Consider the following 121,896-nt stretch of genomic DNA (forward strand, 5'->3'; position numbering starts at 1 on the left):
CACACGTGTTCCCATTCAATAATATTATTCCTGAACTTATTTGCAAATCTTTTCTCAACTAGTTTTACAAATTCTATATGATCGAATTGTTTTCAAGAAAACGTAGGTAAATCTTTGTCCCTACTGAACAAACCACTCGCTACCACCACTTCTCCCGCCATCTGACCTCTAAATTCTTGCCATTGCACTCTCTGGCAATTCTAAAATTCTTCCTCCGCCACTCTCTCAGCATTCCCTTTCACTATTCTCACTTCTTCCTGTAATTTTTCTTCTTTCTCTGTCGCATCCTGTGATAACGTTTCCTGTTTGTTCTTGTTACGTAGTTCACTGACCCTCCAAAGTTTGCTTTCAATCTGTTCGATACTACTAACCTGTTCCCACGTCTCCTGGCCAACTGCACGGTAAATCTTGTTCAATCTTTTCTCGACCACCTCATGAATTTCTTCCAGATTACTATAAATCGTATTGCCTAATTGTACGATATTGTTACTATTCTCAGTACCGTACATGTTCCCTTGACTTGCTCAATCTGAGTATGAAGATCGCCCCCGAGTCAACTCCATTTCACCTCTAATGTCAATAACTCTTTATTTAACTTATTTTCTAACTTAGATATTTGATTAGTTACCTCTACTATCTTAGTATCTATTTAACTATTTAGACATTCACTTAACCTATCTATTTTATTATTGATCACATTAAAATTTTCGTTACTACTACCAACCATTTCTTCCATTTTATTACTTATGGAGTTAACCTGTTTATTACTATTTTCACTCCTACCTCTAATCATTTGTTCCATTTCGCTACTTAACTGTTTACTTATAGAGTTAATTTGTTTCTTAAAATTATCATTACTGAGCTCGGTCATTCTGGCCATCAGCAAATTAAAAAGATCTCGGTTCATCCCCCCTGTGACCTCCTTTTGAGTTTCAGTGTGCTTCTCAACATCTGCACTTTCCTGACTTACTTCAGAACCTTTCATCGTGTTTGCCTGTTCCCTATTCTGAACCTCACATTAGATGTCCGTAGAATCAATAGCCTCCTCGTACGTGACTTGATATTGTCTTCCTTGTCCATCTTGGTTCACTAGCAACAGTACGCGATCTCAAATTAATTTCCCTCTTCAAATCCCTTGACATGCCACCAAAATACAAATATATATCACAAAATTACACTCCTCATATTTACCGGTTATAATTCCGTTGGTTTAGATGTGCATATTCTTCCCCAAATCAACCTATGGTATGCTGTCATTCAGAATGAAATTCTGAATTTATTCGAGTCCCATGTTGCGGTGACACTCTATAAATTCAAATGAATGTAACGATAATAGAATGAGAGCCTTCAATATCTCTAGCTTACGTTGACAGCATAACATTCACGAACCTAATACGCTGGCGTAGCAGGGGGAGAGGTGATACTCCCACGTGGCGCGTCCCAGGTGGCGGATAGGGGGGGCCATAACCGGCTTGCCGGCGGACTTGAGGGAAATAAAATACCTCTCGTGGACCAAACACACAACCCCTGTGGGTGGGGGACGCAGATGAAGAATTCACCCCCGATATCCCCTGCCTGTCGTAAGAGGCGAATAAAGGGGCGACCAAGGGATGATCAAATTAATACTATGAAGTTACTTGTGATTAGTAGGTACCACCACGCGTGGAACACCGTGGGTCGCTTTTATTTGCGCATAGTATCACTATGTTGGGCACCAAATAAGTTTGTGATTAGTAGCAAACGAGAGCTCGACGGTTTGTACGGTACCTGTGATTAGTAGCACTATATGAGCGACACCGTGGTATGAGGAAACCCATGGTTCTGGATTGCCTATATGAGGAACACCACGGAATAGTACGAGTCCCTGTAGTTAGTACCCTTATGTGATGAACACCATAGGTTTGCGTTGCCTGTAAATGGCTACGCAATGTGCGAAAATGCGTAGGTCTGTAATACATGTGCGAATTTCACTACTGTGAGTAGTACCATAATGTGTGGAACACCTCGAGTCTACGCTGCTCTTGATTAGTACCGCAACATGACAAATACCATGATTCTACTTTCCTAGCGATGAGTACCATTGTGACGGGTCGCTGACTTGGATTTTGGACCACATTCGACTACAAATATCATCGATTCAGTATTGTGCTATAGAAGGAGTCCCTTGGTCCGTCATACTATTGTTCTACACCAGCTTCTGTTCATGTGAGGCACTGTGGGTCAGTTCCACTGATCGTTTTAAATTTATATCCATCCATTCATCCATTCATTCTTCGTCCTCACGTTTTGAATTGTGGTCATTGGATGTTTTGGGCTTTTAATTTGTCATTTCATTTTGTCTCATTCCGTACCATTAGGGGCCGATGACCTACACAAGCATCATCATCACCACAGTATAACATACAGGTTCTAGGAAAAGGAGTATGGCGTTCGGTCTCCCCATTAAAATGTGAGGTTATTTGATCAACTATAGAAAAGAAACCATCATTTTATTTGATACTAAACAAAATATATTCTTTAAATGACTTTAACGAGTGAGATTTACTGCGATAATTCAAAAGACAATATAAAACTCTGACATTATAACTGAAGGAAACTGTGGGCATAAAATTTGAAATCATCTTGAACGGACATTTAAATTTTATACAATAAATTTACCCCTCACTCTTCACTTGACTGTACCTCGAACACTTTGACTGTTATTACGACGTATTCCTTTGGGTTGGTATCAGCTGTAGATATTTCAAACCTAATTTGGTGATGTATCCTTTTAGTTTCACAAACGAGATGTAGCATGGCTTGAAACTGTATTCACACTTCACAATCAAATTTACAAGTAATTCACCGATAACTGTTAGTCTGCATTACGACAACTCAATATTCGGTTGTCACCGAACTGACACAAGAACTCGACAGAACAGATGCACGAAACACACTCCGAACATGTAATCCATTTGGACACTGACGATTATGTATCCATATCACTGTTCCCCATTCGTCTCCCTCCAGTTTACTTCATGGCAAGTCTCTCCATTCATCTCCTTCCAGCCAACTGCTTCTAACCAACTGAACTACCCAACTGACCCCTCACTACCATCTCACTACAGCACTCCATGGCAAGGCTCTCCATCCAAATGACTGCCGCTATAGTATAGAGTCCATATATACTGTATATAGCCATTAGTTGACACACGGTATAACACCCACGTCAGAGCTCAAAATAGATATGATATCACTTCCACCCAGCCACAAATGTTACATACTATGTTGAAATAGCCTAAGGCACATACGGAACTCCCTAAATGTGATCTCATCGCTAAATGCATACAATGACAGAGTGATGACAGTTACAGTAACAGTATTGCACCATGTGTTGCAATACCAAAAGGTTTCACAAAACATATCCATATCTGATATTGGGCAGTTAGTCTCATTTTACATTATTTTGATGCTAATACACACACACACACACACACACATATATATATACAATTTAACTACAATGAAGCAAGCGATAATTAATTAACACATAGCGAAATCAGATTATGGAATTGCAATCAATAATAATAGTTACAATAATAGTAATTGTTACGGGGTTACCCGTGGAAGGCAGAGGTGAAAGAAGGTGCGGGCTGGAATGGGTCTAACTACGAGGCCGCAAGATGAATTAAAATTTCAATAAAGGTTATATTTTCGAACATAGCAAGATTTAACAATTTTTTTACAGAATTAGAGAAAAAGTACAAGACAACAACTATCCAATAATCAGGTACAAGGTATAATTTTACAAACGAAAGCACCAGTTTCGGGGTCTTAACAAGTTCTGGGCTTCGAGCCCCAATTCCACATTCCTTGAGCTACTAGTCCAACTTTACCAAGGAACACACTATATCAAAGGGCAGAAAACCCCTTCATTCAAGGAGCGATAGCTCCAAAAACCATATCGGGCCTTCTAGAGGCACTTTTACCACATCAGAAAGAGCTGACCCGCTCTCAGTTTTTCAAGCCTATTGAAGGCAATACCATACTTTACAATTAATTGCCATCAAGGTACAACTCATGATGAAACAGGGCTATCTTTTACCCAACCTACTGGGCCTTATCAGAGAAGAAAAGATTAAGTAAATGGCCCCAAATGCAAAATGAATGGAGGCGAGAACTTGCACTCCTATATGAAAGCTTGTTAAAACCTAAGAGGCATTAGGCCGAATAAACAGGGGCTATTCCCACACTTGGGAGGTGACTGGTATAAGAAAACTTTTAACACATTAAAGGAAGAGTAGAAAATCGGTTACGAAAACGTAGTCACCTCAAATCAAAATGAAGGGGAGCTTGAGAGGGTAAAGCTCTCTCTATCCCCGAATTACAAGGACAGGAAGAAATTTACACGTTTCAAGAGATAGGTTACATATTAGAGGTTTCGGACCTGCCCCGCGGGTTAAACTGCTGAGCTAGAAAGAAATAAAGATGTTAAACGGCCATTACCTTGTTGAAGAGCTGCCGCCCGAAGGAAGAGGAGCTACCCACTCCCTGCTACACGTCCATACACAAAGCTAGATGTAGAAGAAGTGGCCAATAGCCGTGAAAATCAGCAGTTTTTAAACCCTCGGGGAAGATGCGAGACCTTTCATGAATAAACACGCCACACCCTTTCTTTATTGGTTGATATCAAACGGTACACACAAAATCGAAGAAGAAACACATGATTGGTCAAAAATTAATTACAGAAATTCTTGATTGGTTAAAATCAAAACCGGCGGAAAGAAAAGATTACTACTGCCAACCCACAAATGAAAGAACGAAATTTAGTAAAGAGAAAACTTATGAATACAAAATTTCTTCAAATAAAGTTCCTTCACTTCGCACCAGGGAGCATGATCATAGTTTCTTAGTAGGAACATCTATAAGAGAAAGTTCACACTTCTTGATCAATAGAAAACAAAACACGTTGAAATCCACACAGTATTGACAACTTGGTAATCACAAAATTTTACTGTAGTGACATCATCTGAGAAACTTAAAATTGGTCCAGTTTTTAAGGTTCAGATTTTCTCCAGTAGAGGAGGATTTATTGGTGCAAGATTTAACATTGCGGCGTAGGGGTGTACCACCCGGTACAGTAATAATAATAAATATAATAATAATAATAATAATAATAATAATAATAATAATAATAATAATAATAATAATAATAATAATAATAATAATAATAATAATACAGATATTACGTAGGTGGATCAAAAGGTTAGTTGCACTAACGTGCCGCAGCAGCGCGCTCTGTGTCGCAAACGTGGGCACAGCGGTGAAAGGGACAGACACTGCCCACACATCTGTTAGGCAGGTCGCTGTGGTGTCCCGTCTAGTATTGTGTGAATTGCGGCCAAATGCAATGGCGCGTCAACTGGACCTTCACTCCAAATATGAGTTGCGTGCGACAGTCCGATTCCTATGGGCCAAAAGGAAGAATTGCACGGACATTCATCGTGAAATTAGTGCTGTGTATGGGGAGCGAGCCATTTCCCGGCAAGGTACCGTAAAGTGGTGTCAGCAATTCGAAGCCGGACGCATGGATATCACGGACAACCATCGCGATGGCAGGCCCGCAACGTCCAGGACCCCTTGCAAAGGTCAACAGTGAATGCGATCATTAGACAGAACAGGCGCATTAAACTGAGAGAAATCGCGACGCAGCTGAACTTGTCGTATGGCAGTGTGTTCGCCATTGTTCACGAGGACCTTGGATATCGTAAGCTGTGTCAACGATGGGTCCCACACATCTTCTCACCGATGAGCACAAGGGACAACGTTTCTAATCCTCCCTGGCATTTTTGCAACGCTATGCCGCAGATGGCAACGGGTTTCTGCGGCGAATCGTCACAGGCCACGAAACGTGGATCCACCACTTCACCCCCGAAACGAAGCGAACATCAATGAAATGGGTGCACCCCTCATCACCACAACGAAAGAAGGCCAAGGTTCAACCTTCAGCCGGTAAGGTTATGGCGACAGTGTTCTTTGACATGGAGGGTTTGCTGCACGTGGAATTCATACCGAAAGGAACGACGATCAACGTGGCGTCGTATTGTCAAACGTTGCACCGGTTGCGTAAAGCGATTAACCCTAAAGCGGGCGCGCCTATAAATGTTACATTGCCGGGCGTATGGTGAATTTCGTTCACCATTCATTTTTCCTAGTCTTAGCAGTTGTTAACAAGTACTAACTCTTACACGACTGATATTGTTACTGCGTATGTGCTTTATAATCCTTAGACATAATAATTACAACACAAATCACAAGTGACAGTACATACATATAATAATAAAAGGTAAAAATGTTCATGGGTTGAAGACTGAAAATAAAAGTGAAGCAGATGAATACTTAACTCATGGAACTTAAAATTAAACACTTCTAACAATCTTCATTAATCATTATCATTATTCTCACAGCTTACACATCTAATCTATCTTTTAGAGTGTGTTTTACAAAGTTATGACACTGTGGTGACTTGATTTTTTTTCCACTCACAGTGACAGCATCGTCCTCTCTTAGATGGCACTTTTATTTCTTCTGATGTTTCTTCCTGATGGTATGGGGATAACACTGCTCGCATATCCGGAGGCAGTGCTCCTATCTTAGCTTGTTCAACCAACCACTTATTCATAAGTTGAAACGAAAGATTCTTCAATCCCAGAGGTAACCCTTGAAAAGCTAGTGGTACACCGCATTGTTTCGACTTTGCCAAATAAAAAATTCCTCTCTAATTCGTCGTGTTCATATCTATCAACTACGCCTACATCACCTTCTTGTTCACTCTCACTGTCATGATCAATGTCTGAATAATTTACCACTTCATCTTCATCATCAGAAAAATCACAAACTTCAGCTCCCTCAGATCCTTCCTCCTCATCAGATAATACCTGTAACAGCGTTTGAATGTCTTCATCCTTCACAAACTTCGCCCTACAATAGAAATAGGTAGTTACTTTTGTTTCCTCTATAGTCTACATTTTAAAATACCATGAAACTCCAAGAACCTTTAAGGTACAATTTTACTTACATTTCCGGGCGCGTGGTGAAGAAAGTTCACCAAATGACGGCACGTGCGAGTCAAGATCGAATAGCGTGACACGTACAACTTCCTGAACAAATACTGCTACACGGAGAGCATCGATAAGACGTCGCCGGAAGGTACTAGCAACGCGACGTCTGTAGCTCTTAGGAACTAAAAACTACAAATGAAATACGCAGGTTGGTGAACAAAATTCGCCAACGCGCCCGGTTTAGGGTTAAAGAGAAGCGCCGGGGGGAAATTGAGCGCCGGTGTGATTTTGTTGCACGATAACGCAACACCTCACAAGGCCCGCCAAACGAGAGAACTGCTGCAGCGTTTCAAGTGGGAGGTCTGGTAACATCCACCCTACATTTCCGACCTAGCGCCATGTGACTTTCATCTGTTCGGTAAGCTCAAAACGGAGCTCGGTGGTCGACGTTTCCCGACCGATGAGGAGGTGAAGGCCACTGTCTTCGAGTGGTTGCAGAACGCTGGAGGAAATTTCTATGCATCCGGCATCGACAAGTTGGCTGTGCGTTCGCAGAAATGTTTGGAGTCTCTTGGAAACTATATGGAAAAGTGACGTTACAGTTTATGTCGTTATAGTCGTGTTGCTGTTGTATAGGTGGTGTAATAAATGGCCATAACTGGGAAGTGCAACTTATTTTCTGATCTGCCTTCGCTTATAATCATGAAGGCCTTTTTTTCCTGTGATTGTCCGTCACAACTCTTATCACAGGGTATCCACTATCCTCCACACTGTCGCCATAACCTTACCGGCTGAAGGTTGAACCTTGGCCTTCTTTCGTTGTGGTGATGAGGGGTGCACCCTTTCCATTGATGTTCGCTTCGTTTCGGGGGTGAAGTGGTGGACCCACGTTTCGTCGCCTGTGACTATTCGCCGCAGAAACTCGTTGCCTTGTGCTCATCGGTGAGAAGACGTGGGTCCCATCTTTGACACAGCTTATGATATCCGAGGTCCTCGTGAACAATAGCGAACACACTGCCATACGACATATTCAGCTGCGTCGCGATTTCTCTCAGTTTAATGCTCCGGTTCTGTCTAATGATCGCATTCACACTGTTGACCTTTGCACGGGTTCCTGGACGTTGCGGGCCTGCCTTCGCTATGGTTGTCCGTGATATCCGTGCGTCCGGCTTCGAATTGCTGACACCAATCTACGGTACCTTGCCGGAAAATGGCCCGCTCCCCATACACAGCACTAATTTCACGATGAATGTCCGTGCAATTCTTCCTTTTAGCCCATAGGAATCGGATTGTTGCATGCACCTCATATTTGGAGTGAACGTCCAGTTGACGCGCCATTGCATTTGGCCGCTATTCACACAATACTAGACGAAACACCACAGCGACCTGCCTAACAGACGTGTGGGCAGTGTCTGTCCCTTTCACCGCTGTGCCCACGTTTGCAAAACACAGCGCGCTGCTGCGGCGCGTTAGTGCAACTAACCTTTCGATCCACCTACGTATTTTGGACAACCTCAAATATCCAAATGATAATGGCCCAATCAATCTAGAAACAGAAAATCAAACTCTAATTCGCAAGTACTTGAGTCGTATTGCAGTAGAGAGGATGGAGTGTGGCATTTCCGTCAGCAACATCTCCCTACCAGTAGCTTCGACACCAGTAAATGTAACTGATTATGCATCAGGACAGAGGAGGATTTCGATACAGAAAACCTTGTTTTATTGCTCTAATGAAGCATCTGCAGGAGTTTGTAGTAGCTGCTGTGCCCTACTGTCGTAAGTCCTTCAAACGTACGAGCGCAATACGGGGACTTGCTACTTCTTCCCTTTCAGAATGTGTTCTGCTTACAGTGTGAGGTCAAAGAATATCAGTGATTAGCTGCCATCCCTGGAGGCCCGGTTTCGATTCCCGGCTCTGCATGAAAGTTGAAAACAAGTAGTACGAGGGCTGGAACGGGGTCTACTCAGCCTCGGGAGGTCGACTGAGTAGGAGGGTTTCGATTCCCACCTCAGCCATACTCGAAGTGGTTTTCCGTAGTTTCCTAACATAAGGCCACGGCCGTTTCCTTCCCTCTTCCTTGTCTACCCCTTCCGATCTTCCCATCCTCCCACAAGGCCCCCTTTTGATCATAGCAGGTGAGTCCGCCTGGGCGAGGTACTGGCCCTCCTCACCAGTTGTATCACCATACTCAAAGTCTCACGCCCTAGGACACTGCCCTTGTAGCGGTAGAAGTGGAATCCCTCTCTTGAGTCCGAGGGGAAAAACAACCCTGGAGGGTAAACGGATTAAGAAAGAAAGAAAGAAAAAGGTAAGATCATAGTACTATAGGTCTATAATCTATAATTCCTGAAAAAAATATGAATAATTATTTCGAATTATATATTTAAGAAATTAGTAGGCTTGTAGCTTCCTTTGTGTGGATGCTGGCAGTAGCGTCATATTGCATAACACTTCGCGACATAGAGGCACCAAGAGCTCCCAGTGGGTGGCTCAGAAAAACTCCCGAACTGCGCGCGTATCATGAAAAAAGGGGAAGAAGAATACAATTTTGCTAACTCCATCTTGAAAACAAACGCCAACGCACAGCGATGCCAAAGCGATGGGGCGATTTCAGGGGTATTTTCAGCTCAATAAAGGCTAAACTAACCAGAAAACATACGTCAGAGTAATAAGAGGAATATTGGATGAATGGCAAAATTGAAACTCAAGGTAGAATAAAATCACCTACGAAAATGCACCTTCATAAGATTACGTAACCGACTCGGCGTACCCACGCCTACAGTGTCGCCAAATACTATTAGCGAATACTACCCCCACCCCGATTGTATTGGAATTAATTACTACAAATCCACCGATCATCCTGAGTTCCGCATCACATCTTGTATTTCGGAGTAGTTGGCCACACAATTTGCCGCATCGCTGAGATTCGTAAGCCTTGTGGATCTGGAAAACTGAAATTTGTAGGAGGGAGATGTCTCCCAAGCATCCCCCACCCTAGGGTAGCCCTTATATTTGCCTGCACATATGAGGGTGGACACCAGTCTTCGAGGAGTCTACGAGGTGACCACACGGCCGATTTTTGGTCTGATTTCCCTCTCTTTGTATGGTAAATTTTCTGTTAGCGGGAGTGTGAAAAGTCGGATTTCAGTGCGAAAAAATCTGAACTGTGTAAACATGATGTGCGCATTTATAGTTTGATCGCGGTGCGACACGAAGGAACGTAAGTGACATAATTTCGGACCGAGAACTGTGAAACAATGAATTGCCGTCTATCGGACATGGAACGTCATTTTTCAATCAGTATCCCGTAGTGGAGGCAGAGAGCCTCTTGATTATTGTCTATGTTTGAAACTGTGTAAACGGCAGGCGAGTGAAAAGAGATAGTACGGATAATTAGTGGTTATCACATAAACAAAATTATATCAATATTTATCGTGCTTCAGTACGGCGTAATTTGAGGGGCGCGCTGAACAAAGCATACAAGACAGGGTTGATAATAAATATAAGTAGCCCATCTTAGGGTAATGCGGAATATTAAACTATTCCGGTAATGAAACTGTGAGCTCGGAATTGCATATGTCAGATTAGGATAGGCTAGCTGCGTCCTGTGCCTGGGTATCAAATACATAACTTTCGTTCTGGTGAGAGGAAAGGAAAACTTGCCTGTGAGATGTGCAGTGGATATATTTGTGAAACAGTGTAAACAGTGTCATTTCAGTGTTCAAACGCCACCAACATGGATTATTGCAGAATCATCGCAGTACGGCTTGAACCAGTGTCCTCGAACTTCGCCATGATGGAGTAAGTCCTTCAAGGGAGCCCTTCCATGGGCTCGAACGGCGGACGATGGACAACGGACCAGCACTGTTGAGTACAAAGCTATAATTTTATGATATTAATATTCCCTGTAGATAAATTGTATCAGAATATAGGAATAGCGTAGGATGATTTTATATTGAATAATTAAAGTAGTAAGAATGGAGTGGTCGGTATTTTCCTTTTAATTTTAATCATTTAAAGTTGTTTGGGAAGGAAACAAATTAGAAATAGAGTATGAATTTCCTTCTAGTTGTCTTTATTGCATGAACATGGTTGTAGCCTTGTTTAACGAGTACTGTCAGAAGAGACGGGGGGAAACGGATAATGAATTTCGTTGAGGTAATGGAGGAGCCTTCGTTCTTGGAGAGATATATGAAAGAAGTCAGGTTAAGATGACGCAAAGATCTTTGCCAAATATCCTGTGAACCAAATAAATTTGGATAGATGAAGTACTCGATTTAATGTAATGTAGTTTTACTTGATGCATGATAACTTAAGGCTTTGCTGCATCATACGTGTGTGAAGAGTTCATGGCGCCGAGGTACAAATATCCACCCCCATCAACCCTGGTTAGGAGACTGAAGAAGAATTCTCTGTTTGTTTGTGATTGTTTAAATACCTTTTGTTAGTTCATTTTATTTTATTTTAATTAATTAATTTGGTCGGATAATTTTATGCCGATCTAATGAAGGTAATATAAATTCAGGTCAGGTACACAGTTACTATGATTATTATTATTAATATTATTATTATTACTATTATTATTATTATTATTATTATTATTATTATTATTATTATTATTATTATTATTATTATTATTATTATTAGTGATATCCGTGATATTATTCAACTCTTGTTTGCTAGCCCGTGGAGTGTGGTAATTCTACTATGAGAGGCACGAGGATGGAACACCGAACTCCTATTAAAGCGAGAGAGAGAGAGTAAAATAATGTAACAGCCCAAATGTTGAGAGATTGATCAGATGAAGAATACCTAAGCGGGTTAGAGCATGATTGTATGCACCTGTTTTTATTTGTTAGTTTTGTTCGCGTGAATAAATTGGCCCACTGAATAGGCTTTTGTAAACGCACTAATATTGGGTTTAAAGAGAGTGTGGCCCGTGTGCGGGCAGTTGACAAGGAAATTTATAGCATCCTACCCCGGGAGGGTCGGAGCTCGCTTGTTGTGTCAAATCAGGCCTGCTAAATGGGAAATGTGTGGCCGTCTTTCTCAAGGAAGTGTTGTTACTCGAACCCTCTTTTGCTCTGCTAGTAAAATGTTTTATGTTAATCGATTACCACATTCTAATAAGACTAGTTTGGATGAATGCAGGAACACTTAATTCATACACATGGAGAAGCGATAGATAGGGTCTTGATTTTCCAGGTTCCCCGACTCGAGAGACCTGTTGGTCTCCCATTCGTACCTCGGACATGACAAAAGGGAGTCAGTCACACAAACGACGGCTAATGGTAAGCTAGATACAGCTACAATGTATGGGAAATGTGATAATATGTGTTTTCTCTTCCAGGTGTGATAATAGTGTAAATAGGATGTTGTTTTGATGCTAATTGATTTTGTTTAATTGAGACTTCGTGAAAAATCCTTTGGTAGTTCGTTTGAGTGGAGGGTTCAGGCCCTATGATGTGTATAGTTAGTCCTCAAATGAGGTGATTAGTAGTAACTAGAATTGTGTGCATTTCATGATTTTGCGAGAGGTTGTAACGCCGTGAAGCTGTTTATCATTTTATGATTTTTTTAATTCTTTAAATATTGTATTTCTCGTGTTATGTTCGATGTAGGTGGCCACTCTAATCTTAGGGTAAATTAATGTAACTTGCTGTGTTTTAAATATGTAATTTGGGAATTAATCCCGGGAATATTTATATCCGTAAAGTCATAGTTTTCTTTTTTTCCTGTAAATAAGTTAGGTTCATTATAATACTGTTTACCATATTCAACAGGTAAAATAATCGTGTCCTTAAATTCGAAACTAAGCTTAACAACGAAGATTGTAGGAAATGCAACTCAATTTTCCCCGAGTTGTTTGAAACTATATGTGAACACCCAGGTGCTTGATTTGAATAGGTGATTGTTTTTGTGTTCTAATATTCAACAGCGTAATGTCAAGAGACCACATAAAGACACTCATAATGATGTGGATCTAATTTTCACTTGGGTGATAGCCCGGACATGGTTGTCCGTTGCTGGTATTTAAATTCAATGGATGTAATTTAACTTTGATGTTCAAGGTTGTAGATTGTAAATATGTTCAACGGGAGTGAATTAAATATTCAGAAAATTTTATCTGTGCCTATTTTTGCCGATAAATAGCATCCAGAACCTCTTCCGTTCATTGTAGGCCTTTAAGATAGTTTAAGTTTGATAGCCTCTACATTCCGCGAACGGTCTTCGACCCTGAGGAGTCCGTATTCAGACCTCAGGAACGGGAGAGTAGCTTTGACCTGGCTGTGCTGTATGGCCGATAACTTCTCATGTGAGTGGATTAACGATACAATCCCATTGAGGGGAAATAGGCACAGGCCGAATAGGTCCCTTGACTATCGACTTCTATGGAGCATGGTCCCATGTGTTCGTGACCCGAGGGGGTTACATTTTTGCCGTTCACATGGTCCCATGAGCCATGGGAGGTGATGGGAAAGGTCCCACCACTTCCGAGGCCCATGAAAGAGAAACATTAAATATCATGGTGGAGGAAAAAGTTAAAAATGATAAAGATAAAGATAAATATGACTTCATCTTGTTTTCACAAGTCGGGCTGAGTGGTTCAGATGGTTGAGGGGCTGGCCTTCTGACCCCAACTTGGCAGGTTCTATCCTGGTTCAGTCCGGTGGTAGTTGAAGGTGCTCAAATACGTCAGCCACGTGTCGGCAGATTTACTGGTACGTAAAAGCTCTGCGGGACTAAATTCCTGCACCTCGGCGTCTCCGAAAACCGTAGAAGTAGTTAGTGGGGCGTAATGCCAATAGCATTAATTACATTTAGCTTTTAACAAGCTCACCATATCAAGCAGGAAAAGTGTCTTGGTGACATTTTAGTCGTGCAAAATAGGAATGTCTTTGGGTGTTGTGATTTTTACCTTTCGGTTTATTGACTTGGCTTGTATAACCTAAAACTTAGACTAAGTTTGGATAATATTTTAAACAACAACATCACTGTTATTTTTAGTACCAGTAATGTATTTTCACCAGTGTGCAATTATGTTATGTATTTCATTAATAATATTATAATTATTATAATTGAGCATAGTTAACTTATAAGACTGAGACCACTCCAACCGACAAGCATTGGTTTTGTGTAGAGATATACCTACATATTTTAAATTCACGTTGTTTTCTCTCATGATGTAGGCCTACACGCCTACTTTTTGTTATATTATAGAGTAATTAACTATAGACTAAATTTGTTTACAAATGTAAGCTCTTCAATAAAGACATAAATAACTGTCGCATTCCAAGATAAACTGGTATAATTAGAGCTGTCAATATAGTTCATACGTAACCCCTTTATTACCTCGAAATGGATCACCCAAAACTTAGGTTAAGTTTGGAGAATACTTTAATAATCTGCATTAATGAATGCACTGTTTATTACTTTCATATTCCAAGATGTAATTGAAGCATTTAATTAAAGCATCATACATTAAAATTTACACTTTTACCACTAGAACAGTTGACATGGAAAAGTGATTGAAAATTCAAATAAATTTAACTTAGGTTAAAATGATCTTCAAAGAAATAAACTGTAGACTTTTCCTATATATCACAAACATTTCTCCGGCTCGCCAAAATCCATTTCTCCCCAGTTTTAGCGTTTGTTTGAGGTGATATGTGGTATGCGATGTGCTATTGCACATTTATAGGTTTTCTGCCTCGCTGTCTGCGCAGGATTCATTTGAAGTCCAAAATATACCACTCAGATTATTACCCAATGTATATATATATTTTTTTTGCTAGTTGCTTTACGTCGCACCGACGCAGATAGGTCTTATGGCGACGATGGGATAGGGAAGGGCTAGGAGTAGGAAGGAAGTGGCCGTGGCCTTAATTAAGGTACAGCCCCAGCATTTGCCGGGTGTGAAAATGGGAAACCACGGAAAACCATTTTCAGGGCTGCCGACAGTGGGGTTCGAACCTACTATCTCCCGAATACTGGATACTGGCCACACTTAAGCGACTGCAGCTATCGAGCTCGGTACCCAATGTATAGACCTCGAATTTAACTATACCAGACACTAACATCAAGTAGAAATGCGCGAAGTATATCCTGTTTCTCACAGCACACTACGTGTTATTTCGTCTGCTAATTCAGTCAACCTGTACGATGACGTCAGACCAATGAGATCGCGTACTTGCGTCACGTGACATTTTCGTACTTTAATTTAGATATTTATCATGTTTGGAGTTATTATTTGTACATTCTGATTACATTTTTGAATTCTACACGAAATTTTTAATCAGATTAGCATATTATTAATTAAAACCCCGGATCATGCATGTTTCCTATTGGTCCACAGCTGAGACGTGTAAGAGCAACGTATGCGGAAAAGCATGTGAACGTTACCACATAGAACTGTACAGGAAAAGAACTAAATCAATTAAAGACTATGCAAACCAAAGCGCCAGAACGCAAACTTGAAATTACTTGAATAATTTATATCTGTATGTAATTTACCTCTTTTGCTATTTGCTTTACGTCGCATCGACACACATATAGGTCTTATGGCGACGATGGGATAGGAAAGGCCTAGGAATTGGAAGGAGGCGGCCGTGGCCTTAATTAAGGTACAGCCCCAGCATTTGCCTGGTGTGAAATTGGGAAACCACGGAAAACCATCCTCAGGGCTGCCGACAGTGGGGCTCGAACTTTACCTCTTTTTGTCTGGCCATTTGGCTGTTATAAAAGTATTATTATTATTAATAATTGGCCCAGACGAGTGCGACAGGCTTCGGTACCCGGCACAATTCCTATCCTCGCCGCTAGGGGCTTCAGTCAAACATTTTCCTGACCCGGTCGAATGACTGGAAACAGGCTAAGGATTTTCATTTTTCATACCGTGCTTTCTACCATTTACAACAGGAACACACACACACACACACCCTACCTCACATCATGCCTCATCCCGATATATTCCAAACTCATTTGACATAGATATCGGTATTACCTCATAACTCGAGAACATTTTGACAGATTTTTACGTGGTTTTCGCTGTTGCTTAGAGGATACCCTGAGGTTATGGTGATTTTTGTTTTAAGAGGAAGTACAACTAGGTGAAGGCTTTCGTTTATTAATGACTAGACTGGCGAGATGTAGTGTTTACAGTGCACTATGTCTTCTGGTATGGGCTATATCAAATTTGTTACTTTCATTGACCTGTCTCAGTCTCATCCTTGGCTTTGACAATATGAAAGTGACTGAGGTATGAGTGATGCTAGTAATACCATTGCTTATGCAGCCAGTCCCTGTTATGAATGGTGTGAAAATATCGCTCATAGGGTTGGTTGGTGCATGCATTTCAGTGGGCTTGGCAGACTGATATGTAATAGCAACGGCTGGCTCGGTGAGGAAAGCAACGGGAAACTACCTCACTTCTCATTTCCCTAGTACGCCTCTTCAGTGATGCCTAGGCTATTTATGACAGCTGTTGGCGGAGCTGCAGAGGATCAAACCAGCCTTCGGGCTGAATACCCAACATACAGATTTCCCCCTGGCTCCATCAACGTTGATAGAACATTTTACACTCGATAATTCTTACACACATAGTTCAATGATATTTTTAATGGTTTAAGCAGTGTTAAAGTAAGTCTCAGGAATGTCGTTCCCATACCTAGCACAGGACTTCTATTTTTAATAAATCAAAAACATGTTATTGTGAGCGAAAATTTTAAAGATAGGTATATGGCTCTCGGAAATATTTTGTGCTCTATAATTATGATACTTGTTTATGCAGCCTACGCCGAGAAAACGTTCACGTGGCGTAACTTTCTTGGAGTTGTTTTGCAGAAACTGTCACTGATTGCTTTACTTTCATCACAGTTCAATATGAAATACATGAAAATCTTTCTCTGAAGATCCTGGTGACAACGAAAACCGTACAAAAACCTGTTCCGGGGTTCTCGGGTTATAATAGTTTAGACAGCGTTAAGCCGAGCCTACCGAATGCTCTCCCGTACCTTGCGACGGCTTCAGTTGTTGCCATTCAACAAAAATTGATTTAGTGGATGACATTTTAAAGATAAATACGTGGTCCCTGGAACTTTTTACAGGAATGTTTATGATCAACAATTTCCACGTATGTAATTTGTGGATATATTTAACAGTTCGGGAAGTGTAAATCAAGAAAGTGTTTTCGTGATGGTGTTTATTCTCCTTTTCTATCAGATTTCTCGCAGACACAGTTTCAGCTGCGTTTTCTACCATCGCAGCTAATATTTCTTGTATGTTCAGTCCTCAGCCCTAAGGATGTTTGGAACCTCAAACAGCTCCGCCATCAGCTGTCATAAATGGCTTGGGCATCACTGAAGAGGCGTACTAGGGAAATGAGGAGTGAGGTAGTTTCCCGTTGCTTTCATCACCGAGCCAGGAGTTGCGATTACATATCATTCTGCCAAGCCCACTGAAATGCATGCACCAACTGACCCTATGAGCAACTGTTTCACACCATTCATAGCAGCGACTGGCTGCATAAATAATGACATTACTAGCATCGCTCATACCACAGTCACTTTCATATTGGCAAAGCCAAGGATAAGCCTGAGAGAGATTTGTACCGGGAGGTACACCTCAACGCCGCGCAATCAAAATTAGCACCTAAATGAATTCCTCTATCAATCAAAATTGGAACTAATAACACAACCAATTGGAACTTTAATCAGAAGATGTCACCACCGAAATATTATGTAATTTTGTTATTGTGCAGTTTCCTAAACTGAGTGAATTTCTCCTTGTTTTGTTTGCTATTCATCAAGAAGTTTGGACATTCTTCCATAGATGGCACTACCAAAAAACTATGATCATGCACCCTGGTGCGAGGTGTAACAACTTATAATTTGAAGAAGTTTTGTATTTCTAGGTTTTTTGTAACTAACAGATGTTCATTTATTTTGGATTGGCAACACTTCCTTTTCTTTTCGCCAGTTTTGAATCTAGCCAATCACTAATTTCTGTAATTAATTTTCAACCTAACACAGGCTTCTTGTTCGATTCTGAGTGTAACTTTGAAATTAACCAATTAAATTTTGAGGGCGTGGCTGGTTTAGTCTTGAATGATCTCGAACCTTACCTGAGGGTTTATAAACTGCGCCTTTTCACGTTTCTTGGCCAATTGATCGTCGTCTTTCTGAGTGTGTGTGTTAAGCAGGAGGCGGGAGGCCTCTTTCGTTGGCTGCTAGAACATCTACAAGGTAATGGCCACATAACTTTATTCTTTCTTGCTATCTCCGCAGTTTAACCCGAGGGAAAAGTCCGAATCGTTAACTATGTAACCTACTTTTCTAAAATGTAAATCATCTTTCGGCTAATGTAAAATCTTCGAAAGTCTTTAACTGTAAATCAGGGATAGAGAGTGAATTACCCTCTCGAGCTCCCCTTCATCTTGGTTTCAGGTGACTACGTTTTGTAACCTTTTCTTTCTTCTGTAAAGTCTCAAAGTAATTTCTATACGAGTCACCTCAGTAGTTTGGGAGTAGCCCCTGTTTCATCGGCCTAGAGCCCTTTAGGTTTTTAAGTTTCCATTGTCTTGGAGCGCAGTGTATCCATCCATTCCTTTTGTATTTGGGCCAGTTATTTAACCTGTTCCTTTCATGAAGGCCCCGTAGGTTTTGTATTAAATACTTCTGTATAAAGTTATTTTCAAACTGTAAGTTGTGCCTTGAGAGGCCAGTGATTGTAAATTGATGTTGCCTCGAGTAGGCTGGGAAAACTGAGAGCCTGTTAGCTCTTTTTCAAAGTTTCGTAACTGTAAAGGGTGCCTCTGGAATGCCAGATATTGCATTTAGGGAGCAAGTGCTCTGTGAATTAGGGGATTTCTGCCCTTGAATAAATTTGTGCTCTTTTGTAAATTTGAGCTGGGAGCTCAAGAATTGTAAAGCGAGGAGCTTGAAGCCCAGGACCTGTAGGATTCACTAATTTTGTATTTTCCTTGACTTGTTTCAAGATTGTCATTGTACCTGATATATTATTATGTTAACTCAGTGAAAGATTGTTAAGTTTGAAGTTCTAAAAGAAAAATATAACCTTTTACAATTTTAATTCATTTTTTTATATTTTAGATAGGCCCATTCACCCCGGCACCTTCTTTAACCTATTTCTGTTCCACGGGTAACCCCGTAACAAGATTAATGAAAGTAACAAAATTGCTCTAGCCTATACCAGTAGACATTGTGCACTGTAAATACTAGGTCCTGCCAGCAAAGGCATAGTTAATATTTAGTGCAAGTAAATATTCTCTATCCGCCTCTGTGCTGTAGTGGTTAGTGTGATTAGCTGCCACCCCCGGAGGCCGGGTTCGATTCCAGGAAGGAAGCGGCCGTGGCCATAAGTTAGGTATCATCCCGGCATTTACCCGGAGGGGAAGTGGAAAACCACGGAAAAACACTTCGAGGATAGCTGAGGTGAGAATCGAATCCCTCCCTACTCATTTGACCTCTCGAGTTTGAGTGGACCCCGTTCCAGCCCTCGTACCACTTTCCAAATTTCGTAGCAGAGCCGAGAATCGAACACGGGCCTTCGGGGGTGGCAGCTAATCACACTAACCACTACACCAGAGAGAACCTTACGTCTTTATTTTATTTAATATAGAGAAATGCCTTTCTCTTCACACAGTAGACATTCGAATGGTTATAATATTATTTTCAAAACTAGGACGTTCGTAAATACAGGTACCGGTAGGTCAGTGAACTGTTTAGCGTCTTTTTTTTTTTTTCATTGAACTACCTGCTGCCCTTGTGGGTCACCGTTTGCTTTTGACCGAGGATCCTTCATTACAGCAGGCCTCTTCACCAAGAAACATAGCCAGCGGCATTGTTTGGAGAACTGTACTTTCAACATCTTCTCTGAGGTCACATAGGAGCTGTGACCGTGAGTTGATATAAATATAGGGCCGATGACCTTCGATGTTAGGCCCCTTAAAACAACAAGCATCAAGCAAGCGATATAAATATACGATTTTACGGTCTATCCTGAAGCTAGATTTCACAGTTAAGAAATCAAGTCACCTTCCTTATAACATGAGCTTAAAACCTGTGTCCGGTATGTAATGTATTGAGAAGTAAAAATTAAAGTATTAATGTTTATTGGGAGAGCACGTGACCATGTGACCTTATGGGCTGGCCACCACTGGTATCTATTGCCAAAAAACATAAAGACTGTTACTATGGGCAACCTTTAATGGGTATGTGATCCCTGTACCATTTTTGACGGGCCTTTTATACTTTCAAATTTCTTATGTACATACTTTGTGGACGTCTTTAACGGTTTTGGCAGCGTAAGCCAAGAAATCATATCGTATTGCATTATTTGCTTCCCGTTGTTTCACAGAAACTGTAAAAAAACCATGTGAGTAGGGGTGGTAGTACACACACGGCAACCGCTGCCTGCCGTAAGAGGTGACTAAAAGGGTCCCCAAGGGCTCTTGTGAGCGTGAGTTGGCGTCCCCGGAACAGTTAGCTGAGTCCTTGCATTGCTTCCACTTATTTGTGTCAGGCTTCCCAATTTTATCTATCCTATCAGACCTCCTTTGGTTAACTCTTGTACTTTTCTGACCCCGGCCTAGGGAGTCTTTCATTCCCACGCCGTTCGTGGCCCTTGCCTTTTCTTTGGTCGACACCTTCATTCTAAGTGTTAGACTCCTTCCAAAATTTCCCTCCGATTAGTGTTAATAGAGGGTTGTTGCCATGCTGTACTTCCTTCTAAAACAATAATCTCCACCACTGGCACCACCACCACCACCACCACCAAACCGTTACAGTTTAGTTTTAATTCATCACTGTCCGACTAGGGAGGGCATATTCGCAATACCACGTTCAAAAGAAACGGAATACCTCAGTGTCACTCTATTTGCGATTGCCGTAAACGATACTGTCGCTGATGCGGGTTCAGTAGTTGTACCGTTGCCATAAGCAGACAATTTTGTTATGCATTTCAGCTCAACAAATATGGCAGTGTCAGAGCGACATTTACTATAAACTATAAGGAGAGTGGAACAGTGGACCTTAGAGCCTGGCTTTCGGTTTTCAACAAACAACACCTCTGTGTGTTCCTTGCTGTCGGAAGAGTACCGATTATCTCCATTCTGAGCATAATTTAAGGGTAGTCACTCTTCCTTTGGTAGACAAGTACCGATTTCTTGGGCTCCTTTTGCATGGAAAGTTATGGCGGGGGCTGAACGTTCGTCAAATAAAAGTAAAATGCGCTAAGAAACTCGATATTTCGATGTTTCTTAGCGGCAATCCGTGGGGGATTGCTTGCATTGTGCTCCTATGCCATGCCTCCATCTCTCGACAGATTTGGGTGAAGCCCGAATCTGTTGAGAATTATAGCCCATCAACCCAAATAGGGTTTTGATTGCTAGTACTGAATTGTGGAATATATTACTGCATTGGTGCCTGACGTGATGCCCTGGTTAACGAAAACGCACTGGTCACTACACCCGTTATGGGTGACTTAGTTTAATATGACCTTCGGTGGTGTAATTGCCCAGAGATGAGATACGGTCATTGGGTTTGGAGGTTAATCCAGAACAGAATTTTCGGGTAGTCTTCTTAATAATTACTTACTTTTACTTAGTCGGCCTTCTTCTACCTTGCAGTGTCGAGGTTTTTCAGAGGGTCGTCCAGCACGCTCTGTCTCGGGCCAACTCCTTCACTCTCCTCCACTCTCCACCCCTGCCTTCGACAGCTGTCTTCACATCTCCTTCCCATGTTCTTCTGGGTTTCCCGCGCGGTCTTGCTTCTTGCATTCTGGCATCTAAAGCTTGTTTAGCCATCCTAGTGTCATCCATTCTTTGAATATGCCAAAACCATCGTAACTGGCTCTGTTCAGTTTTCTCGAGCACAGGAAATACGTGAGGACTAGTTCTGATGGTCTGGTTCCTGATTCTATCCCTTCTCATTTTTCTCTCTATTTTGCGGAGAAATCGCATTTCTGATGCCCGGATTCTACTCCCATATTTGCTGGTCACTGTCCAGGTTTCACAGCCATAGAGCAAGGTAGGCAGATATATCACTTTGTATACACGAAGTTTCGTGGATTTATCCACAGGTGGATTGTTAAGGAAATTTCTCTTCAGTACATTGAAGAGTCGCCCTGAGGCTGGGGATCGAGCTGTGATTTCACCATCCATTCTACCATATTGCTGCACGGTGGCTCCAAGATATTAAAAATCTGTGGTCTGCTCCAATACCGTACAGTAATTCAGTGCGATCTGGTGTAGGTTAGGCTGCCGTGACATGGTCATGGTCTGAATCTTTCTAGCATTGATTTTCATGCCCCTCTTTTCCAGCTCTCCTTCCAAGATTAACAATATCTTTTGAAGGTTTCTTTCTGAGTCTCCAGGTAGTAGTATGTCATCAGTGAAGACACAATGGGTGATATACACTGGCTTCAGAAACTTATAGCCAAGTTTGAATTTCTGCGCCTGCCCATTGCATGATTTGATGACGTCATCCATTAGGATAATGAAGAGAAGTGGGCTAAGGGTGCACCCTTATTCAAGTCCCATTGAAGTCTCAAACTCCGAAGACTCTACATTGCAGGTACGAACATAATTCCAACATTTCCTGTACAGGTTTTCAATTGCTGTAATTAATTGTTAATTGACACTTCTGTGCTTCAGTGTCTTCCAAATTTCATATCTCGGAATGGTGTCAAAGGTTTTTTGTAGGTCAATGAAGGCCAGGTGTGTCTCTTTTCCGTACATCATCAGTTTTTCACTGATCTGTCTAATGGTAAATATGAGGTCTTGAGTGTTTCTTCCTGGTCGGAACCCACACTGCGCCTCGTCCAACTGTGGTTCTATAACTTGCCTTAGACTGTCTTCTAAAATCGTTGCATACATTTTCCCCGGCACACTCAGGAGCGATATCCCATGATGCTTTTTGCAATCTCTGTTGTCTCCCAATCGGTTGGTATCTTCTTTTTTTACCAGGCAAGATTGATAATCCGATGGAACAAGTCTTCGTCACTTTCGCCCATAAACTTGAGCATCACAGGTGCTATTTGATCATGACCTGCAGCTTTGCCTAGTTTCATTTTCATCAGTGCACACTTTGGTTCCTCAACGGATAATTCTTCAAAGGTCCAACCTTCCTCTTGGTGCTGCTGTTCTTCTCCAGTCTGATCGTTATCCCTGGTTTCCTTATTCCCTCCTAGCAGTTCTTGAAAGTGTTCTTTCCACCGTTCCATGGTGTCATTTTCACTTCGGAAGAGGTTCTCGCTTTTGTCCTTTATGAACACTGCTTCTCTTTTCGTAAAGATTTCATCACCCTATAAAAATTGTTGGTTGTTTTGGAGGTTTCATTCCATTGTTTCCGAACTTTTCCCACGATTGTTGTTTTGCATCTTTCACTGCGTTCTTCACTGCAAGCCTTTGGTTTTTGTAGGCCTCATAACCACTTGGGTGTTTTGTGACTAATTATTTCTTCCACAGTTCCTTCTTGTTTTTAACCAGCTCCTTTACCCCTTCCTTCCACCATGGTGTCCTCTTCTGCTGTTGCCTGGTATTTGTGATTACAAAATCGTTTCTAACACACACATCCAGGAGTCTTCTCCCATTATCGTTCTGGCGCGTCTCTCCGTATTTCCCCAGCAGGCCCTCCATTCCCTCTGTGTTGTTTCCAACCTTGCCATTGAAGTCACCAAGAACGTAGACAGTTCCAATGGTGTCGTCCACTGTCCGCTGCAATTCTTCGTAGAACCTGTCTTTCTCTTTTGAAATATCATCTTCGTTAGGTGCATATATGGTAATGAAAGTGGTATATTCATTGGTGCTGCTGTTGAAGGTTAAAGTCACCGAGATCATTATTTCATTGATGAATTTCCAGCATTTTACATAATGTCTGTAGCGTTCAGGGATAACTATAGATATTCCTCCTTTTGCTCTCTGTGCCTTGCCCGCGCATGAATGAAATATTAAGAACCATTCACCACTGCTTGGTTCCATTAGCAGTTCACATCAATTGCATCGCTAACCTCACTACCAGCTTCCTCCCACGCCATCTTTCCACTGACAGCTCGGAATATATCTCTTAGTCGAGTAGCTCGTTTCCTTCCTCCCAAATCTTCCCAGCCCAAACTTTGCAACATTTTTGTAACGCTACTCTTTTGTCGGAAATCGCACAGAACAAATCGAGCTGCTTTTCTTTGGATTTCTTCCAGTTCTTGAATCAAGTAATCCTGGTGAGGGTCCCATACACTGGAGCCATACTCTAGTACGGGTCTTACCAGAGACTTATATGCCATCTCCTTTACATCCTTACTACAACCCTTAAATAACCCCATAATCATGTGCAGAGATCTGTACCCTTTATTTACAATCATGTTTATGTGTTTACCCCAATGAAGATCTTTCCTTATGTTATTACCTAGATATTTACAATGATCCCCAAAGGGAACTTTCACCCCATCAACGCAGTAATTAAAACTAAGAAGACTTTTCCTATTTGTGAAACTCACAATCATCATACCATTGCCTACTGTCCATCTCACAACATTATCGAGGTCATTTTGCAGTTGCTCACAATCTTGTTACTTATTTATTACTCTGTATTTATTTATTACTCTGTAAAAAGCCTTATCTATGATTCCACTTCTTTACACATATCATTGATAATAAGAAAACATAAAGGTCCAATAATACTGCCTTGAGGAATTCCTCTCTTAATTGTTACAGGGACGGATAAACCTTCGCCTACTTTAATTCTCTGAGTTCTATTTTCTAGAAACAGAGCCACCCATTCTGTCACTCTTTTGTCAAGTCCAATTGCACTCATTTTTTCCAGTAGTCTCCCATGATCCACCCTACCAAATCCCTTAGACAGGTCAATCGCAATACAATCCAATTGACCTCCTGAATCCAGGATATCTGCTATATCTTGCTGGAATTCTAGGTTTAAGTTCTCAGTCATTCAATCATATATAATCATCGTCCAAGAGATTTAAAATCAGTTTCCAATCTGTCATCTCTCAAACTTAAAGAAAGTACTATGGAATCTGTACCTAAGTAAGTAGACGACTTTTTTATAAGACGTTGTGTAATGGTAACGTGTGTGTTTGAGTCATCAGTCCATAGAGTGGTTTGATGCAGCCCTCCATGCCAACCTATCCTGTGCTAACCTTTTCATTTCTGCGTAACTATTGCATCCTACATCTGCTCTAATCTGCTTGTCATATTCATACCTTGGTCTACCCCTACAGTTCTTACCACCTACACTTCCTTCAAAAACCAACTGAACAAGTCGTCTCACCAATTCGATTCAGTATCTCTTCATTCGTGATTCGATCTATCCATCTCACCTTCAGCATTCTTCTGTAACACTACATTTCAAAAACTTCTATTCTCTTTGTTTCTGAGCTAGTTATCGTCCATGTTTCACTTCCATACAATGCCACGCTCCACACGAAAGTATTCAGAAACATCTTTTTAATTCGTATATCAATGTTTGAAGTGAGCAAATTTCTTATGTTAAGAAAGCTCTTCCTTGCTTGTGCTAGTCTGCATTTTATGTCATCCTTACTTCTGTCATCGTTATTTTACTACCCAAGTGACAATATTCGTCTATTTCCTTTAAGACTTCATTTCCTAATCTAATATTTCCTGAATCACCTGCCTTCGTTCGACTGAACTCCATTACTTTTGTTTTGGACTTATTTATTTTCATCTTGTACTCCTTACACAAGACTTCGTCCATACCATCAGCTTCTCGAGATCTTCTGCAGTCTAACGTAAAGGAAATATTTAGAGTAACGTTCATTATTACAAATTTATGTATTAATTTTCAGCCAATGTATATGTATTATATTAATTTTAAACGCTAAAGAAATTGTATTGTACAATTCCTGTATATGAGCCTTTGCCTCGTAGGAATTAATTAATAAATTAAAATATCCTTCTCTTATGCAGTATAGGCAGTGACACTCCTTGACTGGATATTTTCCACTAGGACTCATTTTCACTCAGTTTGGAAACATACAGTTGTGAATGGGACAATGTTCAGTGGTCTATCAATGTATTAATTAATTTATATCGTGTTCAATTTGTTCAAAACGTCTTAATTTTCATCTCCGATTAGGACAATTTTATAAGTGTAATAATTCTGTAAGCTCGTGGTTTTTTTCCAGAAGTGACATATGCAGTGTCTTACATACGAGTTAACTGGCAAGATGGCTCCCTTAGAGAAAACAGGAACGAACACAGACAACATGGCTGTCAACAGTAATTCGACATCACCAAATAACCCTTCATCAGGGAAAGAAGAATTGTGCGGAACATGCAAAAATGCCTTTGATAAGGATTGTGTCACAATTGAATGCGAGGGACCATGTAGTTCATGGTACCACAAAACCTGCTCGAAACTTACAAACGAAGAATTCGACATAATGAAGAGATCCAAATGTAAACTCACTTGGCTCTGCGACCCATACAAACAAAACATTTTAAAGCCTAAAGAAATAAATGACCTGAAGGAACTAAACGAGAAAGTGGAAAATATCAGCTTTCTGGCAAACGACATGACTATCATGATCACGAAAACAGTCCAATAAGAGGCAGGCTCACCCAGTGCCCCAATAGACGCAATCCTATGAAACATCACAACAGGAAGAATCACAAGAAATAGGTGACAACGAAATACCAGCATCTCGCCCAGAGCAAGAACCCGAACCGGAAAGCGGAAATGGGACATGAGCAGGTGCAGCCAAAAGCCCACAAAAACCAAGAGAATCCCAGAAAACAGTAGGAATACAGGAACCAATCAAGCAGGGCCTCGATATGCATGGCTGTACATTGGGAAACTACACCGTGAAGCCACAAAAGAAAAAAATGAAAGGCATTAACAACAACAAGGCGTTACCGAAATGAAAGAGTGCGTGGAGCTGTCAACAGTTGGACATCTAAAGGCCTTTCGCGTAGGAATACCAATAGAAGATCTAGAAAAAGCGACCGACGCAAACTTTTGGCCACGAGGAGTTACGGTCAGACGTTTTCGTTTTCGTCGGTCCACAGGAACGAGACATGACTAGAAAGACCCCAATCCAAACGAACCAACAAGACATAAACACACTAAAACTATTCCTATTGGACGCAGAAGGCCTAAAGAATCTAAAAGCAGCAATCCCTACCCAGTGGCGGCTGGTGCAGAAAAGCAGTTGTGTGTTGTAACCCATCTCCACTCCAAAAAATAAAAATATTTAGAAACATACCGGTATGTGGTTTTCAAGAGGCTCTCCACTTAGTTTTCCACACTGAACAAACACGCAAACAATCCCAACATATATACACATTCTTCATAAAAGAAACTATAAAAATATATAATTAAACACACAATAACACCTGCAATGGCAAAATATTCACGAACTCAAACACTTGGTGTGAGCGCACGAAATCAGAACTTCCCAATGTTACCAACATCATTGAAATAAACCAGCAACGGCGTAATGCAAAAATGCATGTTATGTTTTTATAGTGACATTTATAAACTAGACATTTTTAATTAAAGAAAATCACAATATCATGTCCATATTTTCACAACATAAAAAGTACAATTTTTATAGTTCATCGATTTACAAATGTGGCTATGGAATAGGCAAGTTGGTAATATTCTATCCTCTTTGGTATTAAAAAACTTGGCGGGAACAGCTCTACAGTATTTTGTTTTCCCGTTTGCTTTGAGTGATCCCCTCTTAAATACTACCGCTGAGTCAAGAGGGTACCAGCCGCCACGTTCTCATATCGGTCGTAATGCAAGTGTGACTAGTGCTAGTGCTGCCTCTCTGTGGTCGAACGAAGAATCGCTGTGAAGTGATGTCTTGGCTGTTGTTTCTACAGCCTATCGGAACACATTATCTTTGTATCGGAAACGTTGGGCACGCATGCGCAAAAGGCAGAGTTCCTGGTTTCCGGCTAAAAGCTTAGAAATTCTCGCTGAGCTGTGGTCGCACAGCACCCGGCATGGAGCGCACCAGTAGTTAACTGGTTGTGAGGAGACTTGAATAATTTCCTATTCTTTGGCTGACGTCTTTTTCAATGCACCGTATTTGATTGTAGATCATATTTTTAAACTAATTTATTTTTCCAACAAGCAGTGTGCTGCAGCAATTCAGCACATAAGGTACAGCCGCCCCTACCCCTACGTACTTTTAGAACAACTTCGTTGCAGTAATAGCCACTGAAACTTTCCTCTCAGAGCCCATCGACGAACCCCTCTTCTACAGTACGCATGTACTGGCAAAAACAAAAGAACGCGGTAGACCAGAATTAGGCGTAGCCGACATGTATAACAACACCATAGGAAAACTCAAAGCAAAACACACAGAAGAAAACACAGTCATCATAAAAGCTGACAGACTAACTATCATAGCACTCTACACAAGTCCAGCTCAAACAGTCGACGATACAGTAGAACAGATAATTAATGCAGTCTCAATGACAAGGGAAGAAGAAAATGTGATTCTGGGAGAAGACCTAAGCTGAAGACTGGACAAACCTGACCAAAAAACAGCTCTGGTATTGGAAATACTACAGTTAGAAGGATTCACACTGGTCAATAAAAAGAAAGAAGAGACATATCTTGCGCCTAATGGATCCAGTACAATAGACCTGGTCTTCTGAAGAGGAAAACACATTAAAACAAAATCACAAGAAGTGCTGGAACGATCAACAGTAGCCCTACTGAAAAAACACCTACAAGTCTGTACCATATTTGCCATATAAGGAGCGTCCGCATTGTCGAAAACCTCCCATACACAAAACATCTCAAGGAAACTGAACAATGATGCATTAGAAAAGAGAAATGAACTCCTAGGAAATGTTCCAAGCCTAATAGAAGATTTTTTTTTGCTATTTGTTTTACGTCGCGCCGACAGAGATACCTCTTGTGGCGACGATGGGATAGGAAAGGCCTAGGAAGTGGAAGGAAGCGGCCGTGGCCTTATTAAGGTACAGCCTCGGCATTTGCCTGGTGTGAAAATGGGAAACCACGGAAAACCATCTTCAGGGCTGCCGACAGTGGGGCTCGAACCCACGATCTCCCGATTACTGGATACTGGCCGCACTTAAGCGACTGCAGCTATCGAGCTCGGTGCTAATAGAAGAAGGACTGCTCCAATCTGCACTGGACTCCATTCTGTTGTATATACAGTACATAGTGCGATATTGCTGAAGAAAACAAGAATAGCACAGCCCTGGTTTGACGCAGAATGCTACCGCACCAGAAAAGAAGCCCTACACCTCCTCCACAGAGCGAAATACACCAGACAACTTGAAAGTATATGCACAAAAGAGAAAAGAATACAAGAAGCTAAACCTGCTCAAAATAGCAAGTTACACGGAAGCAGATGCACAAAGACAAGCAGCAGAAGCCCTAAAGGACCCCTTTATAGCGATCAAGAAAAGCAGAGCAGGAGTGTCAGGAATCCCGATGAATATTTGGGAACAGCACTTCATTCAGCTTTACAACAAGAACAACTTAGAACAAGCATACGAAACCGAAGAGACATACACCATAGAATCTGAACCAATAACCGAGGTCGAAGTAAGACAAGCCATCCTAGAATCTAAAAAAGGAAAAGCAGCAGGACCAGACGAGGTGTTCAACGAAAACCTCATAGAAACTCTTGAACAACTCGCCCAGCTGTGGACGATGTTGTTTAACAAATGCCTCACATCAGGAAAAATATCAGAGGATTGGAGAAAGTCGAACATCATCTTGTTATACAAGGGCAAAGGCGACATAGAGGACCTCAACGCATGGAGAGGAATTGCACTTGAGAACAACATCTTCAAGATATTCTCCAGACGAACAGACTCTACTCACTAACAGACGCCTTAATGCCGGAGACACAGTTCGGATTCAGGAAGGGAAGAGGAATCCTTCACGCATTTGCTAACCTCCTAGAAGACACCCGTCGAGGAAATTCTACACAGTCTTCGTAGATTTCACAAAAGCCTTTGACCTGCTGAACAGACAAATACTCATGAAGAAACTTGAAAGTATGACAGGAAAGGATAACTCAACAACAGCTGCTATCAAAACGCTGCTCACCTACAACAAAATCATAATCAAAGATGCCGTGACGACCTCAGAAAATATAGTACAGACCAACTGCGTTTTACAAGGAGACCCGATTAGCTCAACCCTATTCAACATCGTCATGTCAGACGTCACAGACATCCTACAAAAGGACTCAGTGAAAATTTACCTCTACACAGATGACATCGTATAAGGCTCGAACGACAGGGAGGCCGTGCAAGACACTGTAGACCGGTTCCAAGAATGGGTCGAAAACAACCAACTCCAGCTGAATACCAACAAGAGAGTGCAAATGATCTTCAGGAGGGGAGGTAGAACCTCTGCCAAGGGAAAATATACTACGGAGCGGAAGAATTAAAGATCGTAAACTCCTTCAAGTATCTAGGCATCACCCTACAAACATCGGGATCATCCTACAAAATTCACATGCGGGAGAGGGCAACCGCCGCCATAAAAGCCATTTATGACATTAAAAATCTGACAAGACTAGCACTATACACTGCATTAACACTTTTCTATGCAAATTCTGACCTACAGCATTGAGCTCATATGGAACAACCTGACAACTAGAGACCTCTCGACCCTTGAGTGTGTGAATGCAAGATACCTAAAGAGAACTTTGGGAATTCAAAATACGCCCCTTCGAGACTAGCCTTCGAACTTGCAAAAACGTCCTTCCTCATAGAAGACTTGAGGTTCAGACAACAGCTGCCAGGGACGAAACAAGAGTCGGACCTACTTCGGGACAGACAAAACAAGAGAGCGGACATCTGGCCCGAATTCTACGCGACAGATGCGATGCTAGATCGGAACTGGACGGGACGAAACAAGAATTTACAAAGCGCCATACCTAGGCTCGCGGTGCGCGGTTTCCACCACAAGCTATGCACAAGAAACAATTTCCACGAACCCTCACCAGAGTGTGTATGCAGCCTCTGCGAGAAGGCCTGTAAGCGCTACCACTTCAGCGAATGCCACAAGCGCACTAAATCACTAATAGAATACAGCAAAGAATAATGAACCTTAACTCTCTGCACGTTTGTGCACTTTCCTTATTAACAATAATAATTTTTGGGAGGAAACCTTTCCCCAGTGGTGTTTGCCCTAATTAATTCATCTTAATAAAGTTATTCGGGAAACGATTTTTTATCACGCAAAGTAATTTCTTACTACTTTACCTCTATGAGGAGACATTTTTTATTGAGCAAGACGTAATCTTTACTCCGTGCAACAAGCAGATTATTCTGTACGCTAGAGCGTTGCCTACGAGATATACAAGGCCGGGACATATCTATTAATTTGCCGCTGTAAAAGCGGCCCGACCGTGTTCACGGTTTGGCCGCTAGATGTCAGGTTTCCGCTCTGTTCTTGGCGGCGTTTAACATTGTGATATGCGGAGTAGCCTAATTGTGATGCTGTGTTGACTTTGTGCAATTTATTGTGAATATTGTTTCTGTCAGTGAATGTCTGTGAGGTTGAGAAGAAGGTGCACTGTTGTGTACCTCTCTATTTCGTATGATACTAAAAAGCATGAAAATTGACGTTCCATAGTTTCCTTCTGAGTGCGGTTTAAGGAAGAAATGGAAGCAAACTATTTCTAGGCAAAGTGATATAGTAGGATCTCTTTAGGTACCTAGCAATTCTTCTTATAAAATAGATTTCAGTGTAAGCACATCAATCAAATTTCCTTCTGTTTTCATTGTGTATCCTGTTCACAAACAGGAAAATGTCAAACGCAGGAAGCGTCCAAAAATGATGTATTGTCATCAAAATTTAGTAAAAGTTCCGATTCAGATAACGATGAATATACCATATCTTCATACGTCAGCCACAAACGAAAAAGGAGTACAAGTCTCGTTTCTGTATCAAGGAAAGTCTACGCGTATCTCTGTTAAATCTAAAAAATATACGGATGAGAAAATTGAATACCAGATTACAGAAAATAATCTGTAAATTGAGAAGTAGAATACGGGTAATGAAATCAGAAAAGAAGTTTTACGGTATCTGAACTTGACCAAAAAGCAAACTAAATTGAAAAGCATGCTAAAATTGGTCATTTAGGAGCTTTATTCCTGTTAAAACGAACGTAATTTTCTTCTTCTTTCTTCATCCGTTTATCCTCCAGGGTCGGTTTTTCCCTCGGACTCAACGAGGGATCCCACCTCTACCGCTCAAGGGTAGTGTCCTGGAGCACCAGACTTTGGGTCAGGGGATACAGCTATGGAGGATGACCAGTACCTCGCCCAGGCAGCCTCACCTGCTATGCTGAACAGGAGCCTTGTGGAGGGATGGGAAGATTGGAAAGGACAGGCAGGAAAGAGGGAAGGAAGCGGCCGTGGCCTTAAGTTAGGTACTATCCTGGCATTTGCCTGGAGAAGAAGTGGGAAATCACGGAAAACCACTTCGAGGATGGCTGAGGTGGGAATCGAACCCACCTCTACTCAGTTGACCTCCCGAGGCTGAGTGAACCCCGTTCCAGCCCTCGTACCACTTTTCAAATTTCGTGGCAGGGCCGGGAATCGAACCCGGACCTCCGGAACTAACCACTACACCACAGAGGCGAACACAAATTTAATTTTACGGGCATAACATCGCTCACCAAACAGCGGCTTCAATACGAATGTCAAAATATCAGAAGTGCGGAGGAAAAGATTGGATCGCTGATAATTGGATAAAGGGCGATTAAACCCAATTAAACCCGCAATCTCGATCCGCTTATCGGATACTCTGAGGCACAATTAAAGGAATCGGCAAGAAGTGACAAACTCGCCATCAGATTTCTCTGCTTCTTTCGTGAATTACTTATTTCGTTTAAGCATATTGTAAGAAATACGTTGTAGAAAATAAGTCAAACAAATGCTCTTGGTCTATCTTTGATCTCATATCTGTTTGCTGCCTTCTGAAATTACTAGTTTTAATGAATTTTTATAGTTTTTCATATTCGAACGTGTTGTAATGAACGGGCGAGACAGAACAGTAAAGAGAACTCTAGCGGCACTTGCCGGGAGTATCTCGAGGACGAGTCTAGTGTGCTGTATTTCCCGGCCTTGTGTATCTCGTAGGCAACGGCTAGAGCTGGTATTACTGCCTGCTCGATCTGCATCCGATGCTGGTATCAAAGAGTATAGAGGGTATCGAGAAGGCCGAGGCGTGACTTCGTTGTTTCTGCGGTTCCCGGTGCTGTTTGGATTGTGTGATAACTGGTCCTTTGTTGATAAAAGTTTAAGGTAAATATTACTGGAATAAATGTAACAGTTTTCATCTTTAGGGGGCTATTTAAAAAAAGTTGGAAGCATTTCGTGACTAAGTTGGGATTATTTTAGTTATTTCTAAAATATTTAGTGGTGATTTCTTAGGTTATGTTGACGAAGAATCACGTTGCTGATGTGCCTTTAAATATTAAAAACGATGAATACGTCTTGTGAGTTCTGTAGTAACACAAACTGTTGTACTCTGCTTTGGTATTGTTTGAGTATTCCACGTAATTTCTTTATTTTAAGATGAGTGTACATTTTTAGTGATGTGTCATTCTTACATGAATCTTATGTTATTAATATCCATTTAATTTCCCATTCTCGTGTCGCTGCAGATAATTATAATGTCTGTTATATTTCTCTTTCTAGATGTTTTTAACCCGCTCTGAATATGACAGAGGAGTGAACACCTTCTCCCCTGAGGGGAGATTATTTCAGGTAAATCTGTACACTTGTTACCTACTATTGTAAGCATTACTTTTGCCGTGATACTGTACTGATAATTTTTATAATAATTAACTTGGTCATTACTACAAGATTGAAATTATTGTGTTATAAACTTGGGACTGTTACAGGTCATTGTTGATGAAAAACCTTTCCTACAATACAGTTCTTGATGAGACACAATATAACTTCACTTCGATAGCTATTGTTGGATATATAGTTGAACTAGTTGATGTACCTGTGCTTCGTTACGGAATTCTACATTGTATACAGTATACAGAATTGTAGGTTAGATAGGGGCAAGACTGTATCAAATTGCATAGCTCTTAACGTTGCCCTGGAAACGCGACGGAGAAATCACCGAACGTCTTTTCTCATATGAAGACTGCGTTAGAGAATTTTCATTGTAATGGTAGGCCCGCTTGCGTACCATCAGTCACAATCAGGTTGGGGAATTGCATTATAGTAGCAGACACTCACTTTCCACCTGCCATTTTACATCCTCAGAAAGACTGTCATAGTGGTTTTCCCAACTGAAATAAACATAGGTCATTACAATGACGTCAGTACGAATGGCGCAAGTAAAAGCAATGATTTCACATGAAATACTGGATCAAATGAAAAACCACACATATTCTCACTTTTAACAAACAGTACTACGCTGCAGATCTGACAATCCAAAGTTCCAGAGCTGGAATAACCAGGCCGCAGAGAGCCGTGATCCGTGAACACAGTCTTTTTTCGGTGGGGGGGGGTCGAATAGTGGAGAGTCCCAAGACAAAAACTGTGCCCTTTTACTAATCTGTTTCCTAGGAGTACCCGATGGTAGAAATATAGAAAGGGACACGCAGGAATTATAACATAAAATGTTACTTTAAATGCGGCTATTCTCACCTGAAAATGATTGTGGAAGAGGGATGTGTTCAATACGCTAGCCAGGAACCAACCCACCCACCCCTAGAAGTATATTTGTTTTTATAACCAAAAATACTGTTTTAGATGCCATACTCCATTGCTTATAATGGTGATTGGTTCACATATGGAAGAGGATGACGTCATTGACACCTAGGATGAGGCCGCGATTGTGTCACCAACCATTGCAGAAGAAAAAAATGATGAAGCGGCCAGGGAAGTTTGAAATGGCCTTGGTGCGAGATATAAAGATTATTTATTACCTTTAAGGTATTTTTGCACATTAGGCCAATCTCTGTCATGAGCTCCCGCGGGAGCCACACTCCCTTCGAGAGGCTCTTAACTATGGCCGCGGCTCATACTATCCGTACGGCAATAAAAATGTCATATAGGGGTTTCTAAAATGCAAGAAATACAGTTGGCAGCATTGTCGTTCCTCTCGGCGCTCCCTCTAAGCGCTTCTAGTGCGACAGTAAACTCGCATGCGCCACCTGGTGGTGGCTCGTGTTACTAATCCTTGCGTGTCCCTTTCTATAGTTGTGCCATACCTGATAAGTCGGAAAATCTCAATTCACTACACTGGCAGCAGAAAAATCTATCTGACTTGGAGGCAATTTTTTCCTCCAAGCCAGGGGAGAAACCCCCTCTTCACTGCTAAATTTGAATAAAATGAATGTAGAATTTAATAAAAGTGAAGAGGAAGAAGCTCGTTTTAAGAAACCGCTCTCTTCAAGGCTGAATTTTGAGTTATATAGTGAGGTGTGGTGCTATAACTTGGAGTAGGCCTAAATTGTAATTCTAGACCAGGTCATACCACTACTACTAACAGTACTACTAAGTGAGCCTCTGCCTTAAGAGTGCACACTGCTCATTCAAAACAGCACATCAGAGTAGGGATCGAATAGCTGGAATACTATGATGAACCAGTGAGTAACATACCAGCAGTACGGTATCAGAAAATGTGTGAACCAGAGGAATGGCATGCTAAAGAAAGTTTTCTAACTCCTCAGCTATTTCCCGCCAATATTCAGTCAGGCTGTTATACTTGGTATGCAGCAGTAATCCCATCTATCGGAGTTAAGCGGCAGCATAAGAGACAAAGAACATCACCACAAACAATGGTCAATGTAATATTGTTGATCAATGTTATGCACTTTCAATATTGTAGGTACTGAGCTCGATAGCTGCAGTCACTTAAGTGCGGCCAGTATTCAGGAAATAGTGGGTTCGAACCCCACTGTTGGCAGCCCTGAAGATGGTTTTCCGTGGCTTCCCATTTTCACACCAGGCAAATGCTGGGGCTGTACCTTGCACGGCCGCTTCCTTCCCACTCCAAGCTCGTTCCTGTTCCGTCATCGCCATTAGACCTATCTGTGTCGGTGCGACGTGAAACAACATGTAAAAATAAAAAAAATTTGTAGGCCTTCACATTTAGTTTTCTTCCGACTCTGAAACACCATTCTTATCATAGTCGGTATGGTAAAATTGAATAAAACATAAGTGGTTGGAAATTGTATTCTCTATAAATTTTGTTATGTAGTACTTTTCGATGAACCAATAACAGGTATTTAAAAATTAAATTTTAGGCACCTCCTGCTAAACTACAAATGTTTACCACCATACAAGTCTTAAAATTGCCTAGGCCTTCATCAGTTAATGAAGAGAATACGGTACCATGCCTTCAGCAAAAGTAGGTACAAGCATCAATAAAATACACATATACTGGGCGAGTTGGCCGTGCGTGAAGAGGCGCGCGGCTGTGAGCTTGCATCCGGGAGATAGTAGGTTCGAATCCCACTATCGGCAGCCCTGAAAATGGTTTTCCGTGGTTTCCCATTTTTTCACACCAGGCAAATGCTGGGGCTGTACTTTAATTAAGGCCACGGCCGCTTCCTTCCAACTCCTAGGCCTTTCCTATCCCATCGTCGCCATAAGACCTATCTGTGTCGGTGCGACGTAAAGCCCCTAGCAAAAAAAAAAAATAATAAATACACATAAAAATCATTATACAGTAGACGGTTATGCCCTCCACCATATAGTCTACAATCCTCTGTGAGTTAACTACTGTGTGTCTCTTCACAGCCCTCGTATATCAATAAGTTCTGTGGTTTTCATTTAGTTCTACACCTCCGACCTTTGAGTGGTGGTGGTGGTGGGGGGGTTATTGTTTTAAGAGGGAGTGCAACTAGGCAACCATCCTCTATATAACACTAATCACAGAGAACAAATGGAAGGGATCTGACACTTTGAAAAATCAAGATATCGGCCAAAGGAAGACAAGGGCCGTGAAGGGCATGAAAATGAAAGACTCCTTAGGATTCGCAACCTAATACCATCGGGGTCGAAAAGAACAAGAGTTGACCAAGGGAGGTCGGAGAGAATAGATGAAAGTGAGGAGCCTTGCACAAGTAATTGGAAGCAATGCCAGACTCAGCTTAAGGACCCTGTGGTTGCCAACCCACGCTCCCAAGTTTGGAGTCCCTGGGATCCCTTTCAGTCTCCTTTTACGACAGGCAGGGGATACCATGGGTGTTATTCTACCACCCCACCTGCAGGGGGAGCTGACCTTTAAATCGCTTAGAACTCTGTCTAACCATCATTGTCTTGGTGTCACCCTACCTCTCCTACTACTCTCCATGACTAAGTCCATCATTCTCCTAGGAATCATCCTCATCCATTGGTTCTTCCTATGGTTGGGGACGATGGAACAACACCACGATATCTCTTGTCTGTCGTTAGAGACGATTAAGAGGGGCTGTGAAATTGGGAGCATGGGTTGGGGACCACAGGACCCTTAGCGGAGTCCTAGCATTGCTTCCACTTACTTGTGCCCGGCTCCTTACTGTCTATGCTATCTGACCTCCCTTTATCAACTCTTGTTCTTTTCCGGCTGACAGTATTACATATGAAGGTTTAGGGAGTTTCTCATTTTCCCACCCTTTGCGGCCCTTTTCCTTCAACATGTACCTTTATTTTTCAAGTGTCAGATCCTTCCATTTCTTCCCTCTGATTAGTGTGGATAGAGGATGGTTGCCTACTCCCTCTTGAAACAATAACACCTACCATCACCACTCATCCATTAGTCTTACATGACCCCACAACGAAAAGCTGATCGTACATCAAGTTCAGTCCTAACTTAGTCTTCTCTCCTTGTTCTGAATAAAGTCCTGCATTGGATCCATCTGATTTTCATATAGTTGTTCCTATACATTCCCTTGCTGCTTCTACCATTACGTACCTGGTATACCACCCACCCATCCTCTTTCTTTATCCCGAACCTGCTGGCTGTCTAATCCCTGGAAATTTTCACAAATCTTATCCATATACTCCGGTCTAATTTGTTTGTTGTAGTTTTTGTACCCTTAATCATCTGCGAAGAAGGGTGCTAATCTAACCTTACTAACACAGTCCCAGTGAGTGAAAATGCTTCCCTCTAACAGGTTATGGGACCACCGGTGGATTTTATAGTCCTAGCCGCCTGAGCACAAGGAGGGCCACTACTTAGAATATGTCCGAGATGCCCACTTCTCTTCCATAGCAACTGGTATCCCAACTTTCAGGACCACTTGCTAGGCCACTCAACCGTTGCCCATGGTTCATGAACTAGGACGTGACTACAGGAACCCACACCATGAACCATAAATATATATATATACAGATAATATAAACAACCACACAAGTCTTAAAATATCTGAGCCTACATATGACAATATGTAACCTAATCAACGAAGGGCAAGCAGTATACAATAGGCTATACACCTATAATACTGTACTTACAACCACACAACTCTTAAAAGTAAATTACCCAGGGCAACATATAGCAAAGCAAACCCAATCGACCAATGAAGAAAATATCTTGGTGCCAGCAAAAAGGACAAGCACTCATACAGTCTATACAAAAAACACTTACAACTATACAAGTCTAAAAACTAAATTAACTAGGCCAACATATGGCAAAGCAAACCCAACTGACCAATGAAAAAAATAACTTGGTGGCAGCAAAAATGACAAGCAATCCAGTCTGTACAAAAAAAAAAAAAAAAAAACCACTTACAACCACAAGTCTTAAAACTAAATGACCTAGGCCAATATATGGTAACGCAAACCCCAACGACCAATGAAGAAAATATATTGGTGCCAACAAAAAAGGACAAGTAATCCAGTATGTACACAAAAAAAAAAAAAACTTACAACCACAAGCCTTAAAACTAAATTACGTAGGCCACCAACATCTGGCAAAGCAAACCCCAACGACCAATGAAGAAAATATCTTGGTGCCAGCAAAAAAGGACTAGCAATCCAGTCTATACAAAAAATACTTACAACCACACAAGTCTTAAAACTAAATTACCTAGGCCAACATATGGCAAAGCAAACCCAATTGGCCAATGAAGAAGATATCACTGTATGATCACTTGGATGAAATACAATACAATACAATCTTCGTGCCAGCAAAAAGGACAAGCACTCATACAGTCTATACAAAAAACACTTACAACTATACAAGTCTAAAAACTAAATTACCTAGGCCAACATATGGCAAAGCAAACCCAATCGACCAATGAAGAAAATATCACTGTACAGGTGGATGAAATACAATACAATACAGTACAATCTTTATGCCAACAAAAAAGGCAAGCACTCACACAGTCTATACAAAAAAACACTTACAACCACACAAGTCTTAAAACTAAATTACCTGGGCCAACATATGGCAAAGCAAACCCAATCGACCAATGAAGAAAATATCTTGGCGGCAGCAAAAAGGACAAGCAGTCATACAGCCTATAAAACTACACAAGTCTCAAAACTACCTAGGCCTATATACAGCTAACTTGATAATAAATTATAGCAAAAAGAACATGGTTTACTGGGATTTGAATTTTTTAACTTTTTTGTCATGTTCAACTGAGTACTTCCTCTTGACCAAATGTTTACAATCCTTTACATACTTGTAAATGAGAAATGTTATAGCTGCCTGCAAAATTACATTTTCGAGACAATGTTTTCTACAAAAGGAGTAGTCTGGCCTAGAGAATACACCTTTAAAACCATCTTCTAATGCTCCTGTATGACCATATTTGTCCAAAAATATATACAGTTGGTCATGAATTTGAAGCAGAAAATCTTGTTCACTGGCATACTGCAAGTTAGTTGATGAACTGTTTTCTTTGAAAGATGTAAATAAATGGCTTTCAGTCAAGTTAGGTGAATACAGATTTCTCTTACAAACATCACACTCATTATTTACATTTAAAATTTTCAAAATATATCCTGCTACATATGTCACAGCTTGATTGTCTTCCAACAGTTCGGAGTGGGATTCACCGGTCTGACTTACACTGTAATTTATGCCTTCAGGATCAACATAGCCAGTGCCACTTACTCCTGGATTGTCATCATCAGCACTCTTCAAAAACTGGCATAAATTGCTAAGGGGAAAACAATCATCACTCTCGCAGTTACTCATAGTCTTGAAGAGCAAAGCCATATTATTTATGATACAGGTTTTTAGAGCTGCTATAAACTGAAAACGTGTAGGATTTGTGTTGGAAATGCCCTGCTGTCGAATGCAACAAAATGCATTCTCCAAGGGGTCCTGATTGAGAGCTTTCAAATTAAGATATTTGAATCCTATTTTCTTCAACCTATTCCACAAAAATATAACAGATCTTATAGTGATCTGCCACCTATCAATAAAGCTAAACATGCATGTCTTGTCTCTACCAGTTTTAAGGTCTATTATCTTCCAGGTACCTATCTCTTTCAGAAAGTTGTTCCAAAACTCAATGTGTGGAGAATTTCCTGAAAGGGCACATCTATACAGCTTACTTTCATGAGTATTCTGATTACCACTGTTCAAGGAATCCAGAAAGTTGTCAATTGTTTCCACAAATTCTGCTGTGTATATAGCTTCTGCCACAGTATGGCTTAACTGTGCAGCAGCAACTTTAACTTTCATTTTTACATAACTATCCTGGAAGTTGAAATGTTTTCTCAGTTTGGGCAAAGTTTTAAATCTTTTCTCTTGGTCTATATTGAATACCCTCTCAATGTATTCAAATTTTACCTCCTTATGATCATTAACCTGAATCTTATTTTCTATTAAAACATTTCTGGTATTTTTTAGAAGATGGGGAACATCATATATTACAACAACTGGTTCACTATTCACAAGAAAATGGAATGGGCTGGGCCTATCTAAATTAGCTTGACAAAGATTTCTTAATGCTCTCTGATTTGTCGAGCCTTGGTCACAAACTGTGCAAACAACTTTCAACCCAAGTTCCTGTAATTTACTTATAATAAACACAATCAGCTGCTGTAAGGCTACACTACTTATTGAATTTGTGGTGAAATAATAGGCAGTAATTTGTTTCCAAGTTCTGTGAATACCTCTTAACATGAAAACTAATGCATGATTTGCTAGAGCAGGTGACCTTCCTAAATGACCAAGATCTTCATACCCACATATGCGTTGTTTATTAGCCTCATAATATAACCCCTTTTCTAGTGACATTTCATCAAATAGGAGGGCACAGTATTTGTCATTGTCAGACATTTTAGAAACCTCTACTTTTAGCACTTCAACTATGGATGGATTAAGACCAGTGTCGAAAGGTATTCGAGATAGTAAGGACTTCAAAAGCCTGACAGAGGGAAGATAAAAATGAGTAGCCAAATATCTATATAAGCGAGGCCCACGTTTATAAATTGAAAGTGGCATAACTTTATCCTCAATATTCCACCGCATAGCAGATGGAGCTTTGTTAGCGTTCCGTAACTGAGCATTGATAAATGATTTGCTGACCTCATTTAGATTTTCCTCAATATATTGGAATTTCTTGGCATCATAACACTACACTTTTGTTTTGTCTCTGTTATGGGTGAAGACAAAAAAATGATACCTCCATCCATATCAGATTGTGTTTTTTCTCCACTTTCAGTCCCTTCAACATCACTTAGCACTGAAAGATCTGGATTACAAATTACAAATCCTGCTTGTGAAATTACTGAAATTTCATTTCTATTTCGTGAAATACTATTACCGGTACTTGACATGGGAATCTCTAAATTACATGGATTATAGGGGATAAGTTCCAGGTGTTTGGGAACAACATTCATAATTTAATCGGAGCCTAGTGTGGTTAACAAAGTCCTTCTCAAGGAAATGGTCTTCACAAACAAAAAACTGGAACATTTTACACTATCACTCACACGGCACACATGCTTCCACTGCTTCAGAACATCCTTCTTTGTTTTCTTAGGAAATTTATAAAAATGCTTGTTCTTGATTTTGAGGTTGCCAGTAATATCAGCATAATAGCCACTTGTACATACTGGAAACTTGCAGGAGTACTTTAACCTCACGGTGTTACCGGTACCTCTCTGAAATAAAGAACATGACGTATAATAAACAAAGTTTCAATGCCGAAAACAAAGAAATGGAAGGAATGAAAAAGTATAATTTAATACACTATTTACAATTATATTTCCATAACTTACCTTCGCTGTACTTAGCATCTTCGGGCAGAAAATAACAATGTTTATATTCTGATTACATGTAGTTTACAATGAAATTGCAAACTTCAGAACTCAAACATACAACACTTGGATATTAAGCGTACCGTATCTAAAAACTTTAACTGTTTCCTTCTTCGTCGCAACTTCTTCTCATAACCATACAGAATTAAACAGTATTAAAGAGTACATAACTGAATCACCATTTTCCATTTTACGAGCATAGGCCACGAGGCAAGTCAGCCAATCAAGACGCGACTCTACGCCTTGCAGCGCTTCCAAGTGGTCTGGACCTGAAATACAGCCTGTTGTACTTTTGTTGTATCTCACCTTCACCCCCATGGCGTCAACTAATGATGAAATTATATCTATTCAATAAGACTAGGCGAGTTGGTCATGCAGTTAGGGGCGCGCGGCTGTAAGTTTGCAACAATACCAATATAAATGGTCCGTTATTGGACATTATAAATTTTCCAGCTAACTCATTCCTGGTTGCCAGCGTTTCACCCTCGTGTGCTAGGTTGGGCTCATCAGTTGGTACCTACCAAGACGCTGGCTAGTGCATACCGTGGAAGCCACTGCGTAGGCTACTTGGAGCCACCGGCAGTGCCAATGCACTATGAGAGACTTTGTCTCTTTACCAAAAATTGATGCCTGCTTGACTATCAGATGATATAGATATTGATTCCCATAGGGAACCTGAAATATTTGTCCCGAATGAGTAAGTTTGCATCCGGGTGATAGTGGATTCGAACCCCACTGTCGGCAGCCCTGAAGATGGTTTTCCATGGTTTCCCATTTTCACACCAGGCAAATGCTGGGGCTGTACCTTAATTAAGGCCACAGCCACTTCCTTCCCACTCCTAGACTTTCCTGCAACTTGATATGGATGTTGATTCCCATAGGGAACCTGAAATATTTGTCCCTAATGAGTAAATTTATAATACCAATATAAATGGTCCGTTATTGGACATTGTAAGCTGCCTCTGTGGATCAGTGGTAGAGTGTCCAGATCCCAAGATAGCGGGTTCAAACCCGGCAGAGGTAGTCGGATTTTTGAAGGGCGGAGAAAAGTCCATTCGACACTCCATGTCATACGATGTCGGCATGTAAAAGATCTCAGGTGACACATTTGGTGTTTACCCGACAAAATTCATTAAATCTCAGCCATAGACGCCCAAGAGAGTTTCGGTTTACTCGGTCTGCCATCTTGCGGGCCGAGAGTAAAACGGAACATCGAAATCGACGAGCAGACAGCCAGATGACGTCAACTTGAAATGTCTGCACACAGTAGCTGAAGCCATACGATTATTATTTATTATTATTGGACATTGTAAATTTTCCAGCTAACTCATTCCTGATTGCCAGCGTTTCGCCCCAGTGTGCTAAGTTTTGCACATCACTTGTTTAGCATAACATCATGTTACTAGCCTAATCTAAGTTCGTCACTAGCCTGACCTAAGTTCATAAATTGGCAGCCATGGGTAGTGGGCTATGACATTGTATTAACTGCACTATGTTGCATTCTTAACCTCTCCTCTGTGATTGAGTTATATAGATTTACTGAATGCTGTACCGAATCTGAATGTTTGTGTAATGATCTTGTTATATTCAACAAAGCTCCAAATTCTTCTCTATTCCACATATTGAGCAATCATGTCCAACAAAACAATTTCTGCAGAGTTGGGGAGGAGCACAACCGTGGAAATTTCTTAAATCATGACTGTTTGAAGCTAAGATTGTAGTATTTACCTGAATGTTCACTTCACTTCGTATCACATATTTGTAGAGATTCAGTACGTTGTCCACAAGTTGAAACTTCCTTCTTATCTTTCCCTTATGACATATATGTTTCTAATATAACACATGCTATATCATAAACAGGATTCATATTTAAAACAGTAACAGCACTAAAGAAGACAACATAGTCTACACTGGAACAGGAAATGTGTATCTCTCTCATTACTTCACCACATGGTGCATACAAACTGTAGCAGGTGACATCACGGTTGTCACAACAACCATTGAGCTAAACACCGTCCTGGGAGGTTGAAGGGAAGTCTTCTTCACATCTCTGGACATCGTGGTCAGAATCACACTGGCTCTCACTGCCAGAACAGTAAGAGTCCCATGCCATACAAACATACAGAAATAGGTTTCTATTAAAACCAACATAAGTGATAAGGAAAATACATTTTAAAAATAATTCTGGTATAGAAACTGCATCTACTATTCGTCAGTAGCCACCCCCTGATGACCACTTCATTCATAGTTTGCTAGTGAATGTACAATCTGATTGTATTGAATAGGTGGAACAATAAATGTACTTCTTTTGTAAACTGAGTGAGATATTTTGATGTAAGCGCGCTGCTTAACACGGGTTACTTCCATCTCGCACGACACTCGCCAACCAACTGATTTCACAGCCCTCGCTGCGCTACTACCAGCTATCACAGAGCCGTCTGTTGTTCTGCATACACACTATGCCTGTAGAACTTCCACACGACGCATATACGTTTGTGATCCGTTCAGATATCTACAAGAAAAAAAATAGTTGCCATGACTTTTGCCCCAATCCTCGTATTTTGTATTTGTTTACTACAGTGTACACCAAGCTCGATAGCTGCAGTCGCTTAAGTGTGGCCAGTATCCAGTATTCGGGAGATCGTGGGTTCGAGCCCCACTGTCGGCAGCCCTGAAGATGGTTTTCCGTGGTTTCCCTTTTTCACACCAGGCAAATGCTGGGGCTGTACCTTAATTAAGGCCACGGCTGCTTCCTTCCCACTCCTAGCCCCTTCCTGCCTCATCGTCGCCATAAGACCTATCTGTGTCAGCGCGACGTAAAGCAAATAAAACAAAAAAAAACTACAGTGTACGGTCTACTTATAAAATGAAAGCTGGCAATTATCTAATTAAAGTACAATTTTTACTTGCAGGTACCGGTACCGGCATATTATTTACACGGTGTTTGGTTGCTGTGTGCTGTATTGCAAAAGACAGAGCGAGAAAAGTAAAGGCATTTCATTTCACGAATTCCCGTGTGATGCAGATCTAAGACAGAAATCGCATGTCTGATATCGCCCGTAACTCGCAGTAATGCTGTCGTGGTACTGTGTCCTTTTTTAAAGCCGGTTTGAAAAGGGTCAAGGAGGGAATTTTGGGTCAGGTATACAGTAATTTGTGCATGAATCAGACGTTTGAGTGTTTTTGCGAGGGGTGGTGGGATGGACACAGTTCCGTAATCTGATGGAGAATCCAAGGTAGTGTGTTTCGGGATAGGCCTTATTAGTGCGTCTTTCCAAACGTTAGGGAATACTCCATTGGTCAGGCAGTAGTTTAATATCTGAGTCAGTATTGGCAATACAGCCCTGATGATGTTATTAATTAATTTTATCGAGATACCGTCATTACCTGTTGAATCAGAAGTGATAGAGTACAGCACACGTTTAACATTATTTGCGCTAACGGTGTGGAAGGAGAACTCGTCACACTCGGAACAGCATACTAAGTTTGTGGGATTAGCCGGTAATGGAACTGGTCCTACTTTAGGCTGAGAAAAGTAATCATTTAAGGTTTCTAGAGATATGGTGGGAAAATGCTGTTCTACTGCTTTGCCTATGCCCAAAGATCGCAACTTCTTCCAGGTTTGGCTTAAATTATTACAGTATTTCCCGCTAACTGTTGAAAATAGTGGCATTTACTGTTTCCAGTTAGCTGTTTAACTTTGTTTCTCAGTTTCCTGTATTGCTCAAACGTCATCTTTGTCACGTGTTCATCTGAATTGTCTGTACCAACGGTCACGGCTGGCCATAGCAGATCTTATCTCAGTCGTCAGCCAGAGGGAAGGTGGGCGGGTAAATCTTACCTGCCTCTCCGGAGCATGTTTGTCATACAAGTTCAGCACTAATGAGTTGAATATGTTATCCTTTGAGTCAATGTCATGAAGATCACGTATGTGTTCCCACGGTAAGTTATATGCTTCATTGTGTAGGTCATTTAATTCAATATGTTTTATGTATCTTAAAATAACGTATCATGCTTTATACTTCGGTACTCGGATAGAGTAACATAAGTACAATAAGTCGTGAGTTGAAATCTCAGGAGCTGGGATCTGTCCGTGCTTAATGACTTTCTGGGGTTAATTTGCAATTATAAGGTCAATTAAAGTGCGAGTCGAGTGGTCAGGTTAGTAGACGTGGTTCAGAGCATGGAATATGTGACACAACTTATCCGATTCACTGGTTTGTTTTAACAAGTCGGTATTAAAATTACCCATGACTATGACATCTTCGTAAACCGAGATAAGATCCGTTAAAGCTGCTTCGAAGTCCTTCATTTGTCTAATACTAGGTGGCTTATATACAATTCCTATTAATATTTTCTTATTACAGTCGAGTTCAACGAACATATACTCAGGTTGCAGGGGAAGGCTTGGGTCTGAGGTGCAGATAATCTTGCATTTTAAATCGTTCCTGTAGTAAAAGGCTATCCACCACCTCGTCTGTCAGTGTGGTCCTGTCGTAAGAGCGCGTAGCCGTCGAGATTTACAGCACAAGACGGCAAATCTCCACGTTTTATTAATTTGACTCTATTTTAGTTTGTGTTTGTATATTTTAATGTGTTTTTTAAAAATAGTAATATGCATGATATATTGTTGCATTTTAAGTCATTGTCTTGTTCTAACATAATCTATCATTTTAATGAAAATAAGGCATTGCAGATTAGATCCACTGATTATTTTAGTCACAATCATTTTTCATTTTCATTTGTTTTAAATTCTAGTCAGTGGATACATTTTAAAATTTTAATTATAATATCATATTGTCCATCTTGTACCATTAGAGGTCGATGACCTTAGATGTTAGGCCCCTTTAAACAACAAGCATCATTATCATCATCTTTGTTTAATAGTACAGTACGTATTTTTAATTCTTGTTTAATAGTGTGTTTTTGTTAGAGGTGTGTTATAGTGTAATATTTATATTGAACTTGCTTGTTCAACAGACTGAAGAGCTTTTCATTTCCTATTGGTAGAAATATTGTTGCAATAAAAATGTAAAGAGCAAATTTACACATTGAATTGTCCTTAAAACTAGTTTCTTACGCAACTTATTTTTCTTCAGTATTGTAGTTGAGGGTGAGTTGGCAGGTATCAACAGTGGTGATGGCAAATCAAAGGTGGTAGAACAACAATGAGTATTATCTGCGCACCTTTTTTGGATAGATTTACACCCTAGTGCTGAATTGGTCGACCTCGGCAATCTTCGAGATTCGTACTGGCAACCTTTGAAACACAAAATATGAATCGCTTATGCATCGCTGTGCGACATCTGGCGTACCCTTTACGTACTAGTACTGTTGTTATTTACGCAGCAAAGCCAAACTATAGAATTCACTCTAGGAATAAGATTTGTATCGATAAATGTTATATAATGTTATATAATGTGTGTGTGACACAGTTGTTGGCTTAAGATAACAGAGGTTTAGCAAAATTCATATCAATCGATCATATTATTGATTCAATTCTGATTTCATTTCCATTCAGTTGGCAGTACTACTGGAACCAGAATTGCTCCCTCCTTACTCCTCAAACCCGTACACAAATCTATCGATAAAAAGTGCGCAGATAATAGTGCAAGACCCATTTGCTTAATGGTCCTTTAAAACTTCATTGCATCAGACATGCATCTGTTTTGCTTATACAATGGCTCACATAAATCTGATGATGAGCTTGAAACATCACGTGCGCAACAGTCACCAAGAATACAGAATTATCTGACCAATGAGAAATTGACTCTGTAGCTGCCAATTTCTAATAATGAAATAAAATCTACAAAAATGTTAAAATCAGTAACAGACTTTTTATTCACATTTACATTAACATCCTCATCCTAGTCAGTCAGTAAGTTTTAATTCTCCTTCATTTGACTAATTGTCATCAGGGGCCAATGACCTAGTTTTTAGACCCCTTTAAACAAAATCAGCATCATCTCAAATAGGCTAAAGGGGGAAAAATCCAAACTTTTATTAATCACACTTGATTTGTTTATAGTGCGGTATGTATACTGAGCAAAGTGAGGCATAAAGGGTTAGACTTAACATGCAGGTATGGGTGTGTGCTTTTCAATCACTACTGATCTTCATTTAGGGCAGTCGCCCAGGTGGCAGTTTTCCTAGCCTTTTCTTAAATGATTGCAAAGAAATCGGAAATTTGTTGAACATCTCCCTTGGTAAGTTATTCCAATCCCTTACTTCCCTTTCTATAAACAAATATTTGCCCCAATTTGTCCTCTTGAATTCAAGCTTTGTCTTCATGTTGTGGTCCTTCCTACATTTAAAGGCACCACTCAAACTTATTCGTCTACTAATGTCATTCTATGGCATCTTTCCACTGACAGCTCGGAAAATACCACTTATTGCAAGAAATCAGCTTCATTTCCTGTATCAAATCTTATTTACATTAAATCTTTAAAAGTATATACTGTATCCACCTTTTTGATACTTGTATTCACTTTAAGCAAATTAATTATTTATAGTACATGTTTCATTCCTTGGGAATCTCTTCAGCTTTGTTACAATGCATAGGTGAAATTCCAAAGAATTTTTCGTCTTCTCATAAAACATCATAAAAAGTACCTTGTTATGCTTAAAAACTATTTGAATTTAAAAGATAAAAATAATTACAATTTGTGAGGAGAGTTGAGTGGGACAGTGAAATAGGAAGAGAAATGGATCTACTTTGTTCTGACCTATTTTAAAACAATTTCTATTCACTTGAACAGATGTTAAAATTATTTTTGGCTTCCAACACGTTTCTTCACTGTGATGTGTATGTTTCCTAGTTGTTTATTATTTTAAAAGTTTTTGAAAAATCATTTTTTCCTGTCGATGTTCTGTTTTATCAAAAAAACTTTTCTCTTCAGCTGCACTTTTCCAAGGCAAATGTTGTCTTTTATTTTAGTTTTATAAAAGTAAGTCTCTTGAATTCTGTTTATTGCGGAATCTCTGAAGCTGATTCCTGTCTTATTGTTGTTATAATGAAAAGAGTTTCTTCAAAATAGTAATAATTTTATTAGCATGCTCTGAAATACATGCTAACATAATTATTACGTTAACATATGCCTTGAAAAAGTGCAGCTGAAGACAACAGTTTTGTGATAAAAACGGAACATCGACAAGAAAAAATTATTTTTCAAAAACTTTTAAATAATGAACAACTAGGAAACATACACATCACAGTGAACAAAAGTGCTGGAAACCAACATTTTTTTAACATCTGTTCAAGTGAATATAAATTGTTTTAAAATATGCGGGGCGTACTATATTGTTTTACAATATTTTTTGTGCATCCAGGTATGCTTTACATTTTACTTTTGAAAGTGGTGACATGTAACTAGTGTCTTGTTCCAATGTTTGGTAGCAGCGCACGCACAGGAGCCAACAAATGCACTAGTCATAGCCATTTCATAACAACACTGTCAGTGTAGGAGAGACAACATGGAAAGCAACTGTCAGGGACAGCGCTATATGACTTGGTTCCTATTTAAAGAAGGCATGACCACTGCAGAAATTAATCAGCGTTTGGTGCCAGTTTGTAAAGATCCTGCGCCATCACAGAAAACAGTTTACAACTTGTGGAAGGTTGTAAAACAGGGCGCACATCGGTGGACAACGGAACCAGTTCTGGAAGGAATGTGACAGTGTCAACACCAGCCAACGGGTCAAACAGGAGGAAACAAATGCATCACATTTACGGAAATGGAGGCAGCCACGGGAAATAGCCGAAACACCCTGCAGCTGATCGTGCACAGACGCTTACAGCTGGGGAAGGTGTCATCCACCTCGGTGCCTAGACTCTTGTCTGCAGATGAAAAGCAGAGGCGTGTGGACATGTGCAGAGAACTTTTGCAACGCCATGATCAAGATCCAGCCGACTTCATGGCTAGGCTTGTGGCTGGTGATGAGACCAACACTAGCCGAGAGACTACCACTGCCATTGATCAAATGGGATTCACGGTGCTCCCACACCCACCATACTCTCCCAACTTGGTACCAAGTGATTACCACCTGTTCAGGAACATGAAAAAACCTCTGCGTGAACGCCGTTCTGTCAAGGCATGGGTACGCAGCACTCCGAAAGATAGGTTTCAGAAAGGTTTGGAGAGACTGACACATTGATGGCAAAAGGGCATACAGTTACAAGGAAATTGTGTTGAGAAGGTGGACGTAACAACTGATGTGTAATGTACCTCATTAGGTAGAAAAAAATAAAGTGTAAAACAATATAGTATGTCCTTGTAGGTTAGAACAAAGTAGATCTATTTCACTGCCCCACTCAACCCTCCTCACAAATTTTAATTATTTTTATCTTTTAAATTCAAATAGTTTTTAAGCATAACAAGGTACTTTTTATGATGTTTTATGAGAAGACGAAAAATTCTTTGGAATTTCACCTATGCATTGTAACATAGTTGAAGATATTCCCAAGGAACGAAACATGTACTATAAATAATTAATTTGCTTAAAGCAATAATATAAGTAGGTCTATCAAAAGGTGGATATTTACTTTTATTGATTTAATGTACATATCACTTAGTCGAGCAGCTCGTCTCCTTTCTCCCAAGTCTTCCCAGCCCAAACTTTGCAACATTTTTGTAGCGCTACTCTTAAAAAAAAAAAATAGAAAAAGATCTTTCCTATTTGTGAAACTCACAACCTGACTTTTAACACTATTTATCATCACACCATTGCCTACTGTCCATCTCACATCATTATCGAGGACATTTTGCAGTTGCCCACAATCTTGTAACTTATAATCTATACAGAAGAACATCATCTGCAAAAAGTCTTATCTCTGATTACACTTCTTTACTCATCTATTTCATATACAGTATATAAGAAAACCTAAAGATCCAATAATACTGCCTTGAGGAATTCCCCTCTTAATTATTGCAGGGTCAGATAAAGCTTTGCCTTCTCTAATTCTCTGAGTTGTATTTTCTAGAAATATATCCACCCATTCGGTCATTCTTTTGTCTAGCAGCCCAGTTGCGCTCATTTTAGCCAGTAGTCTCCCATGATCCACCCTATCAAGTGCCTTAGACAGGTTAATCGCAATACAGTCCACTTGACTTTTTTTAAATTTATCAGCATTGGTTTCTTTACAGCTGAGCAAGGATATTGGTTTCTTTTGCCACAGTAGATAATGACATCAGTCTGTGTTGAGTTCTAAAAGTGATGCCATATTGTATATATCCAATCCAATGGTGATGGCTGTTCATGTGAGCTGTATGGAAAATGTTGCATAATTTGCTAATAAAAGTACAATGAAGAGGTTTTACTCACTCTTCTAATCCTCAGAGAGCAACACAACGTGACAGGAGAAAAGACATGAAATATGTACAACTATGAGCTTGCTCGGTATCTGTTTTACGACCAACATAGGAAAACCGTTCTGATGGTGCTTGATAAGAATGAAGTAAATTGCAAGATAGCAACAAAAGATGTATTTTCATTCTTTTCTAATATCCATTCCATTCCAAATGACAACACGCACAAAGAACATGTCAACTGCTTAGATCTAGTGCAAAGAATAGTATGATCTGATCGTCATGAAAGATGAAGTAGACGCAGCTGCTAGAAGTATCCACGGCATGGTCACTGCATCAAGCCGTAAACATATTTTGATGCGTGCTGGTAAAGGCTGTCTGGTCTATAATGTTATTGCCCTCATTTCTTCAAGGATGTTGCAGACGGGCTAAATACCTCCCTGCTTTCTTCAAGCCAGGGCCATTCTTGCGCCAAAATCAGGCAGCACTGATGTTGTTTCCAGTTAGAGGCCAATTATGATCTGTTCAGTTCTTCGGAGAATAATCAAGCGTGGTTTTGACAAACATCTGCGGGGATTCCTCTCTTTCATCTAGTACCAAGCAGATTTTACTTATTCCCGGGGAACTTTAGTTGACAACCTCTATACTTCAATCAGTTCTGAACATGGCAAAGAGGGGGAGGAGACCAATGAAATCCTAGTCTTCTTGGATGTACAGAAGCTTTTCGATAATGTTGGGCACATTCATTTGAGAAAAGCTCTGGAACACTCCGCTACTCCAACACCGCTCATTAACCCATTGACATACTAATTTTAATGTTCTGTGCATGCGCATGTATACCATTTTTTCATGCATAAGATACATTTTTACGTTACTAAGATTTATACATGTAATCCGCGAAATACTGAATTTTAATCATACCCTTGTTTGGTGTGATGAAGTGCAGCACCCAGAAGAACAATTTGTGTAAGTTTTAATGGCTTGAAATGCCCTAAAACACTCTGGGAAATGCAAAACCACCAAATATTTTCACAGTCGTATCTCATTACACTTTTCTTCCTTGTCTTGCTTTCAACACAGTCACGACATGGTTTAGGGTTATAAACCTAGTGAAATGTTCCCAGTGATCTCATACCAGGGTGAGTTGAGATTTTTTTCTGTGAATTAGTGATTGGCACTGACACTGACCCCAAGAAAATCTGTCTCAATAAATGTTGCTAAAGGACACTTTGTTCCAAGGTATTCAATATCTGTTCGGATTTTATCACCACCATCTCGCCAACAGAAACAATAAAGTATCTTGGCGTCAATTTTACCAACACTGTCATTTTCAGTCCCCAGTCAATCCTTTGTGATATTCAAAATATACTACTTCCCTGCTGCTCCATCCAGATCTGAAATTATCAATATTAACTGTTTCTTTCCTATAAAGAGAATCACATGTTGAGAAATGTGTAGAGGAGAGGGATCTGGAGGGAGGGTCCTGTTTATGATGGATTTTATTCAAGAATGTCATATAAAATCATATTTGGATGGTTTATCACCTGTTTTACTCCATTCCCAGCCATCTATCTTTGTCTTTTTGTGGGCAGGATGGACTTCATTATCATCATCACTTTCAAACACTTTGTTATCCTGGTATAATTTTCACTGCTAGTAAATATAATTGATTAATTTTTTTAAAACTACATCACTGCCTAATTCACTCTGACAATCCCATTATATACGTTCGATTTTATTCTTTGTAATACAGTGTTTACTAGGATCGGCCATTTCTGCCGATTATCAGGCGGGTAATCACCCTATTTGGAGAGCGATTGCCTGCTGCGTAATGCAATTTGTAATGTTCATTTCAACTTCAAGAGAGAGAGAGCAGATTCTCAGCTTTCAGACGGTACATTGTATATCATGCCATCTATGGACAGAAGGCTTGAACTAGTTGCAGAAAGCGTACCTCTCAGTATACTGCCTGGCGGGCGTCTGTATGAATGGTCACTGCACGCGCGGCCGCCTGGCAGGCAGTTAAGTATACCAATGAGTTAATGTAATTGCATCTTTACAGGAAAATAATTCAACCAAGATTGAAATTAATTACAACAGAGAGGAGTCATGCAAGGATTGCTCCATTAGCAATGCTGTACAACATTTCCACCGACCATATCTTAAATGAAATATGCAAAGATGCTGTTGCTTCACAGTTTAGGTTTAATCTGCTACCCGATTGAAACCCTTGACAGTCAACAGTTTTGTCAATCAGTTATCATTGACAAAGGCAAAGCATCAGCAATTGTGTTGATGCGATTGGTAATTCAGAATTTTGAGAAAATTTGCCTGACACTGCCCCGAAGAAAATCTGTCTCAATAAATGTTGCTAAAGGACACTTTGTTCCAAGGTATTCAATATCTGTTCGGATTTTATCACCACCATCTCGCCAACAGAAACAATAAAGTATCTTGGCGTCAATTTTACCAACACTGTCATTTTCAGTCCCCAGTCAATCCTTTGTGATATTCAAAATAGACTACTTCCATGCTGCTTCATCCAGATCTGAAATTATCAATATTAAATGGGTCTATTTGTCCATCCTTTATATTTCCATTCCAAAAACACCAGCGAAACTTGCTCCACGTAATTCTCAAAGATGAAGATATGATGGTTTGAAGCTCTCTCAAATAAATTCCTTTGTTTACCTGATGCGATGGTTTATAATCCTACAAAATTCAAAGTTCTCTGTGTTCTGAGCAATGTGAGAAGCTTTAGCTCAGCAGATCAATGGACTTAAATGTTTACACAAACTAGGGACTCCATATATCCTAAACACTCATGAACTCCACAATGGGAGCACCCATTGTCTCAGAGAACTCAATCTGACCTTGGACTGTAGTCTTTTGCATTCAGAAGATAATTTCTCAGTCAGTAGAAAGATTCGAGGTGTACTGAGGAAAATAATTTGACAAGTGGTGCAACCTTCCTCAAAAAGATAAATGAGTTGCCCCATTCAAGGAGAATGCTCCCACTAATGGACATCACCTCTCCTGTACTGAATGACATGAAGGACTGAAAATAGTATCCAGTGTAGCGGCAGTAAGAGTTATACCGGGTAGACCCAAAGCACTAACTATTGTAGGCAATGCTACAAGATTAAAACCCATATGTCTTGTGTTCCTATCCATTCAATGATATTCTGAGGGAATGTTAGACATCACAACATTCACAGTATTATAGCTACCTTAAGATCTTGGTTTGACCGTGTATGAAGAAGTTCATGGAGTGACAGACATGGGCTTCGATATAATATTTGATCCCAATAGGAGATCTGGATACATCATTGACCCAACCATCAGATTTGCGCCCCACGTCAGCCAATCCATTGAAGTGGATTTGCTATTTGCAAATTACAATCCTGTACTCTATTGAAAAGTATAACCTTACTGATTGTGAAGTTGTTGGATGAATGGTTGGGGCAAGAGGAACCATAACATCATTTCTTGCCAAAATTTTTCAAGAAATTGAACATCCCTGGAACAGTGCTTAATTGTATTGCCATCTCTGCTCTCAGAGGTTCTTTAAGTGTGGGTTTCCATTTGAGATTAACTGGGAGAGTAACTTTCGATATTCGCTCTCAGGTTGTTGTCCATTTGAGAGTTACGGTAATTTCGGCCCGAATAACTATCGAGAGTACCCGGCGAGTCCCTCACGAAGAGAGCTTTCACGAGCTCTCATCACACTCTGTCCACTTGTGCACCTCTAGAGAGTGGAGAGTAGTCGAAATGTCATCACTCTACCACTGACAATTCGCAGCAGCTGTGATTTTTCTCTGTGAAAAAAAGAAAAAAATCTACTTTGGTAATTGTCATCTGTCCCTCTACCGCTTTTTCTGTTTTTCATTTTTTTTATTCTTGAGATACCTTAAACAATAAAGAGCATCACATTATTAACTTAAATATTCTATATATGTATTATATTATATACTTATTATAATACTAACCAGGCTGCATTCATTATAATATATTTATTTGCATGCATGTGATTGTAATAAAATGTAAACTAACAATTTACTCTTAATTCAGTTTTATTAATCAGTCTTACCTGGTTTCTTAAGTTGTGAAGTTTCGTTTGAAATTCAGCTCCGGAACACAAAAACTTCACTCCTATCTCCTGTAAAGTTGTAATATTCTTCACATAGTCATGATAATCGGTACATTTCATATTCCACAAAATTTCTGGACTTTCATACATTTCAATTACCATAACAGTTTTGTTTCCTCCTGTGGCCAATTTTTAGTCATCTTGAAATTGAAAATAGAACCAAGCTCTGGATAGCTTTGCCACAATTCGAACACAGTTTGTATCTGGAGAGCTAATCTCCGAGAGGGCCGGGGAACATGTGTCGACTAGCGAGCAAGTTGAGGCAAGTTAGCTCTCAGAGAGTTGCTCTCGGCACTGTGTCCATTGGTGAGTAACTGCTATCGAGAGGTTCTCGCCAGTATTTACTCTCAAGTGTACGGGCACCTTAAGAATACAGAGACATAATTCCTATTCTCCTTGATACAAGGTATTGCCCACTGGACACACATGGGTGATCTTGTTGTTGTTGTTGTTGTTGTTGTTGTTGTTGTTGTTGTTGACTCCTTACAAATGTATATTATTTTTTCATCATCATATATTTGCTGTTGTCTGGTAGACTTCAACTGAGGAAGTCTTTTCAGATGTACCATTAATTTATACTGTAGTTGAATGTTCAAATTGTTAAGATGTATGCTATGCCTTGTCCATGGTGGCAACTCATATTTTTGAGAAGCTTGAAATAAATATTACTGCGAAACAAGTTGGTCTCTCCAGTTATGACCTAGCATTTGCACTCTCTACCTACACTGACTTGTCATTATTCATAATGAAAAGGAACAAATAAGTTACATATACATGACTATACACTCTGTGCAATACCACACAACCTTTAGATGATATGTTCCTCTTCTCCTTCCTGGCATCCTGTCTTTGATATAGTCTTTGTATATTTTATCTTTTTCTGTTCAGATTATGCTTATTTGAGAATATAGTTTTATACCTATTTTTCAGGTGGAGTATGCCATAGAAGCTATCAAACTGGGTTCAACGGCAATTGGGATTTGTACGTCCGAGGGGGTCGTTCTGGCAGTTGAGAAACGTATAACATCATCTCTTATGGAACCGACTACCATTGAAAAAATAGTTGAAGTTGATAAGCACATTGGTAAGTGCACTATTGTAACTTTAAAGCTCTTTAATCTGTCAAACACTAATTATAGCATAGCTACCTGTAAAAAATATTCCACGCTGTTAAACAGAGAGTATGGTTAACAAAGGTACTTTTGTCAATTATGCCCCTGTAAAGGAGCTATTTATAGTGAAAGTTGCTCATCCTTTAAGATTTGCTGCACATTTTATTGAAAATGTATAATATTTATATTTAGACTGATGTTTTCATGGGCCGTGTTAAATAGACATATTCTTTTGTATGTTTACTTTGTCAAATATCCAAAAGATAATCATATCTGATATTTATTTCTCTTGCTTTTACCTGATGTTGTATACTTGGAGGTAATTACATATTAACAATTGGGGCAGTTTGAAACCAAATTTGTCCCCGTGCAAAACATACTTTTGGCGCCATGCCCCCGTTTATCTCCAACCCCCAAGCCATCTGTACACTGGCGCAATCAAGTTACCCGTTGAAATATGCATTTCATATTCTGATACCAACAATGTTAATTTATCTGTGCCAATAACTTACAACTTACGGTACTACAGTTCATAAATAATTTCACTCACATTGTTATTAGTGGATTCAGTTTTAAGGTACTTTTTAAATATTAGAACTACTGTTCTATGTTCAGATTTTTAAAATTGAATTGAAACATGTTAATACAAGTGAAGGGATCATGGCATACAGAAGACTTAAAAATGAAATAGATCGAGAATATAGAAATGCCCCCAAAAAAATGCCTCCAACAAAAATGTGAAGAAAGAGCAGTTTGGCAGGGAAAGAAGGAAAATAGCCACTTGAAAATAACTCTAACCACAGCACTGCATGACAACTGAGGCTCGGTCATCACTGATGAAAAACTTATAAAGAACCAATAGGAAACGCACCTAGTCTTGTCATAAATACTGTTAAAAACTTTTGAGCTGTACTGTACAACCAGTTCTTATTGCGATTGTTTCATTTCCCTGTCATGAGTCACCCTTGGCATTGAAACTCCAGGCATAAAAGAAAAAGGTTATTTTTCTAAAGTTTTTCTTATGGAGTGGGAGAGTATGAGAACTGTGTGGCTGTAATAGCCCTTTATAAGGTAGGGAAATTTGCATCTAATATTTTCAAGACATTAAAAACATTGAAAATTAGTAGAATGTTCATGTACCTCACCATAAAGTGATCCTTCGAGACCAGGCCAGACAGGAAGACCACGTTCCGTCAAGACTCCAGCACTAGTGAAATCTGTGGCAGCTCATATTTGCAGAAATGCAGTGCAGAGACAATCAATCATCGCAAGCCAAACGTAAAAAAAAAAGTCCTGTGAGTTATGTAGTGACCTTGTGTTGAAGCCTTACCAGCGAAGCACAGGACACTTTCTCATAGTCCAGCTGAAGATGCAGTGGAAGCTACAATCAAAATACCTCCTGCAGAGGTACACTCGATGTAGGCATGGGGCAATTCTTTTTACAGATGAGAAAAATTTCTCTATTGAAGAATCTTTTAATATCCAAAGCGACAAGGGGTGTGTGTCATCTCGCGAAGCCCTTGCTAGAGCGTCAAGGATCCAGCAAGGCCAAAATCCTGTTTCAGTAATGGTTTGGTGGGGTGTGAGCCATTCTGGCACCACTAGGCTCCATTTCTGTGAGAAACGGGTGAAAACTTCAGCGATGGTCTACAAGGAAACTGTTAGAGCCAGTAGTAAAACCATTAAGCAACACACTCTTCAAAAATCAAGAATGGAGTTTTCAGCATGATCGGCACCAACACACAAAGCCAAGACCACCCAGGACTGACGTCAACGACTTCATATCTCCAGCTGATTGACTTTCCTCCAGTCCCAACCTCATTCCCGTGGATTACAGACTGTGGTCTCTGTACTTGAGGAGATGGTCTGCAAGAAGAGACACTCTATACTGACAGCCTGAAGCGCTTCCTGGTGAAAACAGTGGCGGATTTTCATTTGGAGACCGTGCGTGCTGCCATAGATGACTGCTTAAGAGACTTGGCTGCCTGTGAGACCATTTTGAGAAATATTTGGTGCTGTGAGTTCACAATAGGTGTACTATAAATATATTACAAGCAGAATAAAATTATATTTATTTTTCTTTAAAAACCTTTTAACATTATTTATGACAAGACTAGGTACATTAAAACTCTGCACAATAAAGAATTTTGAGTACTTGCACAATTGAGTCACATAAAAGTTTAGTCACGCCTTTACCTATGACTAAAAGTGAATTTGAAATGGCAATGATTTCACTACATGATGAGTAGGTTCCAGGCATCGATAAACTTACTATTGAACTATTTATGTCAGCTGGTGATATAATCATCAAAAACCTGTATGACCTAACTCGAAAAATCTTTGAAAATGGTATTTGGCCATCTAAATTTTGGAACTCCATCATAGTCCCTTTAACAAAGAAAGCAAATGCAACCAACAGTAGTATGTACAGAACAATTAGTTTGGTTCTTCATGCATCCAAAATCTGCTCCAAATCATAAAGAAAAGACTAGAAGGGGCCCATCTGTGACTACGTCCAAGAAATACAGTTTGGTTTCCGTCAAAGAATTGGTGAGTAAAATTCTTTCAAGAATAAAAGAATTTTACTTATTGTATCTTCAATACGGAACAAAATGAAATTAGTTACTTGTTACTTGTAAAGAATCGGTGTTCGAGATTCCATTTGCGCCCTTTCGTGGAGAAAGTATGGAAGAAAGACTTCGAATTATCGAAAAAGTTGGCAAAAATCCTTGTGAAAAAAGATGATCGACATTGCTACACGACTAGGTTTAGCTCCATCAACGTTGAATTCCATTATGAGTAAGAAACGCAAAATACGTGACCAAATTGAAAAACATCTAGAAGAAAAGAATTTACTTACGAGTTGGAGGTGTACTCTTTGCCTGGTATCAACACGCCTGAGCAACGGGCATTCCTGTGGATGACAGCATCTTACGAGTGAAGAAAGAATGAAAGCACTAGCACAACTCCACAGTTTTCATTCATATTCCACAATACTTCCACTGTCCCTCCTTTCGACAACACATAGTACGCTGTTGTGTTAACTTGTACAGTAATATAGTAGTAGTGGTACAATATCCAAGTTCAGTAAATGGAAGTTTTGTTGTTTTATTGAATATATTTATAGCCTGAGGTGCAAGCAGATATTTCTCCATTTTTCCGATCTTAGTTTCAGCACCACAATAATTTTGTACATTCGACCCGCAAATCTTCGACTTGTTGAGAAAGGAAGGATAAACCTTGTATCTTTATATACATATATATATATATATATTCATTTTAAGTGTAATATTATAAGATTTCAACTTGTGAAAATGTTAATATTTATAATCTTGATATGATTGCCAGTTCTCCAACGCCTTTGTTCAGCTGATGATGACCCGGTATAGCGTTGAAACTAGTCCTGAATAAACATAATATGTTGTAATTACATCTAGACAACAAATTGTACAGTATTGAATAAGGTGGACCCTAAAACTTTTTAAAGCTTTGTAATCTCAGTTCAGTACGTATAAAAAATGAAGTTTATTGCGTTAAAAGACGAAGCCCACTGGGCAAAGTCGATAGCCCACCAGTATATGGGCTTAAGAATCAAGGTAGGGAAACTAAGCAAAGGTATAAAGTTTATTAAACATTGTATTGTACAGAATTTGAACCCTAATTCTTTATAAAGTGTCTTTCAAAATAATCCTTTTTTCCCTCATCAGTTTAGGGTTCAACAAAAATAAAAAAAACTTTGGTTAAAAAATGAATTAAAATTTCTTTATAAGAAAAAAGCTTTTTTGAATCAGCAGTTGTATGAGACTCACACCTCAAGGCCGCTGCTTTGCTTACGAAAGCCCAATGGAACCTTTTTCAGGACTTCAAAATCAAAATCTCTTTATTTGCAAATGAGGTGTCTACCTCGGTGGCAAATGGTACACTAAAATACATTATTGTCAAGCACTAAATTTTAAATTAATAAGAGACGAAGACAATTTTCGTAGAATATAATATTATACAATTTACGCTAATATTTTTTTTCTATTAAACACACACATCATCCTTAATAAATTTATATTGTTTACAAAATTCTACTTATAATATCTCCTGTACTTACAAACATAGTCAACTCATATACAGTATGTGAAATTACTTCTAATAATACTATACAACTGGTATAAGATTAAAATTAACATTGTATTTATTTACATACTTTACCCATTTTGGAACCTAAGTAGCATAACGACCTGCTGCGTCTTAACCAGAGCCCCTTTTGCCACCACTTTTCAGAGTTCCTTCACAGCTACCGTAGCGGTCCCAGGGCCCTCGAAGAAGTCCCCACTGTACTTCACCCCTACAGGCAGTCCCCTACTTGGGCTGTCCATACTCCATAGACCAGGGGATGGAATTAATTTAATCACACACGTTTTTTATTTACAATATCCTGCACTGGTCGAATGCCCTCTAACATTTCACTTATTTTCTCTGTTGCTGTTTATTCTCTTCTTGAATATCTGTACAGATTTTGGAAAAGAATCAAACACTACCCCTGGTAAACTGTTCCACTCCTTCACACCCTTCCCAATGAATGAAAATTTACCCAATCGCTTCTGCTAAAATCCCTTCTAATTTTATACTTGTGGTCAGTTCTGCCGATATAATTATTGTCCAACTGAAGCCTCTCACGGATTTCTCCCCATGCTTCTTCTCCTGTATAGGCTCTATATAATCCTATAAGTCTAGTTTTCTCCCTTCTCTTACTTAAAGTTTCCCACCCAAGTTCCTTTAACATTTCTGATACACTACTCTTTCTCCTGAAATCCCCTGTTACAAATCTTGCTGCTTTCCTCTGCACACCATCTACTTCTTTTATTAGGTATTCTTGGTGAGGATCCCAAACACTGTTTGCATATTCCAATAATGGACGAACCATACTCAAGTAACTTTTTTCTTTTAATTCTTTGTTGCATCCTTTAAGTAGCCTCATTATGACATGTAATGATCTGTATGCTTTCCCAACAATGTCATCAACATGACCCTTCCAGTGCAAATTATTTTCAAATCTCACACCTAAGTATTTGCACTTGCCATCTTTTGGGATAACTACCTCATCCAAACTATATTCAAATTCAGTTTTAAAGCTCCTGTTTGTAAATGTTGTAACAGTTGATTTGCCTCCATTAACCTTCATATTATTTTCTTCAACCCATTCTTGGATAATACTCTCAAGGTCCCTTTGTAATTCTGAACAATCCTCAATTTATTTCCCTATAAACAATTAAGTCATCTGCATACAATCTTATTTTCGATGTTATATTGTTCCCTAAATCATTTGCGTATATTAAGAAAAGTAACGGACTGATTATACTACCCTGTGCAATTCCTTCCAAACTTTCTCTTCCTGTGATATATTATTTCCTACTTTGACTTTCTGAACCCTTGAATTTAGAAATGTTCTTATCCAACGCATAACCCTTATGTCCAATCCTATTCCCTCCAATTTCTTTAATAATATTCCATGTTCCACTCTATCAAAGGCTTTGGAAAGATCTATGGCTATGCAATCTAACTGGCCTCTTGAATCCAACTGATCTGAAATGTCCTGTTGAAATCCCACCAGTTGTGCCTCACAAGAAAATTTATTTCTAAATCCATACTGGCTCCTCATGAACCAATTTTTATCATCACATATCCCTCTGATGTACTTTGCTATTAAACTCTCCAGTATTTTACAAACTATACTGGTCAGGCTGATTGGTCTGTAGTTCTCTGGTTTCCTTTTATCACCCTTTCCTTTATAAATTGGTACTACACCTGTTAAAGCATTGCTCCGGCCACGAAATTCACGACATAGGGGCAAGAATCATACCTCTACTCCGAACTATATCATTCATGGATGATTTACATGAAAACGGGGGTGTCATGCATGAACAAGTGCAATAATAAAAGGTGTATACTCGTTTCTCAGGGTAAATTACTTCAAATATGTCCTCAAATACTCCAAATAAGTCGTAGGCTCCGTTGAAGTAAGGCTATCCATTCAATCAATCACTCAGTTCCTTAATATTCTGGTAATCAACTGTAAAATCCTTTCTTTATGGCATAAAGAAATTCAATTAACTCCCATATAATCTTACTACTATGTACTATCGGCTACTTAAATAACAGAAATGCAATAATAACCCTATATCTAGTTTATTAGCATGCTAATATATATAATAAAAATATCAATTCAGTTATCGGCAATGGAGAAAAGGAATCGTGTGAAAATACAAAAAAACATTCTTGGATTCTTAATTTTTTTTGTGATAAACATAATTGTAAATATTTAAATTATAATCGTTAAATTGAGTACATTTACATTATTCTCCAATAATATACCATTTTTCAATATTTTAAATTAATTTATGGGAAAAGGTAGGGACCATAACTTTATTCATCAAGAGGGAGTGGAATATCTTCCTGTTACTACCATTTGGGAATGTCTTTGGGGCATCACTTGGATTCTCATCTTTACTTTTGGTTTGTTTGTTTGGATTCTCGCTACTGACTCTTTATGTCACGAGATAAGTATTATGTTGTTTAATTATGGTTTCAGAAACACCATTGCAGCTATAAACATTCCTATCATTGCTAAAATTTAGTAAATTAAAACTGTACACCATTATATGTACACGATAAACCAAATATCCTTACTACAGAGTGCCATAGATGTAATAATAAATCAGTCTAACCTGCGAAAATCGTGCCACGTGAATTCCTGATCATATGCCAATTTGTTTACTTACATTCTCAAATATCTCATCGCTGTGCCAAGTTTTTGTCAAAGGAAAAACCGTTCTACCATTCAGCATTGACACGCTGAACTTCTCGTATATTTATGCGAGATTCCATTTTACTCTAGTATATTTACACTACATGACGTATAATAAACAAGTAACCTAGCAATATCTTTAGTTTGAAAGTCTCAACGAAACATCTAATGTTTGGATCAAATCATACATTCAACTGAACATGGCCTGAATCCTTCGCTTGCAGTGCTAACTTCAATGTAAATACTATATGTAACACAGGAACTCGCAATTCTCTCAACTATCCATTACTCACGCGACGAACCAAATCATATTTCCTCATAATAACAACTTTCTGCCATACTAATATTTCATTTCCTTCATATACCTCCATACTTAAAAAAAAACAAAAAACATATTCATTTAACTTCATTTAAATACTCTCTGTGTTACGGTAGAAATGATCCATAACCTGAATATTCTTTCACAAACTGCAACTCCGTAATATTTCAACATTCCCATACAATGCAATTATCGTACTGGCCATGTCTGCTGCTCACATTGACCACAATTACTAGGTTACGTTTCATATCTCGCATGCATTTCCTTTAACCACAACTGATCTGACGTTACACGGTCTGTTCATATAGATTGGCATTAAACATGTACTTATGCTCATTCTGATCTTGTTTCCATCAACCTAAAATCATCTCGCAAGCACTACAGTTATACTACAGAAAATGGCACATATCATCGGTTAATAATTGAAATTCACACTCTAGTATCCGTTCATTGGCACTAAATCTCTTACTGTTAGCACTCCTGCACTCAAACGAAATATTTTCCACCAATTGATTTCAAATTCAATACGATGCAAACCATAATACTTATCTCGTAACGGGATTCTGCTGCTGAATTCCTCCTGGCCTAGGGCATCTTGGAACAGGCAGCCATCGCAGTCCAAAGGTTACGTCATCTCCGGCTTCGGCTGGAAATCTTGTCTTGAGCTAATTTTCATCTTGAGCGATCTCTCCATCTGTTTAGGCTGATTCCATCTTGTCACCAGTTCTCATGAAATGATGAAACAACAAATACATGGTAGAATGCATATTTCACTGGTGAACAGTAGGTTATTCAATGCGTATAATTTGCTATGTGATTCTCGTATCGGTCATGAATATCTCTCTTAACTTTGTTGATATCTTTAACTCAGCCTATTTCTCGTTAATTCTTTTGCTTAAAGAGATATTGTTTCCAACTTGAAAACAACAAATTATGCTTTTCTTAGCATAAACTGGCCGCTATGATATTGATTTCGGCCACTTTCATTTCAATGTTCGACCCGGCTGTAGTCTCTTTCTGCTTCAGTATTTGACCGACACAATAATAAATGTTCTTCTTTAAATTCTATGTTTATCCTGCAGATATTAGCAGTTAAACTCTTCAACGAAGTATCTATAATATTACTTTAATATTTAATATCACGTCAATCCCTTTCTTCTCTGCCAGTAGGTCGTGCTGATCTTCTTCAAATTGTAATTTTTTTTCAAGGTAGTCAAGAATCAGTTCAATTCAAATTTTTTTTACGGTCCATAATTATTTAATCTAGAAGCTCTTTTCTTTGCGACCGATCGATATCGATTTACTCTATCTCTATTCTGTACATTTGTACATTGCCTGAAGCTGTTCTACGCCATATTTGTCCACTGTTTCCATGACAGTTATCGCCGCAAATGTAACGTAATGGTACATTTCACCTCCCAGTTAATTTTAAATATGTTGGATACAATATATTTAAACTGTACTTCCATACATTTGTATAATGAACCTTTACATTACATTGTCTCCATTCTCCCTATCTCATTTCTTGTTTGATTATTTCTTAAATGCTTTGATGTAATTTAGATTCCTTTCTTACAACTATTCTTGCGCGTTCTCACTCCCATTATCTGTTTGATATTCCATATTGGGATCATCATCCTTCTCACTGATTTCTAACGTATTACTTGGGATTAATTTAACTTAAAATTTTGTCATCCAATTTCTTTTCTCTCTCGCGCTTTTAATTTATATCTAATTCATAATCGACTTTTTTTTTTCTCTCGGAAACGTCTATCCCTGCACTAAAATTTTGTGCATTCGGATTCAACCTTCGTTTCCCTGCCTCCATCTTCTTGTACTCCTTGAGTTCCAAATTCTCCGCACCTTCTATATCACCAACCACTTCTTTGTCCTTTATCGCCTGTTTCCATTTATCCTTATTGTTTGTATTTTCCCTCAATTCTTGAACATACTTTCTATTGGCATATTCTCTATCCTTGTAGCTCTGTCCTCTCCTTCCTTCATAAAGACGCCTCCTCCGAAAATTATTCCGACTTCCGTTTCCTGAGTATCTATTATTTGTCCTATAATATGGTACATATCTATCGTTCATCTGATATGTTTGCCGATTTACGTAACCCTTTTGGCATTGGCATTCTTTTAATTCTTTCTTTTCATCTACCTCTCGATTCCTAGCATTATTCTTGGGTTCTCTCTATCTGCCATTTTCCAAATTCTCCGGCGTTATCACATTTACTGATGCCTCATTTTCTGTATTCCGCATTAATCTGGCCGTAGGATGTACAGTTGCCATGTCAAGTTGCCTCAACCGATCTTCCATTTCTATTGCTGTCTGAACGTTTGCAACTCCCGAGTGTCTTTGCACGTCGGATGTAAATTGCCTTTGTATTGTTTTTATTGCTTCCAACTCGCTTGGTGCAGCGTCCAGATCTTGAAATCGTTGAAATTGAAATGCGAAATAATCGCTGTATCTTGTCTGCCCATTAAATGCGTATTTCCAGGAGTATAGCTCCATCCTCAGCTGTAATTGTACTTCTGTGAACTCCAATACCTTCTCAGGAATGCTGTTTTAAATTCTTCATAATCATGAAAGCTGTATTTGAACGCTTGGTACCATATACCAGGATTGGAGTCTAAGTGTTTTCCAACTATTTTGAGCTTCCTTTCATTTGGAATCTGGTTCTCCCTAAAATGATCCTCCATCTCCATAAGAAATTGCTTAGGTGATAGACTTGCGGTGTTATTGAAGTGTTTTGGTCTATCATCAACTGTCTTAATAATTATTACCGCTGGACCTCCATCGTTACAATTCCCATTTCCAATTACACCGCCGTTGATGATTTGGCTGGAATCCGTTGTCATCGTTGGTGTTGTTTCTCTTTCATTTACCCGAATATCCATATTCCCTAACAATCTGGTTCCTGTGTTTTGGTTATGTACCCTTAATTCCTGTATTTCTCTTCGGATATTCTGAATGCGCAGCTCGTCGATATCTGTTTTAATTTGCGTGACTTCGCTTCCAAATTTCTCAATTTCCGTTCTTATGACCTCTTTCATTTCTTCCCTCATTTCTTGCTGCCTCTCATTTTGCCTGTTAATCTCTTCTTGCTGCTTTTCATCCTGCCTGATAATCATTTCTTGAAATCTCTCATTAATCATCTCGTGGAATTTCTCATTTTGCTTTCTTGCTTTTTCGTTGTTTTCGTTAATCATTTCTTGGAATTTTTCATTTTGTTTCCTTGCTTCTTCTTGCCTTTCTCTTCTTTCTTCCTCATTTCGCTTTCTTGTTTCTTCATTGTGCCCATTAATCATCTCTTGAAATTTCTCATTCTGCTTTCTTGCTTCCTCTTCTCTTCCTTCCAGTTTGTTAATCATTTCTTGGATTTTCTCCAGGATCCCCTTTTGACTGTCCCTGACTTCCTGTATCGCTTCATCTCTCTTCCTGATTTCCTCCTCAGTTACCTTCTGGTGATTTTCCAATTGGGATTTTAACTGAGCTAAATTCGACATTTTAATATTGCTCAAAATGTTTTATTCGGCCTGCTAAATTCTCTATAAGCCTAACTTTCTCTATATCTCTCCAAACTTAGTCAATTCAACCTCAAAATCTCACTCCAAAACAGTCTGTCAGGCTTAACTATATACTTATTCAAAAATCTCTCTTGCTTCAACAAATTGTTTCTTAATTGGGAAAGATCACCCAAGACTACTTTAACTCAACCAAGCCAGCCTGTCCAAGTCACATGAGAATCCAAGCATAAAAAAATATACTCAATTTCAATTATGTTTATCCCTTATTCACTTAATCTACATATACAATAAATAAAATTAACATTCTATTGTTCTATTTCCACTATCCTGGGTACCTAAAAAAAAAAATTCTCTGGAACAATCTAAATAAATGCATAGTAAATCCTTTCCTACTTCAGTCCTAGTGTACAAGAAATCATCCTTCATCGCATGCCATATTTGTATTCACAATCCACCAAGCTTCATCTCATTCTTCCATGTAATCTCATAGTTACATTTTAACTCATTGTGCAGCTATCTTCCTAATTAGGGTATTCTATATCACGTTTGCCATCCTCTTTTCCTATCGTCTCTCTTCACCGCTGAAATCTAAGTTCATATACCTTCATGTCATCCATAATCTGTCTTCTCAATATTCATTTACCGTGATATATTCTCCTTGACCTCTGCCTCATGTTGTATCATTCACCTATATTCATCCACGTCCAACGTCTATCTTCAGTTCCCATAGTATCATTTCCTTCAATCATGCCTCTTTTTTCAACAACTCGCTTTACGAATAAGAGCCCAAAATATTACATAACAGCCATGGTACTCTCTTCACTTCATCTTCCTCTTCAGCTAGCTTTACCGCTCAACTCATCTTTCTCTTGAGCTCGTCTCACATGAAAGCCAATCATAGTATACGCACGCCAACCAAAGTGCCTTCCTCTACACCACGCTTCATGTCTGGGCATAATTAAAGATATGCGCGATATTTATCCACGAAAAAAAAAATCCCCCGGTGCCATTCTTTTCAAACTTGCCCTTACTTTGGGACGCCAAATAAATAATACGTGGCAACCACGATGCCTTTCTCTTCAACTTGCCACACGTATGGGAGCCAATTTAATAATACACCTGTTAAAGCATTGCTCCGGCCACGAAATTCACGACATAGGGGCAAGAATCATACCTCTACTCCGAACTATATCATTCATGGATGATTTACATGAAAAGGGGGTGTCATGCATGAACAAGTGCAATAATAAAAGGTGTATACTCGTTTCTCAGGGTAAATTACTTCAAATATGTCCTCAAATACTCCAAATAAGTCGTAGGCTCCGTTGAAGTAAGGCTATCCATTCAATCAATCACTCAGTTCCCTAATATTCTGGTAATCAACTGTAAAATCCTTTCTTTATGGCATAAAGAAATTCAATTAACTCCCATATAATCTTACTACTATGTACTATCGGCTACTTAAATAACAGAAATGCAATAATAACCCTATATCTAGTTTATTAGCATGCTAATATATTGTACCAGTAAAAGTTCGGGGCGTAAGGCATGAGAAGGATCTCAGGTAGTGGAAGTTGGTTTTTTTTGGAGCCGGTACAGAGCAGCATAGACTCTCAGGGCGAATAATAGATGGTTATACCTTTTTCAAACAATTTATTAATAATGTTAATTAATTCACCACCCTGCAATGTTGATATAGAATTCAAATAATATGTCAAAATCAAAAGGGTTAACGTAAATCTTCTTGAGTGCAATTTGTGAAAATAAATAAATCTCACAGATCCTATAGTCTTTTGCGAAAACACAAAGTGTCAGTTTTTCACCTAAAGTCTTTCTAAGTATTATGACATGACATGAACACACTTATAATTGAAAATAAGAATTTGAACTTCTGTTGAGAGTTTCTCAGTTTGTTAGCCTTGAAACATAGAACACTTGAAACTCCTAAAGTCTTTCTTATGTGAAATAGATTTTGAAAATAGATTTATCATTAAAAGATGAATTTTGAGTAATGATGGAGAACTACGAAGTATCGTCACACGCAGCACTGGGTAAACCACTGTTCAAGATTGGTAAGAAAAAAAAAGTCAGTCAGTTTGTGACTACTCACTTATTAAAGAAAATTTGGCTTACAAATACTGATGAGAATCTGGAACATTCCGCGGGTGCGGATGATGACTCGAACTTGAAGTTCCACGAAGAAACTACGTTGACGTCATAGATGAAATGATGTTGAAGGTAGCTGGATCTTGTAGAATTTTCTCAAGATTTCTGCTGCTCGTGGACATGATTTTAACACACGGAACATGCAAGTAGTATTGACAGATGCTATCGTTCACTGTTAAACACAGTCCAATTCGTATGTTAATTTTAGGACGTCAATTGAATGATCACAGTCCTTGTTGCAAAAAAAACCACTATTTTAAATTGTCACTGAGAAAGTCCAACACAGTGCAAACACGTAATATTTCTCATTACCGTCTCTGACCACAGTCTTTGAATCGTTATCCTGACAGATGACACTGATTCTCTAATGTTGATAGAACTATATTATTTTAGAAAAAGTTCTTAACTTTTACTAAGTTTATCACTGTAACACGTCATGTCCTAATGTTGTTTGAGTCATCAGTCCATAGACTGGTTTGATGCAGCTCTCCATGCCACCGTATCCTGTGCTAACCTTTTCATTTCTACGTAACTATTGCATCCTACATCTGCTCTAATCTGTTTGTCATATTCATACCTTGGTCTACCCCTACCGTTCTTGCCACCTACACTTCCTTCAAAAACCAACTGAACAAGTCCTGGGTGTTTTAAGATGTGTCCTATCATTCTATCTCTTCTTCTCGTCAAATTTAGCCAAATCGATCTCCTCTCACCAATTCGATTCAGTATCTCTTCATTCGTGATTCGATCGATCCATCTCACCTTCAGCATTCTTCTGTAACACCACATTTCAAAAGCTTCTATTCTCTTTCTTTCTGAGCTAGTTATTGTCCATGTTTCACTTCCATACAATGCCACACTCCACACAAAAGTCTTCAAAAACATCTTTCTAATTCCGATATCAATGTTTGAAGTGAGCAAATTTCTTTTCTTAAGAAAGCTCTTCCTTGCTTGTGCTAGTCTGCATTTTATGTCCTCCTTACTTCTGCCATCGTTGGTTATTTTACTACCCAAGTAACAATATTCATCTACTTCCTTTAAGACTTCATTTCCTAATCTAATATTTCCTGCATCACCTGCCTTCATTCGACTGCACTCCATTACTTTTGTTTTGGACTTATTTATTTTCATCTTGTACTCCTTACCTAAGACTTCATCCATACCATTCAGCAACTTCTCGAGATCTTCTGCAGTCTCAGATAAAATAACAATATCATCGGCAAATCTCAAGGTTTTGATTTCCTCTCCTTGGACTGTGATTCCCTTTCCAAATTTCTCTTTGATTTCCTTTACCGCCTGTTCTATGTAAACATTGAAAAGGAAAGGGGACAAAGTGCAGCCTTGCCTCACTCCTTTCTGGATTGCTGCTTCTTTTTCAAAGCCCTCGATTCTTATCACTGCAGACTGATTTTTATACAGGTTGTAGATAATTCTTCGTTCTCGATATCTGATCCCTATCATCTTCAGAATCATAAATAGCCTGGTCCAGTCAACATTATCGAATGCCTTTTCTAGATCTACGAATGCCATGTACGTGGGCTTGTCCTTCTTGATTCGATCCTCTAAGATCAGACGTAAAGTCAGGATTGCTTCACGTGTTCCTACATTTCTTCTGAAGCCAAACTGATCTTCCCCCAACTCAGCTTCAACTTGTTTTACCATTCTTCTGTAAATAATACGTGTTAAAATTTTGCAGGCATGAGATACTAAACTAATAGTGCGGTAGTTTTCACACCTGTCAGCACCGGCTTTCTTGGGAATAGGTATAACAACATTCTGCCGAAAATCGGATGGGACTTCTCCTGTCTCATACATCTTGCACACTAAATGAAATAACCTTACCATGCTGGTTTCTCCTAAGGCAGTCGGTAATTCAGAGGGAATATCATCAATTCCAGGTGCCTTGTTCCTATTTAGGTCACTCACAGCTCTGTCAAACTCTGACCTCAAAATTGGGTCTCCCATTTCATCAGCATCAACAGCCTCTTCATGTTCCAGAACGAAATTATCTACATCGTTACCTTGATACAACTGTTGGATATGCTCCTACCATCTTTCTGCTTTGTCTTCTTTCCCTAGAAGTGGCTTTCCATCTGAGCTCTTAATATTCATGCACCTAGATTTCCTTTCTCCAAAGGTTTCCTTGATTTTCCTGTATGCAGCATCTACCTTTCCCAGGACCATACAGCCTTCGACATCCTTGCACTTCTCCTTCAGCCATTCTTCCTTAGCTACCTTGCACTTTCTATCCCCTTCATTCTTTAATCGCCTGTATTTTTTTCTGCCCTCTTCATTTCTAGCATTCTTGTATTTTCGTCGTTCATCAATCAGGTCTATACTGATAGTCAACTTAAGACCTTAGCGGTCCCTTTGATGTTAGTCAGACTTCTGGTCGGTGAAAAGGCTTCCGCAGCGCCAAATAGTTCCCTAGGTTTGTTACTTGTTCCTGAAGTCAGGAGCTTCCTTCAGTTTGGTTAGATATTCTGGTGAACTGACTTGATGAATTAAAATTTTTGCCCTGTATAAATATGGAAAATATATCACAGGTTGTATGTTATTCGGGTTCGTTACCAACTCTTATATTTCATACGTAGATGGCTGTGAATAGTTATTGTTCTCAGTGGTGTATGTAGCAAAATAATAATAATTTAATATGATATTGATATCTTATTGCACTGTGTACTTTGTAAGTTTGTTCGAGTTCATTCCACTGTTGATAAGTTCGCATAATAGGTGGGACGTTGAAGATGGATCCAAGAAAACTGTTGGCAATACTGGCTGCAACAGCATGTTCACTGTTCAGTATTCATAATGGCTGCCAGCTGTGAGCAAGACGTGTGTGATGCTGTGACGCTTGAGTTCCCTGTGAAATACTTTAAAGCTAACAAAAGTAGAGGAAAATAAAGTAGAAAATCTAAACCAAATTGTTTTAAACGTTTACAGTAGCCTACGAGATTAGAATCCACTGTGGACTGTGGAAGACGTGAAAAAGTCCGCGCAGCTGATCGGCATTTCTGTGTACAGTGTTTACGCCGCTCGCTTGGAATGGAAAATCCAAGTCTCCAGGGAAAGAAAGATGCGTCAGCTCAGCACTCGCCGTAAATAAAACAGGAAGGGCCTTAACACGCTATGGGAATAGGATCTTTGGCGTATTTGATGATGATGATAATAATAATAATAATAATAATAATAATGTGTACTTTACTTTATATTCGCAACCGCACTCTACCTACAGAAATGTCGTCATGAGAGGATCATGAGTTCGTTTTTACCTTCCGAATGACGAGACTACAATATTTACAACATTCCTGGAAGCATTGTATTTTGCAATCCCACTCACCGGTGGGTTTTTCAGCTTTTTTAACTATGAGAAACTGCCACTGACAGTCGTTGCAAGAGAGCAGAATCGTATACTTATGTTGTAAGTCTTCATGTGCCTCACACAAATCGCATTATGAAACAAAAATAATTCTTGCTTCTCTTGCCTCGGAATTCGTCAGTAATCTGTAGGTTTTATATGGTCAATGAAGGAATAAATAGGTATGGTACGTAATCAAAGTACAGCTATGTGAAAGGCAGTGATTTCGTTTGATGCTTCACTATTTCAGAATGAAGTACTGTACTTGTCAGATGGACGCACGGCGTTAATGATGAGCTGGTTGTGGCGGAGATGGAGAACCATGACGAGACGGGAAGGGGGAACAGGGGACGTGCTCACATGCGGAAGGATACTTTTCCTAAGCTCTTAACTTGAATTTCAGTATAGTGTCTCCTGAGTTATCCACTGATTCTTAGTTGATCTTTTCTTCCTTCCTAACATTTCTTCAGCAGCCCTACTGACTTCATTTTTCATGACTCTCCACTCTTCCTCTACTGTGGTTCCTTCGGCCTTTTCATTTAGTCCTTGTGCAACATGTTCCTTGAAACAATCCCTCACACTCTTTTCTTTCAACTTGTCTAGATCCCATCTTTTTGCATTCCTTCCTTTCTTCAATTTCTTCAATTTCAGATGGCATTTCATGACCAACAAGTTGTGGTCAGAGTCCACGTCTGCTCCTGGGAAAGTTTTGCAATCCAACACCTGGTTTCTGAATCTCTGCCTAATCATAATGAAGTCTATTTGATACCTTCCAGTGTCTCCAGGTCTCGTCCACGTATACAGCCGTCGTTTGTGGTGTTTGAACCAAGTATTGGCGAGGACTAAATTATGGTCAGTGCAGAATTCAACCAGCCGACTTCCTCTTTCGTTCCTTTGTCCCAATCCAAATTCTCCTACTGTGCTACCTTCTCTTCCTTGGCCTACCACTGCGTTCCAGTCTCCCATCACAATTAGATTTTCATCACCTTTGACATATTGTATTAAATCTTCTATCTCCTCATATATTCTTTCAATTTCTTCATCATCCGCTGAACTAGTAGGCATATAGACCTGCACTATTGTGGTGGGCATTGGTTTGGTGTCTATCTTGGCGACAATAATTCTTTCATTATGCTGGTCGTAGTAGCTTATCCGCTGTCCTATTTTCTTATTCATTATTAAACCAACTCCTGCATTACCCCTGTTTGATTTCGTGTTGATAATTCGGTAGTCGCCTGACCAAAAATCCTGTTCTTCCTGCCAACGTACTTCACTTATACCAACTACATCTAACTTTAGCCTATCCATCTCCCTTTTCAGATTCTCTAACCTAGCACAACGATTCAAACTTCTAACATTCCACGCTCCGACTCGCAGAATGTCAGTATCCATCTTCCTGATGATCGGCCCGTCTCGTGTAGTCCCCACCCGGAGATCCGAATGGGGGACTAGTTTACCTCCGGAATATTTTACCCGGGAGGAAGCCATCATCAGTACATCATTCATACAGAGAGAGCTGCATGTCCTCGGGAGGTGGTTACGGCTGTAGTTTCCCGTTGCTTTCAGCCATGTAGCAGTATCAACACAGCTAAGCCATATTGAGTATTATTACAAGGCCGTATCAGTCAATCATCTAGACTGCCGCCCTTGCAACTACCGCAAGGCTGCTACCCCCCTTTCAATGAACCATTCGTTAGTCTGGTCTCTCAACAGATACCCATCCGATATGGTTGCACCTGCGGCTCGGCTATCTGCATCATTTTGACACGCAAGCCTCCCCACTGCGGCAAGGTCATATGGTTCACAGAGGAGGCATGTCCTAATATGGCACATAAATAAAGAGACACAGTCCAAGGATGTGCTATGTTAGAAAATAAGTTCTAGAGTAGTTAGAGTTACTGTACACGACAGTTTCTGTTGGTAATGTAATATTGTGTGAAATTAATTAAGTCCACACGTCATGTTCTAGTTTGTGAATGTCCAATATATAACTTCGAACTTCACTGATTTCGTACGTGTTATACTTCGAAATGTCTGTAAATTATATCGTAGTCGCGGCACAATAGACTACTTACGGTGCGACGTCCTTTTTCAAGTACGATGGCGATTTACTATCCCGTAATTTCGTCTCCGCGAAACACGACAGAAAGTACTGTCTTCGAGACTGCACGAACATACTATGCGAGGGCCAGTCTCCCCTCTCTCTTACTCATACACATACTACACTGCTAGACTGGACTGCTTGCAATGAACTGAACTCAACTCAACACAACCACCTGTTAGCCTTGACCCAGTGGCATATATAGCTGGCGCTGGGAGGGGTAGTTTCTCTTGGCCATGTGACCGTGAGTGTGTAATTTCTGTTAGATTTTAAATCATTATAACTCAGCAATCATGGGATGGATTAATTTGAAATTCACAGAGATTAATTTTTAGGACGTCTGCTACAATTTAGCGTTTGTTCCATTAAAATTGGTACAGGCGTTGAAAACTTACGAAAAGAAAGATATTTTCGAGAAATATATCTAGGGGAGGTGAGCTTTGAACGATAGGTGACGTCACTTGACTCCGCCTAGCGCACTCGTGGAGTCTGGTACATACTGGAACATTCTTTTACTTAGATGTTCATACGTCGGACGGATCTTATATGCTGGAACAACATTTCTTTTGATAACTATGGACCAGGACCTAGGCTTTCCTGGTACAATATATATAATAAATATATAATAAAAACATCAATTCAGTTATCGGCAATGGAGAAAAGGAATCGTGTGAAAAAACATTCTTCAATTCTTAATTTTTTTTGTGATAAACATAATTGTAAATCTTTAAATTATCATCGTTAAATTGAGTACATTTACATTATTCTCCAATAATATACCATTTTTCAATATTTTAAATTAATTTATGGGAAAAGTAGGGACCATAACTTTATTCATCAAGAGGGAGTGGAATATCTTCCTGTTACTACTGTTTGGGAATGTCTTTGGGGCATTAGTTGAGAACTTCCCCTGGAACCCAGATCCTTGTACATAGATCTTGATTTAAGGATCTGGGTTTTCTGGCAAGTTTCCCTGTATGTGCCAGTTTAGTGGTATGGGTTTTCTTAAGTATAGATTAGTTTGCAAATCTCTGTTGATAATTGTAGTAATTTGTCTACAGAGAGGTGCTTTTCCATTACCATTCAGATGTAACCCATGCCTAGTGAACATTTGCCTGCCAAGACCTAAAGTATCTACTACATACACATAATCTCTTGATTTTTATATTTACATCATGTACAGCTTTGTTCAGACATGAGTCCTCTAAAAGGTCATACCTGGGTGGCACATTAACTACAATTACTTTTGAGTCAGGTAGTTTGGAAATCTTACCTCTGAGGGTCGTAATTAGTTCCTTACCTTCATTTGCAGCAATGCCATGGTTTAAAATAAACTAAATAGCTTGCTTTCTATCAAACAGATAACATTGGAGAAAAAGCTTGGAGTGCTGAAGAAGGAATTAACATCAAGCAAACCCTTTCTAAAAACCAATCAGATTCGTAATAATAATAAGAAGAAGAAGAAAAAAGTCCATTCTTCAGCAATCAATCTTTCCAAGTCTAATTTCAACGAGGAAGAAAAACTAATTCTCACAAAAGGCCCAATACACAATTGGCCAAATTTCAACCTAGCCAAAGTAATGTCTAAACTTGTTATAGATTCGGAAGTTGCAATCAGTAAACTGCCACAGGAGGTGCAAGATGAAGTTAGATTAGATCTAAAAAGACAGTTAAACAAAACTTATTATAAATAACAGCACTATGCCTGCCAGTATTTCTAAAGACTTCCTTACAGAAAGAAAGCTTAATCTAGGACTCAAAAAAGAAGGCTAAAGATGAAGAACTCGTTATTACAAAGGTTGATAAGGGCAACACGGCAGTCATTTTGCATAGGGCCGATTACATCCAGAAGACAAAAAGCTTTTTTAACAATGACACCTTTTTGGTAACGAAGAAAGACCTGACATACGTACTTCAAAGTCAGTTAAAACAAACATTAAAGGATGCATCTTTTCTCTTCACCAAACAGGAGAAGCATAAATTAATAAATATGATCCCAGGCCTACCAACAGCAAAAGCACTTCCGAAAAGCCACAAGGCCGGAGTCCCTATTCGACCCATAATAAATTACAGACCCAGCCCCCTATACAAATTGGCTCAGTTTATCTAGAAATTTCTTAGACAACACTATAGATTTGCTGCAAACAAGTCTATAAAGAATTCCATAGAATTGGTAAATAAATTACACAACTTCAAACTACTGGGGCCCATCATACCATACATTCATTTGACATTGTTAATATGTTTCCAAGTATTAAAACTAGTAAACTGCTTCCCATTATTAATAAGAATTTAAAGACTTACAGTCACCCGAGTGAACTTGAAATACAAGATTTCATGAGCATACTAAAGTTACTAATAAATCGATGGTGTTCGGGTAAAGGGGGTTAAGTCATTTTTTGTGAAAATGGAGTTAATTTGCTCAGAATAAACTAGAAGATATATTCTACACTGGGTAAAAGGAGCTAAGTCATACCTTCATTTTTAGGACCACTACGTAAATGTGTAATAGGAGTTGAAACCAAAAAGATCAATACATGTTTGGGTAAAAGGGGCTATGTCAACTTATCCCCTTTTGCACGCTACGCTCTCGGTGAGTAGAAGGGATTAAGTCACTTGTCTCCTTTTACGCACCACATATAACTTGACTTAAACCTTTTTGCCCAGTGTACTGTCCAAACAAGGGGACCATTAAGTTATTATTATTATTAACTTTTTGTAACAATAGTGAACCAGCCAGGAGTTTTGAACTGAAAACCCTGCACCAGATATTGATCCTCAGCTGGTTGACCTGCTAGACTCTGATGATGACCCTCTTTATTCGCCAGATGGAGAAGACAGCTGTTCACCTGTTTCATCAGACATTCATTCATTCACCAAAGAAAATAAGGATAAATGAGAAAGGAAACTAACAACATTACAGCCATTGTGATTTTACGAAGAAAATCCAGTGTTCAAAACTAGGGAGGGTGATTTAGACCAGGTGCATGAACTTGGAAATCAAACGGAGGTAGGGAATAATAATAATAATAATAATAATAATGACTTCGTTTCTGAAAATGTGGGAAAGGCTGGGAAAGTCAAGATAAGGAAACAAATTAAACGGCGTACCCAAAAAATTCGTAGAGATCGTAAGGAGAAAAGAAACAGAGGTCTAGAATATACGACTGAAACAGGGAAAGTTGTTTTGGGAAGGAAAGATAAATTTTTGCCAGACTGTAGGTTGAAGTGTAAACATAGATTTCTGGAAGAAGATAGAAGAGTAATTTTTAAAGAATACTGGGGTATTGGAGACTACTCTAAAAGAGTTATATATATTTCCGGCTTAATAACAACCAATGAAAAACAAAGTGAGAGAATAAGAAAAGTACCATGTCCTGATGAGAAAGTAAAAAGCAGATCTGTAACGCACACATACCATCTGAGAATTAATGGAGAACTACAAGTAATATTCAAAAAATGCTTCCTTTACACATTTGATGAAACAAATATGTTTATAGCAAATGTCATTAAGAAGTCCCAGAAATCACTCACTGGAATAACACCTGTTGACTGTAGGGGACGCCACATTTCTGCAAACAAATTAAATGAAGTGATTGAGAAAGCTAAGAATCACATACTTTCTATATCTGCTTGTGAGAGCCGCTATTCAAGCTGACCGACTTCAAAAAAGTATCTTCCAGCTCATTATACTTTAAGTAAAATGTATGATGAAAATAAGAGCTTGCGATGGCAATAGGTTTGTTAGTTGAACTGTTTATGAGCGATTGTTTCATGAACAGAATCTGTCCATAAAATCACCGAAGAAGGATACCTGTCACACCTGTGACAAGTACACATTGAAAATAAGTTTGGCAGAAGAAGATCAGAAATTAACTTTGCGGAAATGTCTTGCTATTCAGCATAGGTTAGCTGATGAGGCATATTTAGCAAAATCCAATGATAAGAAACTATCCCATTCAGATAGCACTATTGTTGTCTTGGCATTTGATATGCAGCAGTGCATTCCGACCCCAACATCGAGAGTTCTGTTGCATTTCTTAAGAGATTGCTGTGGATTTGCAACCTCACTGTACATGACTGCACAACTAATCAGGCACACTGTTACATGTGTGTTGAAGCAGATGGTGGAAGAGGCTTCAATCAGATTGCATCTTGTGTGGCCAGACATCTCACAAGTGTCCCTTCTCATGTCAAAAGAGTAATAAGGTATGTACTCAGATACATGTGGAGGACAAAATAAAAATATGGTGGCAATGTGCATGTCTGCATTAAGAAATGATTCCACTATAGACATAATAGACCACAAGGTCTTGATCCCTGGCCACACACACTTAGAATGTGACACTGTCCATGCCTTTATTGAGAGGAAGAAGAAGAAGAAAGCTTCAATTCTAGTTTATCATCCACATGATTGGCTGCAGCTTGTTTGCTCCTGTAGGAAGACTCATCCTTTCAAAGTACACCCTATGAGTATGGAACACTTCTTAGAGTACTCTGATTTGTACAAAAATGTGTTACCAGTGAAGAAAAACAATGATGACGGGGAAAAGTTTTATTGGAAGCATGTAAAGTGGCTTAGATGTGAGAAAAAGTCAACGGTACTTCTCTACAAAGACACGTTGGATGAGTCTGCAAACTTCAAGAAAGTTTCTCTACCTATACGAGGTCAAGGTATTAATCGACTGTTACCTCAGCAGTCTTACAAAGGACCAATTCCGACTTCAGTGCTGAAGAAACTAGATCTTCTTTCTCTGCTCCCTTTAATACCTGAAGTATTTCACAACTTCTATCAGGGACTTCCAAAAAACGTAACTACCGATATTCTTCCTGATACTGTTGCCGACAGTGATGAGGAAGGTGATGATGAGCTTTACTAATAGATAGACAAAATAGACAAAACTTGTGGTTATGAGGATACTAAAATGTAACAAAGGCATTGTTTGTGATAGTTTCATTACTACATTTATTAAAAAAATATTGTTTATATCTCTAGCATTCAGTATTCTTGTGAAATGAGAAAAAGTTTATTTCCTTTGATGATTTAGAAATTCATTTCCTGGCACCAGTGAAATGTTTTCTTTCAACTTTTTTGCTTTTATACACTGTACTTGTTAGTGTATTGCAGTATTTAAATAAAATGTTGAAGGTGCGAAAGGGTATATGTCTTTACTGCTACTCGGGTAAAAGGGGTTAAGTCAGTACCTTCTGTTTATTTTAAGTTTAATATCGTCCAAACTCAACTACTTCGTCGTATAAACATCCAGTATGTGAAAAACATTAACATTGTTAGCATTTAATATGTGTTATACGTTTGCAAAAGCATTCTCTGATTTACAGTAAGTGGGTGAAGTTTGATTTTCATTTTTCTCAAAACTCATTTTTATGACTTAACTCCCTTTACCCGAACACCATCGAAATAATAACTACTTTGTCTTTATTACATAAAATCAGCTTCATGGTCCGTATCGCACTTCAATAGATTCACAATTAAGTATTTATTTTCCATCTAGTCGATACAATGATTGCTTAAGGCAATTTTTAATGGTCAAAAGTGGTACATGTTTCGTATATTATCAACATCTTCAGCCACATAACACTGTTTAGATGAAAAATAAATAAATTGACAAAGTAATACTTTAGAGGAAGTGTCCTTAAAATTAACATAAGATTGACAACATTAAAACAAACATATAACTCAAGAGAAAATATATTATATATTATACTTTTGTCAATTTATATATTTTTCATCTAAACAGTGTTATGTGGCTGAAGATGTTGATAATATACGAAACATGTACCATTTTTGACCATTAAAAATTGCCTTAAGCAATCATTGTATCGACTAGGTGGAAAATAAATAAATACTTAATTGTGAATCTACTTTGTCTTTGACAAGCTCATTAATAAACAGGATGGGTTAGCAATGGGTCTCTGGCCTCGGGGATTTTGGCCAAAATTTATATGGATTTTTTTGATGACACCGGAATAGTGAACGGCAACAAATTTGATAACGTACGGTTTTGGTCTAGGTATGTGGACGATACATTCGTAATTCTGGACAAACGTGTCACAAACGCGACTGCTACATTCAATAGTCTCAGTAATGTACGAAGGTGGTTTGAAAAGTCCGTGCAAAGTCCCAGAGATGGCACCACCGGCGTGTATCGAGGTCATGTTTAGTTAGTAGCATCTCTTGGATGAACGCATACCAAGTTTCAGCCATATTGGTCTATTTCTTTGTGTTTGGCATTCATGTGAATCAAGGAAGTAGAGTGATTTTCAAGAAATGGACAAAAAAGAATTTTGTGTGGTGATTAAACATTACTTTATGAAAGGCAAAACGCCTCAGGAGACTAAAGAGAAGCTTGATAAACATTATGGTGACTCTGCACCTTCGATTAGAAAAGTTTATAAGTGGTTTCAAAATTTTCGGACTGGCCATATGGGCACAAGTGACGCTGAACGTTTTGGACGGCCAGAAATCATTGATCAAATCCATGATGTGGTGATGGATGACAGAAGAGTTAAGGTGTGTGAGATTGCTAGTGCTGTGGGCATCTCTACTGAACGGACACATAATATTTTGCATAAACATTTGGACATGAGAAAGCTATCCGCAAGATGGGTGCCGCTATTGTTCACGCTTGACCAAAAACGGAATCGTGTGAAGTGTTGCAAGGATGGTTTGCAACTGTTCCAGAAGAATCCGGAGGACTTTAAGCGTCGTTTCGTCACTGTGGGTGAAACCTGGATACATTACTATACTCCTGAGACCAAACAACAATCTAAACAATGGGTTACCAAGGGAGAATCTGCACCAAAACAGGCGAAGACCGTTCCTTCGGCCGGAAAGGTTATGGCGACTGTCTTTTGGGATTCGCAAGGGACAATCCTCATTGACTATCTGGAAAAGGGTAAAACTATTACAGGTGCATATTATTCATCGTTATTGGACCATTTGAAAACCGAGCTGCAAGAAAAACGCCCGCGAATGGCCCACAAGAAAGTCCTTTTCTATCACGACAACGCACCAGCACACGCCTCAGCAGTTGTGGTCGCAAAATTAATGGAAATAGGATTCCAACTCGTTTCACATCCCCCCCTATTCCCCAGACTTGGCTCCCTCAGACTACTATTTGTTCCCCAATGTGAAGAAAGGGCTGGCGGGAAAAAGATTTTATTCAAATGAGGAGGTGATTGCAAACACTAATGGATATTTTGCAGACTTGGACAAATCCTATTATTCGGAAGGGATCAACAAACTAGAACATCGTTGGGTGAAGTGTATAAGCCTAAAAGGAGACTATGTCGAAAAATAAAAAAAGGTTTACCCCAGACACGTAAGTAGTTTTTATTTTTGCACTGACTTTTCAAACGCCCCTCATTGCACTTTTTAAAAACGTACAAGGTCCAGGCAATAATTCAGATTTTCGTGCTGTGCGTAATAGTTTTTCTCGTTGCTCTTTTCTTCCACAACAACCCCCGGATCCTCCTCACACTACCGCTCATACACCCACATATAAAGTTACTTTGTAATCAGAAAAGAATAAGTCAGTTACTTTTTTGGACTTAACAATTAATAGACTTAATTCCTCTTTCACCTACAGTATTTTTAGAAAGCCTACGACCGAGCTCGATAGCTGCAGTCGCTTAAGTGCGGCCAGTATCCAGTATTCGGGAGATAGTAGGTTCGAACCCCACTGTCGGCAGCCCTGAAAATAGTTTTTCGTGGTTTCCCATTTTCACACCAGGCAAATGCTGGGGCTGTACCTTAATTAAGGCCACGGCCTCTTCCTTCCCACTCCTAGCCCTTCCCTGTCCCATCGTCGCCATAAGACCTATCTGAGTCGGTGCGACGTAAAGCAACTAGCAAAAAAAAAAAAAAAAAAAGAAAGCCTACGCAAACGGTTGTCGCTATAAGACAGGATTCGATGCACCCATAGAACCCAAAAAGCTCCACGTACAACAGCCTGGTAGAACGAGCCTTTAGGATCCCCATGACAAAGGCTATTTGAACAAGGAGTTGAACATCTTCTGCTCATTATCCAAGGCTAATGGCTTTAACGAAGACTTTATCGATCGTATAATCAACAACTTTAGGCATCGCTCACGTACCACATTACTTGAAGATAAACCTAGTCAAAAGGCTTCTGCAACATTTACTTTTAATAAGGATATATATAGGCTATTCCATTTAGTGTGTAAGATGTATGCAACAGGAGAAGTCTCATCCGATTTTCGGCAGAATGTTATACCTATTCCCAAGAAAGCCGGTACTGACAGGTGTGAAAACTATTGCACCATTAGTTTAGTATCTCATGCCTTCAAAATTTTAACACTTATTGTTTACAAAAGAATGGAAAAACAAGTTGAAGCTGAGTTGGGAGAAGATAAGTTTGGCTTCAGAAGAAATGTAGGAACACGTGAAGCAATCTTGACTTTATGTCTGATCTTAGAGGATCGAATCAAGAAGGACAAGCCCACGTACATGACATTCGTAGATCTAGAAAAGACATTCGATAATGGTGATTAGACCAAGCTATTTAAGATTCTGAAGGTGATTGGGATCAGATACCAAGAACGAAGATTTATCTACAATCTTTATCCTGTGAGGATGTCATTTTAGACTAAAAAGTTGTTCTGGCTATTAAATAAATAATCATAATAAATATGGAATGCTGTAATTCATTGATTTGGTAAGAGCGTTTCTTACACAGTACTGTCCTATTAAACCTACAGTTACTTGGGCACTTTTACACTGTCACATGGAAGAACTTTGCAACTTGTAGAATATTTGTGTGATTAATATATGAATTGTTTGATCAACTGATTATTTCCACGAAGGGCATTTCTGAGCTACTATATATTCTTTTCAAGATCTCTGTTAGCTAATGCATTTTTGATTGTAAGTCCTTGCTTTCTGTTTGGAGCTCATTTGAATACACTTCTTGCATTTTCCTATAAAACCATGTCTTATCAGCTTTTGTTGTGATATTTGCAGTGCTTGGTTTAGTCTTCATTCATTGTAAATTCAGTCTTACAGTGTATCTTTTGTCACCAGTGATCTCTATCAGTCTGTGAAGCTTTGTATGAAACTCCATCAAAAAAGAAATTATTTGTTTATTATGGTTTCATACTTGTACATGCTCAATATCATCTAAATTTTTAGGAATGCCATAGTTAAAAATTAGATACTACCACATGTATATTCTTTCAGGTTGTGCTGTGAGTGGATTAATGGCAGACTCGAGAACGATGTTAGAAAGGGCGAGAATTGAATGTCAAAACCATTGGTTTGTGTACAACGAGAGAATGAGTGTGGAGTCTGTTGCTCAGGCTGTATCTAATCTGGCGATACAATTTGGAGATTCTGACGATGATGGTGGAGCAATGGTATGTAGAGACAGTGCTTTCTTCTGTATAAGGCATGACTTCACCAGCCTGACATCATCAGTTGGTGATCTCCCTCAGATTATTATAAAATTGAGTACTATCTACCGTATTTACTCACCTATTAGACCCCCTTTTCCCCCACATTTGCAGCCAAAAAGAAAGTAAATGTGGGGGGTGTCCAATATGCGATAACCTTAATTTTGTGCAGTGAACACATGACTTCTTGGCTATAAAGAGCTTTAAATTGTACATATAAACATTCTACACTATTCTTTTGAAAAAACTTACGAATGTATTTGAGGTATACTGACTATTTCCATTGGAAGGCAGTATTTCTAAATGTAAAAAGACAATAAATGGTGAACACGACTTTTAGGCCTACGTATAAAGTAAATATAGTCAGTTTTAGTTATTTGATGTCATTCGTTTCATTTCATTAATTCCCCTGATGAGGTTGACGTCAGGAAGGGCATACGGTCATAAAAACTCGTTATGAAGATTTGTCTCGCTTCATACTCAACCCCGTAGAGAAAAGTAATAAGGGTATCATATTATGTAATATTGATGCAAAATAACTTTAAGATCAGTCATTTGTCTGTCAGTTGAGCAGTAGGCCTACCACACAGTAAACCTCATCATGGCTTTCATTTTAATTATCGTCTTGCACTGTCAACTTCCCTGCTACCAGCATGTCATCATTACAAGTGACTTCATCTTCACTGCCATCTCGTCAGCCGTGCACTGCTTTCGAGGTCCCGTCTTTTAAAACCTTTTAAAAATAGTTTTGTTCTCGACTTTAGAGCCCAAACAGTGTAAATTGGTTCCCAAATGGTTTTTGGATATGGTCTCTGATATTCCCAGTTGGTGTATCTGTAGTAGAAGCCACTCCTTCCGAATAAAGCTGTGCTGTAGAAAAACGTGCCAAACCACCAGCTGATAACTAGTGTATGTTACAAGTTGTACTTCCGAATGTAATACATAGTGACTGGAAGCATTCTTTTGATGACTGCGGCCGTTGAAAGCCAGACACTTATTTTTAAGTTTATTCATGCTTGTTCTCTTTTTTTAACACATCACTCTCCTGATTTAAGCGAGAGACTCCCGATTTTTCGTCGGTCTTCCCGATCTCACAATCGCCGGGACTGATCCGCCGATTTTCAGAGCAGTTTCAGTAATTTTCTTATTATTTTAAACTCCTGCGTGTTTCCTCGTTCTATCGATATATGGCAGAGTATGGCTGCTCGATAGTAGTTCTAATAATTACAATCATATGGCAGTATGTGGCACGGTGGCCAGCTATGTGCTCCTCTTTCATCTATAATATAGTCAAATGTTCAAATAGCTTAATCATAGGAAATATTAGTCGCAAGCGAGTAACCTAGCCTCAGAAGTAGCACGCCATAGACATCTACCCGGGGCAGGACCTGCATAAGTGCTCGTGTTATGTCACGTAGTAGTGCTTCTTCGTTGTATGTCTTAATATTTGTTTTGGCCAAAATGTTAAAAAAGAAATATGATGCAGCAGAGGTGCCAACTATTACGGATTGTCCATAATTATTACGGAAAAGCTTACATTATCACGAAAAAATAATTTTCGACGGAAACAAAAGAAAAGGAAAAATGTTGAGTCCTTTCGAGCCTTTCTCCCAAATCGTCTTTATTTCAATGCTTGTGAGTTGGCAACGATACTTATTCGATCGTGACTTCCTTTTGCTACCCATAAGCGTTGTAAAATTCATTGTGAATGAAGGAGCTTAGGCGCTGCTCTACTCCACTACAAATCCTTCAGTAATGTTGTATTTGCTGTGTTAAGTGTACCTGACAGCTGACAGAAAGATTGAGAAAGAAGTGAAGCCTACATTAAGCACATCTGCACTGGTATCGCTTATGGTTCAGAAAACGAAAATGTCATCACACTCGGAAGGATGCTTCAAGAAAAACTACACTGAAAAGCAGCTGCTGCGTGAGAAACAAGCTACAAGGAATGTTTTATCACAGAACCAACAGGTTGCATGCAAATGTTATTGTGTAATATGATACACTTTTGGATAGATTGCTAGAGGGAAGGACAAAAGGGATGTCATTATCAAGAAGGAAGGAGTGTGCTTTGGACTTGACTCGAAATTTTTCTCGGGGGAGGGGGGTTAGAGGGCGATTACTGATAATCCACTTCAAAGTTGGCACCTCTGGATGCAGTGTTTAAAAGCCCTTGTAGGGAAGGGATTTTGTGTTTCAGTGAATCCAGGAAGGGACCAATGTTCACATTCTGTACTGTATGTAGTTGTGATTTTTCAGTTGCACATGGTGGGAAGTGCAATATACTCAAACACGTGTAAACGAAAAAAGCGTAAGGAGAGTGTCCAGTGTGTAGATGTGTAGAAAGATACCAGAAAGTGAACTTTTCATGTGAAAACCAAGATTTAAATCCTGTGGTGAATGCCGAGGCTTTGTTATGTCATTTATCGTAGAACATAACCTGCCTGTAAATTGTGCCGACCTCGCAGGGCCTTTGTTTCCCAAATGTTTCCTGATTCAGAAATTGCTAAACGATATGGGTGCACTATACCGAAAACAGTGGCTATCATTACAGAAATATGCATGGAAGAAAGGGCGAAAATTGTATCACATTTGCAGGTGAATACATTTTCTGTTGCTACTGATGGTAACAATAAAAGCGACTTGAAAATATATTCTAATGTTGTAACATTATTTAGGCCTGAACTCAATGAAATTTAGAGTTGTCTACTCTCTGTGCCTAATTTAGGAGGGGATGCTATTGGAGCTAACATTGCCAATCTTTTGCTCTCAACTTTTCAGGAATTCCGCATTCCATTAAAAAATTGCCTAGCTCTTGGTGCTGATAATGCTCCAGTAATGGTAAGATTAAAAAATAGTGTGGCAGGATGTTTGAAGCGGGAAAATAGTAACATAATCGTCGTAGGCTGCTCTTGTCACCTAATTAATCGTGTGCAGAGAAGGGTGCGGCGTGCTTGCTTGTAAATGTAGATGAAAGTATAATTGATATATTTTATTTTCTGGAAAGGAGTGCAAAGAGGAAAGAAAAGTTCAGAGAATTTCAGACTTTACACAACACAGAGATCAGGAAAATTCTGAAGCATGTGCCTACTCAATGGTTGTCACTAAGAAGGTGCTAAGATAGGATTTAGCTGCAGTGGGACCCTTTGGTTACTTTATTCAGGAGCAAAATTGTGAGTAAGACTTCTCATGTGGGAACTTTGAAGACTTACAAAATTCATAACCACAGTCTAAATGCAGATCTGTCTTGTTCTGAAGCATTGTCATAACATTTCACCACACTCCTCAGTTGAAAGGAAAACCCAGTCATCAGTTTCACCCAGAAAAGAAAGAAACTACTGATGACACTAAGAGCCATGCTTTGTCACGTGAACGACTGTTCATGTTCCTTTCATCAAATTTACATAAATCTTTTTACCTGTTTCTCAAGTTTTATGGATATATTTGTGAATCTAAATGTAGCTCTTCAATCAAGTATGCCGCACATCCACTTATTGAAGTCAATTTTGGAGGAACTATGAAAAAATATGATGGCAAGGTTTGTGAAACCACACGTTATTAAAAGCTCCTCCTCTCTCCTTGACGTCGATTATCATACTCCAGCAAATCAAAAGGACGATTGTGATCTGATGATAGGGAACTCTACGTTTGTTTTGGTATGAAATGTCGTATGGCTTTTAGTGCCGGGATATCCCAGGAAGGGTTCGGCTCGCCAGGTGCAGGTCTTTCTATTTGACCCCCGTAGGCGACCTGCGTGTCGTGATGAGGATGAAATGATGATGAAGACAACACATACACCCAGCCCCGGTGCCATTGGAATTAACCAATTAAGGTTAAAATCCCCGACCAGGCTGGGAGTCGAACCCGGGACCCTCTGAACCGAAGGCCAGTACGCTGGCCGTTCAGCCAGCGAGTCGGACTTTGTTTTGGTGAACACTTTGAAGTCTGAGGAAAAGTGCATATTCTTTAAGTCTGTTAGAAAGTGTATCTCTTCATCATGTGACTACATGGTACACAAATTTCAGTTCAAAGATGAAGTTATAATTAATGCAGAAGTTGCAAATATTTCTGCTATAAGTAAGGCATCATTTTCTAGCCTTAGATTTTTTGTTAACAAGTTTCCAGACATTCTGACTAGTGAAACAGTTACTCAGAAATTTTCCTCATTACTTCTATCGTTTTATAATCTCTATATTCCTTCTGTGGACAGAGATATCCGTCAAGTTTTGTTTCCCTCCAGCCTGACTTCTCCCGCTATTTCTTGCAGAGATGCTGGCATCAGTTTAGGGGAAGGCCTAGAATTTAATTCTCAAATATTTGTGTTATTAACAGTCCTATGGACAAATACTACATAACTAAAGTTGTATAGTATTGCATTTCCGATCATTTATGTCTTATACATTTTTACCGTACCGACTATGATAACGAGATATTCATGAATTTCTGTTGCTAAGTCTATATCAGCGCCAAGTTACGAGAAAATGGGGAAACAGAATTTAATAAAAGTCGCTATGTAGAGTGGGGGAATAAGGAACTACAGTCTACGCTATAATTAATTTAGTAAGACGCCCTAATATTACAGAGTCGAAAGAAAAGTAAATGTGAAGGCCTACAATACGGAAAGCTCATAACATTGATCAACAATAACATTACATTGACCATTGTTGTGATGGGCTTTGTGTTTCTGTTGCCACTCATCTCCGATAGGTCAGATTACGGCTATATAGCGATTTTTTTTAAATTTGCTTTACATCGCACCGACTCACATGGGGCTCGCGGCGATGATGGGATAGGGAAGGGCTAGGAGTGTGAAGGAAGCAGCCCTGGCCTAAATTACAGCACAGCTCCAGCATTTGCCTGGTGTGGAAATGAGAGAACACGCAAAATCATCTTCAGGGCTACTAACAGTGGGGTTCAAAGTGTAACGGTTCAAATCTTGTTACAAGATATCTGTATTTTATTTTTATTATTATTTCATCTGTGATATTTTTATTGTTATTATTATGTCCGTATTATTATTATTTTATCTGTGAGATTACTATTATTGTATTATTATTGTTGTTCAATTCAGCTCTGCATTGATTCGCTTGCGTGATTGTAGTTAAATTGTGTATATATGTGTGTGAATATTAACATTTAATCATGTAAAGTAAGACTTGCTACATAATATCATATATGGATATGCATTGTAATAAGTTTTGACATTGCAACGCACATGTTGCAATACTGCTCGCGTAACTGCCGAGTCATTGCTACGTCATTGTATGCATTTAGCGGTGAGCTCACTTTCTTGGAGTTACCTAGGCTGCCCCGGGCAATTTCACTATTGTATGTAACATTTGTAGCCAGGTGGAAGTAGATCATAGTTATTTCTGGAGATTGCGTAGGTGTGTCAACTAATGTCTGTATAAGCTGGTCCAGTGTCTTATAGCATCAGTCACAAGGATGGAGAGGCCTCAGTGAGTCATTGGTCATTGAGAGAGTGAGGCCACAGTTGCTCGGTGAGTGCAGTTGGAAGGAAAGGCTTGACATGAAGTCATAGAAGGATAGACTTGCCCTGAAGTCATATAGGACAGACTTACGAAGAAGTTATCTGGATGGAGAAGCAGCAGTCACATGGATACTTAGTTGTCAGTGAAACAAAAAGGATACATCACCAAATTAAGCTTGATACATCTACGGCAAACACCAACTCAAAGGAATACGTCGTAATTACACTCAAAGTGTTGAAGGTACAGTCAAGTGAACCAGTGAGGGATAAATTTCGTGTATAATTGTTAAATGTCCGGTCAAGAATAATTCAGATTTAATGCAGAGTTTCTTTCAGTTGCAATGTCATAATTTTATATTCTCATGTTTGATCGCAGCTAGTCTTACTATTTTTATCGAAGTAATTTCAAGAATATATTTTGTTCTATCAAATTAATTTATTGTTTTATTTCAAGAGTAGAATTATATAACCTCAAATTTAAAGGAGAAACAGAGCAGCAATCTCCTTTTCCCGGAACCTATATGGTATGTTGTCAAGAGTAAGCTTATTACCCCACACCCTAGAGATATTCAAGATTCTCATTCTATTATTGCTGCACTGAGTTGTTGCTGGCACCCATCAAATAACGTATGTGTAAGTAATCAGGTAAGAACTAAGTGTTAATACAATGTACAACAATTGTGTATTTTATTTAAAAATATTAATTTTCATATTTTTCATTTTAATTCAGATTAGTATGTTTGTAAATTTAGTAAAGGAGTTAGAGGAACATTCTCAGAACCCACTATCTCCCGGATGCAAGCTCACAGCCGCGCGCCCGTAACTGCACCTAGTATAACAGCCTGCCTGAATATTGGTGACAAGTAGCTGGGGAGTCAGATAGCTTGATTCTTTAGCATGGTGTTCCTGTGGTTCATAAATTTTCTGATACTACTGGTACGTAACAAACTGGTTTATCATAGCATTCAAGCTATTCAATCCCTACTTTGAGGCACTGATTGGAATGAACAGTGTGCATATTTAACGGAATAATGGCAGAGGAGTGTTCATGGCTGTCTGTGGCCTGGTCATTCCAGCTCTGAAACTTTGGACTCTTAGATCGGCTCTGTAGTATTGTTCATTAAAAGTGAGAAAATGTGCGGTTTTTCATTTGATCGAGTATTTTGTATGATAACATTGCTTTTAATCACTACTTTCCTACTGACGTTTTTGCAATGGCCTAAATTGATTTCAGTTAGGAAAACCACAAAGTTAGTCTTTCTGAGAATCTCATAGCGAAGCACGGGTACATCAGCTAGTCTCTCAATAAAATTCCATTTACAGGTGTGAATTTATGTTTTTCAGAAATGTAGTACTCAGTTCATAATACTCTGTGCTGTTTCATTTCAGAGTCGGCCGTTTGGGGTTGCTATTTTATTTGCTGGCTGTGATGAAAAAGGGCCTCAGCTTTTCCATATGGATCCTTCTGGAACATTTGTCCAGTTTGAGGCCAAAGCCATTGGATCTGGTAGTGAAGGTGCTCAACAGAGTTTGCAGGAAGTTTACCATAAGGTAAATTTTAATTTTCCTCAAATGTATTTTATGTTGATGATTGAATGTACAAGTAATGCAGAGTGGTATATCTTTTGCTTGCAGAGTATGACACTAAAGGAAGCTCTGAATACTGCATTAACCATCCTGAAACAAGTCATGGAGGAGAAGCTTAGCTCAACCAATGTGGAAGTTATGACCATGACCCCAGGCAATCTTTTTCATATGTTTAGCAAGGAGGAGGTCGAAGAGGTGATCAAAGATATTGCTTAATCTTTGTAGTATTTTTGATATATCCACTTGGTATTTTCTGTACATTATGAACATTACAGAGTTCAGGTGACACTTAACTTGGGAACAGTGTGCTTGGCAAATTTTTTTTTTTTTCAAGGGCACATTTGTAAATTAGATATTTGGAAAAATAGCTAATTGAGTCGAACAAGTTTGTAGGAGAAAAATGCTTTGGATTACTTTTAAAGTAATTATTGCAGTGAACACTTGGTGACCTGTGATGGTTCGAATCATTCATTTGCGAAATTGACTTGTCGTAAGATCATTTCTCCTCATGATGAATATCTGTTTGATGTTTCACACTTTTTTGAGAATTGCGGTCAATTTTTCATAGCTATTATCTGTCAAATGCAGGCTGAAAGCAGAGAGATCATCTTTCTTCCTGAATACTGTTAATAACAATTGCAAGCTCATTGCTTTAGCTCTGCTGCATCTTGATTTGATTTTCTTTACTGTACATGTCTTAAGTACTTGAAATGATCCACTTGTTCCAGTTTCATATTCTCTGCCCGATAATCATTCCTTGTAGGTTTCTTCCCAACTGATATCACTGTACTCTTAGGAATGGAAATGTTCATATCATTCTCACTACATTTCTTTACACGAGCTCAAAGTCGTTGCATTGCAAACTCTCAACACAGTCTGCCATGATCTGCTATCTGGAAACAGAGTAGTTTCATTTCTGTGCCACAAGTAGACTGTTAAGAGTATTTTTCCTTATCTTTCAGTGACCATTCTTTCTTTTATATAGATAAAAATCTTCTGATTTTTAAGTCAGTGATATACCATTGGCTTCCTAAGAAAGCAGAATTCTAAAATGTTCATGCCATTTCTCATTACGGACAACATTACACAAGCAAGTTACTATTTTATTTCGTGCTGTTGGTTGAGCTTCTACACAAAGCTCACATGCATTTGTTCTTTTGATCATATCCATTCTCTTACAAGCACTGGCCTTTTTAGATCAAGTTGGCAGGTTCGTTTCTTGCTCAGGTCCGGTGGTATTTGAAGGTGCTCAAATACATCAGCCTTCTGCATGTAGATTTACCAGCATGTAAAAGAACTCATGTTGGACAAAATTCTGGCACCTTAACATCTCCAAAACTGTAAAAATAGTTTGTGGGATGTCAAGCCAGTAACATCATTATTACATTCTCTTACAAGCCAGGGCTGATGACCTAGATGTTAGGCCCCTTTAAACAACAATCTTCTTCTTCTTCTTTGCCACTGTAAAAGTTTGTACTGTTTTCCTTCATAGTTTTATTTTAGGTAAAACATAATGATTGTACAATTTATAATACATTAGTCAAAAACCCATAGAGCACTGCTCCCATGTGGGCATTTAAAAATAACCTAGCCTTTCTTAGGTAACTCTTTTTAGTTATATTGAAATGTATTTATCTGGGAATATTCTCAATTGTTTGTGTAGGTAAAATTATGACTTGGATTTTTTCTATATACTTGTCTTTTCAGATGTTCCTTTTACTGTTACAGTATTTTACATTCTTTTGTATTTCACTTTTGCTTGTATTTTTATGAACTTGTTAAAATATCTTACATTACTATTCAAGTACTGTAAGTAAGACTTCTTACAAAGTTTTTACCAAGATAATTTATTATTTTTCTGTTGTTTTAATGGAAATTCTAACTTGTTATGAGGAAGATTTCATGAAAATATTGTATGTGATGTATTGCAAGACCATAATTAATGCTTGATTTTCATTGAGAAGTACAGATTTAGTAACCTAATCTATACTACTTGAGGTCAAGGTTTTTTTTTTCTAAGATGGAATTCACCTTATGTTGGTTGCTCTTTACTCTAAAAACTTTTATATTAAGAAGTTGCGTGCATACATTAGGAACAGTTTATAAACTTCTTTGTTGCAGATCCGTATTGACGCTATATTCTGTTAAATTGAGAGTAAGCCCACCTTTCAGTACGTGGTCTTTCTCTCAGTATAATTGTGTGTGTTTACATTAGGAATATGGGCTCAACATTTGTTTTGAAAAATCATTTTTATTCCATGCTTTAAAGCATGAATATCATTTTGAATTAATTGTTCATTAATTTGATTCAAGGTTAGAATTGAGTTGACTCGGACTCTGGAACCTTGGTTGAATCCATAATACCGGTAAAACAATTTGCTAACACCATTAAATATGTAATAAAGTCTCAGGGGAAGTTTAACAAGCTCCAGTATTTGCATCAAACTATGCACACATTAATTTTCTTACTGTGTATATTGATTGTATATGTACATATCGGTTATGGTTCTATAGAATCTGGACAGTGTTATGAAGATCTCGGTTTGTGATCGATCAGTAATGACAATTTAAAAACCTAATTACAGTCATTAGGTGTGATTGATGAAATTATGGTTTTGATGGAATACGCAGCTCCTTTTACTATTCTTGTCCACACTGTTTTATATTTTTTCTAAAGGAATAGAAAGTGAAAATTATGTTGTTGCTCTTTCATGGCATATCACCAACTAATGGAGATCTGAAAAGGAATGTAATAAGCATTGTATTAAAGAAAATGATGGGAACTGTAGATTGTACTGGGGTGTATAATGCATTTGATATACCATCTCTGGGCTGAGTGGCTCAGACTGTTGAAGATTTTGAGCCCAGCTAGGTGGGTTCAGTCCTGACCTAGTCTGGTGATATTTGGAGGGGCTCGAATATGCTACCTTTGTGTTCGTAAATGTACCAGTCCATTAAAGAACTCCTACAAGATGATGATGATGATGATGGTTATTATTATTGATACACAGTGCTGTAATTCATTGCCTATAGACATGAGCATTGAGGCAGTAGGAAACATGTTTGTAGGGTTTCCACACGTCCTAGAAAACCAGGATGGTCCCGGATTCAAGGGCGTAAAAATTGTCCCAGCCGGTTCAGGAAATTTTTTGTGTATGTCCCGGATTTTTTTACATTAACCCATTACATGTGTATTGCAGTATGATACAATATTAAAATTAATTTAAAACTCTCACCATCAAGAAGTTGCTTTCGTGATGGAGTAATAACTCTCAAACAGCTAGCAACAATACCATTGCTGAATCCATTTAGAATACTACTTCGATTCTGTTTCCTCTTTGCTTGATGCATGCAATGATGTTTGTGAATTCCATTTTGTGCAGTTCAGGATATTGTATTTCTATATTATAGATTAACTCTTATCATACATAAGGACCATTCTTGATATTCAGTAAAAAGTGTCATGTATCTTGCACTGAATTTTACAAACTTAATTGCAGTGAAAAAGAAAATTGAAGGTACTTTGACAAAGCTCAGTCTTCTGAAAAGTGTAACTGGTATAATAAATAACCTTAAGTGTTGTAAATACAAGTACCGCAAAGTGTTTTTAGTGTAAAAGATTAGTTTGTTTTTTAATCGTTATACAGTATTGTGCTTGCTTTAAGTAGAGTACCTTTCTCGATCATCCGCCAATTTTTGTTACGTACGCTTCTGTCCTGGATTTGCGCAAGTGAATTATGGCAAGCTTAAATGTTTGTTTTCTTATTTCGGGTGTGAGAGTTTGGCTTACTGAGAAACAGTATGTCATTTTGAACCATAAAATCTTATGTACAGTCCAAAGGAAAGAAAAAAGGGGTTAAACTTTAATTTTGTTGCTTATTGATGCACGTCTGATTATTTTATAGAAATAAATATTCTTACTAATTTTGTCAAATTGTACTGAGCATATTTTAGTGTATTTTGATGAAAGAGTTCCTCACTTGTGTTCTTGTTGTGTTTATCATTTATATGAAGAAAGCTTACCTATGTATGTCAGTTAAGTTCAATAATCTCCAAGTCTGTCTGGAAGAAGTGCTTCTGTGAAAAGGATTTTCATTCCTATAAACTTGATATGGACGTCTCTACGATCAAGACAAGCTGTAACAATTTAGGTTATGTTAAAATTATTTTGACAAGCTTTCCCATAACTTGTAACCAATTTGTAATGAAAATAAAATCATAGTGAATGATGTTTCACTCATAAGAGAAGCATTGTGATTGTATAATGTTATATTAATAATATGATGTAGACAGTCAATATGCATGTCAAGCATTACAATCACATAAACCTGTTCCCAGTTTTAATAAAGACGAGTTGATTATCTTAACTTATATTCCAGTAAAGTACTTGTTTCTAACCTTATCAGTCCAATCCTTCCTATAATAGTTCTTTTTTTTTTTTTTTCCTTCGTATTTTTAAATTCCTTTCTAACTGAACAGGATTTCTTTTTGTCGGGGTATAACAACTTGACTGATATCTTCCTGATTTTCTTGTGAAGTGTTGCGTCTGTTTGCTTAAGCATTAGGCCTACTGAAAAGTAAATAGGGTTACAGTATAAAAATAAAATAATATTTTTGTAAAACTAGGATGGTTGCAGTTTGCATTAATAGTGGCTTATAGTGAAAATGATTGTGTACAAGGTATGTATTTTAAGTAAGGCCATCTTTTTTAATAATTCCGTAGTTAGCGTGCGCGCTTGTTGTGGCGTGCACGCTACCTCCCGGCATCCTTAGCGAATAAGCAGGCGTCAGTTGCTAATCTGTATGCTGAACTGTGCATCTTTAAAATGTTCAAGGTTATTGAATCACCCGCCGCATGTGAAATACGGCCTGTAATGTTTTTTGAGAGCAAAAAACATGTTGGCTACAGACATACATCGTCAGCTTTGTGAGGTATATAGTGATAATGCAATGAGCCAAGGTAAAGTACAAAAATGGATAAGAGAGTTCAAAACTGACTGAAAATATTCATGACGAACATTCAGGTCGACCATCTGTGATCACAGAAGATTTGGTGACTGCAGTTGACACGAAAATTCATGAGGACAGAAGATTCAAAATAACTACTCTCGTAATGGATTTTCCTCAAGTGTCTAGGTTTCCGACATGTGGTTCAGAACAAAAGACTCGGCATGCTGACAAAGGGAATTTTACTCCTTCACGATAACGCAAGGCCTTGCACTGCTGTCCAGACTCGGGAACTGATTGACTCTTTCAGATGGGAAGTTTTGGATCACCCACTATATTCCCTGACCTTGCTCCGAGTGATTTCCGCTTTTTTCGACAGCTGAAATGTCATCTTAGCAGGAAGCGCTTCAGTGACGACGAGGAAGTGAAAAAGGCCATAAACTCTTGGCTGTCAGAGCGGGCAGCAGACTTCTTTGAAGAGGGATTTTAAAACATAGTTTTAAGGTTTGACAAATGTCTAAATATGTATAAAAATAGAAATGTATGTAAAGCTTAATAATAAATATGGTTTGAAAATTAAATGTTTGGTTATTTTTATTTAAAAAAACAACCTTCGTATGTGAATAATCCCCACTTACTGGAAAAAAAGTACTGTATGTTAAGCAGATGTCCAGAAATTTTTAAATCTCAGCTCCTTTATTTAATGCAATTCATTTAAAGTTGGATTTGAACATACTTCAGCACTTCTTTTATTCTCTGTTTGTGGCTAAATTCTGGGCCAAAAATGGCAAAACCTCATGAATAATATGTAGGGACCTTATTTTGTTTATTAAATAAAATGGTTGATTTCAGTGTTAAAACTGGCATTATTTCAGTGGGTAATGTGTGGTGAAATAAATAATCATACTGATAGATCTGATCAATGTTTCTTGTGAAATTTCTTAATAGTATGGGGTAAATCTGCCTAATTTTATGTAGAAGTTTCAAAGAGAACGCATAGACTCTATCCTAGTTATTAAATTTAAAACGTAAACTACAAGAGCAATAGTACATACATATCCCACGTCGTTCCATCTTAAGCGATGGGTCAGCAAACGAGGCTTCTCCACCAGTTGCGGTCCCTGAACTTCTCTCCTTCTTCAGTGCTTTCCAAAGTATGTCCTCTCTGTTGAATGTCAGTCTTCACCATGTCCTTGTACCTGAGTCTTGGTCGCCCTCTTGGTCTTTTGTTTTCAAGTTTTAAATCGTACATTTTTTTTTGGTAAACTGTTATCACCCATGCGTCCCATATGTCCATACCATCTCAGTCGCTGCACTGTTATTTTGTCCTGCAGTCTTACAACTTGAGCCTGCTTACAGATTTCCTCATTACGGACTCTGTCCCTCCGTGTTTTGCCGATCATGCTACGGACAAATTTCATTTCTGCTGCCTGGATTCTACTAACATCTTTGTTTCTCATGGTCCATGTTTCGCAACCATAGGTCAGGATTGGTACATAATAGGTTTCATATATGACTCTCTTACATTTTGTTGGTATTTTCTTGTTCCATATTATGTCTTTAACTATTTTGTAAAAGTTGCTACCTGCCTGAATTCTGTGGGAAATTTCCTTGTCTATAGAACCAGTATCAGAGATAACACTTCCAAGATATTTGAATTGATGGTTCATCTGTAGCTGTTTCCCCTCCATTTCAATGTGTCCCATTGGTTGTCCGTATCTCTTCATGACCATAACCTCACTTTTCTCTTGGCTGAAGATGAGCCCATATTCTTTAGCAGATTCTGCCCAGGAGTTTATTTGTCCTTGAAGATCTTCTTTAGAGTCTCCCCACAAGCATATATCATCCGCTAACAATATAACTTTCATTTTCTTACCTCCAATGGTTTGGTGAACTTTTCTCTGAATCTCGTTCATAACAGAAGAGGAGACAGAACACCACCCTGTCTTAACCCAGATTTTATATCAAAGGTTTCAGTCATTCCTACAGGTGTTTTGACTTTACTTTGGGTATCTTCATACAAATTCTTGATCCGGTGTATCATGTCATCCTGTATTCCAATTTTCTTCAGTGCTTCCCACACCTTCTCTCTATTCACTGCATCAAATGCTTTCTTAAAGGCTAACCACAAATCTCGGCTGTGTTCATAGTATTTTTCTATTAACTGACGGACTGTAAAGATTAAATCAGTTGTTGATCTCCCCTTCCTGAATCCATACTGTTCTTCGAAAAGGTTTTCTTCAATAAGGGGTCTGATTTTACGCTCTATAATTCTTTCATAAAGTTTACCAACTTGAGATGTTAAAGTGATGCCTCTATAGTTGGAACATTTCTTTCTATCTCCTTTCTTGAAGACTGGAATTATGATGCCTGTTTTCCAATCGACTGGTATGTCCCCTTCTTTCCAGATCTTACGAAAGTCTGTAGATCCAATGTTTTCCAGAAATACCCATTGCCTTGATCATTTCTCCATTAATTTCATCAGCCCCTGCTGATTTTCCAGTTTTGATGTATTTCCAGGCATATTCTACATCACTCCATGTTAATTGTAACCTGTTGTCAGAGGCAGACTTGCAGGAGGTAGTACCGTTACTGTCTTTTTGTGTGGGCTGCATGCAATTCACATTTAACAATTCATCAAAGTGAGTCCTCCAAGTATCTTTGATCTTCTCATCTTCAGTGATCAGATTTTCATTATCATCTCTTAGGTATTTGGAATGTTCTTTATCTCTTCTTCTATTTTTCGTCATCCCATATAACATTACCATTAACATCCTCTTTCAATTCATCACTCCACTTGTTCAACCACTTCTCTCGTTCTTCTGTAACAACTTTGTTTGCTTGTTTTTTAGCAACCCTGTATAGTTCCTTATTATGATCAGTCCAGTTCTTGAAATATTTTCTGAACATGTTGTTCTTGTTCAGGACAGCAGTTCTTGTTCTGTCATTCCATCATGGAGTTTCCTTCCATCTTCTTGTGCCACTGGTTCGTCCACAAACCTTCTCAGTTATCATTACTAGATTTTCTTTCAGATCCTTCCATTCCTCCACAACTATTCTTTCATCTGTCTTTGGTATCACTGTTTTGATGTTTTCTTGGAACTCTATTATTCTATCATTGTCCTTCAGCTTCCAGGTCTTGAGTTTCTTTACCTGTGTGGTTCTTACTTCTTTTAACTTGTTAAATTTTAAGTATCCAATGAGGAGTCTATGATCACTTTCCAGGGAGACACTAGGAATCACTTTTACGTCTAACAGTCTATTTTGTAGTTGTTTCTCGATCAAAAAGTAATCTATTAGAGATTCACTTTTTCCATCCCATCCATATCTTGTGACCTTATGGCTTTTTTGTTTTTGATACCATGAATTCCCTATTATAAGGTTGTTCGTCAGGCAGAGATTAAGTAGTCTAGTTCCTTCTGGGTTTCGTGGACCCCATCCATGTGCTCCTAGAATACTTTCATATCCATCTCTCACAGTTCCTACTTGAGCATTTATATCCCCTATGATAATTGTTCTGTCTCCTCTTATTCTTTCCTCTATGTCTTCTTCAAAATGTTCTTTTTCTTCATCTTCACAACCAGTCTGTGGTGCATAGCACTGAATGATGTTGATGTTTGGGAAGAATCCAATTTCAGCATTATGTGAAGAATCCGATCAGAAACATATTTTACTTCTACTACATGATCTTTCATTTGATGATCCATAACACCACCAACTCCATTTTTTGCTTGATCTCCACCTGACCAAAATAAATGGTATCCCTCTCTGAGTTCCTTTGATCCTTTCCCCTTCCACTTGGTTTCACTGAGACCCAGTATGTTAATGTTCCTTGTTTTCATTAAGTCTACACATTCCTCTATTTTTGCCAGTTAGTGTCAGAATGTTTATCATGGCAATTTTGATTTCAGTCTCATATCGAGTTTTGTGTGTTCTCCTCTTTGGTTGTGATGGAGCTTCGGGTATTGAACCGCCATTAATATCATTACCAATGAGGGAACTAGAGTCATTATTCTGGTGATTACAATATTTCCATCTGAGGCCTCGTTTAGTTTTTAAAGCAATTCCAAATTATTCAGAAGCTGACTTGCTGAGCCTATCACTTCCGAAGATTTTTCTGTCGGGGTTATCTCCCTTAGTCTTTAATAGTCCCCTATCAACCTGCAAGGCAGAAGGCCCTGAGTCAGATCTAAGGGATCAGATATTGCCTCTTCCGCCAGATCCGCCGTACCAGTGATTTTCACTTCCGCCTTCACTGCCGTTGAGGTCTTCACCCGTATCCCTGGGCATGGGTTCTGTGTTATACCCCACAGGACTGGGTCCCCGACTGAACTCAGCCATCCTATCACTCCGGCCTACTGAAGTGTAGGGTGCCCACCCCCGCGACATGGACGCGCCAGACAGGAATTACTCAAGTGGAGGAATAGGGAAGGTGACCCTATCTCCCTTGAGCCAAGTTAATGGTTGTGTATGGTGCTACAACCAAAGGCACAAAAGCAATAGTAGCTACTCATACCTTGAAATGAATTTAGGTGAGTATACCCTATAATTTGAATTGATACATACTACTTTATATTTCAAATTACTTGTCTCCAAAGTATAAACCAAGCATGGTCTTGTCGACCATGGAGAAAGTGCGTCGGCCTATGTAGAGGCTAATAATACAGATGTTGATTCCATTTATATTGGTACTATGTAGAGGCTCCCAACATATTATCTTATACATAAAAATGAAATGACATCACATCTAAACCGTTGGATAGGGGCCGATGACCTGCTATGTTAGGCCCCTTAAAACACCGAGCATCATCGCATCAAACCGCTGGATGGAATTTTATGAAATTTTGCACTAACATGCTCAGAGGGATCTGTCACATTCGGGAGAGAAAGATTAGTCTGACGGCCTCCTGTAGTTCATCTGTGAGATTTCAGCAATTCATTTTAATTGTATGGTGCGGTACAACTTAAAATGTTATTTTGCTATTAAAGAGATAGCCTATAAGACAATTGAAGGGCTGCCCGCAAAAAGCTGTACAATCCATTTTTACGGAAATTGAGTTACGAGTGAAAGAACGTTGTTTATCTGAAGCTGCACACGTCACAGAATGTAAGGATCGATATCGGCAGTGTAGTCACTGTACTCGAAGCTTGAAAATTGAGTTCCAGAATCATTTAAATAGACATAGGAGGTCTATTATTGTTACCTCTTGGAAGGGAATGTGCAAAAAGCACTGCGGAACAGTGGAAAAGCCTACGCAACCACAAAAGGTGTGCTCAAACCTGGGAAATGTCCTTCCATTCAGGTGAGTACAAGAACGTTGTATACCCAAACGAGGTGTTTTTGAATGCTGTAAACCGGGCGAGTTGGCCATGAGGTTAGGGACGCGCAGCTGTGAGCTTGCAGTCGGGAGATAGAGGGTTCGAACCCCACTGTTGGCAGCTCTGAAGATGGTTTTCTGTGGTTTCCCATTTTCACACCAGACAAATGCTGGGGCTGTATCTTAATTAAGGCTACGGCCGTTTCCTTCCCACTCCCAGCCCTTTCCTATCCCATCGTCGCCATAAGACCTATCGGTGTCGGTGCGACGTAAAACAAATTGTAAAAAAGGATGAATACTGTAACATGTCTCCTTTGCATGTGTCTATGCACTGATAATAGCAAATAGTTTTGAGAAGAAGAACAAGGTGATATTTGCAGGCATTTTTAGGTTAGTATGTGAGAGTGGCAGGTCTCTTTTTGTCCTCTTAGAGCCATGATTGCAAACACCTCACTCTTGAAATGAAGGAGGAAAGTTTCCATAACTTCTACCGCAAGAATTATCATGGATAGTCAAAGTTCCTAGCAGAAAATATGGAAATAATCGAACCTCAGCAATGGAGAATCGAAGCTATCTCACATAAGTCGTGTACTTTCAAGTATTATATTGTAGTTAAAGGAAAATGTTTTCATGCCTGCCAGAAAATATTTTGCAATGTATTACAGATAACACACGGGAGAGTTCAGATGATACAAGAGAATATAAAAAAGATCGTTGTGGCACCCACAAAAACAGAAGGAACCATATCCCAGAGGAAGACAAGTAGTAAGTGACCATATAAAAAGCTTTGCATTCCTAAAGCAGAATGATGTGCTTCGCTGATCGCCCCGCTAAATGGCGACAGCAGACTACTTGTTCTGACAGGGAGGCAGTCTGTAACTTGTCACCCAGGACCTTTTGTTTTGTTTCCATTCAGTCAGCTTGGCGACTGGTGCGGGGTGGTGGAGGAAAGATCGGTTTACCACCCGCACTCCTCTCTCCGCAAGGTCTAGACCCCAGGGAGGCGTAGTAATTCCCAGCGCGAAGGTGACAGTGAAGTACTGGTACCCTATTGTTAAGTGTCTCTGTTTCTTTTGAATTAGTAGGCAATTTGTGCGTTATTGGCTTTATTTTTGACAATTTAGACATGGACTGTTAGTTGTGTAAAACGAGACTGACACCAACCGGTTGCAAAATCGCATTGAAATAATATGTGAAGTTGGCCCCTTTGGGAACTTAACGAGTCTTTTGAACTGTTTAAAACGTAAGCCATTCTCATCTTGGACTTACGAAGAGAAGTGTGAATCCAAAACCAAAAGATGAATGCATAATATGGATATTAAGTATTCTGACGGTAAAGTAGTGAGAAAAATTTTCTTGGTATACACGATATTCGTGGTTAACAGCCTGTTCCGAAAGCAAGAAGCTTTTTTGTTATACATGCGGTTTGTTTGGTGGTGAAAAGGAATGGACTTTAAAATTGGGTAATTGTTACAAAAAACTTTCTTAGCAAAGCAGAGAAGCATCAAAATTCAAATAAACATATTCAGAATGAAGAGAGATTCCATTTACTGGGGCACTGGAGGATAGAACATTCTTTATCTGAAGGTGCAAAATGTCAAGCCGTTAAACATAACGATGCCTTGTCTTGTCTTGTTGAGAGACTTGTTGACATTTTGTGTTCTTTTGGGATTGGATTTCAAGGTCATTTTGAAGGGGAAGACTCGACCAACAGGGGTAATTACCTAGAGTTGTTGGATCTTCTTTCAAAACAGGAACAGTACATTTGAGATCATGTCCGAATCGGGCTTTAAGGGCACATCAAATGAAATACAGAATGAATTAATCGAGTCTGTAACTGCCATAATTCAGGAGACAACCAAAGCAGAGTTAAATTCTTGTGATTTCATTGGTATTCTGGCAGATGAGACCTTACATGTATTAAACAGATCTCAAGTTAGTGTAATATTCAGGTTCTGCTCAAAACAGGGTCCCACAGAAAGATTCATAGGCTTTTATGATGTTTCAATTGATAAGACTGCATCAGGCTTATCAGAATTAATTGTTGATATTCTGCGAAAGTGGGAAGTGATTTATAAAGTCTTACATTAAACATATGACGGGGGCACCACAATGGCAGGAACACATGGGGGTGTTGAGCATTACGTTAAGCAAGTTTGCCCAAGGGCAATATTTCTACACTGTTATGCCCACAAGTTAAACCTCATTCTTCTCCATTGCTCCAAAACAATAAAATCAGTCAGGCTTTTCATTCATAATCTGACAGCGTTTTATTCATTTTTTATTAGATCCTCAAAAGCAGCTCATCTTCTGGAATCCAAAGGATTTAGATTTCCACAAGCATGTGCTACCCGTTGGAGCTTTCATTCGAGAACAGTCCACACAATATTTTCACACTATGATGATCTAAGACAGGCTTTTGAAGACAGCAGAGAATTATGAGGGTTGGGACAGTGAGTTGTACAATTCAGCTGTTGGGTTGCTTGCCATACTCAAGAAGGCCCAATTAATTTATTTGCTCTGTCTCTATAGAGAAATTTTTATTTATACAGACCATCTCTTTGCTCTACTGCAACATAAAAGCACTTCTGATGTAATTCTGTGCAATACTGAAATTAGAAAAACCACTGGTATCCTCAAGGACATGCGATCAGAAAATACAATATCCTCCTGCGTTGTAAAATGTCGCAAAATAAATAACGAGATAAATTTAGATGACCGGACACTCCAAACGCTCAAAATGTTAACATATGAAGTTCTTGACACCTTAATTATGCAAATGGAAATATGGTTTGGCGATTTTGAAAGCATCCAGCTTGTTGAGTTGTTGGATGCAACTCTGTTCGTAGTTTACAAAGAGAGCTTCCCTTCTATTAAACTGAACAGTCTTATGAATATTTTCCTTTTTTTAATAGGGAAAGATTGGAAAATGAATTGATTAACATTTATTCCGATATAGAAAAAAATTTGTCCCCTCAAAAACTTATACATTATATTGTCCTCAATGATCTTGAATAAGTAGGTATGTGGAAGTGTCAAAATTGATTTGTTTAATATTAACATTTCCTGTGACCATGGCTTCCTCTGAAAGGAATATGAGCTCTCTGAAGAGGATAAAAACATACTTGCGTAATTCAATGAACAATGAAAGACTCGGCATTCTTAGTACCATTTCTATCGAGAAAATGCTTCTGAAGGAATTGACGAGTGATCATGTACAGAAGGACCGTGTGAACGACCTTTTTGCAACCAAAAAAACTCTACGTTTAGAACTAGTCTACAGAAATTTCTAAGGTAAGATTTCCTACCTACCCATTAATTAACTAATAGCTTCACCACTGGTCACTACAGCAGAAAAGAAAACAGTAAGAAATGTCTAAATGCAGATTTAAATGTTGCTGCTATGTTCGGATTGTGCCAGAAAGAAAACCCAACCTCAGTATCTTCAGTAAAGAATGTAATATAAGATTTGGACTTCCAAGTTCTGATAGTTGTGCCACATGTGATAAACTGCACATTATGTTAATTGCGGCACAGTCAGAGGAGGAAGAAAAGATATGACGTGAGAGTGAATTACACCATTGTAAAACCAAAAAGGCTTACACAGCAATGAATGAGGACATTGCCTTAGCTAGAGAAAATTACAGCTTTGTTGTGTTGTTTGTTGATCTCCAACAGCTATTGTTCTGCCCTACTTTTACACATTCATATATATTCTACCAAAGGCAATATGCATCATATAACTTCACTATTTGAAATCCAGTGCAAACAACAACTATACATGTGTGGCATGAATCTGTGGCTAAAAGAGGGTCCACGGAGATAGTATCATATATCCTGAACTATATTCACATGCACTATGTACCCCTTATGCTAGATCAAGAACGCAGACTCACTATATGGTCTGATCGCTGTGTGGCTCAAAACAATAACTGGAAAATGGTTGTTATGTTACAGTGGTTTGTGGCATCAGGCTATTTTACTGACACAAATCAGACGTTCCTTTGCAGCGGGCACAGCTTTTTGCCAAGCGACAGAGCATTCGCTCAAATTGAAAGGAAGGAAAAAGAGTCTTCTGTTTACGTTCCACAACAATGGGAATGCTTGTCCTAATAATCCAATTCAAGTGACAATGATTATCTGGGAAAACTTTCTTGATGTAACGTAATTGGAGTCGAACCTAAAGAAAGACCAAATTTTAAAAATAACAAATGCTACGTGGCTTCGTTTATTGGCTGACCGTCCTACTGTAGTTCAAGTTTGACCTGGTCACAATGTCTTACACCCATGGAGTACTTACAATATCACAACGTGGCAGTGCGGGAAGGCAAAGACGAATGAACAGTATATTGTTAACTCCATTTACAAGTCTCAAGCCAATGTACACAGGACCCATTCCTAAAGGGGAAAAAAAAGGACCTAATCAGCATGTGTGAATTTTTAGAACCACAGTAACTTCTACAAAAGCTTGCTTTCTGATTGATACTGTGCTTCCCTTAGTGTTCATTGACCCTTTCCTAAGTGAAAAGTAAGCAGACATGGACTTTAATTCCTTCATCTTCTTTTACTAGGCATTGTGCTTTGGATTATTTGGGAAAATGTGAAGGAACTGACATGTTATCTCTGATACAATGTGTGTATTTCAGGATATCCAACGTTTTTGTGACTTTAGTGAAGGACTAAAGACAGGATATAACCAATATGAGCATGTTATCAATCTATTTTATGTAACTCTTTAGTACTATTAAAACTATTTCATCCTTTTTTCAAATTTGTAAATATAGTCGATACCTCCTATAAAATTAGCAAAATGGATTATGCAACATTTTTGATGGGACCCCTTCAATTGTTTCTTGAATATGACAATACCTGGTCCAATACCTGACATTTCTTGGCAACAGGTACATTTTACTTTTCTTGGAATAATTTCTCTGGAATAATAGGTCCTATTGGCTACATCCATTTCAAAATAACTTATCCCATTTTACAGAGGACAGTTACATACATCAACAAGAAGGGATTCTTTTACTGTATATCCCATGTACTGCCAAGTAAGTACACAATAATAGTGACAATACAAAGTATGAGGGCTGGGTTTTTTTCATCCTCCAATGGGCTATAAAAAAAGGATGCACTAACATAACAAAATGATTTTATTGCTAAAAGTTTAGTAAAGTATGAAGGCTTTCACAGCCAGAGTCAATAAAATCAAAATCATCTGGGATATTCTTCCGTGGTCTCCTCTTCATTCCTGCCAGACTTTTCGACTACTGCTGCAGCATTCATATTCTGTGGTGTCGCCTGAGTACTCTCTCCTGTGTCCCGCTGGTGACTGCGATGGTTGCTGGGGAAGCAGCTGTATTCATGTCTGAGTGTACGACCTCCGATTGGGTCACGCTGGGCAGACTGTCGTTTAATTGGATCTCTGAGCACATGACCTCCGATTGGTTCATGCCATGCAGCCTGTCGTCTAATTTAATATCTGAGCATACGACCTCCAATTGGGTCGCGGCGAGCATTTTGTCGTTTGATTGTATCTCGAAGCGCACGACCTCCGGTTGGGATGCACCGAGCAGTCGGTCCTCTTGTTGGTTGACTGTGATGTCCCTGATCTTAGTTGGCTTCGGCTGTAAGTTATATAACGGGGTGTGTATCAGGCCTTGCTGAGCTTTAGTCTTTCCTCCTTTCTATTAAAGTTATCTGTATGTTTGTGTATTTCAATTGCTTCTCTCTAGAGGTGGGCATGGAAGTGGGATGTTGTGGCCAGTATATCAGGTGTATGCAGAAGTTGGGTTGGTTTTTTTTTTTTTTTTTTTTTTTTTTTTTTTTTTTTTTTTTTTTGTAAAGAAAACATGTAATTTTCAAGGGAAATTCATTTTTTGTTTATTCAAAATATTGGCCTTCGGCTTCTACACACTTCATCCATCTTTCACGAAGTTATAAATACCATGCCAGAAAAACTGCTTGTCTTTTGCGGCAAACCATCCAACATAAGATTGATACTGAAGCTTCCACATGTATGTAAATAAATGTATTGATAAGGTGGAAGCTTCAGTATCAATCCTATGTTGTAGCTACAATCAATACGGAAATGAAACTTATAGATTATGAGGCAAACCATCCGTCGAGCCATTTTCCAGCTTCTTCAAAATTGCTGAAGTGATGCTCTGTGATGCGAAGAGGTGATAGATGGCGCCAGGTCGGGGTAGTACGGGGGTGCAGAAGGATGTCCCATCCAAGCGAGTTCAAGGTGTCTTTCACTGGTTTTGCTGTGTGAGATGGTACATTGTCGTGTAACAAAATCACTTTGACATGTCTTTGGCTCATTCCGGCCATCTTTTCATCAATGCATGATTTAAATGAATCATTTGTTGGCGATAGCGTTGAGCATTAACGCCGGCTTGATGAGCAATGTGTTTGTGGTCTACCAGAGAGCACTGTCTTTCACATTGAAATCACCACGTTTAAATTGTCAAAACCATGTCTCACACGTTCTAATCGATGGAGTGTCTTCACCATATCGTCCATGAAACGGCAATATGTCGTATCCCTCAATTTAAGCGAAATTGACATTTTGCCATTTTCAGGCTTGTGAGTTATGTTTTCACCTTCGTTAAAAATGTCATATCCCTCCAATAAATCTTTCTATTTTATTTTCGTGGAAAACAAAATGTTGTATCCCCGGTGATGTTTTCAGTGAGTGACAAAATGTCGTATCCCACGCTGTTAGGGTTACGACATTTTGCTCACAGCATAATCCTATACGTAGCCGCAACGGCATAATGTTGTATCCCACAGATGTGAGGGTTACGACAAATTACAGGCAGCCATTTTGTTTGTTTACGTAGATATTTTGTAGTAAGCTGCTCATTGTGATCACGTGTGAAACTACTTAGATCGTAATCATAAGACTGATTGAGCACCTATATCAGTTCCTCAAAACTTTAGGCCTGAGAATCAAGCACAGTGTAATATGCTTGAAGACCCTGAGAAAGTACCGGTTCGTTCGTCTATTACAATTGATGGTTTGGCTAGTAGCAGTAATACAGTATCATATCCAGAAGATCATGTTTATGTTCTGAAAGCAGATGTTAGGGAGCTGCTTGATTTAATTCCGATGAGTGATATTCCAGTACTTGAATTCTCTAACGAAATGAATGAAGTGATTGTTACTGTTCCAGAACAAACTGTCACCAATTGCAATAGTTCTATCATTAATACACATTCCGCTTTAGCTGCTGATATTGCAGGGGCACTCGTGGAATTGGAAGAACCTAGGGAAAAACAAAATTCTGCTACAGACACCAGAAATTTCTTTCATAGCAGTTAAACCAGATGCTTTAGATATGCCTTTGATACAGAATTTTATCCTTCCCCACATGATACTTCTTTAAAGCAAAAGAGGGGTAATAGTAAGTGCTGGAGTAGAAATTTAAATAAAAGGCTACGTATGGAAGCGAAGAGGTACATAGGTTATAGGATTAAAGAAAATAATATTGTACAGGACCAATTCAGTAATGAAAGATATATGCAACTCTGAATCATGTAGGAAATGTGCAGAACGGAAGTGTGATGACATTTCTGAGGAGGAACGAAATTATATATTTCAATAATTTCGGTCAATAGTCATGGGAGCAGCGAAAGTTATTTGTTGCAAACAATGTTAAGACATTAATGCCAAAGCGGTGATACACATCTGAAGAGGAATCTCGGAGGGAGAAGTGTTACCTTCCTTTGAAAATATTTTGTATGTTATGTCTAGGAGCGAGATTCCCCTGTAGTTAGTAGGGTTGGTTTCGTCTCCTTTTTTGTGCAGTGGGTGAATGAGAGCTGTTGTCCAGTGTTCTGGTAGTTCTTTAATCCAGATAGAGACAAGTTGTTGATGGAGGGCAACTTTTACTGATATTCCTGCATATTTTCAGATTTCCACAAAGGTCTGATCTCCTGGTGCTTTGTAGCTTTTTAATTTATTCAGAGCTTGGTAGACTTCCTTTATTGTGGGGGGATTGATGTTCTCTGGTGGTGTTTTTATCGGGGTGTTGGTGTCCAAATGAAGGAGTTCTGTAGGTTCCTCACAATTTAAAAGCTTGTTGAAATATTTAGCCAGAATTTCTGCATTGTCTTTATTGTTACGAGCCAGCTTACCACTTTCATCCTTCATCAGTAGGGTCGGGGGTTCATATTTTTGGAGCTGCTTTCTGAAGGTTTTATAGTAGTCCCTTGATTGAGTTTTATTGAATTGTTCTTCAATTAACTGCAGTGTGTCCTTATGATGTTGTCTTTTTATTATTCTTAAGACTTGGGTAGTTTCTTTTCTCTGTTTTACTAGATTTTGATAGGATATTTCTGTTTTTTGGGACTGATGTAATAGCCATGCCTGATGTCTTTTCTCCACTGTTTCATCACATTCACTGTTCCACCATTGATGTTTTTTACGTGGTTTAATTAGAGCCAGGTCTTCTGCAATTTGTTTAAGGTTTTGTACTAAGTCTTCAAGTTTATCTGTGATTTTTATTTTTTCAGTTGCTTTATGGTAATTGTTGTTGTTGATTAGCTGGGTAGGATCTATTTTTCTTTTAGTTTTAAGGGCTTGCTTTTGTTGTCTCCTCTGGGGAGTGAGTTTAATTTTAACTATGTAGTGATCTGAACCTGTGTCTATTCCTCAGAGGACTTTGACATTATAGATCTCTTTGTGGTGGTATTTTTCCATGCAGATGTGATCCAGTTGCCATTCTCCTTAAATGTAGTCAGGGTGTTTCCATGTTTTGAGTTTTTGAGGTTTCCTCTTAAAACATGTAGATTTTGAGATTAAATTATGGTTTCTACACAGGTCAACTAATCTCTCTCCATTTTTATTTGTTTTCTTGTGTGCTGGCCATTTTCCGATAATGTCACGGTTTTTTTCTCTGCGCAGTTGAGCGTTGAAGTCAACTATTAATAATTTTACATAGTGTTTGGGGATGTTATCTATGGTCTGGTCCAATAGGTCCCAAAATTATTCTGTTTCCTCATGGTCTTTTGAGGAGTTGTTTTTATCATTAGTGGGAGCATGGGCATGTATTATAGTATAGATTTTATTAGATGCCTTTAAGGTGAGCGTTGAGAGTCGTGGAGACTGTGATTTGAATTCTTGAACTGAGTTTATTATTTTAAGGCTGACCAAAAATCCTGTTCCAAATTGTGGGACATTCTTCATCACTCTCTTCTCGGGTATACCTTTATAATGTCTGTACCCAAGGCATCCTGGTCAGTGTTTCTAATTTCCTGTAATCCCATGATAAGAATTTATGTCGGTGATCACTTTTAGTTTACCGGTTTGCATAAATGAGTTTATATTGTGTGTAGAGAGGTATGTTATCTGCTTTGGTTTGATTCTTTTGTCTCGTTCGTGTATGTGGTACTGGGGTATTTCCGTGCCTCCGACTTCATGGTATCTTTCAGGTGGCAGCCCACCGTATCCGAATGCTGCCTTCTCTGAACTGTTGGTTCAGCCAGTGGAGTATTCCTTAAAAGACCTTCCATGGTTGACTGTCAAGGTGTCACCTGTGTGGGACTAGGTCCCGAATTACAACTCTGGATGTCATCCAGTGAGGTGATAATGAGGCCGCTCCTCTGGAGTACAGGCGCCTTGTGTAGCCGCCCCTAACCTGGAGAACAGACGCTGCATAATGGATTCCAGTGGCATTTCGTCCACTGTGGGGACCATCACCCCACCCAAAGGGGCTCATTCGCCCGAAGCCGTTGGCCCCCTCGTGACGAACTCTCCACCAAACCGTCAGTGATAATGGATGATGAGTTATCTGGATTTTTGCAGCCACCTTACAAGCTGTGACTGCATCTAAGGCATGCACATGATGATTTTTCTCTTCAGTTGGGAAAATTTTCTCATCAGTGAAGGGAATTTCCCAACTACCATTTTCCACTTACTGCTTAAGTAGGGCTTCGGATTTCACTAGCCTGTGCTTCTTCAGTTGTGTTATGTTGTTAGGAAGTATCAAGTGCTGTGACAAAGTGCTTTCATGGTTGACTGTCTTTGAAATATTCTTCTACAAGCTGTGGTGTCCTAGCAGAACTTGGATGGTCTGAGCGAGGGTGATCAGACATATTCCTGGTCTCACTGAAACATTTAACCCCCTGTGGGTGTTGGTCGCCGATGAACAATACTTCCACGTATCCCTTTCCTGTCGTAAGACACAACTAAAAGGGGTGATCTAGGCGCAAACATGGATGGTGGAATTGGAATAATTAATTTGACCTCCTATGGATGGGAGGGTTTGCATATACCCACAGGTAATCCCAGCCTGTCATAGAAGGTGATTAAAAAGGTCATGTGGCCATTGGTTCCCTCTCGAGGGTCAGTTGTAGACGCATCAAAATTTATATGCATGCTGCTTGAGGAGAGCCTCATACAAGTGCAATTACACTAAGAATCCCAGACGATATCCACAACCCATCAGGGTGGGAGCACCATATACCCTGAAGTAGTATCTGCCTGATGACGTAAGTCCCCACACAGCTCAATGCCAGAGCAAATATTATTATTTATTATTATATTTTTATTATTGTTACTAAGCTCTCTGTATGTGCTATAGGGTACATGCCTATATTGAACAAAAGGTGGGGAAGAAAGGAGCCCTTTGTAGATACTCCTCTACTCCTCCTATGAAAGAGAAAATGCCCTCCAACTGGAAGATATGTGTCAGTGCCAGCAGGGGGCACCTGTTCTAGAACCTGCATGCTTCCCTCGTAGAAGGAACCCCGCCAGTAGAAAGAATGTAAGAAACATTCCAGGATCTTCTACCCCTCCAAAGCCTTGTCCAGTGATGAGTTGATAGATGTTGAGTATTTATCTCTATCCTCAGTTGGAGACATTAGTGTTAGGTTAAAAAGTGTCTCGCCACTTTTAACCTAAAAAGGAAAGTCCACACTATGGTACTGTTACAGTGGAATTGTAACAGTTATGACAGGCATCTTACTGTGCTGTGTCAGTTAATCAATCAATTTGCAGCGAGTATAGTATGTATTCAAGAAACTAATCTGAAACCAGATCATCATACAGTCTTCAGAAATTTTATATTATACTCACATTGATATCTTCACTCATTCTGATACCTATAGTGAACTGGTACCACTAAGCACCTAGCTTGAGGCAGTAGCAGTATGTGTTTCGTTGCCTGTCATGATGACAGCTTGTAAAGCTCATTTTCCACCAAGCTAGCCTCGGAATATCAATGATGTGATTGGGATTATTGATCAGCTCCCACCTCCTTTCCTCTTGTTAAGTGATTTTAATGCCCATCACCCGTTAGGGGGCTCTGAAATACCTTACCCCAGAGAAAAAGATTTGGAGAAGTTGTTAGAAGATCTCTGCATTTTGAATACAGGAACCAACACACTTCAGCGTAGTACATGGAACCTTCTCCCGAGTTGCAATTGAAGAATTGACGTTAGTCTTTGTAGCCATGCAGGGATTTCCCTGCTTCGGAGGGATGTACACAACAACCTTTGTGACAGCGATCATTCCCCATTGTTCTTATAGTGGCCTCAACATAGGAAGGTGACCGCTGAAGGGAAGCGTTACAGCTAAGAGGGGTTCCCCACTGCCTTAAGTAGAGTTGGATACTGTCATCTATATGTATAAAATAAGAGTTTAGTCCATACATTGCTGAGAATTTTTTTTAAAATGGTATTTCTGAATTTGTCGTGTCCACAGTAACAAGGAAATGCAATTAAATTTTCCATCATGTCTGTCTGTATATACGCTGAAGAAGATTTTATGAAAATCAGTATCTAAAGCCATACTACAATCTAGGCTATAAATAATTTTATTCACACTGAGTTAAATAGTAGCTTAGGGGAAGGCCTAAAATTTAATTCTCAAATATGTATGTGTCCTACTATGTAGCTTAAGTTATACTTAATTAAATTTCCAATAATTTATGTCTCATACATTTTTACTGTACTGGCTATGATAATGGAGATATTCATGAATTTCGATTTTCGTTTCTAATTCAATATCAGTGCTGAACTACAAGAAAATGGCTGAACAGAATTTAATGAAATTTGGTGTGTAAAGTCAAGGAATAAGGCATTACAGTTTAGGCTATAAATAATTTTATTCACGCTGGATGGAATAGTAGTTTAGGGGAAGGGGCCTAAAATTTAATTTTTAAATACTTATGTTATTGGTCTTATCAAAAAGTGCTACATAACAAAAGTTATAGAGAATACAATAATTTCTGATCATTTATGTCTTAATAAAATTTTACCATACTGCCTGTGATAATAGAATTCATGAATTTAGACTTTTGTTGCTTAGTTTGTATCAACGCCGAGCATTGCTAACATGGAAATAGTGCTCGGTCGTGTTATCTAGCAATAGTTTTTGTCACGATTGTCTTAAGGTGTAAAATCTCATGGTCATCAACAAGCAAAATTGGGAGATGATTCAAACTGTACAACTTTGTTTTTACAAGGTTTAACATTATTCTAATTACAGGTCAATTTCCATTTAATGATCTGGTTATAATGTTTATAAAGAATGAGAAAGACATTGTAAAGGAATGATCGCTTGAAGAATAAGGCAAGAGGGAGTCATGAAAGAAGGAAGGACTCCCTTTACATTAGATGCCCTAACATCAGAGTCGGGAAGAAAACTAAATATGAAAGCCTACAATATCGAAAGCTCATAAAACTGATCAACAATAACACTACATTAACCATTGTTGTGATGTGATTTGTCTCTTCTGTTGCTACTCATCTCCGATAGATGAGATTACTGCTGCATCCTGAGTAAAACAGTCTGCCTGAATATTAGCAAAAAGTAGCTGGGGTTTTAGATAACTTTGCACATGCTATAAGATTGTCCCATCAACAATAGGTACTACAGCTAGTTTAGAAATAAAGTAGGTCTCTGGATGTCAAGCAACTCTTGAATTCCAATGGAATAAATAAAAATAAATGAATACAGCATTAAATATGTTTTAAAAAATCATAATACATGGAATTCACCAGGAGTTTCTTGTTAAAAGTGGTAAATGACCTGTTCTAATTTTCCGCCATTAACCAACCTGTAACTTGACCTACTTTTTTCTTTTTTCTAATTGCTTTACGTCGCACTGACACAGATAGGTCTTATGGCGACGATGACCTACTTTTTAATCCGTCAAGACACACACTCAGCATTATAATATATGAGCTGATCACAGCATACCAGCATGGCATACAAGTTCAAACAAAGCTTTAATTTCCTGTTTACTGGTTTCTGAGGCATCTCTTTCTCTCTCTATCACAACTGAACTACACTATACTACCAAGCTAACTTCTAAACTGCATTTTTTTTTTTTTTCACTGCTCCACCATGTGATACACTGAGCGTAACGACTCTTAAGGCTGGTGTTATTCTCTCCTTTTAATAATAACATACCTTAACTCATAATCAGAGATATTCACAGTTAAGCAACATAGGTCTAAAATCCACATGGATGGGTGACCACTACATTTCACGGGAGCTGGCTTTCACAAACATCGATCTAACAACACTACACCATAGCTTTGCGACAATGTCAATCTACAGGTAAGCTATTCTGACCGCTGCAAATGTAAATCAATAAGAAAATTGAAACTCACTCTAATTAATTTACGTTATCACATACACTGGGTAACAATTATCCAAGACTGGCATTAACACACAAACACCAGCTCAAATAATACAGATGTTAGTAAAATATCAAACAATAACGACTGTTTGGAAGAGTCCATTAAGAAAGTGGCAAGGGGAAGAAGACAAAATACCCCTTTGACCAAGAATTATATTAATAATTCATTTTGTCATGGGTAAAATGTACCCGTGCACCTTCTAACAGAGTTCTTGGGCTTCTTTGCAATAGTACATTATCATGGGAGCTCACAGTCATCAGTTAAAATAAGGAGCTCAATATTTTGAGGTTTCTTAGTAGCACTACATGGGGTGGGGGGCTGATTGCACTGTGCTCCTATACTTTTAAAGGGCACATATTTTGTCAAGATTAGATTACTGCAGTGCATCATATGGATCAGCAAGTTTGAATGTTCTTGGTAAACTGAATAGTGCTCACCACAATGGAGTTGGGTGGCAACAGGGTGCTTTTCATACGAGTTCCGTATCAGCCTGCTTGCTGAGTCTGGTGTATCTCCTTTACACCTGAGACACAAGTAAGTGCTGCTATCATATGATGCAAATCTACAGCAGATACCACATCACTTATCCTTGCATATTCTATAACCAGAATCGCCGACTGTATGCCGCTTATCCACAGGTAATGCAGCAGGTTGGAATATGCGTGGATGGTATTTACACAATATTTGAAATACCTTCAGTTCCTTGTCTTGTCAGTGAGGTGCCTCCATGGACAGTACACCTACCTGACATTTGCCTGGAATTGCATACCGGCCCAATATACAACATGGACACTTCCACACTCGGCCGCTTTTCAGGTCCGTTGTGGGGCGATATCCAGGATCGAGTGTGTTATATACGGATGGCTCAAGGGTAGCAGGAAGAGTGGACTGTTCATTCATTGTTAGCGATAATTGGTTTCTCTTTTCTCTACCCAAAGCCTGCTGTGTGTATACAGCAGAGCTTTTTGCCATCTTGGAAACTTTGTGGTACAGACTGTTCAATAGACATCAGCATTAAATTGTATGCACTGACTCCTTGAGCTCATAGCAGTCTATCAATACGTGCGTCCCGGAATACCTCCTGGTGTAACATATCGATGATCTGCTGATTGGATTGTGGGATTACATATGTATGGCTTTCAAACCACACGGGTGTAGTGGGAAATGAGTTAGCTGACCAGGTTGTCAAGGAGGCAGTAAAATTGCCCTTATTGCCTTACAATGTTCCTGCCAGAGATATATGTTCTCAGCTGAGACATCTGTTAAAATCCTACCGGGACAAAGAGTGGCAGGCCACCCCTCTTTCCAATAAGCTGAGAACAATATTAAAGGAACAACAAATATAGGGAAGACTTCCCTTTGGATCTCCCAGAGAGAAGCAGTGGTATTGTGTTGTCTTAGGATTGGCTGTGGTACAACAACACGCTCCTACTTACTGAAGGGAGAAGACTGCCCAGTGTGTTCTTATGGCGGCCCTCTGACCGTAGTACATATTCTTACGGAGTGCGAAGACCTGACCAAGAGTAAAATTTCCAAGTACCATTTCACTCATTGTATTAGACAGTGAGCAATTAGTAGAGTTCTCCATCTGTTTAATAAGGGATAATGTCCTGTTTTATCATTTTTAGAAGTGAAGTTATTTTATTTTAGTTATTTGTTTTTAATTTTACTTTTATAATGAACTACGCTTTAATCTTTTGACTGTGTTCGTTCTAATGGTTTTTTTTAGCTTTTAACTTGAATAAATAATATGTTCTTACTTTAAATCAGTGCCTTGTTTAATTACATTTTAATTTATGTTTTGGGCAGGCCGCTTTAAACAACAAGCATAATTTGTTTTAAACATTTTATTTTAACAAATAAGGCATTGTAATACCTTTGCTGGCAGGACCTAGTGTTTACAGTGCACTATGTCTTCTGGTATGGGTTAGAGCAATTTTGTTACTTTCATTGACCTGTCTCTGTCTTATCCTTGGCTTTGACAATATGAAAGTGACTGAGGTATGAGCGATGCTAGTAATATCCTTATGCAGCCAGTCCCTGCTATGAATGGTGTGAAAATTTTGCTCACAAGGTTGGTTGGTGCATGCATTTTAGTGGGCTTGGCAGACGGATATGTAATAGCAACTTCTGGCTCGGTGAGGAAAGCAACAGGAAACTACCTCACTCCTCATTTCCGTAGTATGTCTCTTTAGTGATGCCTAGGCCATCTGTGACAGCTGATGGCATAGCTGCTGAGGATCCAACCAGCCTTAGGGCTGAAGACTGAACATACATACAAGGCATTGTAAATTAGATCCACTGACTATTTTTAAATTCATTATCATTCTTGTCATCATTACTTTTTTTTTAAATTCCTAGTCAGTGTGTGAATTTTAAATTTTTGCCTATCATTTCAATCTGTCACATCTTTTACCATTAGTGGCCGGTGACCTAGATGTTGGGCATCTTTAAACAACAATCATCATCAGAACAAAACCCAGTTGAAGATTCTTAAAAATTTGAAGAAATTTTTTTGCAAATAAATAAAAATTAAGTGTTGTTATTCCTGTGAATTGTGCTTTCTTTTTTCTTTTTAAACTTTGTATTTGACTGAAAATGTATAACTACTTACTCAGTAAAAATGAATGAAGTTTATGTTCCAAATGCACCCTGCAAAGTAGAACAGCTACTAGCCGATGCTTGACTGCCTTGCAATGTATCATGACTTATCAAATGGCAAATCAAGCCTGATGTATTTTTGCTTTTGAAACTAATGCATTAGAAACAAATATTACAGTGACTTTATATTCTGGGACTTCTGTGGAATTCTCCCTGGCTTATAATTTTCTTTTGTAACCATCAATGTGTGCTAAATATATGACATTTACTAAATTATGAACAGAAGGGAATTTTCCCATCCACCATGAATCAAAGGCTCAGGCTCATATGGAAAGACAGATTATGTTATCCACCTTATGAGTTAAGAATTCAACACATATGTTCAAAAGGTAGAGTTTTCAGATATGGGAGAAGGGAGGATGCAGGTTTGAACAAGGTGATATCATTACAGGAGGAGTCCATCTCCATAGCTGGGTGGCCAGCATCTTGGGTTTCAGCCCCTGGGGACTTAGCTTCAGTTCCTGACTGGGTCAAGTGATTTTAATCATATATGGTTAATTCTCATGGCTCGAGGACTGAGTATTTGTGTTGCCTCCAACATTCCTGTAACTCAGATACCACACAATACCATTCTCCACTGCACCAACATGCAGTTTCCTACACACAGCAGGTGTGGCTTACTCTTGCCAGAGGGTCTGCCTTAGAAGGGCTGCACCAGATGCAATCATCAGTCACTAAATCAGTCATCAATGATGTGCATTTAGGGCTGTTGCCCAGGTGGCAGGCGTTTCTTAAATTATTTCAAAGAACTTGGCAATTTGTCAAACACCCCCCCCCCCCCCTTGATACATTATTCCAATCCCTAATTCCTCTTCCTATGAATATCTGCCACAGTTTTTTCTTTTGAATTCCAACTTAATCTTCAGAATATGATCTTTCCTACATAAACACGCTCCACTTACACTGACAGCTTGGAACATACTGCTTAGTCAAGCGGCTTGTCTCTTTATTCCCAAGTCTTCCTAGCCCAAAGTTTGCAACAACCTTTTCATAACACTACTCCTTTGTTGAAAATCACCCATAACAAATCGTACTGCTTTTTTGGATTTTTCCAGTTCTTGTATGTGTATTCCAACACTGGAACCAAACTAATTGGGGTCTTACCAGAGACTTATACACTCTCTCTCCTTTGCATCCGTACTACAACCTCTAAGAGCCACACAAAATTAGTAATAGGAGTAGTAGTATTTTTTAAGCTGTGTGATAACATAGATTGGACAACTGGAGCAGGATATCATAAGACAAAATGGAGACCACTGTAGAAAGAAAAAGATTCCATGGCAAGAAGGTTGGAAGCAGAAGAGGCAGCCATGCTATTGTGAAGAGATTAAGACTCCCACTATGCTTACAGACTCTTGCAAACTGAACAATGAAAGGCATAAAATTCTTGATGATATTGTGATATTTAATTAGTGCACTACCTACAGTACTTTGTAGTGAATCAGTTCAATCTGTTATGCTAAATATGATAACACGTAATATGTTTTATTTTTACAGTTTGTGAGTCAAATATTACTGCAGTCGAAGGAAGATTCATTTGTGCACACTCCTCGGGAAGTCCCAACGTCTATGTAGTGCAAATGATTGAAGTTTCTTATAGGCTGTGTATAATAGTTTTTGATCTCATTCTGGTGCTATATTTTATGTGAAAACAACTTTGTATTTATAAACTGAAAAATAAATCCACCTGATTTTAAATGAATAAGTGATTATTATCAGCAGTCTCTTGATATTAAAGTTACTGTACTTGTAAAAATAAATTATCCTTTTAGTTCTCAATTGAGAGATTGGCTTATAAAGCACATCCATATGTGATGGTAGTTGTAAGGGACTAAACAATTACATTATCAGCCTCATTCCTTGTATGGATGTGCTACTGTAATACATCTATGCATTACTTATATTCATACCTACATAGGAAGAATACAGGCTTATTGAGAATTGAAGAATAGTGATAAAGACACGATGCAGTAGATTATACATCACAAATTACATTTTCATTTCTCCGTTCTCCTAAGAGACTCTTGCCATAGAATTTGTCAGCTTACCTCAACCAAATTACCCATACCATCCACACTGTACCCGCCCCATTCCTGTATAGAATGTCTTGTACGAGGGATAATAAAAAACTAAGGTTACAAGGCCGATATTCCTGGAGTTTCGTCTGATATAGAGAAATTAGTAGTGTGCAGTAAATCTAATATATGCAGTTGGCAACTGTGCAGAGTTTCAGCCACCTGCATCTACAGTGCTAGTTGTTGGTAAACACAAAAGGTGATGCATTTGAAAAGCTGGTCTCGCGAAGAAATCCGCTCAGTTAATTTCTGCGGGCTGAAAATGTAACCGTGCCTCAAATTCACTAAAAGCTGGTAAAGATTTATGGAGAGACTGTAATGTCTTGTCAGCATTTTGCAGAATGGTGTCTAAAGTTTGCGACCAGTAAAGAAAAGGTCACCGACGAGGATCACAGTGGCTGACCCAGCAAGGCATCAACAGATTTGAACACAGCTCTCATGGAGGAACTGATTCAGGATAACAGTAGGATCAAGTTACAGCATATGATGATAGAATTGGGAATGCTATTTGGAAGCGCTCGTCACATTGTTTGCGATATTCTGCAGTACCGGAAAGTTTGTTCAAGATGGGTTCCATAAAATCTGTCCAACCAACACAAGGAGATGATATAGATGTTGATTCCCATAGGGAACCTGAAATAATTGTCCCGAATGAGTAAATTTATAATACCAATATAAATGGTCCATTATTAGACATTATAAATTTTCCAGCTAACTCATTCCTGGTTGCCAGCGTTTTGCCCCCGTGTGCTAAGTTGGGCTCATCAGTTGGTACTTAGCACACCTACCAAGACACATGGTTAGTGCATACCGTGGAGGCCACTGCGTAGGCTATTTGGATCCATCGGCAGTGCCAATGCACTATGAGAGACTTTGTCATTACCAAAAATTGATGCCTGCTTGGCCATCAGATGATATAGATGTTGATTCCCATAGGGAACCTGAAATAATTGTCCCAAATGAGTAAATTTATAATACAATATAAATTGTCTGTTATTGGACATTATAAATTTTCCTGCTAACTCATTTCTGGTTGCCAGCATTTTGCCCTTGTGTGCTAAGTTAGGCTCATCAGTTGGTCCAATAACAGACTATTTATATTGGTATTGTTAACACAAGGAGAAGCGCATGGGGGCAAGTCTGCAACTTTTGCAACAATTCTCCATAGAAGGGAACAGTTTTCTTCACTGCATTGTCACAGGTGATGAAATATGGATCCACCACTACACCCCTGGCAGTAAGCGGCTGTCAATGGATTGAAAACACACCTCCTCTCCAAAGATGAAGGAGTTTAAGGTGATGCCATATGCTGGGAAGGTAATGACTATAGTGTTCTGGGACAGCACGGGAGTCATTCTCGTGGAGTTTTTGGAAAGAGGCCACACAGTGACCGCTGACCAATCTGCGAGACTTTGACATGATTGCGTGAAGCAATCAGGAGGAAATGCCAGTACTTCTTACTGAGGGCATCGTCTTCCTTCACGACAACGCGCGACCTCATACAGCCCTGCTGACCACCACGCTGTTGAAACAGTTTCACTGGGACATCATCGACTGCCCTCCCTACAGCCCGGACCTCGCTCCAAGCGACTTTTACCTCTTTCCTCA

General features: G+C 39.0%; 1 protein-coding gene across 2 annotated transcripts; it reads left to right on the forward strand.

Annotated features, from left to right (window-relative positions):
* The first annotated feature begins 33,234 nt into the window (after positions 1 to 33,234).
* Positions 33,235 to 119,895, forward strand: Prosalpha5 (proteasome alpha5 subunit). 2 transcript variants are annotated; one of them, XM_067146456.2, is made up of 7 exons: positions 33,235 to 33,352; positions 33,749 to 33,817; positions 56,666 to 56,819; positions 84,339 to 84,514; positions 91,431 to 91,592; positions 91,677 to 91,823; positions 119,711 to 119,895. In XM_067146456.2, exons 2-7 carry the CDS (start codon positions 33,749 to 33,751, stop codon positions 119,786 to 119,788), a joined length of 786 nt encoding a protein of 261 aa, XP_067002557.1. In that variant the 5' UTR covers positions 33,235 to 33,352; the 3' UTR covers positions 119,789 to 119,895. The 2 variants fall into 2 exon arrangements, with proteins under 2 accessions (XP_067002557.1, XP_067002558.1); XM_067146457.2 differs by lacking the exon at positions 119,711 to 119,895 and having other exon boundaries at positions 33,242 to 33,352; positions 91,677 to 95,999.
* The last annotated feature ends 2,001 nt before the right edge of the window (positions 119,896 to 121,896 follow it).

This window comes from Anabrus simplex, chromosome 4 (assembly GCF_040414725.1).
Source record: "Anabrus simplex isolate iqAnaSimp1 chromosome 4, ASM4041472v1, whole genome shotgun sequence".
NCBI classification, from domain to species: domain Eukaryota; kingdom Metazoa; phylum Arthropoda; class Insecta; order Orthoptera; family Tettigoniidae; genus Anabrus; species Anabrus simplex.

Excerpts from the sequence above, each read along its gene's own strand:
- Prosalpha5 (XM_067146456.2), top strand. The coding sequence starts at position 33,749 with ATGTTTTTAACCCGCTCTGAATATGACAGAGGAGTGAACACCTTCTCC. Across the intron at positions 33,818-56,665 it reads CTGAGGGGAGATTATTTCAG|GTGGAGTATGCCATAGAAGC; the intron begins GTAAATCTGTAC and ends CCTATTTTTCAG. Across the intron at positions 84,515-91,430 it reads ACGATGATGGTGGAGCAATG|AGTCGGCCGTTTGGGGTTGC; the intron begins GTATGTAGAGAC and ends GTTTCATTTCAG.